This window comes from Peromyscus californicus, unplaced genomic scaffold (assembly GCF_007827085.1).
Source record: "Peromyscus californicus insignis strain IS unplaced genomic scaffold, ASM782708v3 Scaffold_20__1_contigs__length_68692818, whole genome shotgun sequence".
Taxonomy (NCBI): Eukaryota; Metazoa; Chordata; class Mammalia; order Rodentia; family Cricetidae; genus Peromyscus; species Peromyscus californicus.
In genome coordinates, this window is record NW_026294503.1 from 20,928,107 (window position 1) to 21,072,285 (window position 144,179).

Consider the following 144,179-nt stretch of genomic DNA (forward strand, 5'->3'; position numbering starts at 1 on the left):
AAAAGAGGTCAAAAACAAGAATGACAGCGTTCCCATCAGAAATAATGCATGCCAGAGGACAATGAGCCGATGTGTCTCAGGCACTGAAAGGAAGAATTGTTGACCTAGAATTCCTCACCCACTGAAAATATCTTTAAAAGTCATAAGTGAAATGAAGGCCTTCCAGTCAGAAAAAGGCCAACCATAAGTGGAGAAATACATTTTGTTCATAGGTCAGGATGCTCCAGGTTATTTAACACGTTCACTATCATTTGATGGATCGAGTCAATGAACATCCCAGTAGGCCCTTTTCTAAAAATTGACAAGCTATATTTAATATTTACATAGAAGCACAAAGAACTGCAGCAGATTGGATTTATAGAAAAGAAGAAATTTGGGAGGCTAACAATCCTTCAATGTAAAATCATGAAGTCATCGTCATTCACATCACATATGTTGGTGCAGACAACAGGCAGACAGATCGATGGAACACAGTGAACAAGTGAACCAACATCTACACACATGACTGGTTTATGACCAAAGTGAAAAAAATCAAGATAAATAAAGTGAATTGCTTTTGGACAGCTATAGCACCCCTCCAAGGCTCGGAGATCATCATGGAAGAGGGAGCAGACAGAATCTAAGAGCCGGGGAACGGGGGATGTGCTACAAAGAGATGTATTCTAGACATAACTGTTTTCCTCATGAACTCTTTAGATCCAACAACACCCATGTATGATCCAGTCCTTCAACAGCTCATAGTGAGTGGGGAAAGGCCTGTGAGGACCTGTTCCCACCTGAGGGACTATTGGCAGGTGATGCTGTTGGGAAAGGGTATCACTTTCCTCTGTGATGTAGCCACTGGTAAGATGCTCTTGCTCTGGTTAGTAACCCCCACCCACACTCAGGCAAGGGGGTCTAACTAAAGTCAGCGGATCACACCACCAAAAGAAGACTTCAAAGAGGGCGGGGAGGCTTGCTGAGAAGACGTGTTCTAGGGGAAAGGAGGGGGTAAGAGAGGGTGGAATAGGAGTGTGAGGAGAACTGAAATCCATTATATAAATGCAGGAAACTGTCAAACAATGTTTAAGTGCTACTGAAAAAAATTGGCTATTCACATACCAAGAAAAAGAGCTAAGGTGCATATCTTATATGACATCAACATACAAAACTAATATGGAGTGAACCATAAATCTAAAGTAAAATATTAAAACCTGAAACTTCTAGAATAAAACAAAGGGAAAATGTTTGGCCATGTTGGGTTAGGCAAATATCACTTAGATACTAAACCAAATTAGAATTTAATGAAAATCAAAACAATAAATTGGACTTCATCGTATGTTTTTTTAAAAATTTTAATCTCCATAATGTAATATAGAAAGTAAAAGGGCAACTCTCAGACTGGAAAATAATTATTGCAAAATATATGCAAGGGACCTAAATTTAGATCAAAGACCTCTTAAAAGTCTTAAAAAGAAACTCGAAATTTCAAATGACCAAAATCCTTTAACAGAAATTTCCTGAGTGAAACATGTGGATAGTGAATGACCATGTTACAAGATGCTTACCACTGCTAGTACTGAGCAAAAATAGCTGGCCATGGTGGTGCACACCCATAATCCCAGCTAATGGAAGGCTCAGAAACAGGAGAATAATTGCAAGTTCAAGACCAGCCTGAGATACACAGAAAGTTCTGGGCTGGCCAGGCTACATAGTAAAGCTCCATCTAAAAAGAAGAAGTCGGTGAAATACTATTATTAACCTATTAGAATTTCCAAAACTAAACCAGCCACACCAAGAACTGGAGACATGAGACCATGGGGCTCTCAAACATGGCTCATGGGAATATCAAATTCAGCCACTTTGGCAATGAATTTTACACTTACGTAAAAAAATTAAATTGTATCCATTTACCAAAGGATCAAGCCACTCCACACCTAAGTTTTTACTAAAGAGAAATGAAAACAAATCCCATATGCAAAAAGTTACACACACATGTTCTTAACAATGCAGCTATTTTGCAATTACTAAAACCTGAAAATAATCCAAGTGTCCACTAGCAGATGAATAAGCCAATGGGTTGCATCTACAGAATATAATGCTACACAATTAAAAAAGAATGGACTATTGCTTGTACAATAATCCACATGAGTCTTGAAGTAACTGTACTGAAAGAAGGCAGACAGTGACTCCTTAAGTATTCTATTGATAGAAAACACTAGAGTGCCAACTATTGTATGGTAACATAGCTGCAGATCAAGGGTTGAGGGTTAGGAGAGGAAGTGGAGTGCTTTGAGAATGTAAAAGACGCCTGTGGGACACAAGGAAAGGTTTAGATATTATTCTAGCTTGTTTTCTACTTCCGTGATAAAGCACTAACCAAAACCAACTTGGAGAGGAAAGAGCTTATTTCAGCTTACATGTCTATCCTTGAGGGAAGCCAAAACCAGAACCTGGAGGCAGGAACTGAAACAGAAACCACAGAGGAATTCTTATAGCTGGCTTTTTTAAAATTTTTTATATTTTAATACAACCCAGGGCCATTTTCCCAGGAGTGGTACCACTCACAGCAGGCTGAGCCCTTCCACCTCTATCATCAAGAAAATGTCCCCAGAGGCTTGTCAACAACAGGCCAATCTGATGGAAGCAATTCCTCAACTGAAGTTCTCTCTTCCAGGTGACTCCAGCTTGTGTCACGTATACAATAATAATCATCATAATCAGCAGCAGCAGCAGCAGCAGCAACAGCACAGGTATGATGGATATATTCACTAACGGTGTCAAGGATCGTATCATAAATGTACATATGTGTAAAAGTTTATCAGAATGTACTCTTTACATTATATGCATTAGTTTTACCTCAATAGAGTTGGAATTAGAAAGCAATGGAGAAGAATGGGAAGAAGAGGAAACCGAAGAGAAGGAAAGAAGGAGGGGAAAGAATTAAAAGGAAGAGGAAGAAGAGGTGAAGGAGAAAGAGGAAGGAAGGAGGATAAAGACAAAGAGAATGGGAAAAGACAAGAACGAGAAGAAAATGACGGCCAGAACTCAGTTTTTCCACAGTTCATTCCAGCCAGTACTAGTTGCCAAGAGAGGTCAAGGACATGGGCTTCCTAGAAACACAGCCCAAACAGGAACCACTACCACCCTAGGTTAGACCTCCAGCAGAGCTCTCTACCCCAGCTTATAAACTTCAACATCTGAATTGTGTTTGTCACTGTCCCAAACAATCCCTGGCTTCAAAGCCACAGGAGATCGCCCATTGCCATCACGACTTCCCACCCACAGGGCGGCCCTGTTCTAATTCAGCAGGGAAACAGAACAAGAGAGCTCCAGTGAGAGAAGTGTAAACAGGAGAAGTCATCTGGGTCTCCCACAGCCACCCTCTTCCCATCCACCACCAGGAACAATGGCAGAGGAAGCCGGGGGCTGCGGCTCTTGGGCAGTTACGCAAACCAAGCTGGCACCCAGCACGGCTTTTGTTCAGAGATTTTTTTTTTTTTTAAAGTCAACCCTCTTATAAACAATTCCGAGTGTTTTCTCCCTTGGGAAAGCATGTGGCTGCTTTCCTGGTTTACCCCATTTTCAGTGAGATCATTTTCGAGAGGCAATTTCTGAGCCCATGCGCTGGGGTGGGACCACCATGCTAGCGGGTAGCTAGCAACTTGCTCAAGTGAGAGTATGAATGGACTAAGGTCTCGAGATATATATATTTTAAAAATCCCAACTTAAAATAGTCTTCTAGACCTCATATTTAATAGAGTCCCTGTCCATTCAGAGACTTTCATAGAAATAACCCCACAATTAATGGCGTGTATTTCTCTGCAAAGCCACGTACTTGAAATATACAGAGGGCGAGTCTGTTTATGAGCAAGAAAACTTTGATCCAAAGATAAAAATAGAGCGGCGGGATTCAAGCAAATTTACCCTGCTCTCTCCAGGAGCCTCAGGTTTAACCCATCTTGGGAAGAGTCCAATCTCAGGTGATGCAGAAATCTGTCTTCACAAGCAGCTCCTCAGTACTTTGAAAGGCACAGTTAATTAACCCTCCTTCCCTGCAATGATATCTGGGGAGAAAAGCATGGGTTCTTATAAGTAGACCCCATAACTGGGTTTATCCCTGTGTGGATTTCTATCCAGAACACATGACATAATTATTCCCTACTCAGGTCAATATACAGAAATCTCAAGTCAGAGCTTACCACACCCCTGCTTGAGACTTCTCAGTCATTCCCCAACACCCTGTGGAACTTGACCTGGTCCCTGCCTACCTAGATGCCACTGTGTTGGGGACACCTATTTCAGATCATCATGCATCTGAGACTTTTCCTACTTTTCTTTCTTGTCTCTGTTTTCCTCGAGATCAGCTCTTCTCATGCCCCAAATCTAAACTAGAATGTTGTCTACGAGGCCATTTCCTTTCCACATCCTTGACACTCTCCTTGAATGTATGTCACTAAACGTCAGCACTTTTGAACAGCATCTTTCTCTAACTTGAAAACTAGTTTTATGAGTTCAGGAACCATGTAGGTTTTTATTCATTGTTTTCTCCCTACTGGCCAGTGTATGTGGCTGGCATATGATGCTCATTACATCATCACTGAATACAGAATGAATAAAGAACTGCGTTCCTGTTTCTTTGTACCCTGCTTGCTCTCTCTCCCAAACTCCAAGCCCACTTACCACTCACACCTCATTCTTGCCCTAGCCATAAAAATCTTCCCCAGGCTTCCTGTGTTTCAGTGTTTAAACACAAGGCATACAAAGTATCAGAGACATGCAGGCAACAGTTGGTGCCCAATAAATGTAGCTAAATTTAGTAAGCCCATAATCAATTCTTCCAAAGTAGACTTGTGATCCTGCTTCAAGTGTCAATCTTTCTCTGCTACTTACATAAATTTTCACATACTCCCAGTACCATTAATGCATTTTAAAGGGATGTTTGTAAAGCTTTAAAAACCTATTACATCTACCAAAGGACCAATTGTGATTACCACCACAGTGGAAATAAAGCTATGTACTTCTATTTAATATAAAACAATAATAATAATAATGGCAGTTATTGGAAATGTGACAATATTATTGACAACATTAACAAGACAACTACATCTCTCTCCATAATGTTATTGGCAGCATTTAATGACCTCTTTGCTCTGTACATCAATATTATCTGAAGCCATAACTGTGTGCTTTTAAATCACATTCGTATTCTTCTGACATTGTACTGTGACTAATACCTTGCCTTTGGCATTTCTTTTTCTCTAACTTGGTTGGCTGATTGTATGTTTATGACTAGAGCTCAACTTACTTTCTTCTGTTTACATTCTTGATGGTTGCTAGGTGGATGATTTGTATGGAATATATGCTTAATACAGTTTTTATTTCTGTAGAACAGGGAACTGAACAGTGTCTTGCGTATGTTCATTCAATGCTAGCTATATCCTTCGCCCTATAAAACAGTTAAGGTTGAATCTACTATTGAGAGTTTTGAGCTGAACTGACCAAAAGAGACTGTTCTTCCAGTTTGAAATACCTTATGAAACAATTAAGTTTTTCCCTGTTCTAGTGCATTTTTTCTCTGCCCTTCTGAGTCCCCAGTGGATGTGCCTATACCATCATATAGTTAATTAACAAGGAAGCAGATGGGAAAGGGACTCAGTGCAAGAAATGTGTTCCTCGTGGGCATGCATTCACGTGACGTAAATCCCCAGATTCAAAAATTAAACAAAGACCACACAGAACCAGGGAAAATCTGAATGTGTGATTTATTATATTTAAGATTGGTCTATAAGGCTTAAATATGTTTGTCGGAGTTAACAGCAGATGAGTGCAACTTTACAAAATCAGTATTTCAATACAGAACAGGACTGCACATGGGGTGACTGTGCCCTGGAAAATTAACATTTCCTCAATGCAAATATTCAATCTGCAGCACCAAGTGGAAGCTTCTACCTGGATCATGAGCTGCAGTGTTCCCTGCAAGCTCTTCTCAGAACACAACTCTGTCTAAATCAAGCATTAGAGGAAAAATAGAGGAGTCATTCAGGCTTAATATGTCAGATTTGGTATAGGATTAAAATACTAAGTGTTTTTTATGTCCTGCTTCAAATTAATAAATACAAACACAATATAAAAATATACACCAGTTGCTGAGACTACACCGCACATGCCCAGAAAGTTAAATCTCGCTCTCATATGTATGCAGGTATGTCTTGAGGGTCAGAATTTCTGAATAGCTACGGCTAGTCTTCCGGTAGAAGTCCAAACTGGTGAGATGCTCAATGTCCCGGACCCGAGCTGTGTGCATCTTCATGAGTTCCTCTACCCACTTTGACTCATCCTCTGAACTCTGCAAGGGAAATGAAGCAATTAGATTTTTTCTAGAAGAGATGATCTACATGGTCATTTTCCACTTTTATACAAAGACCCACAGCATGGCGCTCCCACCTGACCTTCCTGTCTCTGCGGAATTCCTGTCAGGAATTCACCACAAATTCCTGCTCTTGGCTTTAAACATTTTCGGCAATAATAAGTTGTGCCAAACAAATGAGAAACATGGTGTGAAGAGGTGTAGTTCTCACTAGGTTCTCAAAACACAAAACAAAATTAGGAAAATCATTGACCCGGTGGAATCTGATCATTTGTGTTTCTTCTCAGCCATCAAACGTAGGGTTGAAATCAGCACACACTTAACCTGGAATGCTCTTCTACCTCATAAAACAAACAGAGAGCTGGTATCTAAGTGTATATAGGAAACTAAGTGTGTATCCCAAGGCTTCTCAGAAGACCCATCATATCCATCAGCCATCTAGTCGATGGCAGTGAATTACTATCTGAGTTCAGCTTGAAACAAGTCAGTTGATATATTTGGTACTTTGGGGCCCAAAAACTCTTAGTTGGAACTGTGGCCCCACCATTTCCTTGCTTCAGTGACTTGGTAAAGCTACTGACTGCCCTAAGCTTCCTAAATTCACAAGTGTATTAATGCTTACTTCACAGACTCGCTGGAAGGTAGAAAAAAAAAATTCAAGGGAGAGGAAGAAAGTAAAGAACAATAAAGAAAGGAAGGGAATCTCCTTTGGCCTCAGCTGCTCATGTGATAGCCTCATTGGCAAAACTCCACGCTAAAACCATGCAGAATGACAGAACAATGTATTCCATGTCTAATTTGAAACTAAAAGATACTTTAGATGAAGCAACCCTCACATCTCAAAAATATTTCAGTTTGGAGGAACCATGTGGGGGAGCGCGACATGCATCCAAGATCCAAGCATCCTATGAAGCCAAAGTCTCTCTTCATTAGTAGCCAGGGGCAGGAAGACCTTCACAAACAACATCACTACCTAATGCCTCTGAACAGATATGTCCTGCGAGAGTCTTTAGAGACGTTTACCGGGTGCTGCACAGCCCAGGGCCAAGAATGTTCAGACATGCCCCCACCTAACTCTTGACCACTAGTGATCTTACTGAACCAGCCACTGAGGCTCATGAACCTGCAAAGGTTTTCTCAGAAAGCTCCAACCCACGCAGACCTGGACCAAGGGTGACAGCAGCTCATGCCAAGTCTAAATATGTACCGTGAGCTTGTTGGTTCAGGAAACCAATGCCTGGCCATTCCAGGCGAAATGTAGAAACGGCTTTGCAGGCAGATGCTAGGATTTGAGCCTTTCATAACCTACCCTCCGGCCTAACCTACCCAATTTAGCTCTACCCACAAGGCTACTGACCAGTCCTCAACACAACCATGTAATTAACAAAGTAGGAGGTCTCCTGATGGGTCAAGACCCCTCAGGGTAAGCATGAGGTTATATTTGGGGAGAATTTTCATAGTTTGCTCTTGTGTTGGATTTCTCAAGGGTCAGTGAGTTCAATGTTTCCTATCAAAGTGCAGTTATGTGAATGTGTGGACAGGGTTGAAAAAGTTTTTCCTAATTCAAAATCACAGCAATCTAGAATGATAAGAATTCAAGTAAGTAGGAAAGACAAAAAACTTTAAAAATAAATAACAGAACATTAATGCAACCAAGACCACAACCGTGATTATTTGTGCACTATGGATATTCATTCTTTCTTAAAGTTCCATTCATTATTTTTACTTTTATGTGTATGAGTGTTTTGCCTGCATGTATGTCTCAGCACCACCGCCTGTCTTCAGTGCCCATGGAAGCCAGGAGAAGTGGCCAAGCTGGGATCCAAACTTACCCATCAACACATTCCTGCCATGACTGGAGGATTTCCAAGAAACTGAGATATACTCCAAATAGCCTACCATATGTATACATGTTTATGTGACCTTTACTTCACCTTTGAATCTCAGAGCAGTTTTGAATTTAATTTTTATGTGTTTAGTTTACCTCTTAAAAGGTTTTTAGTAGCGCTGAGGTTTTCTCAAGGGAAGTACAGTGATGTTACAAGGGGCACCACATTCCTCTGTGAACAACCACGATGAAAACATCAAGCTGGTGAACTGATGGCAGTGTGTCTCTCACTTCCAGATTCCCCACTTCTTCCTCCTTTCCAACCACAAGCAGGGCCCCAGCAATCCTCTGGCTACAATACTTCTGCCTTCCAGCCTCCTTGTCAAGTGTCGAAGACCACACCCCGGGTCTGGTTCTGTGACCTCATTCTTATGAATCTTGCCAATACCTTTTGGAGACCCATTCTCAACCTCCTCTGACTTAAACTCCTTAAAGCAAAACCTAAAATGTTGCCCTTCTGATGAAATATTTTTCTTGCTTATCTGATTGCACAATAAGAAAAACTCCCCAAGTTCTCTACAGATATCTGCTAATTATCTTTGGAATTTAAAGTTCCCTATCCTACCAACTCAGCATCATCTTTTAGTAAATGTAAGTTCCTTAGAAGTTAACACAAAGGCAGGAGAAAGAACAAGAGACCTTATAGGGTGATTAGATGACAGAAACAAATTGTGTAGAAAATCTACACAACACTCGGATTATAACACGTACTCGGTAAATGGTCACAATGACCTCTGTAGCTATTACAACCAGTATTAATACGACTACCACTATAGTTTTAAATTTTTGATAACAAGCAATTTTTAAAAACTTCACCCATCACTTCTTAACCTTTTGGCTACTACCAAGTGTAAAATATTATCTCCCATCAAATCCCATATTTTAGAAAAACGTAGTTAGCTTCTTATTACCATAGTTCACATTTATATTATTTCCTGAAGTCTTTATTTTGCTTTGAACACTCATTGCCTAAATTCTTCATCATAATTGAAGCCTCTGTCCAAGTGCCACACTGCCCATGAAGCATGAAGTTTATGATCTTGATTGGACTAATTGTTATGGTATTTTATTTTATTTCATTTTATTATTTTATTTTATTTTATTTTTGGTGTTTTGAGGCAGGATTTCTCTGTATAACAGCCCTGGCTGTCCTGGAACTTACTTTATAGACCAGGTTGGCCTCGAACTCATAGAGATCTGCCTGTCTCTGTCTCCCAAATGCTGGGATTAAAGGCGTGCATGACTGCTCCCAGCTGGCCTTTTACTTCTTAATGTAGTTATTTCTATTCACATTTTATTTTCAGCCTTATATGGTAGGCTGCCTAGGAGTTCATGGATATGGCTAATGGTGTTTTTTTCTTCTAGAACACTACACAATTTAGGGATTTGAGTGTAACTTGTTGATTAACAATCCCATTCAACAGATTCCATCCCTGCTCCTACTATTAGTGAAATAAAAGCATATTAGCTATTACTTCTAAACAAAAGCTTGCAGGCAAGAGTTTACATCACAATAAATGTATATGAAGAGAAAATAAGATGTGTCCCTGAGTTTTTACTCTGTGTACATAGCATGGCCTGTCTTCCTGCTGAGGGCTTTTCCTTTTTTAAATTTAATACATTTTATTTATTTTATAGTATGAGTAGTTTGTTTGCATGGATGTCTGTGTAACAGGTGTATGCCTGGTGTGTCTACAGAGGCCAGAAGGCCCTGGGATTAAAGTTCCAGGTGGTCGTGAGTCATTACATGGGTGCTGGGAATTGAACTCTAGGCCTCTAGAAGAGCAGCCAATGCTCATAACCGCTGAACCATCTCTCCAGCTTCTGTTAAGGACCTTTTCATTGTATCATTCGGCTTCCTAGCTCTCTCCGTGTGAAAATAAACAATACAAGGACCCTCTGTGCTGTTAAATGACTGTTATACCTTCCCATAACTAGTAACAAAAGATAATGTGTCTGAAGATAAAAACATGGGCACTTCATCATTTGTCAAAATTGAACATATAAATAGAACTGTGTTAAATGTACACATATATGCAGAACACACACACACACACACACTCACACACTAAATGAAAACTATAAAATTATTATTACAGAATTCTAAGTCCCTATATATTCAATAAAGTTCTACTTGGGTTATCTCCCCTTTCCATTTGGTTGGGTGATCCATATGCTTCATTCTGGTTCAATAGTGGGGATACAAGTTAAGAAACAAACTGAATCTGAGAGCACATTCTGCCTCTGAACTCACATTGCAACTCTCGTCATTGTCCGGTCGGTGAGGAAGGATGAACGAGGACACAGAGAGGGGACCATCACACTTGTCTGCAGGCTGCGTGAAGTCCAGGCAGCTGGTGATGATGCTATAGTAGTGAGTTGGGACAGGAATAGAGCTGCCTTCCACATACCTGAGTCAGGAAAGTAAATACAATTACAAGACACATCAAAACTCTCTCTTAAAAATGCTCACCCACGACAACACTCTGCTAGCCTACTTTAGATGTTCTCTCTGCCTGGAATTGTCTCCCTGCCTCGACATGGTGGAAAGAGAAAGATATTCCAAGAACCTAAAGTGGCTGGAGAGAAGAGTTGGAAGCAGTAAATGGTGACTAGAATAATGAAGTAGAGCAAAGAGCTGGAAAAGTCTATAAAAGACAAATCATGATGGTTTGTGGGTGCCAGGATACAGAATTTAGGTGCTATGGTTTAGGCTGCAATACTCCATCGAAGGCTTGGGAGATATGGAGTGCCGATATTAGATTTGTGTTTCAGAAAGATGACTTTCATAGGTATAGAAAATGGTCCAGGGTCACAAGACACTGGCTGTAGAGGAATAGCAGCGCTTTCAGTCTACACTGAGAGCCTGAACTTGGTGCAAAGGAAGCACTAATATCAAGAGTGGGAGACGAGCCTAGTGCTATTTACTCCAGTAGAGCAAAGCGTACATATTTAGATCCCTCACCCAGCTTGCTCTTACAATTTTAAACATTTTCTAAATCTTGGAAGTGAGTGAACTTAATTTTGTTTAAAAGGTATCAAAATGACCAACAATAAGTATGTAATTAAGATGAAATGTCTCTTCTGAATTACTGAAAAAGGAGTAAGTTGATGTCTATCCAATTAATTATCTTTATTTCAAAATAGCATTTTATTTGCTAAGTATCTATATTATTTACACACTCTGTGCTGATTTCTGATTATTTGGGCATGTATAAATGCACTAGACTACATAATCTTATAGGCACAGTGTTTACCTTATTATTTTATATCCCCAGTAGTACCAAGGGGAGAGAGATAACTAGATTCAACCAAAGTCTTTATGCAATTTTCTCATAAGACATACTGACTCAGAATATAGAAAGAATCCCAAACTCTCCAAAAAGAACGGAAATAAACTAAAATCACAATTTTCCACTGAGGAATTGTTAAAGAATAAATGACCATTTCAAAGATATGATTGACGTTATTTTTCTATAACAAAAAAATCGAAATTTTATTCTAACTACTAAAAGCTACATTTAATCAAAGATTGAAAGCAGCTAAAGATTTTCAATAATGAGATTCAAAGAAAAAATGTTTAAGGATATGAACTGTTCTCTAGCATATGAATATCCCTGAGTGACGTCCTAAAATTTAGGCATCTCACACAGAACAGGGGGAAAAAAAACTCACTGTTTGATTTCATCCTCGGTATCACGTAAGCCATCGTAATTATAGTCAAAAATGGGTCCGCTTATTACATTGACCCCATTCCTTTCTGAAGCATATTTCTTCACCAAAACCCTTTGGAAATAAGTCCAGATACCTGTGCAAAGACACAAATCAGTTCTTCGTGCACAAAAACACTTGTTTCAGACAAACTCTCTGTAGGATGCCTTCTTCAAGTGTAGTGTTGGGAGCCAAGAGTTGCTGTGACTTATCAAGACCTGTTTTCAAGTGTTATCTTTGTTTTTCACTATGAACTTGTAAAAGGAGAGATAAGAGAAAGCAGGCAATGCTATGGAGGCAGTAAGCCTGGTCCAGTAGGTCAGAGAAAGTTCCCAGGGGAGGTTGAAGAAACGAGATCTGAAAGCTGAGTGAGTGCGTATGTCCCAGGCAAAGAAGTGGAGGCAGAGCATGCCAGATAGAAAGAGTTACAGTGTTAGCAGAAGAGGAAGTATTTTAGCCATTAGGCAAGTAACTCTTTAGAGGTCAGACAATACAACTTCCCAAGTGCTAGGGCGAGGGAATGTAGCTCAGTTGGCAGAGTGTTTTTCTAGATACACCAAGTCCAGGCTTCACTCTCAGTACTGTATACACTATGTGTGGTAGCAAACGCCTGTGCCCAGCAGCCAGGAGGTAAAGACAGAAGATCGTTCTCAGCTTCACAGCAAGTTCAAAGGCAGCATGGGCTGCTTGGGACACTACCTCAAAAGGGGGTAAGCGTCGGAGGACTATAGGTACATGGTGGGGTGTGTGTCTAATGTGTGTGAGGCTCTGAGTTCAATACCCAGTACTGAAAAAAATGGCATTTTTATGATTACATAGCCAATGGTCACTCTCTAGGGACTAATAGTTGGTTTTGAGGGCCAGAGTTTATGGTGCTTATTCAATTCACAGAATCACTATCATCCACAAATACTTATCTTGTGAACAAATAAATTACACGGTCAAAGAAGCTAAAATAATAATTTGCATGACCCTAAAATCATCTGATTTAGTATTCTGAAATAAACAAGAATATTCATAATCTTCTTCTGGATTTTAGGGTCAACATTCAGGAAACATAAGCACCCTAAAGGAAAAGATTGTTCCTGGCCTTTGCAGACATGTTCAATACATAAATATAGATGCTGTAAAGGGTGCAAGTGAACTCTAAAACTCAGTAACATTCCATCATAAAAATAATAAACATTAAAACAGAAAGAACTGCAGGTTAGAACGTAGTTTAGTTTAGCTCTACCACTCATGACCTGGGTCACTTTTTATGATGTCAATTTCCTAATATAAACAAGGGCTAGATGACTCTCCAGCTCCCCTCCCAGGCAGGTCAATTTATACAAATTTATATGAAAGGTCTTCAAAAGGTATAAAAGCTGAACACTTGCAAGGTATTATTAAAATCAGCATGGAGGTAAAAAAGGTAAGTGGTAAATTTAAAGTATTTATTTTCTAAGTAACAGTTTACTGGGTAAATATTATACTTACGTTTGAAAGCGGGATACATTGGGACCATGTTGGTTACAAGGAATGCATCATATTTAGCTTCTGGGGAAGAGCTCAGATCTAAACATGAGGAGAGCAAACAGAATGCATTGCTTACCAATGTTGACATCATAGAAGAGCAGTCTCCTAGGCCAACCCAAACAGCTCAAAGCCAGAGGATCTGCTTTTATTCCCACTTATCTCCTCCATTAGACACTTCCGGCTTTACTCCCACCCCATTGCTTCACTTCCCTCAACAGCTCTCAGAAAGTATTTACAGCCCTTTTCTTCCTACAGAGTTCTTGAGTCTATAGTTCTCTGATTCCGTTATTATAACTTAGACTCTTAAAAAATGTCATTAAGATAATAAGACATAATTGTTTTTAGGAAATCACCTCTGTGGGACTGAGCCACTAAATAGCCTCCCACCCACGCTCAGGCAAATGACTCTTATTAAACTGTGGGCCACACACAAAAAGAGGACGTGGAAATAGCAGGAGACAGGGGGACAGAGGGCAGTGAGGGGTAAAAATGACAAAAACACATCATCTAAATGTATGGAACTGTCAAACAAAAAACCCTTCTTAAGTAAGAATTAATATCCTCATAACTTACCATTTCTTTCATATTCCCCTTTAACAACGTGAAGGAGAACAAGGTCTCCTCCCTATACTTTAGATTTTTCCAGATCAGGATATTTAAAAGCTGGTCATTTTCAGGCTCAATTTTGGGAGAATTTCACAGTCTCCCGAGTGCTTTCCTATGGACCACTGAAACCCTAACCAGCGAGCTTCCAACTCTGGATTATACTGACACCGACACACTTGGGCACACGTGTGCACACACAGTGATCAGACCCAGACACACTGCAACTCACAAGGAGGAAAAAGGAATCCATACGACATCTGTTTATCATTTTTATAGGCCAAACAGTTCTGACTGAATCCTGGAGACACGCGAACATCAGGGCGAACACAGTTGGTCAGATGCTCCGGAATGCTGGAGACCTCAGCCTGTGTATAGAGTCAGAGACACTCACTGATGCTCTTTCAGAGATGAGACCAATGGCATGAACAAAGCTAGAGTCTTTAATATGAACAGCTCAAACCCAAACTTGAAGGTTTACCCTAGTTCATAATCTGATATTCTAAGTCCATTTCAAAAGTCATTTTTAAAAAATGCAATAAGCCAATAATTCTCAATCTCTTTGTTTTCTGCAGTGGAATCTTTTTATCAAAGTCTGAAGTTGAACAACACATGAAGTGCAAATCCTACTGTTGAAAAGGTCACTGAAGAACTAAAGCCCATCGATAGGCACATATAAAATCCCATATTTCAAGAGGCAGAGTCCAGAAGACTGCTCACAAGTTCATAGCCAGCCAGGTCTGTATAGCAAGTTCCAGATTAGCCAAGGTTATATACCAAGACTCTGTCTCAAAGGCCAAACAACAAAAGCCAATCAAATGCTCTATAAAATAATAGTTCCCTGCTGGGAACACAGCTCAGTCGGTAAAGCACTTGGCTGGCAAACATGTGAGAACCTGAGCTAAATCCTCGGAACCCAAGTAAAAAGTCAGGCACATTGGGCACATTCGCAATCCCAGTTCTGAGGAAGCAGACAGGCTGGTCCCAGCTGGGTTTTGGCCACCCAGCCTAGCCTACTGGGTAAACGCCAAAGTATGAGACTCTGTCTCAAAAAATTGAGGTGGATGGCATCTACACACACACACACACACACACACACACACACACACCTTCAGTTAAAAGTGTATCTCTCTCTCTCTCTCTCTCTCTCTCTCTCTCTCTCTCTCTTTCTCTGTGTGTGTGTGTGTGTGTGTGTGTGTGTGTGTGTACACTTGCATGTATGCACACACAGCAGAAATTAACTAAATTGTTGGGGAAGTAGTATTCTTATCATTTACATTTACAAGTTGAAAATATATTTCTAAGTATATATACTTGATATATCAAATACATAAATATTTCAACTACAAAACAAGTTGTGCTAATTTGTGATCTATGGCTCTGTATCTCCTCCTCATGAAACTGAAACTCCAATTAAAAACTTTTTTATTAAAATACAAACAGGGGCTAAAGAGATCGCTCAGCAGTTTACAGCACTTGGTGCTATTGCAGAGGACTTGGGTTCGGGTCCCATCACCCACATGGTGATTCACAACCACCCATAAATCCAGTTCTAGGAGATTCTATGCCCTCTGACTTCTGAGGCACAGGCTGCACATACATACATCAGGCAAAAACACTCACACATAAACTAAAATAAGAAAATCTAATTGTTTTTTAATTCTTGGCATTACTTGGCATACCTAAAAAGTAAAATGAAATACGAAGAATACACTGACAGTGAAGTCAGGTTGACCATAGCTATATACATACTCTTGCTACTTCTCATTAAAACTGACTGCTAACTGAGAACTGCCCTAAAAATTAATATCTATTAAAACAAGCCAAAAAAAAACCCAGGATGGATAGAGAAAACCAACTCCATAAACTGCTTTTCCACTTACAAGGGCATACCATGGCACATGTGAACACGCATGCATTCATACACAAAAATAAATGTATAATATTACAATAGATGCAGCAGAAGGTTTCTTCAATCACAAAAAAAAATTAAGGTCGAATCTATTCGTCAAAACACTCATTATATCAAATAAAGAGTATAAGCCCCAGTTTTCTCAATAACCTGCTTAGAAATGGTATATGATGTCCAGAGAGGCATAAAGAATATTTCACTATAACCACTTTCAAAATCCATGTGGTATAAGATATCGTATCTAGTCCGATAAAGCACTGCAGGTCGTCCATACAGGAGATGTCTCTCTAAGAAAGAAAGAAAAGAAAAAAAACTGTTTTCAATACATAATAAACCTTACACCAACTGTGAAATATTGGAAGAGAATCATGTTGTCTACAGTTTGCTAGCTTACTTATTAATAAGACAGCGATCAAGTTAGTGTTCCTAACACTTCCGTGGTTTATCCGATCACCTTACCAAGGGTCAAAACAATAATATAAATGCTATAGCTATGAAAATGCTTTTTGAAATTGTCAGATTTAAAGGTCTGTATAAAAAGGAAGCATACAGTAAATTTTGAGATGAGTCAGCTAAACAGAGAGCCAATAATATTGGATTTTATATAATGAAATGATTTGACCCCTGAAGAGGTTTATTGGGTTAGTCAAGGACTCAGTTAAGAAGGCTCTTTCTTACCATTACTTGAGAACTGCAATTGAAATGGACATTATTTCAGCATAAAAAGAGAGTAGTTAGCAGCTTTGTGTTTAGGCATTGACTTAAAGGAACATGTATAGATAACAGAAGCAGGCATTCAAACGGGTCCCTCAAATACAAATGAGACACCCATCTACTACCAAAAAACTCACTTAAGACCCCTGAATGTGGAGTTGGGTTCCTTTAAGGAAGATGATCACTGAAGCCTTATTTACTCTTTGAGGTGAAAGATGAGAATTCAGTACTCAAACCTTTATTCCAACCCATAGAGAAGCCTGGAGCTTGGCTTGTCCACTTGGGATAGTCTAAACGTCCATAAATTCATGGAAACTGGGGTCCCTGCACATCCACATATTTAGAGATCAAAGCTTAGAGATGTCACAGTTCCTAAGTGATTTAGAATGAAACCTGCTTTTACTATAATTTTTATTAAAGAAAATCTGGCAAGCACTTATTAAATTATGTATACATGTTGCTTTAATTAAAGTGCTACCCTTCTATGCAAGTAGTGGAGAAAAAATGTTCACGCAATACTCCGCCAAACCCTCCCAAGTAGAACTGCTGATTTGTGGCAGAGTGGCCAGTGCTCTCACAACACAAGCAACTTCTGGGTAGTCTGGCTTCCTGAGCCTTGCAATAAATGGAGAAGCCTTGCTTAAGCTGCCAAACGTGGGGGTCTACACTTATGAATCAGAATGTACCATAATGTTATTAAATAAATAAAATCTAATAAACAAATTAAAAGCCAGCAAATCCAGCAATAGTACTTGAGGGGGCATAAACCAACCCAGATTTTCCTTTTGAACTCAGACCAAACCTTTTCTAGGTTCAAAATTTCCATAAAGGTTTTTCTTGTTTTCATTTTTGCTGCCTCTGAATTTCCTGGTTTCAGCTGGAAGCAGAAGTATCAAAATTCTTTGAGAAGCTGTTCTCTATCAGTTCAGTCTTAAAGCTTACCAAGTGTTGAGGTTTGAGTAAGAATGGCCTCCATAAGTTCATGTATTTGAATGCTTAGTCACCAAGGAGTGGAACTATTTGAAAGAACTGGAAGGATTGGGAGTTGTGGCTTTGTTGGAGGAAGTGTGTAACCAGGGGTGGGGAGGTGTTGAGGTTTCAGGAAAGCCCATGCCAGGATAAGGTTCTGTCTCTCTCTTTTGTCTCTCTCTATCTCTGTCTCTGTCTGTCTCTCTTAATCTCTCTGTTTCTGTTTCTCAATCTCTGTCTCTCTGTCTCTCTGTCTCAATCTCTCTCTCTGTGTCTCTGTCTCTCTCTCTCTCTCTCTCTATCTATCTATCTATTTATCTATCTATCTATGGATCAAGACAAAGCTCTCAACTGCTTCTCCAGCAAATGTCTCTCATGCCTGCGGCCACATTTCCTGCCATGTTGGTAACTGACTAAGCCTCTGAAACTGTAAGCCAACCCATTTAAATGTTTCTTTTATAATAGTTGCCTTGGTCATAATGTCTCTTCACAGCAAGAAAATAGTGACTAAGAGACCAATGTATTCCTCCAGACTCATATTGAAGCCTGCTCCCTCATCTGTTCCATCAAGAGGCCAGAAAATGAGCATCCATCTGTCCACCTTAGAGCACCCGCCAAACAATAGTATGGATGATCTACAGTCTCTGACTCTTCCTTCCTCCAGACCTCCTCATTTCTTGGCATTTTCCAACATAACTCTTTTCCCCAGGGGCTGGTTTGCTTGTAGCATCCCACTCATGACAATTCTATATGATACATGCAATTTTTTTTTCCTTTCTGTTGGTGATAATATATATTATTCCCCATCATTCTTGTCACTAAGAGTATGTGTTCATGGTGGATGTGTGTGTGTGTACACACTCATGGTGTGGATGTGTGTTTGTTCATGCATGTGGAGGACAGCGGACAACAACAAATGTCTGTTTCTCTCCACTTTAGTTTTGGGTGTAGGGTCACTCACTAAATCTGGATCTCACTGATTTAACTGGAATGGCTGACCAGTGAGCCCTAAGAACCAACCTGTCTCTGCCTCCCCAGTTCTGGAATTGCATGCATGCCCTGCCATGCCCATTTACTACATGGGTGATAGGGATGCAAACTCAGGTCCTCATGCTTTTTTGTGACAGACACATTGCTAATTGAGCTGCCTCCCCAGAGCTGTCCCTCAGCTCCTTGCACATCCCTTCATTGAACATTTACTAAGATCCTTCTTTGTACCAGGCCTTGGGCTGGAAAATGGAGATACTGAACAAAGATGGCTTAGAGCCTTTACCCTCAAAGAGCTCACAGTCGAGTGACAATCCTGCTGTCTATAACCAACATGCAGCATACATAGGCTATACTGTCTCTGGTATCCACATGGGGTGATGGTAACGCAAATGGAACATGTTACAAACAGGCATAAAGTGGCATGAGAAAAGGCCTTTATAGGGTGTAATATTAAACCAGGGTGATCCACATACCGGCTTATATCCACTGTGCTTGCATAATTGTTAACAACAAAAAGTGACTGACAAACAATACAATCCTAGAGTTTAAAAGAAAAAAATGCAAGAGACATGAAAAAGGGGGGGGGGGAGATAAGACACGAGATTGGTAGGACAGCGGAAGGATTCTCCCCAGGAGTCCTCTCCATCTCTATCTGCTCTTCAGCTCAACACACAAAAAATTGAGTTGGCTTCAAAACTCAACTCCACAGCTTCAAGCTATTGACACAGCTGCAACCTTTTGAACACAGCCAGAGCACAAACATATCATTGTCTCATTTGCTTTTTTGTCAATTCTTATCAAACTTAGGAAAAAAAAACCCTCAATGATATCAACAACCTCCTGAAAATCCAAACAAAATCCCCACCCGGCTCTCCAGAAATCTACCCAGCTCTCTTTATGGCTTAATAATTCATGCAAGGAAGAAAAGAAATCATCTTGGTAAGTAAAGTAAGTTTTGAGATTCAGAATCAAGACTTAGGTTTTACTTTTTCATTGTCTGTGAATCACAGGTCCAGTCATGGCCCAGCTGTTAGCCTTGGACATCTTGGACATTGCATTTCTCTTTAGCACACACAATATTTCTCTTTAACAAAATGCTCCTACTCAGACCACAGAATGGACTTGATTCTCAGTCTTCACACATGCTAAAATATGTGTCTCAAGGTCAGCCCACAAGCTCTTTTTCTGCAAAGTATTCTCCTGATTTCATTTCTAATTTTCCCTACTCTGATTTCTAATCTATGTAAGAGTAGTGACATTTTGAATATTTAATTCTAAAAAAATTTAGAAACTTTTCATGGGCAGAATTGTTGTACATATTTATGAGGCCTAGTTCTATTACAAAATTTGTAGTGGTCAGATCAATCAAACAGATAGAGTAATCAGCTTAAATAGGTATGATTGCTTTGTGTTGGGACACTGAAAATTTTCTCTAAGAGTAGTACTGAAATATACAATTGATTAAATGTGGCCAGTAATAGTTGCCTTAATGTCATAGGACTTTTGAAGGACTTCTTCCTGCCCAACAGCACCTTAGTACCCTTTAACTATCTTCTCTCCCATAATTCATACGTGTGTGTGTGTGTGTGTGTGTGTGTGTGTGTGTGTGTGTGTCTAATGTGAGTATGTAAATGCTAATGCTTGTGTGCACATGCATGTGGAGGCCAGGGGTTGATATTAGTTTATCTATCTATCTATCTATCTATCTATCTATCTATCTATCTATCTATCATCTGTCTATCATCTATCATCATCATCTATCTATTTATCATCTATCTATCATCATCTATCTATCATCATCATCTATCTATCATCTATCTATGTATCTATCATCATCATCATCATCTATCATCATCATCATCTATCATCATCTATCTATCTATCTCTATCTCTATCACTCTCCCTCTGTTCTTCGAAACAGGGTCTTTCACAGAACCTGGAGCTCACTGATGAACTAGACTGGCTGGCTAGGAAGGTCTAGAGACACACCTGTCTCCTCCTCCCCATGCTGGGGTTACAGAAGCATGCCAGGCCTGTTTTTTTAACATGGCCGGCTCCTGGGCAGCCAAACTCAGGTCCTCGTGTCTGCACTGCAGGCATTTGACAAGTGAGCCACCTCCCTAGAGCCCTCTTGTGATTTCCTGAGGTGGATCTAGTGTCACCCATGCCCTCCCAGGCTGCGTTCCTACTGCACCGAGTTCCAGACACAGCCTTCCTTCCACACCCAAGCTCCCTGTTTACAGTAGCGTCTCTGGCATTTTAGCGTATGCCAGAGTTCCTCTCCACATACCGCATTTGGCAAAAGACCGTGAGACGATTCTTTTTAAGTGGTGTGGACTTCCCCAGAACTCACTCTTTTTGTCTTCCAAAGTTTAGTCATGCAGACTCAAGTTTGTGTTTCTTCTCCCTCCTCTGCTTCCTGATTCATACTCCAGCAGATGGACTTGGAGCCACATGAAAATCCTTCTCCCTTTCTGTTTTCTTAAACATTCACTCCCACAGTAACATATGCTTAAAATTTACCACAGAATCTCTACCAAAAAAAAGCCTTGCCTTTTCCTGTGTCCTTCCTCTCCTTTGCCTTACAAGCATCTATTGTCATTTATGGCCATCTCGGCCTCCGTGGGAACTGATTCCATGCTTCCAGTCACACTTTTTGCTTTCCAAATCCATCATTAAAGCATTCTGCTGCAAGCTGGGCGGTGGTGGCACAGTCCTTTAATCCCAGCACTCAGGAGGCAGAGGTAGGCATCGCTGTGAGTTCGAGGCCAGCCTGGTCTACAGAGTGAGTTCTAGGACAGCCAGGGCTACAGAGAAACCCTGTGTCAAAAAACCAAAAAAAAAAAAAAAAAAAAAAAAAAAAAACACAAACAAACAAACAAGAAATAATATTTGTAATTCATCCACTTGCTAAACCTTCCAGCAGAACAATCACTTTATGAAGACAGGGGCTAAATCTGTGTTACATAGTCTGTCTCCAACAATACCGATCACATGTCTACATTTGACAGACGAATTTTAAAATGAAGTCTGGGTGTCCACATGCAGCCTGTCTAACAGAATCTTGAGATAGAGTAGGCTCATCAGGGTCACCTCTAGTGATGACATAAATTTACACAAGATAATTCAGATGTATGGCCACGCAAACTCTAGGCCCCAGCATCCAGCTAGTTATTCTCCCTAGTCTTTTGGGCCATCTCCAGTCAGGTGCTATTTGCCCCTTTTTTCTATTGAAGGGTGTATTGGAATGAAGGCACAACTCTTCCTGAGCACAAACTCTGCCTGAGTAGCACCTGCCAAGGTGACATTAGGAATGCGCAGTGAGGACAAGCATTTGCATCAAAGCATCCATCAGCACTTCAGCAACAACTGCAGCCTGAGATAGTGTCTCCTAACAATCCCCAGGAACGTTCTCAGAAAACAACACCCAGACTTGTGTCAAATCGTAGCTCGTAACCCTTGACCTCCCAATGCCTTATCTCACTCAGAAATGCTACATCACTGAGAAGCAAGACTAGAAAATGTTGAGTTCCGTTTTCAACCAAATGAGCCATGGTTGTAGCTATAGCTGGTCAGTAAAGGGTCCATGTTCACCTTCAATAGCAGCAAAGAAGACTGGTAGGTGAAAGTTATTAAAATGTAGTGTCTGTCATCAAGACCTTGAATCCTACTATAAGTCACAAGCGAGTACGGAGCTGGTTACTTTCCACATGCTTTCCATAACACATGCACAGACACGCCTATATTGAGAAAAACAAGTTTGTCACCTCCCTTTTTTAGCACACAACAGTCTTCAAAAAACAATCCAACAGAAACGGGAAGCATTTCAGGATTCGAAAAGGCCCTGGAGATCTCTCAAGAATAGTCAGGATTCTTCTACCCAGTCAGCAAAAGTTATTGTCTTTTTTTTATATGTATAAATTAACCTCATATGGTGTGTAAAGTGCCAAACATACATAGGCATTAAAATGGCTTGAGTTCCTTTTCAGACAAAGGTGACAGCGTACACTTGCTTAAGAAAATGCCAAGGGTTCTGGAGCCATGGAGAAAAGAGTAAGGCGAAAGTGACTGCTGTAGTTCTTCCTCTTCTGGCTATCATGCCAGAGTTGCTTATGAAGAGAGTCTACATTTCCCATGCCATCCATCCCTGCATCCGCTGACTCAGCGTCACAAGGAAATGAGTTCTGATTGCCCAGCAAATCTGCCACTGTACCAGCGGTTTGCGACTGGGAAACAACAGCCGTTACGCAACACAGAGTCAGAACTTGCCTCCTACCTAGAAATGCTAGGACTTCAGCAAGCCAGTTTTGAAGACTATAGTGTTCTTTCCAAAGGCCTTGATTGTCTAGCAATCTAAACATTGATAGCAAAGCATCACCTCAGACTAATTTAGTACTTTTTTACCTCAAATAGACTCCAGGCGGTTTCGCGACTGGAATATGCAGCTTTTACATGTGCTCTACATGGACATCTGACTTATTTCATAGGGTACAACATGAAAACAGCAACACAGAAATGTTGCAGTGTTCGACATGACTCATTCTATAAACTATCAGCTATCTGCATCTCTATTAAACTAAAAAACAAAACCAGAAATATCTTACATTTGCATATGAAATATTAGATTTATAAACTACTCTATAAGGCTCGATACATATCTGAAGTCAGAAAGTCAAAGTAGTTATTCTGAATATAATACATGTGCAGGCATGAGTATGCACACACACACACAAGTGATTCGTATTCACAAGGTTCTACTATAGCAGACACTAAATATGTTGAATGGGAACCCAGATGTTTGATGTATGAGACACTCAAACACAGAAGAGGCCCCCTTGGTGTTGTAGAAAGGAATGAGACAGAGCTAAGAAAGTGATGGAGATGGAATTCAGGGGACGTAGAAGAGGGAACCCTGAGATTTACACCAATTCCAGAATCTAGCCCAAGAAATGGTTTTCACATAATGCAACGATGCTAGACAGCTGGTTTTATTTCAGGTCTCTCCTATCCTTAAAGGTTGGTTCCCATAGGCCACGACCAGACCAAATGCACAAGCTACTGCCGTGAATTGAGACTTACACGTCCCCCACAGGCTGCAGTTTGAATGCTTTCCCCAGCTAGCAGTGCTGTATGAGAAGATAAGAAACCTGAAGAGGGGTGCACCTGGCTGGCAGAAGTAAGTTACTAGGGGCAGGCCTTTAAAGGTGATAGCTAGGGCCCTGCTTCAAGTCTCACTCAAGGCTTCCTGTCTGCCACACACTCCAGTCACTACCGTGAACCGAGCTGTTCTGCCATGTCTTCTCCCTCATGATAGACTGAAATCTATCTGGAATTACTTTCATGCCTCAGATTGGATCTGACAGGCATTCTTCACAGTGATGCAAAAGGAACTAATCCAGCTGTCATGATTTTCCCCTAACATTTGATGCCGTTCTTTTACAGCAAAGGGTTAAAAACTGTCAGTGGCTGGGCGGTGGTGGCGCATGCCTTTAATCCCAGCATTCGGGAGGCAGAGCCAGGCGGATCTCTGTGAGTTCGAGGCCAGCCTGGTCTCCAAAGCGAGTTCCAGGAAAGGCGCAAAGCTACAGAGAAACCCTGTCTCGAAAAAAAAAAAAAAAAAAAAACTGTCAGTGATGTTGTTCTTTCAGACAAGCCAGAGTCAACCCCAGCTACGGGCCCAACAAACACCGAGTGAGGACATGTGGTTCCCCCCATAAAAGCATCTAGACTTCACATGGGTCTGTGCTAGGTCTACACATGCTGTGGTTGTTTAGCTTGGGGTTTCTGTGGGACTCCTAACAGTGAGAGTGGGTGTCTCTGACTCTTTTGCCTTTGCTCAGGACCCTTTTCCTCCTACTAGGCTGCCTCATCTAGCCTTGATATGAGGGTTTGCGCCTAGTCTTACAACATCTTGTTATGCCATGTTGAGTTGATATCAGTGGGAGGCCTGCTCTTTTCTGAAAAGAAATGGAGGAGCAGTGGATCTGGAGAAGGGAGGTGGGGGAGAGCCTGGGAGGAGTGGAGGAAGGGGAGGCTGTGGTTGGGGTGCGTTTGGGGTGCTAAATAGATAAATCTGACCCTTCAGTGATGCGTGTAAGACACTTACGGTCAACTCTGAGCAAAGCTGTGCAGAAGAAATGTCACTAACAACAGCTCCTTCTAGCCCTGGCAGCCACACGTTCACCAGCACAAGGCCTCTTACTGTCATGCTTGGAAGTAGGGCTAGGTTAAGGGAGTGATTTCATCATGTGAACACAATGCCGTCTCACCAACAGACTAGACGCAGAAATTGTCCGTCAGGTGGAAACACCTGGAGTTTACATCAGCACCAGCACAAGAGTCCACTGAGCGCTGTCAGAATGCACAAACCAGCAGTCTTTTGGAAGGAGCATCTTGGTGCTGCTTCTTGGGTAACTGACTATTTGGAAATCATGACACTCCCTACCCCATCCGCCTGGCAACTTGCAATCTTTGTTGTTGCTGTTGTTTGTGTATAATGACACTACCGTACACTAAGAGTTAAGTGCCAAGCTTTCAAGTCATTTGTAGAGTTTGTGGGGGATACGCAAAGCTTCCACAGGCAAAGTCCCTCCTGGAATACTGTGCTATCCAACTACATGCCAGAAAGCCTGTGTGTTCTGTGATCCAAGGGTAAAGAGGGAGGGTGGTGGTGCAGAAAAGGAAGAAAGATGAAGATCTTTTATAGAAAGGAAGCAAGGCAAGTAAATGAAACCCGTTGCGGCCTTCCTCAACCTCTGCTTGTTCCAATGAGAAACCATACGGTAAACAGGACCACAAGGATACTGATGGCTCAAGGGATGGAGAATCTATGTGCATCATTAGCACTAGATGTATGGCTGCCATGGTGCTCTATCTGCTTCTTCGACCCCGCCCCTTTTGTCTCGGAAAGTCATCCCACCTTCAGAGCAGCCCCCTACTCTCTCTTCTAATTTTCCAGAACTTCAAAATCAAGAGGAAGAGCTAGGTATGGTAGCACACACCTTTAATCCCAGCACTCGGGAGGCAGAGACAGGCAGATCTCTGAAAATGGGAAGCCAGCCTGGTCCACATAGGGAGTTCCAGGATAGCCAGAGCTACACAGTGAGACCCTGTCTCAAAAAAACGAAACAAACAAAATAAATCAAAAGGAAGAATTTGCCTGTTAGACTGTCTCATTGTTCCTAGTGACTTTCTGTCCTAACCTGCAGCCGTGTCCCTTGCAGAATAGCCCCAGTAGAAAGAACTTCCTCTGCACCATTGACAACAGGAGTCTCCCTTGTGCTGGTGAACTGGGAGTAGGAGGGACGTCACTTGATAAAAGCGGAAGTGCTGATATCGAGTTCACAGGTCTGTGTGCTGCCGTGAGCATGGCACATCCCTCACTGGGGCAATGCTTTCAGCCCAGATTCCACAGGCAGTGTAGGGGAGTCCACTTAGCCTACATTCAGCACACTACAATGTGAACAAGACACGCGTCCTCCTTCCTTGGCAGGAACCACTGGGACGCTTGTCTACTCTTTCTGTTTGTCTTGTGTTTAGTTTTCGACACATCACACGCTTCCAGAAGTTTACTATCACATGCTTGCTACTGTCATATATAAGATAAGAGGAGAATGGGTCTGGGTGGAGATAATCCTGGGTGTGATGAAGGAAATCTCATTTATTCTAGGAACCTTTCTCCATTACAACTTACCTGCCGATCCTTCAGGCAGTTGAGCTTTAAGCACCAGGAGCTGATATTCATCACTATGACTAACATTCCCAATACAGAAGCTCCCATTAGCAGCTTCATTTGGGACCCATCAGATACCCAGTAGATGTCTTCCTTTTTTTTTTAGAGTTTAAAAACTATTAGAAGAAATCAAAAAGCTAATAGAATTTCCCCCACTAGACAGCTGGTACCTTGTGTTCATAGATATAAAAAAAGTTTGCAATACAAATAGAACTTTTTAAAAATATTATTCTGGTCCTATAGAAAATAGGATGTCTTTGATGTTTTTTGGTTGGTTGGTTGGTTGGTTAGTTGGTTGGTTTGGTTGGTTGGTTTTATATGTATGAGTGGTTTGCCTGCATGTATGTCCTTCAACCACGTGTGTGCATGGTGACCTCAGAGGCCAGAAGAGGACATTGGATCCCCTGGAACTGGAATTACAGCTGGTTGTGAGTTGCCATGTGGGTGCTAGGGATCGAACCCAGGTCTTCTGGAAGAACAGCAAGCTATCTCTCCAGCTCCAGTCTTCAATATTTAAAAACTAGAAGTCAAAACTTACTTTGTTGGTTTTGAACCTGCCCTTACCTTCTGTGGACCCTTTGGTGTGCAGACGTTTATTGAGCTCTTCCAATTTGTTCTTCACATGTAAAAACCAGAAAAGGAAAGAGGAAGGCACATCAGAGGTATTCTTTCTTTCTCCTTTACCCTTCTTTCTGCTTAGCATCTTTCTAAGTTCCAAGTTTTGTCACTGTGGTAAATTCTCCTGGGTGGACTGTTTTATCCCCCATTTGCATTCTAAGCTGGATCCCTGTGTCTGTGAGCACCTTTGTTAATCTCTCTGTGACTCAGTTCCCCTTCCCTTCACGCTGTGTGCAACCACAGTAGCTTCCCAGGCTGGTAAGGGTGGTTATTTGGGCACATACATGTAAAGTAGTTACACTAGTGCTTCCTATCTCAGATTAACTCCTGTCTACACTAAAACGATCCACCAATCCAATGTATAAAATTGCTTTTTTCAAATCCAAATAGCAGTGACTCAACACTTCTGGAGAGTAATGACAGAGCAACTCTGGAAAGTCAGTGCTCAGAATTTGTACCCATCACCTACCCCTGAGACCCTCGAGCAATAACTATACAACCCCATTTACAATAGCGTCCTTTGAATAACTGTAAAGCTGATATTTGAAAATTACCAAATGTTCTTAGACAGGAAACTTAATAAAAACGGCATGATCTATTTATATGTCAAATGTAACTAATTAACATGAAAAATAAGTGAGTTAAATGTTCATATACAAATCCACATAGATGTATCCCAGAAATAATGATGAGTCAATCACAGGATTCAAAGGCTACAACAGCAGCCGCATAAAAATTTCCCATATGCAAAAGTATACCATAGATTATTTTGAGACATGCTAAGATACTTCGTGTACTATTTAAGAGCTATATAACAGCAAAGTAAAAGTACAGAGTCAAGAATTACACATGACTTTCAGGGTCCCAATTAATACTGTGCTGGAAAAGAAAGGAAGGAAGGAAGAAAGGAAGAAAGAAAGAAAGAAAGAAAGAAAGAAAGAAAGAAAGAAAGAAAGAAAGAAAGAAAGAAAGAAAGGAAGGAAGGAAGGAAGGAAGGAAGGAAGGAAGGAAGAAAGGAAGAAAGGAAGGAAGGAAGGAAGGAAGGAAGGAAGGAAGAGAAAGAAAGAGGGGAGAGAGAGAGAAAGGGAGGGAGGGAGAAAGAGAGGGAGGGAAGATAGATATTTTGAGAAATACTTTAAATAAAGACAATGCAAACTTTTTGGAATAGAGTTTATGTCTTATAGTCTAAAGGCTTCCTTACTAGAGGTCATTCAGAGAACAAATGTAACTATAGAGTCCTCTGAACTTATATTTGTGAGCCCCTTGATAAGTTGATTCCTACTGATTTTGGCAGCCTCACACCTCCAGCTTCTGAACAATGCCTCCTCTTCACTCAATAGCCTCCCTGAGTCTAATCAAGAGCAAAGGTAGGAAGGGGGTAAAGGGATGGGGAGGAAGGACAAAAGGCTTTGTAGGCTTTTGTAGGCTTATTCTAGAGCCTACAAAATGTGGCTCCTGTGCCCATAGGAGTCCTGGGAGGGGACAAATGGTAAGGGAAAGAGATTGTACAATAGGAGAATTACTGCCCATTTTTCTGAGACTAATAAAAAAAAACTCACACTTTGACCTATAGTTAAACAGCATATGAAAATGAATTAACATTCTTGCTTGGTGCAAGCATCTTCTCAAGTCAGTGTGGAAGCATTGGTTCATGTCTGCTAATAGAAACACTGGTGGGGATGCTCTCCCTCCTCGGCCCTGCTGCCTACTGCAGATAAGGGAGCTGACCCTCCCCCTTACCATCTGTGGCATGCAGGAAAAGTGGGCCTTGCTTCTTGCCTAGAAAGCACAATAGAGCTGACCCTGTTGACGGGAGGGGGGACAGGGCAACAGGGGGGCAGGGGTCCTAAGAATGTGACTGTGGGAGATCTGGCCCCACCTCTCCTTTGATGGCCTGGGCCAGGGAGAGATGCCACCTCTTAGCCACCTGTGGCAGGTGGAAGAGCTGGCCCAGAGGTCACAGGAGCAAAGAGGGAGACCTGCCCCTCGCCAGCTGCAGCACTCAGGAGAGTGGCCCCTGCACCTCATCTGAGCAAAGCAATAGAGCTGGTCCTGATGGTGTAGGCGAGGGAGAGCCAACCCTGGGACATAAAAACAGAACAGGTCCCGCCCCTTGCTCATCTCTGCAAGGGGTGAACTAGCTGAGGCAATGCCAGAGAGCTCACATGAGAGCTGGTCGTGAGAATGGGGAAGATTTGGCAGGCTGACCAATCCTGCAATTACTCAGATCCAGAACTAGGGTTATGAGTTGGCCCACCCTAACATCCACCCCATCTATGATCTGCTGAAGCACATAAAGGGGCCGGTCCTGAAGACCCTAAGCTGCGGGATCTCCATGACACAGGGCAACAGCAGGATATCCGAGAGGAGTCCCAGTGAGGGCCCAGCACTGATAGTGTAGCAGAAACCAGAGACCTCGAACCAGACCAATGACTCTGCAGTGAACAATTGCTCGTAAAAATATTTGGATAAAAGCGTTCACTGTATGACTCACTGTGTCACACTGTAACTTCCAGAAGAAGATCTTTCTTTCTTTTTTTTTTCTTTTTTCTCTTAAATTGTATTTTATTTTGTTGGAAGGGGGTGTTGCTAAGGTAGAGGGCAGATACAAAGGGTTAGGGAAGTGAATAGGATGGAGATGCATGATGTAGAAGACACAAAGAATAAGTGAAAAGAAAGTTAAACAAAGAAAAAAGAAGAAGCATTGGTTGGTAGCTATAAACATCTTAACCAACTTAAAGTTTCAATGAGCAAATTACTGCTTAATACTTTGGAGGTTTGTTTTTTTTTTGGGGGGGGGGCGTGTTTTTTGGTATATAAAAACTGCCCCAATGAAGTATGGTGGGTGGTTTCAACACCCCCTCATTCATGTTGTACCTTCCCCACCCTGCTCTGTGTCCCTCAGGGTGAGTTCTAGGGGCTTCATTAAAAAAGTGAATTTGCTCTTCGGCTCACAATTAGGCTCTAGCATGGAAGACAACTGTAGTAGAGTAGAGGCCATAGTGACTAGGGTGTTACGCTACCAGGTCACAGGCCACAGGGTTTGGGCTGCAGAATCCTAACAGACACAATTCTCTCTCTTTTCTCCCTCCCACCCTCCCTTCCTCTCTCCCTCCCCCTCTCCTGCCAGTCTCTGTAGTAATTTCCTATCTGGCCTCATCTTCCCAGCCTTGGAAGGTATTCTGCTAGCTCCAGAATATTTCCCATTGCCCAGGTTTTGCAAACAGTTCTCTCAAATCCCTTAAAATCTCAAATGTCTTTCAAAACCATTTGGTCTAGCTACCCGTTACCTATGAGAGCCGGGAATCAATGGTAACACACAGCTGCATAGAAGAGCCAACTTCTGACTGCAGAGTGTGAATCCAGAGAGTAACATTGTTACCCTTCATCTTCCAGACCCTCACTGTCTAAGGTGGTAGCTGCGAGCCACATTCAGCTTTTAATCATACTTAAATTTAAAATAATGAAATTAAAATTTTCAGCCCTTCATCATAACAAGTCACTGGCTCCATTCTGTATAGCAGAGATGATAATCAATGCGATTATCACAGAAAGAGCTACTGCACAGTGCTTTATACACCAAACAAACATCTCCGTGGGAAAGCATAAAGATCATTTCTACCTTTGGCTCTACCTTATCATCACAGGTGCAGCCCAGGTCAAAATCAGACTGGAGGTACATAATCCCTGGGTAATTAGGTCTGGTGACTTCCTCTGGTACTGTTGGCCTAAAGGTATTGGTCCGCAGTAGGTGATTCAAACTTCCATGTGTCCCATTGTTAGGAGCTGGTTTCAATCCTAGGAGATCTGATGAAAAGAAAGAAAGGGATGCAGGTATTCTCAGATGAGCTATAGTAAGAGTCAAAAGCTTCCACCTTCCAGGAGTCTATAAATATTGAACACAAATCACAAATTGGACTAAGTTACCATTTCTGCCACTCCTTTGCCATCTTCTGAATCTTTCTGATCATACAATGCCTTGCTAACACTTCTTGAAATAGCCCTGTTCATTGCTAGAGCATGAATACAGACATTCCCCAAAATCCCTGAGTGGAGAAATAGTTTACTCAGTCATTGCCCGTGTGTGTAACAATGTTGGTACCGTCACCCTCCTGCACGTCTCTGGATTTTTTAAATCCAAATTTTGAAATAAGACATAATCAATAAATACCCACAGCCTGCCCTCTAATGCACTCCACAAAAGTGTGGGGACAAGAGCAGGCTTTGGCCATGTGCCTTAAAGGGCTACCCAGGGATGAACGGGCTGATTTCACAGCAAGTGAATGGTTGCCAAGTGGGCATACAGGGACTTGCCTAAGCTGAGAGGCAGGACAGTGGAGAGCTAGCAGCCAACCTCGGAGAAGAACCCAGGAGACCCGACTTTCAGACTCCCCCTCTAACCACCAGACTGGCACTCCCTTACTAAATAGGAAAAGCTGTCCTCACTCAGCAATGAGAAGCTCAAGGAAGAAAAATAATTAGAAGCACATAAATAGCTGGCCGGGGTTCAAGCTGGCAAACTTCTCACTGGACTGCAGTGAGAGAGAGGGAGGTGGGAGAAGGCTCTGTCTGCATGGAACTCTTGCTTCATCGGGTCTCTGACCAAGGGTGTCAAACTGTAATGCTGTGTTGGATCAGCCAAAGGCTGCCAACAGCAACACTATGAAAACTCCCCATTAGTCAACTGTTGAAGGGACACAAAGAAGCCTTAGAAGGGGGTGACATTCTGTCCTTTGAACCAATGGGCAAGTTACAATTTTTTTTTTCAGAGAGAGAAGGTCTTAGGAAATAGACACCTCATTTCTTCTTCTAGCAGTAAGGAAATTCACTGACCAAAGATTGCTTCATCGAGTTTGATTGAACGAGTGACTTACCACACATAACATTGTAAAGCTCGATGTTTTCAAATGGAGGCACTTTAGTCCTGTACTTAAAAGTTGGGCCGTAACCTACAAAAACAGTCTTCCAAAAGAAAGGAAAAGAAACACAGTTAACCATCCCTGCTTCCACTAGCAAGATTTCTTCTCTGTCTGAATTCCCAGAAGCTTCACTCGTCCCGTGATGCCTCTTCCCTGCTGAGAACTCAGTTTCAATTCAGTTTTGTGGTCATACCTGCATGCTGTTGACCTTGTTATCAAAGCCGTGGTCACCCTGGAAGAAGCATTTTCCCGATGGCTTCTTATAAACGTCCAAAGGTTTCCTACATTGAAACAATTTTATGGTCAGTTAGGATTCTGCCCCAAATCATGCTGATAGAAAGCAAATTTGGGGTACACAGAATCCCTGAAAAGGACTGTCTGAAGCCCAGTTGTCTCTGTCTTAATTGCATCACTCCCACGGCAATGACGAGGTACTTCTGTTCATCTCTCTAGTGTTATTGCCTTGCATATCGCCCCGGGTTAAAGGGGAAAGTTTGAAAAGAAGTTGATGTACTCTCTGTGCCTCCTACTTGGACTGATCAGCTCTCCCTGCCATGTGCTCACCAGGCTCAGTCAGTCCCAAGACACAGAAGGCATTTTCAAATACGTGATGTTGAATCAATTCGTGGAGATCTGCATTCTATAAAAATATTTGTATGCAAACTTACCTAGCAGGATAATAAGACCAGAGTCCATGAAAGTGGTCAATTTAACACTAACCATGGCATGGCTAACAAAAACCTGGCCTCACCTAGAAAATGTATTTAGAAGTAGGGAATGAAAATATGCAGGTAAGACATCACAACAACCTAATTTTACCTCTTGTGACAGAAAGACCCCTTTTACGTAAGTGTTTTCTGGCCTCTTCTACCACCCAAAATGTTGATGCTTAATAATGTAAGTATTGCCTGAGTACAGGCAGGGCACATATCAGTGAAGAATAGTGCTTGGGAAAACAAAGGAATCTAACAAATGGATTTCCACCCTAGAGGAACTTGGATTTAGGATAGTAATACCTATGTATAAGAACTCAAGTTCAAGAGTGAACTTCAAAAGATTAGCACCTGCCTTTGCTCTTCACTAACTTGCTCAGCCAGTGTCATCTTTAACTTAACTTCTGTTCCAAGACACAGTTTCATATAAACTAGACAACCCTCCAAGTTCCTTCTCTCCCTAGGTGCCCCTAACATTAAAGGTTCTGCAGAGGACATAGTCCACCAAGACATTTTGGCCACATCTCTGTAACATGTCTACATGAATTCCTGTCTGTTCTGCATGGTTTCAATGATTTCTGGGTTTCATATCTCTCTTTGCATAATCCCATGTGTTTAACTATTTGGTCTTTAATAGTTATAGTAGATTACATGCCATGTCTGTTTAAGTGTTTCATATTGAGACAGTTCCTAGACCAGTGTTTTTCGTAATCATCTCGTGCTTAGCCATTAACTATTATAAACTACTGCCTAGCTTGAGTATACATCATAGTTGTTCAATTAGTACTACGAGCATATTCATCACACTTGTCTTAAAGTCAAAGTTGAAGCAAGGATGAGTGAGAAAACACTACTTCTAGGTCTCCATAAAAATGACAAAATCTGTGGTGATTGACTCTTTAGAAGTGGCAGAACCCCCAGACATGCTCTACAGCAGATTCCAAAGCAAAGGGTGGTCTCCTTGATCTGGGACAGACTTTTGTAGTTCAGAAGAAGGCAAACATTGGTTGTGTTTTAAGCAATGTAAAACATGTCCACAGCAACAGAGGTTTGAAGATTAACATTTCCAGGGACCTTCTACCAACACAGCTACAGGCAATCATGTCAACCAAGACCACATCAGCAAGGCCTTAGTTGTGCTCCAAGTTGTTCAAGGGATAAAAAAATCTAGAATGTCTCCATAAAACTTGTACACAGAGATGCATGAGAAACTAAAATAAGACACAGGAACTAGAGATGGGTTATTTCTATTCTCCTCGATTATCTACTACACAAAACATTCCAAACAATTATTTCCAGCCCAGATGTTTTTTAACGATGACCAAGAACCTTAAAGGATTTCCAGGTGACAGCAAAGTGCTGGTAAAGACAGAGACAGGCTCCCCACGTTACCTTGCAACGTGCCATCTGCGATCCACCAGTAAATGGATATCCTCGATTCTCCTGTTGTTGGCATAGTGCAAACGTTTGGGAAGGTGCTGTTTCATGTAAGGCTTAAAGTGCTGATCTGGTTTTTTACACTGAAATATAAGTGAATATTGGTCTTACAGAGGGATGTTTTCTACCGGAAAAAAAAAAAAAAAAAAAAAGACCTAGACTGTCTGTCTCTTGAAAGTTGAAGGCAGTGTTAGCCCAACAAAAAGATGGTTAGTAAATAAATGAATTTGCTATCCCCTATTAAATAATGCATGCTAAAAGCAAATCGGTTCCAAGGGAGTTAGACAGCTTTAGAAAGAAGTCATAGGTTATCAGAGCATATGAGGACTTTTTAAGATAAATTCCTGACTCGTGAGCCCAACTGAGGGCAGTTCAAAACTCAAGGTCTTTCCCAACTGCCTCAAGTGGAGGAGTGGGAGGTGGGCTGGGAGGAGAGCGGGAGACATGTGCAGGCCTATCTGATGATATGCTCAAGTGCTTTGAACTTTCTATCTGTGGGAAGAGGGGATAGAAGATGCGAACAGATCTGTTCCAGAGTGAGTAAAGATCTGATTCATCGTGAGCAAATACTTCTCAGCTTAATAGGAAGAACAAAGCCTCAGTTTGTATCATCGCCAAGACCATTGGGGAGTCTACAGCTGACCACAGGCCAGAAGTTTTGAAAGCTTAGAGGAAACAAACACACAGGACTGCAGGTCAGTGAGGAAAATGTTCCTACCCACCCACGGGGAAGGCAAACATGGGAAGGTGAGCATGTCGAAGCTGCTCCAAGGCCAGCGGCCTAGTGGCTTGCAACACTTACCGTGAGATTAGCAATAATGGCTTTAGGGTCATCTGTGCAGAGAAAGGGAGAAAGATTTCAAAACATAACCACAAAGAGAGGTGATTTCTACAGAAAGAGACTTAATGCTTCCACCCCATTCCATGCCCTTTGGAACGGATGCGTAACTAAGTATAGGTGTTTAATATTTCAGGAACAGAGAGACCACTAGACAAGTGGCACAAATCCTGTAGCAATCTGCACTGCAAGATGCAGGGCTCCTCGTCTAAAAGGGAAGTCCTCCTCCCGTGGCAAAAGAGTGCCGCTGGGTAACTTGCTTCATGCTTTCCCAACAGATCCCCGGGGAGCACCCACTTGTGTTCATTTGCAGTTTCATGTCAGAAACTGAGCAGGTCATGTTTAGGGGGTCTTTTCTCATCATTTCCTGTTTCTCTACAACACTGCACGATCTTGGCGCTTTCCCATGCAGCAAGTGAGTAGTTTCTGTGGTGGTATCATAGGTCTAACGACACAGGTGAGCCCCCCTTTCCAGCTGCAGGCTTACATGTGTGTGCTGCCTTGGTTTTTATGACCAGGAGACAAAGACTATTTCAGCCTACACTCAAAGTAGCTTCAAGAGCAACTATGTAAATGAGGGGTGTGTGCATACTGGATCTCATTGTCAGGGTGCCCCTCTGTGGGGATGGTGCGGAAAAAGAGATTGTAGGTTCTTTGGGTTTTGTTTTGTTTTCAAAAAAAAAAAAAAAAAAAAAAGTTTGCCTCAGTATGTCATTATAGAATCAGGAGAAGAGGAAAAGCGGTACTCAGAAGAGACCTGGCTTTCCCAAGGCAGCCCTCCCAGGGACAGCAACATCAGCAGAGCTAGCCTTGTGTGCATCACTCACTGTTGCAATCCTCAGGGCTTGGTGCTTAGTAAGCACTCAATAAACAATAAAACATTTATTGGTATTTGTGGAAACTGTGGGTTCCCTTAAAGTATACACATGCACACACTAAATCCTATCTTTAGAAACTTAGTCCTAAAGCTCTGAAATCCAAAGGTAAAAATGTCCATTTCATTCTGCGTAAGTTTTAATAGCTGCATGTAATGGAAAGTGAGCAAGTGGTCATGGCAATAATAACTGAGTCCATGCCGTGCACCCGTTTCTCTCTAAGAGCTCTGGAGGCACTTTCTCTCTGGTCATTCATAAGGATACCAGAATACAGGGCCAATCAGAGCCCTCACTCAGCCAAGTGGTTTTGGAAGGTGAAGGAGCTTGCACACTGGAGCCCCACTAAGCCAGCCATGCTCTGAACTTCTGCACTCTTTGGCCTTGTGAATCATAGTCTTTATGGGGACTAAACAGAAGAAATGCATGTCCTTTGATAGGTTAGAGCATTGGTTCTCAACCTTCCTAATGCTGCAGTCCTTTAATATAGCTCCTCATGTTGAGGTGACCCACAATCATAAAATTATTTTTGTTGCTACGTCATAACTGTAATTTTTCTACTGTTATGAATTGTAATGTAAATATTTCTAGAGACAGAGGTTTGATCAACAGGTTGAGAACTGCTGGTTTGGAGAAATCAAAAACATGGGACAATCTCATTCTCAGACACATCCTAGACAATTCTTAGGTAAAACCAAAGGCATCTGCTTAAGACACCAGTCCTTCAGTCTAAATTCATCATCATTTCATGCTACTCAGCCCGTTTTGAATGAGGAAAGGGTGGTGATTAAGAATCAGCAAATTTGGGCCGGGCGGTGGTGGCGCACGCCTTTAATCCCAGCACTCGGGAGGCAGAGCCAGGCGGATCTCTGTGAGTTCGAGGCCAGCCTGGGCTACCAAGTGAGTTCCAGGACAGGCGCAAAGCTACACAGAGAAACCCTGTCTCGAAAAACCAAAAAAAAAAAAAGAATCAGCAAATTTACTGACTGGCCGGATGGGTCAACCTCAGCTTCATTCCCAGGGCCAACATGCTGGACAGAAAAAACTAATTCCCACAAGTTGTCCTCTGACATCCACACATATGCAATGGCACATGGCATTGTTGTACATCTATGCGTGCATGCATACATACATACATACGTACACATGAACATAATAAATAAATTTAATTAAATTTTTAAAATAATCAGAAAATCAGGGTTCTAACCCTAGCTCTACCATTTACTGTCATCCTCGGAGCCAGCTCCTTCAACCCCCTCTCTGCCCTTGATTTCCACTGTCCATAAATACAATGGCAGTATATATCATGCAAGGATACTGAAGGGACTTACTAAGAATGTGTTGATACTCATCTGAAACAATAAGAAAGCCAAGACCTCGTCTTTGTACTTAACATAGAGCTTTGACTACGGATTAAATACAATGTAATTACGTTTACACAATCTCTCGTTCAGTCATCCCACAATCCTTACTCTACGCATGAGGAAGATGAGGCACAGTGTGTTGAAGAGGCTTGTCCAGGGTCTCAAGGAGAACCTGGAAGAGCTGCAGAGTGAACAACAGCAAAAGACCACCACTGTGCTCTTCACCGCCAACCTCACCGTCTCTCCCAAAACGAATGGAGAGCACAAATATTTCATTAGTAGTAATACAGTTCCACAGGTCCCCAACAAAGCTGCTCATCTGCTCAGTCTTCCCATTACATTTACCAATGTCAGAAATACTTTTTGAAATAAAGAAATAAGCAAATTCTTACATACACCTTCAAACACAAGTGCTGAAATAAAGAGGTATCCTTTAGGAAGGCTCGCATCCAGTCCAAGAGACCAAAGATGCTGAGGCCACAAAGGACAGAAAAGGACATGGAAAAAAGTAAGAAACACCAATATTTTGTTGATTTCACAACGTTGACCCTGGAATACGTCCCATTTGTGTTGACTTAGGAACATAACTTAGGAAAAATTTGGGTTTCCAAAGCTTTGAGCTTAGTGTCAATGGTTTATTATTCTGAAGGTTCTATTCAAAGGTAGCATGTCTGAAGTAAAACTATATATATTTAGAAACATACAATAGATGCTCATAGGAAAATGCCCTTATGTGACATAATGCCATGTACAATTAATATACACAATGAAAAAAATTTAAAGAATTAAAAAGAGGATCCATGTGGTTTTCAAAATCTAGACAGCAGCAAAACAAAGTAAAAGTTTGTGTTAGTGGCATATCACATATCACACCCTCAGCATGCTAAATAAGTTAAAAATCTCATAATTCTTTCAGGGTTTCTTTTTTCAATTTCTAATTTTTCAGAATAGTTCACAATCTCTAAGAATGTAGTATTTTTCCTCTCATGAATTCTGTACATCACTTTGACAAAAGGAAAGAGCCAGGAGGTACTGGGGAACTTTGAGGGTACCACTCTTGGTTCTGTCAACCCTGGGACTCTACCTTCACCAAAGGGACCAGCCTGCCCTTGAAACCAGAAAATTCTCCCCTATAAATAGATGGTGTAAACATGCTTCAAATTGAGTGCAATTTCCAGATGATAAAAACAAGAGCAAATGTTCAGTCAATGACACTTTATGCCAGGAACCACTATAAACAATCCACATCAGTTAATGTCCAAAAGAGTCCTCATAGATAACAAGTCTTTAGCATCAGATGAGAAAAAAAACTGAAGCCCAACTAGGCTTTCTTGCCCAACTAGGATTTCTCTAGCTTCAGAGAACAAGTCTTACCTTTCCCATTGATTATTAGTTGAACTACTTAACGTTTGAAGAACCAACTTACATTTAGGATTATTGCTAAATTTGGATCGAATTCTTCCTAAAGTTCCAGGCACTAAAGTGATGTCATCCACGTTAGTCAGATAGTTGCTCAAGAATTCAGTTCTGTCACATGTCACGTCTTCCATTCCTATGGGGATAGAAAAGCACACATACACACAAGTACTGTTAGATAGTATTAAGGTTAAAATCCTAAAACACTCACACAGACAATGAAGATGGCATTTTAATATTTCTTTAATTAGATTATAGTAACCTAATAAGAGGAAAATTCACCTTTGAGATTGTTTTGATGTGAAATCTTTCTCCAGATGTTTATTTAACCATACCATCTCATATGCAGGAGGAGGATGAAAATGTGTCACCTCAATTATTATTTTGAGTTATTGAGCAAGAACAGCAAGGCAAAAAGCCATGTTTGAGGGCCAGGGAGATAACTCAGTGGGTAAAGGTGCTTGTCCCCAAGCCTGACTACATGAGTTTGATCCTTGAAGCCCATTATGGTATAAGGAAATAACGGACTCCCACAAATTACATAATTATTCTTCTGACTTCTACTTGAGTGCTACACCTCTCTCTCTCTCTCTCTCTCTCTCTCTCTCTCTCTCTCTCTCTCTCTTACACACACACACATACACACACACACAATAAATAAATAAGCAAATAAACATAAGAGTGTTTGAAAAACACAAGCTATTGACAGTTGTTATGAAAAACATTCATTCATTAAAAATAGGCCCTATTCAGGCGTCTCCATGACTGGTAAGGTGACCCGCTGATGCCCCACACAACCCAAGTCAGAAGCTCATTATTTAATAAAAGGGGGACCTGTAAGTCCCTGGCACCCGTTTTAGGTAACTGTTGCCTTGCTTGCGGATCTTGACCTTGATAACCTCCCTATGCTAATTCCCTGCCAGGTTCCACCCTCCTGAATGCTTAAGGGAAGTTCCTTGTCTGTGTATCCTGAATAATGGGCGTTACAGCTTAGATGCAAGATTGTAAAACATCAGTAGGGAACTTCTGCCCTCCGGGGTTCTCCCATTGTGCTGTAAGCCTGTATTTAAGACCTCCTCCCTCCTTCAATAAATGACATTCGGCATTTAAAATTAAAATATATATATATAATTGAATGAATACTGCGAATGTAATCTATGAATACCACAAATGTGATTAATATCATGAGTGTAATTAATGAATATCATGAGAATAATTTAAAAAATAAAAAAAAATTTAAAAAATAGGCTCTATTGAGCTTGTGGAGTAGGAATTGCAAGTCTAGGACCTCTATTCAATGAAGGGGGCAGAAGGGGGACTGGAAGGCAGGCACATGGCTCTCAGGCAGGTCACAGGGGTTGGTGGAGTTTCCAGCATGTGTTTATGGCCTCTATCTTGAGAAGGGAGGTCTTTGATCAAAAAGATGAGTAGAGTGAGCAGTGAAAGTCTACATTCCTGCCTAAAAATGGAGGTCAATGGCATGTGGCAGGGATGAGTGTAACTGACTGTGTGAATCTGAGGTCCCTTTATGAACATGGGGACACAGATAAGGTAAGGAAGGCAGTAAGGAATATGTGGTCCTTAGATAGGTAGGTCAAAGGGGTAGTTTCACCGTATAAGGTTCTTTATAATCACATTTCAGCTGTTCTTCTTAGTATACTATAAGCAATTTTTATACCAGAAAATATTTATAACCTTCAAGCAATACTAAACAGGAAAGATATTAAACATTTCTAGAAATCAAAATGTTGGGAACAATTAATACCACAATAAATTGTTTATCACTCATGACAAAAAAAAATAAACAAATGGAAAAAGTAGACCCTACTGCTTCAATCTGTTTCTAGCAGGATAAGAGAGAGGGTGGCATGAATGATTAGAATATGCACTCACACTTCTCTTTTGCAAAATGTCACTTCTGGAACTGGAAAGACGGCTCTGTGCTTAAAAGCACATGTGGTTCTCGAAGGGGAATCCGAGGTCAATTCTTAGAACTCACGTCAGGCAGATTACAACTGCCTGTAACTCCAGCTCCAGGGGTATCTACACCTCGGGTCTCTGCAGCATGCGCGCGCGCACGCGCACACACACACACACACACACACACACACAGATACACACATATTTAAACAATGCCATTTCCTGTTCTTTTTCCTTCTAGTACATCCCCTATCTTAAGGATAGAGTCACGACTCCTCACTCTATCTTCACTGGTGGCCTTTGGTGTTTACTGACAAACAATACTGGCAATAAGAAATGAGGGAAAGAAAAACAAAGTCAGTTCAAATGACCACCCAAACCGACAAACAAAATAATGTGCAAAGACAAGTGGTAAACAACATAATTACAACCGGAAGTTAGCATCTTCCACACAGAAAAGATCTAGGGAGGGATTTTTTTTTTTTTTAACTAACTGATATTCCTTCTCGCCTTCAAATTTGTCTTCTGCCTTCTAGGGGAATTGTCAATATTTTGAAAAGTAATTTAAATCTTAAGATTATACTCTAGCAGCTCTGCAGATCTAAAACTCATAGAGATCTTTATTGACATTTTTTTTTTTTAGAATTCACAAGATGACCCAGCACAATGAAAGTTTACAGTACAGCTGGTGTCAGCCCACACACCTACGGTGTGACTCTCTGAACTTCTAGTTATCTGTAGTAAGTAACAATCCAAAACATATGAATGGAAAATTCCAAAAACAAATAACTTACAAATTTTAAATTGCCCTTCTAAATAGCATAGTGAAACTGACTGCTATCCATTCTGTTCCATTTTTCTTAAAACTACGTCATCCTTTTAGCCAATGTATCTACACAGTACCTAAGAGAGATCATATTCAGATAACTTTTTAAAGCATACTCTCCTGATCGATGTGTTTTATCGCTAGCGATTGTTGTTAATTTCTTACTTTGTCTAATTTATAAATTAGATCTTATAATTACAAGTGTATCAGAAAAGGCAGACTTACAGGGTTAAGTGTTAACTGCAATCGCAAGCATCTACTAGGAGTCATACAACACATTCTCCTTGGATCAAGGGAGACCATTGAACTACCTTCCACAATCTAGTATATTAATATTCTCCACGAGGGAAAATAAATGATTCTAGGAAGGGTCTTAAGGGTTTAGAGCAAAGAAATGTAATCCAGAATGATCCAGATCTGGTACAATTCAAATTATCACTTTTGGGGATCCTGGATCTATCTCTTCTTTTCTTTCTAAAATTCTTTTTATTATTGTTGTGAGTATTCATCACAAGGGGTGCTACAGTGTACATGTGGAAGTCAGAGGACAGCTTGATGGAGTCAGTTCTCACTTTGTACCTTTCCACAGATTCCAGGGAATGAACTCAGGTCATCATCAGGCTCACCTAGCAAGCACCTTTAGTCACTGAACCATCTCACTGGCTATTTTTTAGTTTTTAACATCAATTGGTATGAAGAAGGAATAAAACATATTTTAACAGATCACACTCATGTTGTGTTTTGTTAAAAGTTTTTCCTTTCTTTCATTTTTTTCCTGAGACGGGGTTTCTCTGTGTAGTCTTGGCTGTCCTGGAACTCGCTCTGTAGACCAGGCTGGCCTCAAACTCACAGAGATCCTCCTGCCTCTGCCTCCTGAGTGCTGGGATTAAAGGCATGTGCCACCTCCGCCCAGCATGTCTTTTCTTTTAACATTGAAGCTTTCAGGATGAAAAAGTTAAAATAATGAATAGCTATGTGTGCTAGTAAAATGTTACCCCAGAAAGGGGAGAATCTGCAATTACAAATGAATGGAAGATGGGAAGACTCTAGTTGCATTTCAACAGTCACTTCTGTAGTTCCAACGCTGAGTAATCTCCCTAGGCTGCAGAAAGCATCAGGTGCATGTGCCTAGGGTTTCTCTAGACTCTCCTCCCTTTCCCTCCAGACTGATTTCCCCTGTGTGGAGTCCGTGTTTTCGTTCTGCAGATGAGGGAGCTGAGATTTGCAGAGGCAGATGGCATACAGAGTGCACAAGAGTCATGGTGTAATCTGAGCGCCATAGAAATTCATTCTGCCAAAGCCCAGGGCCTGCCTGAAACTGTAGGCAAGATACCTTTCTAAAGAGAGGTGCCCTGGCTTTCCTGAACCGATGGATCCATTCATTTCAGCAATCTGCACATTGAGAAAGGGTTTTACTCTGCCTGTGACCTTTATGGTGCTCTGACATGTGACTCACTGGGACAATCCACTTCTTAGATATCTGCCTCCGACATGTGAGCAAATGCTCTCCACACTTCTGGGCAACTTAAATTGAATTAAGAGTGTCACATGCTCCAATTTCCACCCTGTTTGCAGCTTTCCACTAAGCCAAATGAGATGAGAATGATCTTGCAGAGGGTATCATTTAATCCACTCAGGGAAGCAAGTTAGCGTCCGCAAACTCCACCCCTTGCCCAGTTCCTCAGATCTTCTAGAATGCTCTGGAAATAAAATTTCAGGGGCCAAAATATAACTAAGGAGATTCCCAAACTACTATTAACAGAAACGCCAAGAAGTCAATCAATTTTGATTTGTTATTTTTTTGTTGTTGTTTGTTTGTTTGTTGTTTTTTTCTCTCTACTAGACGGGAATGGCCTCAAATTCCAAGGTCATTATTATAGTTCACAGTTTGATAGTTTCAGAACATAGGTAGCACTCTCTAGAACCGAGTCTGCATGTCTATGAATAAACATGTTCTCTGAAAATCAAGTTGGTGCTGAATATGAAGCTCCCTGCCTGCGAGCTAGATTTCAGAGGATTGGAAGGTGCTATGTAGGCTGCTGGGCTAAATATTCATCAACAGTCTTACTCAGCTGTGAACCCTGTAAACTACACTGACCAATGTGGCAAGAAGCCCCAGGGATGTAATAGTGGCAAGAATGTTAGGAAGACAATCAATTACTCTCTGCCTGGATTTCAGGTCTGCTCTACAGGAGGAAGCACATGACTGGTACTGTAAACCTGGCCAAGAATACTCAGCCGATGAGTTTACAAGCCCTACTTACAGGGGTAAACCTACTATTATTACTTATCTAAGAGGACATAGTACCTCGGTGCCCTCTAAACTTGTATTTCTGTATCCGTAGATTAATACAGCTTTCAGATCTCACCAGGGTATTTTCTTTGTGCAATGGGCAACAGTGAATGCAGGAAACTCACAATGCGTCAAAATGCAGAAAGTTGCTGGGTGGTGGTGGTGGTGGCGGCGGCGGCGGCGGCGGCGGCGGCGGCGGCGGCGGCGGCGCACGCCTTTAATCCCAGCACTCAGGAGGCAGAGCCAAGAGGATCTCTGTGAGTTCGAGGCCAGCCTGGTCTACAGAGCAAGATCCAGGACAGGAACCAAAACTACACAGAGAAACCCTGATTCAAAAAAAAAAAAAAGATGCAGAAAGTCAGTGTCTGTGGGGTACTCAGCCATAAATGGAACATCTGTTATCACAAGCCTTTCCCCGAGGCTCAGCGACCATTGCAGAAGGCAGGGTGAAAAAGCACAAGAGCTAGAGATTAGAGCTAGGACAAGAGAGAAACAGTGTCTTCTGGACGTGACAGGACCACTGCCCTCATGAACTCACAGCACCTGTGGTTGCCTGGACAAGATCAAGGCGGTCAACATTCCGTGATGAGTGGAGAAGGGGTCATGAGCCCCCTTTCTAACTGAAGAGCTACTGACAATTAATGAGTCCTAGGGGAGGGAGAGTCAGTTTTCCTTAAGGATGTGTACCCTGCTAAGTTTACCATGTTCCGACAGATGGCCCCGCAGTCATGAATATATGGGTAGCACAAATTGCACTTAGTGGCTTATCAAAAAAAAAAAAAAAAAAAACATAAGGATGGGACGAGGTGGGGAGGTTGGGTTGGATCTGGAAGGAGTTAAGGGGAGGGCTGTGTGTGTGTGTGTGTGTGTGTGTGTGTGTGTGTGTGTGTGTGTGTAAAGAAGAGAGGGAGAGCAGGTCACTTCCTACACTACTTCTTCCTACACTACTTTAATGGTCTTGTCTGTTGAGGCCTTGATTTGGGCCTCGAATTTTCTCTGAGAACTCCAGGAAACCTTTTGACTTAAGTGTCATATCTTTGACAAGACCCCTACATCTCTGCCTCCTTCAAACATTTACAATTACCATTTTAACCACACAGACTCTCTGGGCTCCTGTTGGAGATGAGGGTCACAGAGGCAGGAGACTGTCACATGCTATGTGGAAGTCACAGAGGAAGTCATTAACGTCATGTGTCAGTTGTCTGCAACACTGTAATAGGAGATAGAGTTTTGTAGAAAGGTCTCTCCTACAAAGAACATGAGGATGCAGAAATCCCTGGATCTCTCCAACTTTTGCATCATGACCTAATTTCTTTCCCTATTCTGAAGCAAAGAAAAAGATGTTAAGAACAGAATTTTGGATTCTGAGAGCAGCAATTCCTTTTCTCAACACCCTAGAAACCTTCTATCACTTATTTGTTAGTTTATTTGTTTGTTTGTTAAGACAGGGTTTACTCTGTATAGGCCTGGCTGTCCTAGAATACATTCTGTAGACCAAGGTGGCTTTCAAACTCACAGAGATCTGCCTGCATCTGCCTCCCTCCTGAGTGCTGGGATGAAAGGCCTGCACCACCACCACCCCCGCAAAACTTCTATCTTAATAGCGAAGAAGAAAATGAAGCCTTACCATGGTCTCCAACAAAGATAACATTCACACACCGGTGCAGCTTCAGTTGCTTCAATCCGTCCATTAATTGCCCCACGGTTTTGTCAATCTCCCTCAGAGGATTTGTCATCTGCAAAAAGAAAGTTAGTCCTCACATATTTATTTACATATTTTTACCTTTTGATTTCCATAGGTCTTCTACCCCTAGAACGTTCTGGAAAAAAAAACTTCCGGCCCAGAGGCAGAGTTTTGTCTAGGGAATATTTTCTCACCGTTTTCTTTCTTTCTTTTTTTTTTTGAGGAAATAAATAAAAAAAACTCTCCTTACTCCATGCATTTTTAAATATTTTGATGTGAAATATCACAAATTGGTGAGGCAAATTCTTTTTGCGGCACAAAATGGCTTTTCTAAAATGTACATGCATTCTTTAAATGCAAGAGTTGTAAGAGTGAATAGAAAGTCAGACGGAGAGTGGAAAACCCTTGTTCTCTGTATAAAATCTCCAGACTTTGAACTATGTCAAAAAAAAGAGAGCGGCTGAGGGAATCAAAAGCATTAGATTTAGAGGTTAAAACCATCACCTCCTGGGAAATGAATTAGAACATTATTAGTAGAATAGGATTCATCACTTATTCCAAAGACCCTAACTGCCAACCTCAGAGCGTAACCAATTGCCTGCAAATAAAGCTGTCTTAAGGACAGGCTACTGCTTCTCGACTTCCTTCTTCTCAAACAGATTGAATAAAAATCGACAAGAATCCTCACAAACAAAAATGAACCACAGAATTTGTTCTGTTTAGACTGATGAAATACAAACCCCCAGTTCTACTCTGAGGACTATTTCCAAAGCCCAAGAAACTTAATCCACCGTCTCTCGCTGTAGCTTCAACAGGAGTCCTGAGCGCCCACGCGTACACAGGATTACCTCCCTAGACTCATCCGACGATGCAATGGACAGACTTTTAAGAAACCTCCCATCAGACATTTCACAGTAGTTTAGATGGATTTCACAGCTTAGGTAACAAACATTCGAGATAAACAAGATGCAAACAAAAGACCTGAGCATCGCTTCCAATCAAATACATTACGGCATCTGCCATTTGAATCTGCTCGGATGATTCAAGACCTTTCCTTGTAATCCTTTCATTCATGAAACGAGGTGGAGGCCTTTTTTTCTTCATGACAGGCGTCAGCATTCCAAATCACAACTGAAATTTGCAGAATGAGATGTGCCACAAAAACTTGAAGGGACTAACAGATGTGAGACTAAGTGGTATTTGTCTGAGAAACACACACTGTCCTCCAAGATCCGTGTCTAGACATAAAAACACGAAATGCATAACACATGTCTATCCTTGGCACTGAGTTATTTTCCTTTATTCAATGGGACAATTCAGGTAAAATCCAGAACCTACTTCTAAGCAATCGGGTTCATAAAGAAGAATATGCCTCAAAGGAATTTGAAAGTTTTAAGGAAGTGAATAAGCAAAGGTTCTTTTGAATGTAAATGTTAAAAGTAAACCCTGTTACTATGATTCTGAGAAAAGCATGCAGCTCTATCTGCCCATCATTTTCTCTTTCTGGCTATTTCAACTATTCCTTCGTCCACAAAGACCTCTGCTGGTCTCAGAGACAGCACACCACTCATGTAAGTCAGCATTTCATTGAGTTCTAATCTATACTGCTTTAAAAGACACGCCCTACTACCTTCTGAGAGTCTTGTTAAGAGGCAGCACCACCAATCACGGTGACTTTTTTTTTCCAACAGAAACAACAGCCCTACAAACTTAAATGACAACATCCGTGTGGAGTCAGCTAACTTGAGAGAAGATCAAAGACTCCCTTTTTTTCCTGTTGTAAGGAGAGTTCAAGATGTTTTCACATCACTGTTAACCCCTAAAGGACCAGATGGCCCTCGACTCAAAGCCAAAGACAATGCACCAGGTTTCCTAAACCTTACCCAGACTATTTTCAAACCAAATCACCAAAGGCAGCCTTCAAGCCAGACCTGCCCGCCACAGAGGTTTGGAACAGTGGATAAACTTACTTTGTCCTGACGAGTTTCCGCTGCATAATGATCCATCCTATGTAATTTTCTTCTTCTTTTGTTTGGAGGAGCAATTGGTCTTTCCTGTCTCCTCTTAGGGGCAACTTTCCTCTTAGGTCTTTTAGCCGGAGTAAGAGGTGAGTCATAACTACTCTCCTGTGCTGGCGGATAGAGATGTCTGCACTCAGAAGTCGTCTGTCCCTCTGGGCCAGATAGCAAAGCTCATACTCTCCCAATCTGGGGTCAGCAGAGTCTGAGTTAAAAAAACTAAGTTCTCCTTAAGGGAGAACACATTGGAATGAGGGGTGATTCAGGGCCCTCTATAGAGAGAAGCCACTGACCTAGGTCTCAATGTGGTCACAACTTCAGTGCTGATAGCAGGATATGATTTCAGAGGATCTAGTCATGTAGGTGCTTTTGGCTGAGAAGCCCATGTATGGATACATCTGAAAGTGATATTAGGCAAATGCCATGACTCCTGAGCTGGGGATAGACTGTCCCTTGGTTACGGAAAGCTCTCTGTGCATGATATACTAGCGTATAACCAAGCAAAGTCAAAGTCACTTGGTCACTTCAAGATGAGCATGAGGTTCATGTAGGTGGTTCGAATTCAGCAACTGAGGGACATCTATCTGATCACACCACCAAATACATTAGAGGGCTCTCAAGCTTGCACTTGTTCAACCAAGGACAAAATAAAACAGAAATAATAAACAGTCCCCGTTGGTCCTGAATGAACGCATACACATCAGGACTTTCAGCCACAAAGAGGAACACAGGACTGTGTGCCTAGAAATCCTCTTTGAAAATGAGAGCTATCAAAAGTCCCTGAGATTTCTTCACCAGGGTAGAGAGATGAAGAAAGCCTCCGCTCAGACTCTTGCTATGGGAAGCCAGCTCCCTGTCTGAGGCAACAGTGGTTCTCTAAGCACTGTTTGGAATTCCAGAGAGCAGTAACATCTAAGGAAGACCCCCCCATGCTGGAGATAACCAGCCCCTGATTTGCTGATGGTGCAAAGGTGAATTAAAGCAGCAGGTCCTGCTGTCTACCTAACTACCTTATCTCTTGGCAGGACTGTTCCAAGAGCCATTGGGATGCAGGCAGGGGCAGGAAGAGGAACAGGGTTAGTGCCACCAAGGAGAACATCTGCCATGCGGTTGCTCTGTTCCCAGGGCAAGCGGCTGCAAGAGCACTTTTCTTTCTGTCTCATCCTCTCTCTCCGGCAGAGCAATCAAAAGTCACAGCCCCGTAGACTTTGGTTCAGTTTGCTTTGGTTTTAATGCTTCTAGTTTAGGCAAATCTCCATGAGAAGAGCAGGGAAAAGGAAGAGGGTTTTTCCATGTCATAGTCACCGAGTACATTCCGCGAGTGCTCAAATCTGCCCATCGAACTCTAGGCCATTTGCAAAGGACTCCAACATTCCAAAGACGCCCAAAGAGAACCCTTCCAATTGCAGCAGGTTAGAAGAGCAGAAGAAACGGAGTTTAAGCAAACTGAGGTTTCATCCAGGGATTACAAAGGCATGTTTCTCTTTCTTCACATGTTAGAGGTAGATGAAAGCTAAGTTTTCACTGACCAGCCATACTTCAGCCTGAATTTAGAAGTTTTAGCCTGAGGTTATTCAGAGGATGGGAGGGGGGGGCGCAATCTTCCCTGTTTTTCAGAAGGATTCTTTACCATCTGAAGGTAGGGACCAGCCAGCCAAAGCTCTGCCTCTAGGCCCAGAAGAGCAGCCGAACAAGAGGTCACAGAGAAAGCAGAGGTCAAAGAGAAAAAAGATTGTGCCAATAATCAAAAGCAAGCATATTTTGAACATTCACCATTACACTATGAAACCAGGAGCAGTACACCATTTCTTGAAACTGTTAGCCCCGTGTTTGGCCATCTCAGTTAATAGCTTTTGAGACTCACCCTGAAAAACAAGTGTACTCAAATATTAAGCAAATAAACCACAAACTTCAATTGAATTCATCTTACTGTGCCATATAACTCTTTTGCTGTTTATATTCATTTCAAATGCAAATTTTTTCTTATTACTTGTAAAATGGTATGCATTAAAAACAACCTTTCACCTAGTGTGTGTAGTGCTCTCATGCATACTTAAGATCTATGATGATACATGGGTGTATATAAATATATGTTTATATATATAAAAATACACACACACACACACACACACATATATATATATATATATATATATATATATATATATATATATATAAACACCAATCAAGTTTATGACACAAGGAAGGTTTTGCTGGCTTGCTTTGGTTCTATTTTAAAAGCACAAAACCATTTTGTTTTGATTTCAGTAGAAGTTAACTTAGAACCATATGGAAAATAGTCGAAATCTGAAAATGTCCTTTTCTTTATGAGAAGAATGTGGTCAGGCTATCATATACTCTAAGGTATACAATTAATAATGTTTACCCAGCAGATAGGGAAGAAAACTCCAGCTACAAGCATTGTTAATACTGAAAAGAACATAATAAGAATACTTACAACTCTTAATTCAAAAATACTATGCAGGGGAAAGGCTTATATGATTATAAGCAATTATGGACATAAAAACCATCATTATACCAAGTTAAAGTATTCGACACTTGCTTCATTTAGTCATTGCTCAGCACTTCAAAACAACCGGGTTGTTTCTTACTCAAAATACATCTACTTTCACAAGGTAGCTGTAATGAAACTACACACATCACAAACCCAGAGACATCCCTGGAAAAGAACACTGACTGCTAAGCCGTGTGACTCAAGGTAGCAAACGTGTTATAATCCATGTGTATTGTTAAGAGCCAGCTCTTGCCACATAGATGGTGTTTCCTATCATTTGAACACGGTTATTAATAGGTGGCTTTGTTCATCCCAAGGAAGGTTGGGTGGTTCTGTGGGAAGAAGTTTCATGGTCTGTGAGTCTACCACAAATCTTCCACTTACCAAGGAACTTAAAGAAGCCACAAACCTCTTTAAGTACCAGACTCAACTTTCAAAAGAATGGCCATATCAATATCAGCTCCTGTTTTCTTCTTTTAAAGGATATTACTCAGACAACGTTGGACTTTTTAATAGAGCACATGGAACTAGTTAGGTGTTTAGTGGGACGGATTTTTTTTTTTTGACATTTTAATAAAATCTAGTCCCTTTAGTTCATTTTAGATTAATATCAAGGAAAGTCTTCCCAAAGATAAAACAGCCATCCTTCCTTTTTTTGTGTTTCATGTATGCAGATGTTTATCTTGTTTTATCATTTGCGTTTCATGATCCTGCAATAGCGCTTGAACATCAAAAGAATGAAAGAGGCCCAGATTTCTATGACTTCCGTGATTCAAGACCAACTCTGAATGGTTTCAGATAGCTAATAGTTTCTAGTGCTTAAAAAAATTCATCCAACACTGAATTGATGTTAAAGTATTCAGAAATCCTCAGGGCTTCTTGGTATTCACTGCCTTTGTTTAGACATAGAGAAATTTGCTCAAAACTGCTTAAATCAAGATACGTTTATCTGCATCTCTAACATATCTGTATGCTGAACACAGTGAATTTAGTTAGAGCAATCATGCCATCACAGGCTTCCAGAGAATTGGAGACAGTACCCATCAACAAACACTTTTTAAAATAATTTTCTCAGCTCAAATCAAGTTTTACATTGTTGTGGTAACTTCTGTGCCCCATGGGGGAAAAATGGAAAATATTTAAAATGTTTTAAAATTTTGACTTGTAGACTTTATTGTATTTCAAATGCTCTATACTGAAACGTTAGAAAGCATTTCCTCTTAAATGAATAAAACACAATAATAGTCAACCATTTCCTGAATGTGAACTTATAGTGAACCATGCTTTCCAAGCAGATTGTCTCCTACTGGGATGGCTAAGTGTGACCAGGGTGTGGCCAGCTCCACTAGCCACAAGCCTCAAGTGGAGAATCTCTCTCATTTCAGAACTCATTTTACCTTTGGGGGTACTCATGGTTTCACAGTAGGAACATCTATGTCCAAATAACCCATTAAATGTATCTCTACTAGGCTACATGTCAGGTTAATCACACATGCTAAGGCTCCCAGGCTGGCAAAAGAACTTCCCCTCTGTGAACTGTGTAACCATTTGAAAGGCGTTGAAATTCAGTTGTAATGTCCTGTATACCAGAGGTTTCATAGATTCCTTCGGTCCTAGCCCATTGCTGGCCAAACCTTCACCTTGTTCCACTAATACCTTCAAGGCTGAAAATCCCCCCCATTTTCCATAACATTGTGTTTAGGATGTTTTTATACCAAAGCAATCTGAAATGAAGTTCCTGGAAGAGAAACAAGTATATTTAAGGTTTTCTTTTTTTAAGTTTTCTGTCTTGAAATTATTTGACCTTGTATACGCCTTGTAGATTTGAAAACTCCCAGACTTTGCATAAATTCTGAAATAAAGTTTTGGACATTCGGTGTCCCAGCAACATGGGGTCTTCTCAGGCAGACGATAAATTACTAACCTCAGGGCCAAAAGGGCCATATTTGTGTCCAGAGAAATCGGGCTGCTCAGAATAGAAAGCATAAACTGAAGGCCTGTGGGAAAATTAGAACCAGAGTCAACCCCAGGCTACACAGAGAACTCCATATCACACGTTTAAAAAAACCTCCAAGAGGGTCAGGGGTACACAAGAAGGCAGTAGGAAGGAAATAAGAAGAAACAAAACATTGTAACACACACACACACACACACACACACACACACATATATATATATATATATATATATATATATATATATATATGCAAATGCCATAAAGAAACCCATTGCTTTGAATGTTAACCTAAAAAAATTAATTTACAAACAAAATCCTTCTAGCTTAGTTAGTCTCCCACCCACTATTAGTATTACCATGGAAAATTTTTACTTTCCATGACTTCTTGACCTATCACTCTACACCTCTACACCACTCCCCAGTGTGGTAACTGCAAGTACCACTTCAAAAGACTAAACGTCACAATGAAAAAAACTGAACATCACCGGAGATTCTGATCCTTCGGCAGCAGAATCCAGTAATCATCGCCACAGGCCATGTAATATGTGGGACTGAAAAAACTGACTATATTCAGGGGAACACTCAGCCTTAATGCCTTCCAATCCTTGAGTTACTGCTGATCAATTCTGTTATCAAAGCCAAAAACTCAATTCAGGTCTATTGAAGTCACCAAGATTAACGGCTGGAGTAATCCACGTAATTAAATGGTCCCCAGTAACTCCAAACTTCTAAAGGAAATAATGCTTAATAACCGCAAAACTTTTAATAACATCAATCCTTGGCTGTGCTTCTATGTCACAGTCCATCCAATGCTTTGTCCAGCACTAGCCCAGAATGAAAAATACTGAAGAAAGAAAAGGACAGATGGGAACAGATACCTCTCATTGTCTGGTAATGAAAGCCACTGGAGGATGGTTAGGATTCTCCGCTCATGAGGGATGGTCCTGGAAGGGTGCAAAAACAAAGCCAATCCTTAGGTTGCATTTTCACAAACCCACACCCCAAGCTTCTAACACCCAGGCCAACGCCCTCTCTCGTCCCCACCATCTGTTTCCACTTCAATGCGATGAAGGGCCCTCTTTGGGATTAGTGTCTAAACTTTCATTTCCACCCCCCAACCTATTTTATTGCTCAACCCCTTCTATGAATGACTGGACTGGAAACTCTGATTCATGACCAAAGTGAAGAACCTATCTTGCTGATCAGAAACTGTGCTACAGGCGGGAAGGACCCTGGCTTTAAAACCAGTGTTGTTAAACGGGTCAGGCCCTTTGCTGTGGCAGATGGCTTCCGGCACCCAGCTCTGGCTGGCAATGTGACTTCCGCGGACCTCAAAGCCTCCAAACCTCTCTGAGCCTCAGTTTGTCCATCAGAATGATAATGATAACAACGAAGAACGTCGCACACCGAGTTGCAGGGTGAAGTGAAATAAAGTAAGGGAAGGGCCCACCCAGTGTGCCTAACGTATAGCAGGTGTTAAAAGAAATTATTATCAAAACTAAAAATAAGTCATATTTTATCAATGATCCCAGTTAGATAACCATCTGCCTCCAAATAGCTATGACTTTGAAAACATTATTTAACCTCAAACTTAAAGTTCCTTCTCTATAAAATAATGGGTTAGTGGAGGTACTCTTGACATTTTCTTCTAGCTTTATAAAAATCTGTCAAGAGCAGGCACATATAATTATGAGACTCACAAAAGGGTTATAATCTTCATCCACAAAGGTTTTTGTGTTTAAGTTACCATTCCTCTGTTGAACATAATTACCCTAGGCCTGGCAGTAGCATTATAAGCTCTTGGCTAACACAGGATGGCATCCTGGGCTGAATGCTGTTAGGATGCTCGCAAGCTAAGCAATATTTTGACTTGAGAAAGAGTCATTTATTTTGTCCCAACAAGGAACACAAAATGTTCTTCTGCTCTAAGATCAGGCCATAGAGGCAAATTCATGATGAATCCAAAGTAACACTAGTTTCATCGTGGTAAGGAAAATTATTGGGTGGGACGTTTGAACCTTTACTCTTCGGGAGAACATCAGCAAGAGGGCTGGGAGAAAGATAAATCCTCAGAAACAGGGTCAATGACTAGGGCTACAAGGCCTCTTTCTGCCATCATCACCCATCCCACTCGCTCAGCGTGGCTGTCCTCTCAGGATTTGACACCACTCTAGAAACCTCTCTGTCTAGAGATGTCCTCTGAGACTAGAAAACCATGCTTACTGTAAAATAAGTCCTGCTGTTAACATATTCCAATGGCACTGAATAAATGTGGCCATGCTTATTATATCCTATAAATGAAATAGAAATAGACTGAGCAAAGCCAGGTTAATCACTTAAGGAATTTAATCCTTTAGTCTTAGAAATCTGTTGTATCTGAACAAAATAATGTTAACTGCATGTTTTGAATTCTTTCCTAACTTATATATAAAAAGAAACCAATGCCTCGGCCCATTCATGTTACCTTATTCCTCACCTACCTGAAAGCTGTTTTATTTTGTGTGTGCGGTATCACCCCACAAATTTGGATTCTGACAAGCTCACTCCTGATGTCAGTGAAGAAATACAAGGTAACAGAACACATGTCAAGCTAACAATGCTCACCTTTTAACCCCCTTGCTGCATGGGGCACTTGAACAACTCTAGAGAATCAAAGACACCAGCCTGGAGGACAGAGTGCCTGGGTTTGAATCCTAATTCCTATAAGCATTGATGATAAGATTTTGGCAAGGTACCTATCTTTTGATGCCTCTGCAAAACACTGGTAGCAGTATCTATTCATAAGGTTATTGGAAGGTTTCAAAGAGGTAATGTTTGGAAAGTGCTTTAAAACAGTTTCTGGCTCATAGAACGAGGTTAGGAAAATACTAGTTTTACAAGATCAAGCCAATCAATAGTCCAAGATGGGCGGGGGGTGGCGCTGACCAGCCTCCACTCCTAACTGAGGAGCTACTGACAGCTGATGGCTTCTAACGGAGAGAGTCAGTTCTCTCTGAGGTTGTGAGCTCTGGTTGGTCAACCACGCTGGATGGCCCCACATCCATGAGTACATGGGCAGCATCAAGAGCATCAAGTAGACTTGGTAGGTAGGTTAAAAAAAAATAAAAAGACATGAAGTTGGACAGGTGGGGAAGGAGGGGTGGATCTGGGAGAAGTTGGGGAGAGGGTGGGGAGTTAATACCATCAAAATATAAGAAATTATCCAAGAGTTAAGAGTTAATAAAATGTTATATTAAAAAAGAAAAAGTCTAGTTTATATAACCATGTACTGGATTTTGAAGTCTATAGAGAGGATACATTCATTCATGAAATAAATATTAAAGGTACATTGTGATTTAGACCTGTATATAAACACAAAGATGCAAGATTCTCCCACCAAAATGACTGTAGTAGAAGAGTCATCCTCCTCTACTCGGGATGGAAAAGCAGAGGATTATTGTATCACTTCTTGAGTAAAGCCACCCCCCACAGTGTTGTGTGTGCTACAATGAAGACTCTGGAGGTCTGTGTTCATCCTTAGTGTGTCCTTGAACACAGCATTTAACAATTCTAAATCTTAATGTTGTCATCTTGTAAATAAGGAGTTGGGCAAGGTGGTCTCTAAAGTTTTCTATGTGTCTGGAAATAACCTCACAGATTAAAAAAAAAGAAGAAGAAGATATGGTCAGTCAGATAGTGGTGGCACATGCCTTTAATCTCAATAGAGGCAGGTGGACCTCTGTGAGTTTGAGGTCAACCTGATCTATAGAGCAAGATCCAGGACAGCCAAGGCTACACACAGAGAAATGCTGTCTCGAAAAACAAACAAAAAGACACGATCCTGTGGTCCTTAACCATTAGTGTCTCAAATACAGGGCAGAGAATTGCAATAACCTGATCAAGGACACCAAGTATCTAAGCAGCAAGGAAAACAAGACACGTGCCGTTGTCTTCAGCACCCTGACTGAAAAAGAATTAATCTTGAGACCAAGTACAATCTTAGGACACAGTCGCAGAAAGGAAAACTGAAAACGAGAAAATGAAGAGCCAAATGAAGTACTGGTGACAGGCTACATTGTCTAGTCAGCGTTTAAAGAGATAATGAAAATAAAAAACAAACCAATGTCGGCTGTTGACTGTTCTGTCTGTACCAAGGAACCTAATAAAGCTCTCTAAGAAAGGTAACTCAGTCTGTCTCCACAGTACCCTTATTATAACCCCTATTTAAAGATAAGAACATTGATTTGTTGAGGTATTCAGTCCTATGCCCAAGACCAGGAGCCTCATAAGTAGCAGACCTGGGACTGCACTCAATCTGAACACAAATACATAATGGGAATTACTGCCTCTGAGAATGAACTGAAACAAAAGAGTGAAATGCAGTATCAGCTGGGGATGATTTTGAAATGAAATACTGTCATTTAAGAAGCAAGAATGAAATTCCAGACTGCAATACAGAACCATATTAAAAGAATAGGCCTTTAAAGTCTAAACCTATGGTTTGAATCTGGTTTTTATTTAAATTTAAAAATTTTCAGAATGGACTATATGTAGATTCCCTTGACATCTATTCCCTGGGAAAAAAAGGAGAAGCCTGATCATATTTTATAAAGTTATAAAAAGCTTCAAAGCAGTGAGGGTTGGGAGTAAATGAGCCCACTCACTTACAGGACGTGGAGATAAAAGAATAGCTAGGGAAAGCAAAGACATCTTGGGAGCACACAAAAGCCACCTCCTTATAAATGGTTTCAAATGGGTAGAGAAAACTGTCATTCAAAGCCAGAACACTGGGCCTTTTCAGGGAAACTCGGCAGCACTTCCGGGGGGTAAGGGAGCAGACTAAGTATTAATTATGGTGTTGGCCCCACTCCATTCTGCTGGGGGAATGAGTTGCCCAGCAGAATTCCCGCATACATCTGTGAGAGCCAAGGGTTAAACCCTGAGCTGTGGAAGGTTAACTTGGTAAATAACAGGCCACTTGACATTAAACAGCATCCATTCGAACATAGCCATGCTCGCCCCTCAACTCAGAGAGCTCTTTAAAAGAGGAAAGAAAAAATACCTCTAAATCGGTACTATCTTAGCTTCAGGTCACCCAAAACAATCAACGGAACCCTTCTAATCTGAAGAGGCTGCCTCTATTCCTGAATTTGGAGTCTGCAGAAAGCATCATTTTGGATCAATCTTAACCCATGATTGGTCTCACTCAACACACTGCTGCTCAGAGAACAGTCTAGATTTTTTGTTAAAGCATTAAAAAAAAAAAAAGCAGTCATGGAAACAGCTTTAGGGGGTTAGGAAAAAAATGGAAAGACCATCACACTGGGAATAAAATCCCCATGAAAGTCGAACCGGGCCCCTTTTCTTATTTAAGAAGCCTTAAAAAGAATCAACGTTTTTGAGAATTTTATCAGGTAAATTTCATCTGAAAGCCTGAAAACGTCTATTATTAATCTCCAGTTACTTCTGCAGGGATAAGCAGTCCCGTTTTCTTACTGGGAAAATTCGAAAAGTTCGGTAGGAAATGGGATTAAAAAATGGAGGCTTCCCCTACCCAGGTCTACTGTGGAGAACTTCCAACTCTAGACCATTCCATCAGCTTCCCAACTGCCTGAGGCTGCATAATATGTTCAAAATTGAGAATCAAAATAAATAAATACAATCAAAATAAACACAATAGTTTGTAATATATTTATAAAGACTGATAACAGAAACTGCAGTGATAGTCTAAGAGGAATACACATTCCTGGGCAAAAAGTTACCAGAATAAAGGTTAACATGATAAAAGATCTAACGGGTAGGTCAAAGAGAAAATCGTTCTTAACTGAGGGATGGGATAAGAGAGAAGAGAGAGAGAGGATGAAGAGAGGCTGAGAAGGGAAGCAAAAAGAGAGAGAAAGAACCTTTGAGGAAAAAAATGCCTGAAAAGTTACTTCTGAATCGATAAATTCTCATCAATTTGACATGTTTACATTTAGCTGAAATGAAATTGACCAAAATCATGTTTCATAAATTGAACCATAACTGTAATTTTATAAACAATGACAAAATAAAGGTAACTTACACAGACCAGAAGAATGTTCCAGCTCTCACCCCTTGCTTGGTGGCTGTAATCCATAGCTAATGAGGAAAATAAAAGAGGCTTATAACACATTCTGAGCTCTGGTTAAAGAAGAAAAACACTCAAATACATTAAGTCTGATACACTGTACTCTATTCGTGTGCACCATAAATTTCACAAGATTTCCAACCATTTTTTTTTCACATCTGGAAGTCAGACTCATTATATCCATAAACATTATTCAGTACATATTCTGCAAAAAGCCTCAAAAGCCTTGCTGTGATGCTACTGACTTTTCAAAATTTTATTTCATCCCTAAAGTCTCTCTTTTCTATACCTGTCTTTCCTGATAACTGTTTTAAGCATTACTTATGTGGTGGAATTCTGCTCATCAAAGGATGCAGGGATTGACCATATGTGTCTTTTACTACTGATGGCTTTACAGAGTGGAGTCTCAATTTGGTACCCAGATGTCAAAAATCTTTAAATCTAGCTTGTCATGTTTGACTTTAAACTAGATGAATGAGGGGCGGGGGGAGAAGAACTAAAAAGGTTACTTTTTAATCTATATTTTTATATTGTTCATCTAGCTTTTTTTCTTCTTTTTAGTAAATGGGGTTCTAGGAGAAAGTACATAGGATAAGTTGGGTGAATGACGCATTCCATGAAGAATGTTTGTAAATATTCCCTGTAAACCAGTCATTGATGCACGTCTGCAATCCTAATCCTAGGAAGTCTGAGGCAAGACAACAAACCTAGGCTACACGATGAGTTTTTGTTTTTTTGTTTTTTAATTCTAGCTCATGCTGATAAGTGAAAGACGAAGGAGTTCAGAACCCAGGCTTTGCACCTTTGCAGCCTGGACCTTGACCCCTGTTTCTGTCACTTAACAACGGCATGGTCCTCCAGAAAGTTACTTCATCTTTTTGGGCTTTGGTTTCCTTCACAACGCAGATGGACTTTTCCAGCACATGGGATGATGCTACATTTTAATGAGTTAATTCACTGAAAATCCTTAAACCAGTGTTTTAGCATTGGATAAACAGTCTGTTTCAGCCTTTTATTATTGCACAATAGTGAAAAAAATCAATGGAATCCATTGACCCCAGGAGCATTAAAAGCAGCTTACAGTGGCAAGTGTCCCACGAGAAGCCTGTGGGAAGAAATCCTCACACAGGAAGACAAGGGCAATTTGTGACAGGGACTGTAGGCCAAGACCAAAGCAAATGGAATCCTTTTCCCATTTCATTGCATCCAGACTTTGGGAGTATTTTATGGTATTTCTGATGGAAGTTTCTATTTTATTTACTTATTTGTTTATTGTAGAAATATGTCCTTGGGAAGCATAGGGGATCTAGGAGCTTTGGTTGACCATGCCAAAATAGCATGAGATGCTCAGCTTGAAAACTTCTGAAAGGATCTCAGAGCCCCTTGGAGCATCTAGAAATCTGCATCCTAAAGATTCACAGCTATTGCTGCTAACCAGTGAGTCATGAAGTAGGAGAGCATCAAGCACTTGCAGATCTGAGGGCTTCTGGGGTGCTAGTGAGCTCGAGGGAGGAGGACCTTGCCTCATTCTCATGGCTCCTTCTGGTCCAGGACATCTGGTTCTCTGGCAAGGCTCAAAGATTTAAGGGTCTCAGATTGCTCTAAGTGTCTCCCCTTTGTCTGGTTCAGCACCAAGAAACAGCCTTCCACCTTATAGGTAACCTCTGGCATGCTCCAGCCAGGTTTTATAATACATCCTGGACTTTAAATTAGCCTGGCCTCAGCACTCCTACCAACAAGAGATGAACTCAAACTAAGAGCCACCTTGTGCCAGCCTCAAAACTATGCCAGATCCTAAAGAGGCCTGTTTCTCATGAGACCAATGTTTATACTTACTTTATTTCCAAGGATACAGGCTCACTGCACTCAGATCCAAACAACTTCCTGGAAAAGCTACTGCCTTGTTGTTTCCAAGGAAACTGTACCAGGCAGTATTTGATATGTAAGAAATATAAAGTCAACCTGGGCTTGCTAAAGGAAAAAAATCATAACATGAACTTCTCAAATGATGACCTACATTTCCCAAAATTATAGCACAGAACCCATGCTGATGTTGGTTTATCTGGACAATGGGAAGTCTTAGGGATAGCGTTTAGCTCATGTTCAAGATCACCAGCAGAAGGATTCACAGTGATAGGATACAATCATGGTATGAAGATGACAAGTAACCATGGTAACAACTCTGACAGCCCACATGAAGATGAAGAATGAGGATGCAGGAGGGGTGACTGGACTACTCAAAGGAGCTGCTCAGATACCTGGCCTGGCCCAGCTCCATCCTGCTAAGGATGACCAAGATAGGTCACCAGAGGGCTGTCCTCATATGCTATACTTTCAGGAAGTTCCAAGCCCCTCCCCCAACCCATGGCCCTCCTGAGTGAACTGGCAAGCCCACTAATGTATGATATTAAAGAGGTGGCAATAAGTCACTTATGTTGGTGACAAAAATCAGAATCTAATTTTTTAGACAGGATCCTTTATAGACTAGGCTGGTGTCAACATCATTACATAACTGAAGATTTTGATCTCTCCAGCACAGAGATTACATGTGCATGCTATTAGAATCGGTTTTCTGTGAATTTTCTATATTTTCCATAAATTTTCTGTTGAAGTCATATGTGTACTTTTAAAATCACAAAATATAAACTATTGAGACAATTTGAAGATCAAGAAGTGTGTTTCTAGCCCAGCATGGTCTTGTCCATCTGTAATCCCAGCAGTAAGGAGACAGAGTGGAGGATTAAAAATTCGAGGACAAGTATATATATTAAAAAAAAAAAAGTGCCTTTCTTCTGAAAAAAAGAAACAAGAAAATTATCTCTCCTTCTTAGTAACTATCACACTGACTATATTTCTAAAAGAAAATGAGGGGCCTCATCAGAAGAAAACAAAAAGTGAATAATAGAGAATATATGAAATTAAATGTATATTTACTTATCACATAATACTAATCAAATACAGTGGAGTAAACAAACAAAAGACATAAAAAGAGGGGGAGACTAGTTGTAAAGTAGAAAAATTAAATGAGTAATGGAGGACAAGAGAGCAATGGGAGAGAATCTGACCAAAATACCTTGAATATATGTGTGAAATTGTCAACAAAAATCTACAATATATTTGTGTATGGAATTGTACAAAAAAAATACACAGGCTAAAATACTCTATCAAAGATGATATATAAAACTGTTCATACCAACATAACTTTTCTTTTATTGTTTATAGTGTATATGCCAACATTTTATTGAGAAAGTATTTCATATTTGAACAAGCTTTTTTGAACACTGCTGTGGAATAATCTTTTTGTACACTGTGAAGATGTGTCACTCTGATTGGTTTAATAAAAAGCTCAATGACCAATAGCTAGACAGGATTTCTGGGTAGAGAGGACACTGGGAAGAAGAAGGGGAGACACCAGGAGCCACTGGGCAAGCAGGATGGGCACTACAGAGATGAGGTAATAAGGCCATGAGGCAGAAAGTAAATTAGTAGAAATGGTTAATTTAAGTTATAAGAGCTAGTTAGAAACAAGCCTAAGCTATCAGTTGATCTTCCATAATTAATAATAAGACTCTACACATTTTCACATGATAACACATTCCAAAAAAATTTTAGGTATTATAAATTAAATGGTTAAAAATCATTTAATAATCTCATAGCATGGTCAACGTTTAGCAAATTCTGGGAGACTGAAGCATAAAGGGATTTCTTCAGTTGAATCCTGAGCTGCCAGAAGAGCTTCTGTAGAGGCCATATGTATATCTTATATTTCAGGGGTCAGAAGTATGGGGATTATCAAAACCAAAGGCACTAAAATGCTGACTCAAAGAAGAAAATCAAACATGCCCCCTTTAGTGCTATTTTTTTTAAGTAGAGGAGAAAGAAAAGCTCCCAGATCCTTGTTAATTCAGAGATGGATGTCATGATTTTTTTTTCTTAACTTGGAGGTAAACATACATTTCCTTAAATGTTAACATTTTTAAACAAATAAAGTAAGAAGATATTGACTGAGTGTGGACCTTCTATCCTTAAATACTCATAACTTTCTGTTGCAAAAGCCAAACTCTCATCTTTGGTATGAGAGCCCTATATACTATATTTTGAAAACTAGGCAAATGGAAATATGACTGTATCTTTTTGCTGTGTTTCCAGGAATGCAAAGAATCAATAAAGCTTTCCCACTGGACCCAGGTTGTTCAATGTGAAATTCAACACTTTCTGTAATTATGAAAGTATATAGGTATGGAAGCAGGAAAGTTTTTAAAAAGAAAATAAGCTAGAAATATTTTTCAAAAACATAAGCATAGAACTGTAATCCTTTCAGCATTTCTTTGCAAGGAAATTGTCCTTTGCAGTCAAAGTCATAGAACTAGGTAGATAAGAATTTTGACAGACCAGAAGAACAGACAGAACTACCAATTCCACTTATATTGTAGTTTTCGTTGACAATTTCACACACATATCCAATGTATCTTGATCAGAGCCCCACCCCCACCTCACACGCCCATTACTCTCTTGTCCTCTACTCCTACTTCAGCAATAGATCAAGAAATAGTGAGAATGTGAGGTAGGGGGCAGGACACGGACACTCCACTGCTCTCCAGGTAATTACAGCCAGTAGCAGGTGAGCAATAGAGCTGGGGACATGCCGGCCTGGAGCTGCCAACTCTACGATGGAGCCCTACTTGCTCGTTTGTTTATTGTTATTTTTATTTTGTTTTTGTTTTTCTTGTTTTCTTTTCTTTTTATTTTGCATACAAGACATATAAGCTAGGGCCACATGAACGTAAGGAAAGTGTCTTTGCCACAGAGCTACATCCCCAACCCTCTTTTTACTGTTTTATGTTGTTGAGACTGGGTCTCACAAAATTGCCCAGGCTAACCTTGAACTTATGATCATTATAACCTCAGCCTCCCAAGTAGCTAGAATTACAGGTCCATATTTAGAGTCCCACCCTCCCACACAACCACCCAACCCCTAGGAGCTGAGGGCTAAATCCAGGACCTTGTGCTTCCTAAGCAAGTACTCTACCATTGAGCTAAATCCCCAACCCCTGGAGTCCTGTCTTAAGGACAAATTCCCTAGAACCACAAATGAGGTGCAGAGCAGGTCAACCCCAAGTTCAGTCCATGAGGCACCAGATGAACCAGGCTTTTGAGTCAGTCTTTAGACTAGAAATGAGTAAGGCAGTCTCTATTCCCCAGGCAACCCACAGACCAAAGCAGATAAGTAAATGACAATTTCAAAAGGAGTTGGTCTAACATATGATGAGAAAGAAAGCTAAAGTACAGTCACTTAGCTTTGCCAAAACGGGCCTCCTAGGTACAGATACTATCGTAGCCGGTTTTATGTCAGCTTGATACATCAGAGATCAGGAAGTCTCAATTGAGAAAATGCCTCCATAAGATTAGGATACAGATAAGCCTATGGGGTATTTTCTTAACTAGTGATTGATGTAGCTACATTCAGCCCATTGTGGGTGGAGTCACCCTAGGCAGATGGTCCGGGGTTCTATAAAAAAGCAGCTGAGCAAGCCATGGGGAGCAAGTCAGTAAGCAGCATCCCTCCACAGCCTCTGCATCAGCTCCTGACTCCAGGTTCCTGCCCTGTTTGAGTTCTTGTCCTAACTTTCATCAGTGATGAACAATGAATGATATGGAAGTGTAAACCAAATACACCCTTTCCTCCCCAACTTGCCTTTTGGTCATGGTGTTTCATCCTAGCAATAAAAACCCAAAGACAGAGTTCAACTAAAATTTGGAATGAATTAAGAGGCCAGTGCCTGGTACGCAAAGGAATACTTCCTGGCTAAGTACCTCAAGGTGAGCAGGGGAGCAAAGTTCATCCTAAGTACCTTAAGGCAGTGGTTCTCAACCTTCCTAATGCTGACACTTTAATATAGTTCCTCATGTGGTGACCCCCCAACCATGAAATTATTTCACTGCTACTTTATAACTGTAATTTTGCTACTGTTATAAATCATAATGTAAATATCTGATACGCAGGATATATGATAGGCAATCCCCAAAGGGGTCACAACCCACAGGTTGAGAAACTCCCTTCAGAGCTAGGACAAAGAGCATTTGGGGGTGTGCTTAGCAGGAGGTCACACACAAGGCCCATGGTTCAATACTCAGCAACAAGAACAAAAATGAACACAAACTGCAGGGGAGCCTACAGGTACATACTAGCATATGGGGAAGAGGCAGAGGAAAGGACATAAGAAAAGCAGACAATGACTTGGACTTCCCATCAGGCCTATCCCTCTGACCTGGAAATCCATTCCAGTGCTGTTGTGCAGCCTTGTGCCATCTCTTTTTGGAACACGCCAGCGTCCCTCATTTTAGACTGCAATTCATTCATAAAGATGGGCCCTGCCCGACCAATAGGGGAGGGAAGCAATTCAAGGCCAGGCAGCTTGAGAACAGCAGGAACACATCTGCTCCCTTAAAAACACCCAGGAACTTTGACTTCAGGGGATTTGAAGCAGGAAGCAGGCTTGACTTGCTTCTCTAATCTGTAGCTTGAGTTAGTGCCCCGAGTCCCCCACACACGTCTAAGAGTCCAGATCTAAACCATACACAGAAGCATTCCACAGACCTCTTCAGAAGTTACAGGACTGTATCAAAGCATTTTCAAAGAAACAAACACCCTAGGGGACTCCATTAAAATACATGTAAGCATGCAGGGTCATAAGGAATCGATAGTGCATTCCAGAGATGAGTAAATTAAAAAAAAAAAAAAAAGGGAATAACAACATCAACTCCATGATGAGAGTCATCATATGCAATTGCTTTTTTGTGGTGGTTTGAAAGAAAACGTCCCCCAATGGAAGTGGCACTATTAGGAGGTGTGTCCTTGTTGGAGGAAGTGTGTCACTGAGGGGGCAGGCTTTGAGGTCACTTTTGCTCAAGCATCCCTCAGTGTGACAGTTGACTTCCTGTTGCCTGCAAGATGTAGCACTCTCAGCTATTCCCCCAGCACCACATCTATCTACAAGACACCATGCTCCCCATCATGAAGATAACGGATTGAACCTCTGAAACTACAAGCCAGGCACAACTATTAAATGTCTTCCTTATAAGAGTTGCCGTGGTCATGGTATCTCTTCACGGCAATAAAAAGCACAATTAAGATACTTTTAAAAGTGAAATTAAGTTATGGAAATTATTTTTTTTGAAAACTTATTGTGGAGATTCAAAATTTCACCTGAACACACCCCAAATCTTCATCCCATCTGCTAGGTTTTAAACAGGGACAAGTAGTGGTCCTTATTCATCATTTAATCTGGCCTCTGTTATTAGCCAAATGTCCTACATAGTTTCATCACTTAAGAAAATATGAATGGAATTAAATTGAATTACCAGTCTAAGGTTTTTATAAATAATTTTTCTACTCATTATTTTTTCACTGGGGACCTTATAAAATCTATGAGTCTCTAAGGGGTTTGTTTACATGCTTCAGGAATATATACAAATCATTTTTTACAGTGCTTACTGCTCTATATGCTAGTATCCTTAGCCTATAGTTACTAATAGTTTTTGTTTGTACATTCCTTGTAGAGGTCACATTTCAATATGAGGGGTTTTTAAAATAAAATATGGTCCTTAGCATTCTCATGGTACCTGTCTCGATCAAGATGATAGACAGAAACACAAATCAGTTTCCCCACAAATCTTGGGGAACATAAAGAGACTTGGTCAAATGTGTCGACTCTGAGAGCTAGTGAGAAGCAGGCCAACAGAGTAGAACAGAGAATTTACTTCATGGATTAACAGATGCTCTCTACTGGGTATCTGCAGAAGGTAATGAATATGTGGACTTTTCTGCTGCTGAGTCATGCTAACCCAGAGGAAACTTCATGTCAACACCGAAGTGGAAAGTGATCCAATTAGGTAAGATTACCATTTATCTCCATATATTCCTTGTGGTTCTTCAGGCAAGTTGGTTTCCATAATCAAATTATTGCCGAAGACCAACTCGCAATAGTCCGATAGAGTTCACATTTCCATCATTTTATTTACTCATAAAATATTCCTCTATCATAAACTTGTGAAATCCACCCTGTCAACAAATTTCACTGGAATCACAAACTAAGTCATCATAGACTTCTGGGAATCCAGCCTGAATAAAAACAGCAAAATCAGAACATCTATTATAAAGAGCCTTTTCTAGGGGCATGCAGGAAGTCTGTCAGTGTTTATTTTTTTTTTTTTAAAAAAAGCCCACATTTATCCTTGCATAGTGATTTACCTATTAAGCAAGATGACTATTTTGATCACAGATGACCTCTCAGAAAGAGATACGTTATGAAAACATCTCTAACTTCTACTCCTTATTCTGCCCATCTATGGCAGAAAAGCTCAGACTCAAGGCAGTCTCAGCACAGTGGGTGTGTGGAATGAGTGAGGACATCGCCTTCCTCTCACACCTAGGCAGACCACAGAGGTCTAACTCCCTCACCAGTACTCCGGAGAGCCTGAGATGGAGCCACGTTCCATTCTCCCTCTGCACATCTCTGGTTGACTATGACCTGGTCTGTGTCCCTGTGATGATCCTGAGCCTTCTGGCCCAGAGCTTGGACTCTGAAGCCCAGTTCTACACACTCAATAACCATGGCATTACGTCATTGCTTTTCTCCTGTCTGACCAAAGCAGGTTACCTAATCATACACAGTCACAGGAAAAACACCGGGAGAAGCCGCCTAAAGCCTTTTGATTTTCTGCCCAAGTGTCTGAGGTCCACAGCAGGATCTCCTTCAAAGTGTTCGTCTCTGCCTCAGAACCAAGGTAGGACTCCATTATTACATCTACCTTCTATGATCAGAATGGATTAAATAAAATAATCTATAAATTTCCTGAGTTTTAGTCTGTTCTCTTCTCCACCAACCAGTCTTATTTCTGCTTATGATGTCACTGGGGTCAAAATACCTGGAAAATCATAGTTCTTTTTCTTTTATACTGTATCCTCAAATTTGATAAGTCAGTAACATTTGATAATTCCTTCATCTAGGTGCTCTGACATTCAACCCACAGTATATTTCCACCACTACCATCCCAGAGAAGAAATTAATCATCTCACACTCTTATCATCCTAACTTATGTTCACACATGTGCATGCATAGATGCATGTACGTGTATATATGTGCATATTATATATTCACATGTTTATAAATGTATATATGCCATACAAATATACTTTATATAGACTCACATATACCCATATAAAATGTACACATATACAAACACACACACGTAATATCAGAAGATGAAAACACCCCCCACCCCAGAACTCAAGACTTACAGGTTGACCTCCCCACCATCGATGATTAAACTTCTCTCGCCCCCGAAGATGGAAAGTAGCATCAAATACAGGATCATACATTGAGTTGCCAACAATTCCATGGGATTCTGGATATAAACCCTTTGTATAAGAGCAATTTTATTGTTAAAATAGCAATGTAATAATCTGCATATATTAGTTCTATTATCAATTTTCTTATTATAGAAAACTTTATAATATTAAATTACCCAAATCAAGTAGAATATATATAGCTTTTACTTTGATTTTATTGTTTTTTTTTTCTTTTTTTTCTTTTCTTTTTTTTTTTTTTTGGTTTTTTCAAGACAGGGTTTCTCTGTGTAGCTTTGCGCCTTTCCTGGAATTCGCTTTGGAGACCAGGCTGGCCTCGAACTCACAGAGATCCACCTGGCTCTGCCTCCCGAGTGCTGGGATTAAAGGCGTGCGCCACCACCGCCCGGCTTTTGATTTTATTGTTAAAATAGCAATGTAATAATCTACATATGTTAGTTCTATTATCAATTTTCTTATCACAGACGATTTAATAATAATACATAACTACCCAAATGAAGTGGGGCACATATAACCTTTACTTTGAGTCTGTTTTTGCACACATGAGTCATAGCTAATTTTAAGTCATTTTAGAAATGTAAGATCATGATAAGAAATATAATATTTGGCTTCTTGACTGCTGAGACTTAACAAAATAGACAATCTTACTACTTTATTTGGAATGGACACGTCTCCAAAGAAGATTCAATTTATGATTCTATTTCTTCTTCAAATTTATAACTTATAAAACAATAATAATTAATGGAAAATTGTACTTAAAACAAGAAAATTGGGTAGCATTTGGAATATTTGAAAATTGAAACATAGAAGCCCTTCTGAAATCAACATTCTTATTTGAAAATTCAGAAAATAACTGATAGACACCCCTGAAGTTGAGAGTTGAATGGGAAGTTTGGCAAGAACAGCACTTGAAAAGGCTTCAATTTTAATTTCAAAACACAATTTGGTTACCCACAAAGCTGTGAGTGTCACTTCCTGTCAACAATGGAGGCAAATGGAGGGAAACTGATTTTCTTTGAATACTGAACAATATGGTTTTGGGTTTTTTTGTTGGTTGGTTGGTTGGTTGGTTGGTTGGTTGATTGGTTGGTTTTTGTTTTGTTTTTTTATTTTTTTGGTTTTGATTTTTCAAGACAGAGTTTTTCTGTGTAACAGCCCAGGCTGTCCTGGAATTCACTTTGTAGACCAGGCTGACCTGAAACTCACAGAGATCCGTCTGCCTCTGCCTGGGATTAAAGGTATGTGACACCACACTCAACAAACAGAGTTTTCCATCTTTTTGCTTTGGTTTTGTTTTTGTTTTTGCAAGACAGAGTTTCTCTATGTAGCCCTGGCTGTCCTGGAACTCACCTGCAGACCAGGCTGGCCTCCAACTCAGAGATCCGAGGATAAAACTGATTCTCCAAAGTTGTTCCCTGACTTCCACATATGTGAGCGCGCACGCGCACACACACACACACACACACACACACACACACACACACACACACTCTCTCTCTCTCTAAAAAACACATGCATGCCCATGGACACACACAAACACACACATATACATGCACTCGCCAAATAAATAGGTAGATTTAGCTGATACCAGTCAGACCTTACATTTTTAAGTAACTTTTTTCTTTGTTTCTGTTTTTGTTTTCTTTAAGAGAGAGAAAGAACATGAAGTTGGGGGAATAGGGAATGGGCATGATCTAGGAAGAGTCAGGGGACAGGAAAGAATACAATAAAAATAGGCTGTATGAAATTCCCAAATAATATATTTAAAAAAAATAAATCTTTTTAAAAATTAAAGTATATTCTATATTTAAAAAAAAATAAACTTCGCTTCAAGTCATTCCAGGGTTAAATCCGACCTTTGATTATTCATTACTTGAGAACAAATACTTACAGTGGCCAAAGTGTACAGGTTAGGGAAGGTTTTTGTGGGGTACACAGGCCTCATGTAGGGAGCATGTGTGCCACAGGAACCTGGAAGTAGAAAATGCGTTATCAGGACAAAAAAACCACCCAGAACCACTTTGTGTAGAAAATTCATTTCCTCAACTGTGAAAAACACATTACTCTTCCTTTTGTATTTCCAGTAATGAAATTTATTTAAAGGAAGAAGAAGAAAGAAGGAAGGAAGGAAGGAAGGGAGGGAGCGAGGGAGGGAGAGAAGGAGGGAAGGAAGGAGGGAGGGAAGGAGGGGGAAGAAGGAAGGAAGGAAGGAAGGAGGGAGGGAGGGAGGGAGGGAGGGAGGGAGGGAAGGAAGGAAGGAAGGAAGGAAGGAGGGAGGGAGGGAGGGAGGAAGGAAGGAAGGAAGGAAGGAAGGAAGGAAGGAAGGACAGTGGCTCCATGGCTCTAGAAGTCCACAGCAGAGCGATGACTATCCTGGAAGACAGATGAGAACATGTAGTAGAGAAGTGACTTACGTAGTTTCTCAATGTTGGGCATGACTTTGCTGCCTTTCTTCATGTACGATGCGCGGAACCCATCCACAGAGAAGATGATGAGCGGAGGGCGGACAAACCTTAAACGGTAACACAGGAAATCTCAGGGAAACTACTGCCGCACACATTCCACAGTGAGACCCATCAATACCAGAGAGACCCAAGAAGGGAGGAATGTGGCCAAGCCTGGACTCCCAACCACACAACATTTGAGGCAACTGAATTCAGAGATAAATTGGCAAAGTCACCATGGCCAAGAGAAAGCTGACTCTACTGTTGTTTCCTACCTTGTAAACAAGGACCTTATACCACAGTTGAATATCTGTATGTATTACGTATTATGTATTTATTATGGATTGTCTCCCAGTTGGAACCTGGAAAGTTCTTATCCATTCTTTAAAACTCAGCTCAAAGTTGCCTTTTCTATGATTAGTTGCCCATGCCTCCATATTCTTTCATGATATTAAGACACACCTCCTTTGCATTTATATATACATTATTGTGTATCTTATTATAGTCATCTGTTAATAGGCTTCCCCTCTAGAGTTTCACAATGACCCAGAACTTGCTATGTAGACTAGGCTGGCTTCAAGCTCGCAATCGTCCTGCCTTAGCCTCAGTGGATTACAGTCTTGTGCCACCAATGTCTGGTGTCAATAAATACTCATCAGATATATTAGTGAACTACTGACTACATGAGTGATGTAAAATTAACAACAATAACACTCTTTCCACTAGACCTAGGCATCATAAAAATTCCTTCAGTTTATTATAAAATTGTTTCCAAGATGATTTAAATTATAAAGGATTTTAAAAGTCTCTATCAGGCAAGGACTCACTAATCCAGGTCAAGAATGGATGAAATGGTACAGTATTATCCTAAGGGTGTGGTTAGTCAGTCATAGCAGAATTCTGATCTATGTGCAGAATTCTTTCTAATAATTTGAAGTTAACTGAGCAACTCTTAGCTTGTGTCTATGAGAAGCCGTGTAACAAGTAAGACATTTTAAGGGGGCCATGTATAAAACAGTCAGAAATTGTTTCATCCCATTCCACATATCCAAAGTGTTTAGATGTCTTTATTTTTCTTTCCTTTTATGCCTAATTAAGTTTTTTTTAAGGAAGGAAAAATAAAGATAACTAAACACTTAAATTCTGCATCCCAGACTGTAATACATATATACATACATACATATAGATATTTAAAGACTATATAAATTATGAAAACACATTTGTTGAAAACGTATTTTCTGCCAAGCATTGTAAAGACCCATGAAGTCTACACAGTTTCCTGGAAGGCATAAGTGCCCAATTTTGGTCACACTTGAGCTGTTAGGTGTCACTGAGTTTGACTGTCCCCCAGCAAGACACCCCTTTGTCAGCATAGAGCACTTCTACCGAATCTGGTAGGGGGAACCTTCTTGGATGACAGCTTTTAGAAGTTCTAGAAATCTCCTTCCTTTCCCCTCCTTCACACATTCACCAAGGCAAAATCAGAACTCAAGGGAAAATACTCAGGGGGAGGCCCAGTAGGAGAGCAAGCAGGGAAGCCCTGGAGGAAACGCATCCGTTAGTGGTCAGCAGATGCACGTCGGTGGACCACAGCAGACGCCAAGACTCCAGGGTGCACAGCAGCGACCGGAGAAGGATGCAGGAAAAAAGAACATCAAAGCTTCAAGCTTCGACTGGCGACATGGCTCAGCAGCCGCCTGCTGATCTGAGTTGATCTCCGGAAGTCATGTAAAGACAGAGGAGAGAATCGACTCCACAAAGTTGTTCTCTGACCTCCACGCGCTTTGGCACGAGCACTTACATATACATCCTGCGCACACATGCACACACACACACACACACACACACACACACACACCCCACACACACACACACACTAATAATACACAAATGTGTTTTGTTTTACTTTTTAAAGCTTCAAGTTAGCTTGACTGGCAGTCTATTTATAAGAACGCATACAAGTTTATGTGTTGAAGTGGATGTCCATCTTAAAACATTTGTAGCCATTTACCCATCTATTCTTCATGATGGTTTATCAAGGAATGTGGAATAATAGTTCATAATATCCATAAGACAAAATGCACTCACCCTGCAGGGCATTCGGGAACTTTTATTTCTTCACAGTCATCATCTACCCAGTGTGACTCTCCTACAAGGAAAAATGGGGACATTTATTGTGAAGTCTATTTATAGACACCATCCAGAGGGGAGAAGCACAATGCCAGAATCTGTGTCCTGTTTGGTACTTGTTTCTGGGACACCATCTAAAAAGAAATTCTGAAATAAAGTCTAGTGTCTGCTCTGGCTTTTAAAGTACACCCATACATGGTGGGAAAGCTAAGATTTAATAACCTCAAGTGGTGTTTATTTCAGCTTTCAGAGCCTAACTGGTTTGTAGATTTTAAAAAAAAAGTGGCGTCAGTGGACAAGATTTCATGTTTGTTTCCCTCCAAAAATAAACTGTTTGGTCATTAGATGGAACATTCTCTCCCTCCATGGCCACTAAAGATTTCAAAGCCATAGAAAGCATGACACAACTTCCCTTCAGATAGAGAAAAGGTTTATGTTGTTATAATAATATACAAGGATAACATGGAAAATTGCAAGAGATTTTTTTTCCAACGAGAATGTGTATAGTACTGAATAAATGAAAAATCCAAGCTGTATTTCATTCTTACCTTGCATCAAGATCTGAGAATGTAAGTCCTACATGTGTGGAGGCCACAGGTCTATGTCAGATCTCTTTTTCTGTCACTATCCATATGCTTTTCTGAGACAAGATCTCTCAATGAACCTGAAGTTCACGGATTGGCTAGACTTGCTGGCCAATGAGCCCCCAGAATCTTGCTGTCTTCATCTACCACCTTGCCTAGCTTCTTACACGAATTCTGGGGACCTGAATTCAGATCCTCATCCTTTCACTGAACCATCATTTCCTCAGCCCAGAGTTATTTAATTAGGCTTCTGCTCTGGTTTATACCCCAGGAGTTCACAAGCTACAGTATCCATCTCCAGTGTTTCAATGTTGAAGCCGTAGAGCCTTTAAGAGGTGGAGCCCATGGAAGGAAACTAGGTTGTGGGAGGACCATTCTCACAAGAGATGAATGCATGTATCTTAGGACTTCATTAGTTCCCACAAGAATGAAACGTCTTCTGGTTGTTTGGCTCGAACTATTTGCGAGGCACACAGGCAGGATTGGGATCCATCCCTGGTGCATGGACAGGCTTTTGGGAATCTGGTGCCTGTGGTGTGATGCCTTGCACAGCCTTGGTGCAGTGGGAAGGGGCTTGGACCTGCCTAGGGTCAGTGTGCCGGGCTCTGCTGACTCCCCATGGGAGACCTCGATTTGGGAGATGTGGGGATGTGGGGTGGCTTGGGAGAGAGGGCTGGGGGTGGTGTGTAGAATGAGTAGAAAATTACTTAATAAAGAAAAATGAAAAACAAAACAAAACAAAAAAAAGAATGAAACACCTTCATTGTGGTAGAATCTGCCCTGTTACAATGTAGACCAAAAGTCATCATCAAGGGTCAAACAGATGGATGGGACTTTCCAATCGGGGACTTTAAGCCTCTAAACTGTGAGCTATCTCATCCATAAAAAGGCCTAGCAACACAAGAGATATAAAGTCGGCATTCTTTGAAAAAAGAATTGTCAATAAGCATTTACCTTAAGTTTCTCTAAGATAGACAAAAATTACTTGTCTTGAACTGATGTAAAACTTGCGACCAATATCTTACAGAATTTCCTCCCATATATAGAACACTTGGAAGTCTCCCATGGCCCAGAACCATCTGGCTATTGGATGACCATATAGGCTAGTAAGGAAGCTGAATTATCTTTACGAAGCATGAGTAGCTCAGGGCAGCCACGTGAAGCTCACTACAGTATTGAAATCAGAATTCAAACTACCAAAAATGGCCTTAACCTGTCATGATTCAGTGACTGATGGGATCCAAAGACCTTTCTCCTTGTTTTTTTCCCCTTCCTTCTCTTAATAGCCTTGATGTCTTCCTGTTATACTTACTACATAAAGATTAAAAGGAAAGGAGAAATAAATTCTTGATGAATGTCATGCTTCAAAATAAGAGCATAACGGTTAGAGAAAGCTTCACAAAGCAATAGCAGTAAAGGAAGGTCTCCAGAGCCACTTACACCTCACAGAAACGACTTCCTCCTTTCATGAAATCGCTTCCTTTTTTTTCTTAAGTAGGGATTTAATCCAGGGTCTTGCACATGCTATCTGCCTAACTAGCCCTTCCCTGAAGTCATTTAACAGAAACGCTTCATAAACTTTCTGTGCCAGAGAGGAAAAGGTCTTAATTTAGGAGATAAGAGGTGATGTAACCTAGAGAGATTTTTTTTTAAAAATCGTGTTTTCTTGTTTAAACATCTCTAAGTGGCTGTCATGCTTCCTTAAATGTCTTGATATATGGAGCCGTAATGTATTCTGTACGCCACTGGCCATTAAGATCATAAAAACATCATAGTCTACCATCAACACACATGCACATACATATTATAAAATAAGGCTTTGGGTGTAACTAAATCTGTTGATTCTTTATTACCTCCACCAGCAAGCACCTCCTGCCCTAAGCTGCTGCTTAGGGCCTTGGCAAACAGCTTACATCCACTGAGAACAAAAGTCATGCTCCGATGTTTCAAGGGACTCTGTGATTTACCCTTTGCCACAGAGTCTCTTTTCCTGTCGCTGTGATAAAACACTCTGCAAATAGCAACTCCAAGGAGAAAGGGTTTATTTCAGCTCATGCATCCAGGGGCAGTCCACCATGGAAGAGGGAAGTAAGGCAACAGGGATTTGAAGCAGCCCGTCTTAACCTTGTTCACAATTAGAAAGAGCAGAGCCAAAACTGCCTGCTAGTGCTCAGCTCCGTGGTATACAGTCCCGGAGCCCCTGCCTAGGGAATGGACCTGCCCACAGTTAACATGGGTCTTCCTAGTAAAATGCTCAGTCCTAAAGAGGACATTTGTACAACCCGCTCTCAGGCTCAAGGAATACTGTGGAAGAAGCATGGAAAGAATATAAGCGCGTAAGGACAGGGAGAGGAGCTGTAAAATGCTATCTGCTGAGCATGGCATAGCCAGTGCGCTCATACCCCGACGGCGGCTGCAGATGCCTGCAATGGACCTGCACAAGAATGAGGCTGCCAGCAGCTAAGCATCAGCCTAAGAGGGAACTGCTGTGACCCACTGGCTGCTGCTGAATTCTAGGGAGGAGGCAGTTAAACCTAAGGCCACACATAACTGGACATGGTTACATTCCATGGAACTTAAAACAAAATGTCATAAATGTGGGAAACATACTTATAGGGAAGGGGAGAATGGGCGTAGCAGGGAGGTAAAAATAGGTGAAGGACTACGGTAAATAGAAAGCACTATCTACAATACATGAAAGTTATCAAAGAACAAATTCTGTAAAATTTATTTTAAAAATACATGTCTTGGGAACCTGAGAGGCTGCTCGATGGTTAAGAGCACCTACTGTTTTTCCAGAGGACCAGGGTTCAATTTCTAGCATCTACATGGTAACTTACAACCATCCATCACTCCAGGTCTAAGGGATCTGACACCCTCTGCCGGCCTCCATGGTAACCAGGCATGCATGTGGCTCACAGACATGCATGCATGTGGCTCACAGACATGCATGCATGCAGGCAAAACACTCATACACATAAAATTATAATTCTGAGGCTGGAGAGAAGGCTCAGTGGTTAAGAACACTTGTTGCTCTTTCAAAGGACTCAAGTTTACTTCCCAGCACCTACATGGTGGCTTATAACCATCCATAACTCCAGTTCCAGACAATCTGACACCCCCTTCTGATATCCACAGGCACTGCACACACATGGTGTGTCTATATCCATGCAGGCAAAACACTCATACACATCAAATAAGTATATCAAAAAAATGCAATTCTTTCCCACCTCCAACCCCCACACGTTAGACGTTATACCCAAACAATTCAAGATATCTTGGGGCGTGCCCCGTGTTTAATCTCTCAAGGTTGTCTAAAAGCATGTACCTTTGCAGACCACTTGGTAGTTGGTACAGCAGTCTCCCCTGGACAGGCAGTCTTCTGAGCAGTGACAGGCATTCTCCTCATTTCGTACTTCTCCACATCTGTCTTTGGTGCACTCCCAGCCACGAGCTGAAATCATCACAGCGAAACACTCTCACTGCTGCACACAAACCCAATGAAAGAGGCCACAGCTGCTTACAAGAGGTTCCAACACAAAGAGCCAGAAGCCCACATCATTTAATCTGTTTGTGAAACTTGAGTCAGCCAGAGGCCGAGGAGACATTTGGAGAACTGACAGATAGGATGAATTTCTCATTTTTCAAAGCAGAGGGCAAACTCACAGCACAACTGAGCTCTCATAGAAAAACAAAACCCAGAAAGCCAAAGAATTCCCACCCCTCCAGAACTGCCCTAAGTACCACAAAAAGAGAAAGAGTATAAGGAAGCATTAATGCCCTCAAAATCCTAACTGACCAAAATGTGGCAGGCTGCATAATGAAGCTCCCTGCTTCTAAGGAGGTCACTAAATGGGCTACAGTCCTGCCTGAGTGATAGCTCAGGATTCAATTCTTCAAAGAAACATTCAAAAAAGTAACCTTTTCATTTTAATCCCAGTGCTATTGTCATATTTTTAATTAATTTTTTTGGCCAATAAACTACAAGTCTTATGGAAAGTTTAAAAAAAAAACATATTTCACTATTATATTTCACTTCAGATATAAGACTATGAAATTAACTGGCACATTCTAGCTGTTCATTGAATACTTATTAAATGTCCTTAGAACAGTATTGGAAATGAACTATGATTCTTGAAAATGAGGACTGTAACATAAGGAGCTTTTATGGTGAATCCAGGTATTTAATTTTTCCCATGATCTGACTGTCTCGTTGTTTTCCATACTCTGGGTGCTGAGGGTTTAGTGAAGAGCAAATGACAAGAGCTCTGTCTTCCTGGAGCTCACATCCAAGAGAGAAAGATCCATGAGGTAACCAACAGGCACTATCATTTAGCCATGGGAAGGCGTGAAGGAGACTGTAGTAGAGCTACTGAGGGAATGTTCAAGGAAAATGTCTCTGAACCAAAATACACTTGAATACTTCAGGCCTCCATCTTTCAAGATGTGCAGTCAGCAGAAAGAAGCAATGGGCCACTAAACCAGCCGTTCTCAACCTGTGGGCCATGACCCCTTTGGAGGATGAATGACCCTTTCACAGTGGTTGCCTGAGACCATCAGAAAACACAGATATTTACACTACGATTCATAACAGTAGCATCATTACAGTTATGAAGTAGCAATGAAAATAATTTGTAGTTGAGGGTCACCACACCATGAGGAACTGTATTAAAGGGTCACAGCATTAGGAAGGTTGTGAACCACTGCTCTAAAGCAAGGCTGCTCCTTCATGACATTCTACCAAGAGGAGCCCTTAGGTAGTTGAATAGACAGAGGTGGAACAGTCAGTGGATGGTGTTCCAGCTGTTTGATGGAGCATTATGCTGCCATTTGAAAAGATAGTGTTTTAAAAGCCTTATAGATATAGATTCTGCCTCCCACGTGATTGTATATACATACACACATAATTATACATAAATATCCAGACAAACTAAACAGAGAGAGAAAAAACCGGGGAGAGTTTATACAGAAATCTTAAGCTTGCTTCCTGTAGCAGAACCTCAAAAAACTTGTCTCCTTTCAGCTTCTTATTGTTATTTGACATTTGATTCTTCCACATTCAAAACATGTTGACTTTAGACACGGGAGAATAAAGTGTTTTACAAAACGTTGCTATCGTCTGTGTTAAACTAGGAAGGAAGGCGTGAGCTACTAAAAGAGAATGAAGCTAGTATCAGAGGTGCAGGGAGTTTTAAGACGAGAATGTTGGAAGGTTGACGTAACTCATCAGGGGCAAGACACTCAAAGTACGGCAGAAACATAGAATGTTCTAAAATCTGATGCTAAGCAGACAGATTGCTAGCTTGCAATTATGTCTTAGAGTAAAAGAGATCTGTGGGACATCTGTTCTACCCATGCACTCAATTTACAAGAGCCTCAGCTCTTAAGCTTACGAAGTCATAGCTGAAGAACCTGGTAAAAGTTCCACAGGAAATGCACAACAAAAACATATCTGAACACTTTGAAAATGCATTATGCAAAAATAACCTAATGAAACCCCTATAGTTTGCAGACTGCGGGAGAAATAGGTCCTAATTAGTAAGGGAGTTTATGTTGATTTTCAAATAAATTAGAAACTAAGGTCTAAGTAAAAGCAATAATGTATCATTTCCAATAATATCATAAAAAAAAGATCAGACACATAGCAATGGTAAACTGGGGTTTCCAAAATACCACGCATGCATGGAAGCAACAATTTGTCAGGGGAGCTAAGAAATCTGTCTCCAGTGTTCAAAGTGGGGTCCTTGCCACTTTTCTTAGGTAGGTTGAATGAGGTTTTTGCCCAGGGGCAGAGGCATGGCCGTGAACAGGCAAGATACTCCAAAGTCCTATCTAAAAACACTGGGCTTTGAAAACAGAGTAAGTATGATGACAAAAGTCCCCAAGAATACTTTTTCCTTGGCTTGTGTGCATTCATCCAATAGCTCATATGTTCTAATGACCATTCTACTACAGGATAAATAAAATCAGGAAAACTTTAGAAGATGATTTCATTGCTGCCCCAGAGCACAAGACCCCATGCCGATTCCATTTGCACAGAAATCAGGGAATTAAAGTTTTAAACCTAGTACTTTAAAAATGTGCCCAGTGGTGGCCCACATACCCTAGTAGTGAGTTTGAGGTGGTCAGGAAGAGATGGAACTGAGAGAGATGGACAAAGGCCTGGCCTCAAAATGCTTTTAAAAACCAATCTACAGTGCCTGCCATTGGAAAGTGCCGTCTTTGGCTGGGCTGAGCCAAGTTATTCATACAGAGTACATTCTTCATACAACCATCAGTCATTCAGGAAACAAACTTATTCCACTCTGTGCGTAGGCCAAAGCAGAGGTGCGTTAACAGCTAGGAGCCACTAAGCCGTCTCCTGGAGGGGAGAGGCATCCAGAAGTCACATACCTGTTTTCAAACAGAGCTCATCAAAGTCATGGCAGCAGCTGCTGTAGCTCTTGCATAAGTTGTCACACCGACAGTCGGGAGGTCCAACCTCTTGAAGTTCAAAGCATCTACCCTTGCAGGATCCAGAGGTGTTGGTCCACGGAGAGTCAGATAACACTGCCGTTCGAACAACAGGCAAAGACAACAGCTTAGGGAGTGGTCATGTCACCAGTGAAGGAGTGGCATTTGGAAGCAATTGGTGTGGAAATGCCATCAGACTCTGGAGGAGAAGCCTGTCTGCAGCGCCTGCTACCTGGGTACCTCATGCATGTTGCCCAACTTACATAAACCATGGTTTCCTTATTTGTAAAGCGAGAGGTTCATAAAAGTAATTCTAGATTGTAATGAGTACGGAATGAAACAACCCATGTGATATGCATACCAGGATACCAAATAGAAACAGAGTAACAAATGCTGGCTCTGCTCCTGATTTTGATTAGGACTATGCCTATGAAATGGCTGGTGCCTCTATTGAAATAAGAGTTCATTTCCTATTTTTAAAACCCATCCTGCTAGCTGAGCATGATCAAGCACTAAGGAAAGAAAAGAAGATTCAAGGCCAGTCTGGGTTGCGTAGCAAGATTCTGGGTGTAAAGTTGTCACCACCAACAACACTGGAAGGAAATTTGAGTGGGAGTGGTCTAAAAACAGTCTGAACACATATGATAAGAGCAGAGCACTTTTGCAATCTCTTCTCACCATAAAAGCCGTGTCAATCTAGTGTTATTGGAACACAAATGCCACATGGCCAAAACAAATCCTGTATCATTGTTTGCATGTGATATAATCTAAAAATCTCAAAAATTAACCAAAGTTTAATAAATGAAAGAATGTGATAAGATGAAAATTGGACAAATTCATCGTATGTGGGTAACATATGATTGAAAATTAACTAGAAGGTCTACCCATAATAGCATCTAAATGAAAAATCAAGATATGAATTCAATAATACATATGAAGAAATGATTCAATGATTAAGAGCACATACTGCTCTTACAGAGGACTTAAGTTTGGTTTCCAGTATCCATATTGGGTAGCTCATAACTAACTATAACTCCAGCGCCAGGGAATCTGATTTCATCTCTGGCCTCCATGGGCACTGCACTCATTTGTATACACACACACGCACACACATACACACACACACACACACACACACACACACACAATTAAAAATGAAATCCTTTTCTAAAGAATATACTAAAGCTTTATGAAGAAGACAATTCTAGAAAACTTTAGTTAAATCATAGGCATACAATTTTAAAGATTAAAAAATATTAATACCATAAAAATCCTAATTCATCCTAAACCAAAATATTCAATATACTCACAAAGAAAAATATCCAGAATTCTAGAGAGTTGAGAGGATAGAAAAAGCTAACTGAAACTGGGTAGTGGTGGCACACAGCTTTAGTCCCAGCGTTTTCGGGGGCAGAGGTAGGTGGATCTCTGAGTTTGAGGTCTACAAAGCAAGTTTCAGGACAGCCAGAGCTACACAGAGAAACACTGCCTCAATAGATGATAGATAGATAGATAGATAGATAGATAGATAGATAGATAGATAGATAGATAGATAGATAGATAGACAGATAGATAAGGTATCCAAAGGAAAAAGCAATTCAGTGACAAGATAGAAAAGTATATTCTGAAGGTAAATAATTGAGGTTGGTACTAAGAAATACATTCATCAATACTGTGGATGAGGTCCAGAAATAAAGCTAAATACATGAGTTTGTTGTTTAAAAATAGCATTTCAAAAACAAAACAAAACATCTCCTAGTTTGAAATTTGCAACATTTTATAAATTCACAGATAATTGTCTGGCCGTTTTATTCATTGTCTTCTATTTTCCATGCTTGTAGGGAGATGAAATATATATCACAATATATGTAACAGCTCTTGGCAAATATTATTTATGACATGCTTTTTGTAACTTCTGTATTTAGAAAATTACCATTTTTGTAATACATATATATCATTTTTAAAATCAAGAAAAAGCAAGATGCAAGAGAAGAGATATTAAATGATCATTCTGAGTGCACTGATGCCGTTTATCTGAGTATGTAGTTCATCCCTTAGTCAACTGTCCCCTTCAGAGTCAGAATCACCCAATCCTAGACTTTATGGCATCAGATCAGTTGAGCTGAAGCAAACAGATCCACTAGACCGTGAGATGTGAAATGCTTTCTCACAGTTCATTCCGGGATGTTGAAATAAAAAGGAACCACATCAATTCAGTTTAGAAAATCATGTCTGTTTGTAACGCAGTGTCTTACCTCTGCTCCACAAACCACATTTTTCTGTTGATTTTGGCCAGCCTATCAGTAGTACATGCTGAGCCATAAGAAACTATGGCACGCAAGAAGGAAAACTAGAGGGGGGAAAAAATCCCACAGCAAAAGGGAAAAGAGTGAAAAACTTGTAATTGAATGTTCTTTGTTGAAGGGTAGTGCTTGGATAGAATCATTCCAACAGCTGCCTAATAAATTCAAAGTAGTAATCACTCCCATGAGCGGTGTCTGTAAATGCGCCCAGCTATTCTAATAGCCAAGGTAATGAGAAGAAGTCTGAAGGCATTGTTCATCCTGTCGTGCCCTCTTTGTGGGGTCCCAGCCAGTAATACTGTCTATGCTCCGTGTTTGTATCCCTCATCGAAATCTCTTCCCTAGATCTTTCTTTACTTTAAAATGCCTGTACACTTCCTAAGCTGGGTAGTGGTCATTCTTTGCCCGTCCTCACAAGGTGATTTTGTAAACATTTCTTTTGACCACAGCCATTCTCTCAATTTTCCCCTTGCCATCTTTGGAGAGGACTGCACCCCACTCAACAGCTTGCCTTCTCAGCTATGGACCTGCTTGCCAAGATGTCCACTAAGACAGCTGTGAAAGTTGCATCTCTACTGCAGAGATACATCTCAGAAAAGTTGGGCAGGGTCAGGCTACCAGCAGCTTCCGTTAGGAGTGAGTTCCCGTGTGAATCAGGGGAAATGGGCCGAAGTTCATTCTCAGATGACAGTGGCAAATCAAACTAACAACATCAGGAAGAAAAATGAAAAGATCATCTGAGTCATAAAAGAGACTTTCTCATCCAATGATCCCAAGGAACTTGAAATGTTCTAGCTTTAAAGACAAAAAGAGAGCCAGACATGGTAGCAAATGCTTTTGATCCCACCACTCAGGAGGCAGAGGCAGTAGATCTCTGTGAGTTCAAGGCCAGCCTGGTCTACATACTGAATTCCAGGACAGCCAGAGCTACATAGTGAGACCCTGTCTCAAAAAAAAATAAAATCAATCAGTCTATCAATAAAAACAAAATAGTGCTTGAATTGAAAATTCACTTGGCCTTTCCAAGGTCTACTCCATCCCTTCTCCCTGCTGCCAGAACAAGCGTAGTCCTGTTCATTCTACAAGTCACCCTCTGCACACTAGCTTTAAAACAAAAAAATGCCCAAGGTCTTTGTTCTTCTCCTACATCCAACCTAAGGATCGATTTGTTTTGTTTTGTTTGGGGGGAGTTTTATTTATTATTTTCTTATCCATGTGGATAACGTGCATGTGTGTAGGTGCACATGCTATGGCACACACGTGGAAGTCAGATGAAAACTTTGTGGAATTGGTTCTTTCCTTGCACCTTTACATGAGGTCCATGAACGTCGGTCATCTGGGCTCAAGTAGCAAGCACCTTCCCCCGCTGAGGCATCTCACTAGCCATAGACCTTTTGAAGACTTATCTTTTTATTAGAATTGATCTAATATCAAATATGGAAAGGGTCTTCAATAACGTGCCAGAGTTTTGCAATGTAAACCTTTCTTTATTTGATCTCAACAGAAGAGAAGCATGGGCGCTTCAGTTCCGTAACTCATTGAGAGGAGGAAAGCGACATGGCAATGAATTGCTGCCATCCCCAAATTTCCATCGTTACTGAGAAAGCCATAAAAATCACAGAATATGAAAGATGAAAGAGCAAGCCAGTGACAAGCATTCACAAGTGAGAAGAAGAGGGTGTGATGGAGGCGTTTGCCAGGACTCCTGTGACATTGAAATTATAAGCTGCCTTTAATCTGCATCTTCAAATGATGCTATTTCACGTCAGAGATGAAGTCTGTTCTCTAATTTTAAAAAGCAAACGTTTACAGGTCTATATAAGATGATTCTGAGGAACCTTGAATGTTAAAATGGATATCACACAATTATAATCTGCAACAGCGCCCATGCTGTGTGCTCCTTCTCACCGAAGTATAATTTCATGGTTTAACAAAATGCAAATGTAAATTACAATTTCTTCCTTTCAAATCTGTAATTCAGATAAGAACAGGCATGATTACTTTAAATTAGTTAAATAAAACCCCTTTTCAAGGACATTTCATTTCACTGTATACACAGAGGTGGAGAGGGAGGGAGAGGGGGAGGGGGAGGGAGGGAAAGGGGGAGAGAGGGAGGGCGAGAGTTAAAGCTATAAGCCTTTGGTATCATTTATTCTGCAGATGTATAAAAACCATGAACTATTGACAATTGAATTGGACAACTGGGAAGAGTCTAACTGATGGACAAGGGCTGTTACCAAAACTGACTCCATCCTATACTCTCAATCATATTTCTCTCTAAATCTCCCAGCTAAGTAGAAAATTCAAATCTGGAAGATGGTCAATAGGAGAGGTGATGTTTAAAGTTTCAAGGACTTCAGCCTAGCCTCAAGATAGATGGACTTAAGTTTCTACTACTAGGTTGGTCCCACTGGCAGGGTTACACGTTGTCCCCTATCTATCCCTCCTGTTCTCCTTGGTGCTCAGTGCAGGTTGTCTGCGGAAAACACAGCCCTGAAACGGCCTGTGGGCTGATCGTATGCCGGCTTCTTCTCTCAAAAGCATGAAAACAGAACCAGTTCCCTTGGGTCTGCTGTCCTGTCCCAAGTGTAATCTGCCAGCCAAGGCTTGGAACATGTGGTGGGCATTCAGGGTGCCGCTCGGCTAGAGCCTGGAATGCCGTCATCCACCTCTTCTGGATCATCCCTTCTTGACTGAGCTGCCCCTCCCCCCATGTTCTCTGGGTGCTTTGGTATCATCCCTTCGCCAGCAAGCACCATCGGTTTATTCGCAGACCCGTGTGTCAGTTTTCACTGCTTCCTAAATATCGAACTTTCTAGAAACAGCCACTGTTCTCTCTTCTCTTTAGAACTACCAGGCCAGATTCCATAGGGGAGGGGGAGGGGGGATAGAGAGGTAGGGAAGATGGAGACAGACAGGCAGAAATGGATAAACTGATCCACCTGGCAAGTTTTCAAACATCTGTACTCTGAAAACACTATGTCTATACACACAGTATGTTCGTATGTAGAAAGACCTCACAAACTACAAGAAAGCAGAATTCTGTGTCATTTAGATGGAAACTTTTAATATTTAAGGTTAACCTCCAGACCAGTGATTCTGAACCAGTGGGTTGTGACCCCTTTGGCAAACCTCTATCTTCAAAAGTATTTATATTACAATTCATAACAGTAGCAAAATTACAGTTATAAAGTACCAACGTAAATAATTAGATGGTTGTGGGATCATCCCCCCACTATGAAGAACCGTATTAAAGGAAGGTTGAGCACCACTGCTCTAGGCCATTTCAATAGTACTCAATGTAATGAATCGCCTAGAGCTACGCAGCCAATCTTCTAGCAAACAAGAACATGTCATCACTTCCAATTAGACGCTGCCATCTCCATCAACTGCAAGTGTAGACACTGGCCTTACAACTAAAGAGAACGTAAAAGCTTCGCCACACACCTTTTCTGACACACATTATGCTCATTCATCTTATGTCATTTTGCTTTCAAAACTTTTCTTCTTCTGATTAAAAAATCAAGTAAGTGACTCTCATGTCAGGAAGCAGCTGCTCAGTTAAAATTTCAGATCATCTTAGCACAGCCACATTATTTATTTGACTAACAAAGGCAGATCCTTTGTTTAATTTGATTGATTCACACAGGGCCTCTCACTGTAGCCCCAAATAGCCTCAAACTTGCAACCTTCCTGTCTCAGTCTCCCAACTACTGGGATTAGAACCGTTCCGTGCTATACTCTACTTTTGATTGACTAAGGAGTTTTCAGATTTTATATGCAGGCTCCAGATTTTGAGTGTTCTTTCCTAGTCACAATTTTGAAAGATTGGTTGGTTTTTTTTATCAGTTTTTAAAATCATGGGTTTTTATGGGATCCGTGTGTGTGTGTGTGTGTGTGTGTGTGTGTGTGTGTGTGTGTGTGTGTGTGTGTGTTTGTCTGCCTGTCTATCTGTCTGTCTGTATGTCTGTCTGTGTCTGTGTGTCTGTGTCTGTATGTGTTTCTTGTGCTTTTCTTTGGCTCTTTTCTTCCTGTTTGAATGTTTGTTTTGCCCTATTCTGGTTTGTTTGGTGGTTGGTTTGTCTTCTCTTATTTTTATTCTTCTTCTTTAGCTGCCTGTTTGTTTTCTGAGACAGAAGAAGTGTGGATTCAGATGGGAGGGGATGCAGGGAGGATCTAAGAGGAGTTGGCGGGGAGGGGGGGGGGGACCCTAATTGGAATATACTGTATTTAAAAACCATCTATTTTCAATAAAAGAAATATCGAGGAAAAAAACCAAAAAGAAAAAAATCTATGTTGAACAAAGCACACTGAAATTTCAGATATATAAACACAGAGAGTTCTCTGCTATATATAAGTACATGGAAAAATCACTACACTGAGCCCCACTCAACAGAAAACTGCAAAGTCTATGACATCCCTGAATTCTAAGTCAGATGATTTCATCCCATTGATTCAAACTCCCCAGTTTCTATGTTCAGTCTAACATGAAGCCACACTGAGCACTATACCCTATCTGACCACTTTCCTCACGGAGTGACAACTGACCATCATTTTATATCTTCCTACATTCTGCTGGGCTGTTATTTAAATTGCTCTCAACTGCACAGTGAGAGTTCTAAAATTATCAAAGAACATGAGCCTTCTCATCCCTAGTAAGATTTTCTATTTTCTCCTAAAATTATTAGTTATGCTTTTCATTTCATATGTACTCAAAAAATCCATCACTCATGTGTTTTTAATCACTCCTTTCCAACCAATAAAAATGATGATAAATTGGCCTGAGTTATCAGATGTTTATTAGCCAAGTATTCACAAGCTCACAAATCCCATTTTGTCATACCAAAGTCACTTTGCTTCTAGTTCAAAGAGTACCCATGTCTCCCTGGGTACTTCTGTAATGCAGATTCCTCCACGACTCCAGACACACCACATCCACATGCACCACAGTATGCAGACCACTGCTGGCACATACGCTTTCTCTTCATCTCAAAGACGAATGGAGTGACCACGTCAGATGTTTGAAACAAAGATATCCAACTAAACTGCACTTAAATTTCCTTTGAAATTTGACGTCTGCCACCCATTTACCTTGGTGTCCCTTTCCTGTGCTTTGTAAGTCACTTTGGTCTTTTGACATTTCCTACACATCTCAGGACCTGGGAGAACCCTTATATCCCTCTGCTCCTAATAGATGACCAGGTCCTTCCTAACAATCAATCCAGCTACCAAGTGTGCTAGTTAGTTAATTATAAGTTTCTTTGCATGGTCACAGCCTTGGAGCAGACACCTCAGTTCACAGTGCAGCAGTGTGAGTATTCATGCATACAAAACATTCTCTGTTGTTACCCGGCAGCCCCAAGGAGCTACCAGGACTAAACCAGAAGCTGAATGCCTTGAAAAAAAACCTCTTTGTCTTCTTCCTGTTGGAGAGACACCTGGTGACAGTGAGTTTGCAGGATTTCTTGGGAGCTTGAGAGTGCTGTTTAAAAAAAGTTGGGGTGCTTTCTCTCAACTCTTATTTTAATAGATGTAGGAAAAATTCCCCAATGTTTTCTGATGCCAAAATTGTGCTAGTAGTCAGAACAGCCTATCACTTGTTATTTAGGAGAAACCCCCCTTCCTAATGTAGTCAGCGTTTAAAGAGATATGAACGTCTACACTACGTTTCCCCCCACTTTCTAAAAGGCACCTTTGCTTTTTTTCTATTTAAGCAGAAATAAACCCCAGTGCATAGACAGCAGGTAAGCTGCATCAGAGAGAAGTTTAAGAATAAAAACCACAGAAGAATATCTAAACCCTGAAACTCGAGTGTAAATTGTACAGCGTCCTAAGACTACACTTCATATAGGTAGGTAGGCATAAGTGAACTATCTATCACTAGATACCATGAAGGCTTAAGATAATGATTATATCAAACAATTCAAGACGTAAGTATTCTGTAGTATATTTAATGCTATCTAATTGATGAGTTATACTATAGACTGGACTAGTTTCCCAGAAGTAATATTGACACATTCATTCTCGTATCTATTTCCTATGGCATATGGACATAGTTTATTATACAAGTAAAGTTTTCAGGGGGTAGTACATTTAATCTATACTTTTTGAGTTTTCTGGTAGAGATCTCACACACTTAAGAGGGGGAAGAAACAGGATGGAGATAATTGGAGATTTTTTTGTAATAAAAAATAGAAACCTTCTAAGCTGATCCTCACTGCTGAGGGCTGAAATTTTATAAGTGACTTGCCTGTGACCATAGCACTTACTAATATGGACCCAGGGTACCAGGCTGGGACCTTCATGATCCAGTTCCCAAAAAAGTCAAGTTTGAAAATAATGCACTCATTAAAGAAACAGCATTTATTCCTGTCGATATCATTTAAGGGAAGCAGGAAAAAGGTTCCTTTTAGGCTCCTTGGAAAGACCCGGCAGTGGGCTGTCAGAGCCACATGCCCACACCAAGGGCCCTGTCTGTTAGTCACAATCAGCCTTAGCGGGAGTGAAAAAGAGGGCTTTGAAGACAGCATTTGCCTCCAATAAAAACAGCATTCTCTTCTGGCCCAGTGACCCCCTCTCCTCCGTCTCCAACGAAACACAATGAAGTTTTGTCCATTTGGGCTCCCTGGGGCCACAATGTCTTAAGATCTGTTTTCTCCTCCTTCCTTCAAACTATGCCTCACCTCAGCTCACTCACCCGCGTTTCCTACTCTTCCTTCAACCTTCCCAAGCCTAGTTCAAGTAACTTGCTTGCCGTGTGGGAGATTCACTATCCCATCATCCCTTGTTTAATAATACCCATTTATGGTGGTGTAAAGTCAAGTGGTGCTTCATGCTGCTCCAACCAAGAAGTGCAGAGGAACACAAAATTCCCAGGAAGACAGAAGACATCCTGTGATGTCAGGAAAAGGAAGCAAACATTGCCCCCTAGAGTGCCTGTCATTTCCAATGCAATTTTTAATTCTGAAATCATCAGCAGCTCCAATTTCCAGGAAATTAACCAAGTCCTTGCCTCAGAGCAGGTCGGCAGAGCCCCCTCGGCCGGCACGAGCGTTCCTTTATGAAGCCCCACTCGGCTTGGTGCGCTGCAAAGGAGCCCCTTTCACTCCGGCGGCTGCGGCGTCAGTTAAGTCAGGCAGGCTCCGAAAACTCACCTTGCCTCATTTCAGAAGAAAACACGGAATGCAGATCTGCTCTTGAGACTCTAAAGAGCTCACGTTGAGGGTTCCCTTATTCTCAGTAAATCTTAGTCCCAAAGTTCTGAATTTCTAAAATTTCATTTAAAAAAAACAAAACACCTTCCTTTCTTCTCACTCCTAGGACATAACTTTCTGGTAGCAAATAATGTACTTTACAGCTTATGGCAGCATCCCTCTGTGTCACCCCTCTGTATCACACGGAGCTTGTCAGCCTCATCCCTCTCCATCATTAAACAGTTACCTGTTCTCTCTGCAGTCAGCCTGGCTTTATTTATGAACAAAGGTTCTTGTTCTTTTTCAATATTCATAAATTTCAGGGTGCAAAAATGTAAAGTCAGTTATTAAGAAGTGACAGTCCAGTTTTCTGATTACAATAACACACCTGGGGGCTGGAGAGATGGCTCAGTGGTTAAGAGCACTGGCTGTTCCTCTAGGGGACCCAGGTTCAATTCCCAGCACCCTCATGGCGGCTCACAACTGTCCATAACTCCAGTTCCAGAGGATATGCATAGGCATGCATACAAAATATTCATACATATCAAATAAAATAAAACAAAAGAGCACACTTTACAGCTAAATTATAGACTAAATTAATTGTCCTTCAAGGTCATCTGAAAAATGAATGTCTGAAGGTGCTGACGTGGATTGCCTAGGTGCACTGTACTGTGAAAGAATCAGAAACGCTGCTAATAACTGCCCCCTCTTACCTGTGGGAGGTCCTTCATCCCATTCTGCCCTCTTGATCCTGCTTGCTGTGAATGCTAAGCAGATGTTGACGCCAATGGCAAAAGTGAACCAAGATATCACCTAAGGGAATAAAGAGATCACGTCAAGCACGGCTAGATTAAACGGGACTCAGAATTCATGGAAGCAGTTCAGATGAGCACAGCCACCCCAGCCCTGCCGATTCCGAAAGGCATTCTCAGATGATGTCTGGATTTGAACAAGGAGAGAGAAAAAAAAAAAAAAATCAAATTCAAATGGAAGTGATTTCGGAAGACCGAGCTGTTCGCTTGTCGGTGCATCCTCCGCCTACCTGGTATGACCCGAAAGAGCCTTTTCTTGCCATGCCGAGGGATTCTTGGAAAGCCTCTGCAGGGTGTTCTCTGCGTGCCCTGACTGCACTGTGTTCGTTCGGGGCTCTGAGTTCAGTCTATTAACTCCAAGCAATCCCACCTGGGAAGTTGACAGGCGCCTCTGATTCGTCCAGAGCTAGATTTCATCACCGCTGGTTCACAAATTGCAACTCTGGGCATAAGAAGCTTAAGGCAACATCCTTCTTGGCCCCACCCCCCGGCCGGCCCCTCCCCTCACACAGACACTTTCATGTGGTATCCTTTGGCAACAGAGGGATTTCTTATGTAGCCGTGGCCAATAACAGTGCATGTTCGGTTTCTTTCCTCACAAATACATGGTTTGTCAAAAGAGAAACCAAATGTATTTTATCCGATAAAAATGAAACAGAACTGCCCGGAACTTCCCAACAGCTCGAAGTTTTTGCTATGTAATTATTCCAGGTCTTCAATTCCACAACTTCAGGGCTTTTTTTTTTTTTTAACAAGAAAAAAAAAATTACAATCTGTAAACCAAATAAATCTCTCTGTCCTTCCCATTTGTTTATTTTTCTAGCAGTTGGAATGACCCTGTCTCTATATAACTACACCCTCAGCTACTTCTGATTCCTTGGGAGCTTCTCCCAATGGAATCTTCCAAAACTGCAACTCACACAAGAGATAGCATTATCTCCCTCCATGTTGTTAAATTTGACAGAAGTAACTTTTATCAAAATACTGGGACTGCCCGCTTAGCTGCATAAAGTCCTTCTTCTTCGTGTGAGGAAAGACAACATCATTCCAGTCTCTACCCATCCCTGACAAAGGTTAGCTTGTTTGTGGGGTAGGGGGTGGGGGTAAGAAGCGGGAGTAAGAGACAGTAGGGGGAAGCTTGAGCAGCCTTGAATTTAGCTTGGAAACGTCAATGGCTGCAAGGACTCCTGTTAAATGCTCATCTAGTTTGAAGAGGCTGTGTCCTGTGAGGTTGTTGTGTGTGTGCTGAAGCTTCTAACCTTAGTAAGTTAGCAACTTGGCAACCACACCAAATTTGGAAGTCTCTAAATTGGAAAGCCGTTTACATGTTATATGCTTTTAGGATTCAAATGAGGGAAGGGTTGTTTTGGACTTTTCCCTGCCAGGCCCCTTGACCATCATTCTTGCAGAGCACATATGTGCATACGTAAACAAACAGGAACCTTCCAGGCAGCCACTGCTCAAGGAGCCCCCATGGCTCTGCTCGCATAAAAACCTGATAGCACAAAAGCCAAGAGCTTGTTTACGTGGATTGCAGGGTAAGCCTGGGTTTCATTATAAACTCCAGAATTTAGTAAACAGCTCATTGAAGAGAAGAAAAGACACTGCCAGACATTCAGCTGTCCTTCTCGATCCTCTCAGCTTTGCGCTCTCGAAGAGGGGGCAGGCTATGAATTTATCTACAAGCCTCTTGCTTTAGTCTGTATGCCAAGCTAAACTGATCTGGAGTTGATTATTTAGCAAGGCTTCTAAAAGATGTTAACCCGTGTAAGATGTTGCTCCGTTTATATTCAATCTCAAGATGCAAACCTGCTGTTCGGTGGGAGAATCTGTAAACCGAAAGGAAATCATCAAGTCCACACGGTTATTTCATTGTAGGCTGCATGCTCCAGAGGGTCTGAAAAACAGCCTCCTTTTTTTCCCTCTAGCCTCCCCAGGCCTCCAGATCCCGGCAACTTGAGACTTTCTCTGACATTTGATTATAGAAACCCATCTCTAGGTCATTGTAGGCTCTCCTTGTGTGTGTGTGGGGGGGGGGGGGGGGGGGGGGGGGATTGCAGCTCAGAAACCGAATATCAGTTCTCACTTTATTGTTTTATTTCATGGCATGCAAACTAGCTGTGCAGGAGAAAGAGGCCACAAAGTGTGACAGCAAGTTGATACACGTCCATGTGTGAGTCTGTGCAGCACTGGATTACCCACGTATCCAAAGGGATCAAGAACAGCCACTGTTAAAAGTCAACTCTTAACACTGTTAAGAGTTCTGCCAAAGAACCGCATCTTCACCTGGCCATTGTGTGTCACAGACTTGTTAATACATACACACATAGGCACACACATACCTACATATGCATATACATGCATATACGCGATGACACATATGCATGCATACATACACACAAACACATGCATATACACACAAACACATGTGCACATACACATATGCACACATCCCTGCACATATATAAGAACATACATGCTTGCATAAACACACACACACACAAATATACACACCATCTAGCTACAGTTAAGCAAATTATGCTGTGTTTTAGATTGCACATGTATGTGAGGGTACATGTACTCTCCATGTGTGGAGGCCAGAGGAGGGCTTTTAGTATCCTGCTCTATTATTGTGCCCTTTATTCCCTGGAGATAGGGTGTCTCATTGAAGTCAGGACCAGGCTGACAGCCAGAAATCCCCACCAGTCCTTATGTCTCCACTCCCAACAGGGCTTGAAGGGCAAGACACAAGGCAAGCAGATTTTCACTACAAGGTAATCATTATAGATTAAGTGTCGGGGGTGGGTAGTCAAAGTCCCTACTTTGGCAACAAATCAACAGTAAAATACAATTACCCTTCATTATCTCAAACAGAGGAAACCCAAACACCCGGTAGTGTACAAAATAGGTAAAAAAAAAAAAAAAAAATCACCTGAAATAACTGAACTACAGCACAAAATCTTCCATAAGAAAGTTCACCTGCTGTGGTGTTTAAGATTTTGGTAAAAAGACATCCGTGCCTGGCTGACTCAGTACAGCACAAAGAGTTCAGAAAGGGGGCTTTTAAACTTAGCGTCCAGTGTGGTTTATTAACCCAGCCATATTTCAGAGAACACTGCCCTCTGGCAGAGAAAAACCTAACACTGTAAACATCTTTTAACCATCTCAGCCTCAAAAATCACTCTGGTTTTCCAACTCTATTACCCACAAGGATCCCCTGAGGGCAGATATTAAAATGTGATATTTATGCCTTACCCCCAGAGATTCTGCTCCACTAGATCTAGGGGGTAGAGAGAAGAAAGGGAGATTTTAGGGGACAGACAAGAAGGGCTCAATCAGTCATTCTGATGCAAGCCATACAAGGACCACATCCGAATAACATTAAAATAAATGACCGTGACTTAATCTACCAATACCCCACTTGTTGAATGACTTGGTCTAACTCATAGTGTAATTTTTAATCTATTAGTGATAGTGTCCAATGTTCATTGGATTTTAAGTTTCAATCTCTTTGTAGCAAGCTGGGGTGCTCCAGCAGGGGGATCATCTTGATGCTGTGAGCTGCAGAGCAGTGATTTATTTACTCTGCTGTTTATACAAAGCTGCAGTGTGTCGCTTGATTGCAATATAGCAGTTGCATTTATATAAAGGCACAGTCTATCTTTTCATGAAAGTAGTCTATGGATCCTTGTTCACAAGCCCTGATCAGGATAAGGCTTGAGGTGACCAATGAGATTTGAAAACTAGGTGATCGACACTTGCCATTCTCTCTCCCAATTATGAAACTGTCAGGAACTCACCAAAATTTTGTCTAAATCCTGTTTCTCATTATGCTTGACTTGACGTGGCTTAGTATTATTCCAACTGTAACTCCAACAAAACACCATGAACATTAGAAAATGGCCCCCATATGTATTTCCCCTAATCTAGTTGAAAAGTCATTATGTCTTTCTTGTCTTTAAATTCCGTTTTGGCTGAGGACTACTAGAAAGTCCAGAATTTATAAAATGAACAACAGTCTTTGTTTCCCAACCTAATGGGTAGAATGTTTTGACAGCTAAAAGAATAATAAGCTGGCTCATTGCTTCCACAATTCTGGACTGCAGATGGGACTTCAGATGCTAAACCACAAAGGCAAGGTTTCATGGGTAATATATGTTCCCAGGATTTAGCCAGTTGAGAAATAGCAGATTTCAGTTCAAATGCCAAGAGGGCTTGTTCTCCTAATTATCACACAATTGAAAGCTGAAATTAATACTGCCATGTTTTCCAGTGGGTTTAACTTATGTTGTAACTGTCTATATATTAAATTTGCTACCCACAGAAACTAACAAGAATCCCACACCAAAATAATCTGTGAATAACTATTCATCATTCAGATATTTATTAGCTTCTATGTGTACTAAAAGTTGTTCTGGATAATAGGAAGCCGAACTAGACATCATCCATGCCTTCCACATTCAACTAGACGCAAAGGTAACTGTAAAATGGAAACTGTGGTAAGTGTAGACATGTAGAGATCAGTGGTGTTTTGAGAAGACAGAATTCAGGTTCGACCTAATTGGGAGGGTTTGCGGAAGACTTTGTAGAGTCAATTGGGCTGTGATTTGAAGGGTGGGTGGGAATAACTGCATTCAGACAGGAGAAAGAATTCTAGACAGAGAGACCAGAAAGTGCAAACAGTTTCTGTAGGTTGAAGGTGAAATTCATGATGTCCAAAAATCAGCCAGCTTGAGTGAGGTTGGGAGCACAGGAGGATGCAGAGGTTAAGAGAGGCCAAGCATGTGGTTTTTCAAAGGTAACTTTAATGGCATTATCGTTATCCTTAAAGCAATGGAAAACCTTTAGAAGAAAGCTTAGGAAGGTAGAGGTTTAATCAGATTTTAAAGCTAATCTCTTTGTAGTGTGGATACAATTTGCAAGGAATAGAGAATGGATACAGTTGTTGGGCTTAAAAAAAAAAACAAAAAACGATGGCGCCCAGCTTGCCCCAGGGAGGTTCTCGTTGATGTAGACAGAAAGAAAAGACTGTGGGTGTTGAGTGAGGCTTTTGAGTTAATGAATACTTATCAATTACCATGACCACAGCTGGTACCATCTCAGCAAAGTTACTTCTGGTATTTTAATTAAATATGTAAACATATTTGAATGTATACTTACACCCACACATATACAAAAACATACGTATGGCTGAGGAGATGGCTCAGTGGGAAATCATGTGTAAGGAACAGAGTTTGGAGACCCGTGTAAAAAGCTGGACTTAGCGATGTGTCTTCAATTGCAATGTTCCTCGTGGGACAGGAGTAGAGAAAGGAGAATCCCCAGAAACTCGTGAGATGGCCTTGGTATGCAGCAGGAAACAAAAAAGAGACCCTGCCTCAACACCCAAAGTTGTCCTCTGACCTCCACCCATAGACCTTGACAAATGTGTATCCACACTCACACCCATGAACACACACACACACACACACACACACACACACACACACACACACACACGAAAAATACGTGTATCTATTTGTTAATGCCTTAGGATTGGGTAAAATAAAGGAGACAGCTGGTAGTTTCAAAACATTTGTCTAGGATTTTCAAAACCATCTAAGGCAGTTGATGTAGAACAATGTGACCTGAGACCTTGAACATAATAAATTCATAACAAAAGAGGTTTTGAAAGAATTAGCCCCCAGGAAATAAGTCAGCTTTGTTCCTAACTCTGGTTGATAATAAAACACTTTAAAAGTCAAAAGAACGATTTAACTGTTTAGTTTCAACTGTGTATTCAAGAGTCCGGCAAACAGAAAGTCATCATCCATCCAGAGAGCCTCAGAAAAGCTTCCATCTTGGGAGTGACTTTGTAATGCATTGTACCACATATGCATGGTGGGTGGGAAGATTACTACAAATAATTGTATCTGTTTTCCTGTTCTGTTTTAACAAATTCTTCCTTTCTTTCTCTCTTTTTTTTTAATTATAAGTGTTTTAATATTCTTTCTTTCTTTTTAGATAGGATCTCACTATGTAACTCTGGCTGTTGAAGAACTCACTATGTAAACCAGGGAACTCACAGAGATCCACCTGCCTCTGCCTCCTGAGTGCTGGGATTAGAGGTGTGCACCTCCATGCTAGGCTATATTTTTTCATGTGTGCGCACACACACACACACACACACACACACACACACACACACACACACACTCGTACCCGCGTGCCACAGCACATGTGTAGCGGTTATAGGACAACTTGAAGAAATCAGTTCTTGCCTCTTCTACCATGTGGGCCCCAGATATCAAACTCAGGTCATCAGGCTTACCAGGAAACCCCTTTACTAACGGAGCCATCTTGTTAGCCCAAAGTAGTTGTTTTTCAACAGTTTCAACATAGGATTGACAGTTTCCTTCCAGCGTCTTTAAGCAGGAAGAAGTACTATTATCCTCTCTTCCAGAAAATGAAAAGGGGGGGTGGGATGGGGAAGAGGTCCAAAGAGTATGTGACATCTCTGAAATGTTGGAGTAAGTAACTAAGCCAGGGCTAAGCACCAGGTCTTCTAAACCAACCTAGTCCTCTGTCCACTAGAGTCTGAGGTCTCTCTGTTACACCACACGAGGGCCTCAACTCAACACATCCAAAATGTAGCTACCTACACAACCAGCCTTCCCTGTCAACTTCCTTTCCTTTCACGGACACCGTGAAACACTTGTTCTACTGCAATACTTGTTTCTCTTGTTCTTGATCAGATATCATCACATCTAGAGGCTCACATTACTAAGTACGACCATTTCCATTGTTGCTCAGAGCTTTGCTGAGTGCTGTCGGCAACCGAGCATTCTTCTTACATGGAGACTTTTATCCCTCATCTTCTTTGAGACATACCTCAGAAGGTCCTCTCGTTACCTCTTCTTTTGCATTCTACCTCCTCCATGCACCATTTCATTGAATCCTTGTGGATTCAACCTGTAAGTCATCTCTACAAAGTATGCAGAGAACCCTAGGTATGATACAAATCTGACCCCTTGACGCTTAAAAGCTTTCTACTGCCTCTCTTCATAGCAGGTCTTAAAACGTGATCCCTGGACCAGCTGAATCAAAATGGCCTGGAAACTTATGAGCAATCCATGTCCTTGGAGCCTACCTCAGACCAACTGAATCAGGAAACTCAGTTGTGGCAAGCACATCTGGCTACTCTGATGGAAGTGTGGGAACCACTGACCTACAGGCTGAAAGCCAACTGGTCACTCCCATCAAGACTACAGTCTCCAGTTTCAGTTCCAAGCTCTATCCCTGTCTAACTGTGAGGCCTTATGTGACCTCCTTACTTCTCAATCCTAAGACTCCATTTTCCCATGTGTATCCTTTTCAGGATTCTTCGGCGCATTACAGGATGTAATCCATGCAAATCACCAAACACAATGCCTGATACTGAATAATGCTTCATAACGGGTAGTTTTCTTCATCAGAAAAATGTTTGCTATTTCTTGATTAAGTTGTGTTCTTGCACACCTCTGTTTCCTAATACAGGTTGCTACTTCGACCTAGAATGGCCTCTTCACTTAATCTCCCTGGAAAATCCCAATAAATTTAAGAAAACTTGAGTCACATGACACTTTCCAATATGACCTCCCCTAACCTGTTTATCCAATGGAGAGCAATGGGCTCCCCTTGCTCTGTTCTCAGATTTTCTGGAACTTCTTACACAGCTCTAGCCCTTGTAGCACTTCAGTTGCAGAGGTCAGGTATCCCAAATGCCCCAGAGCTCTGCAGCCTGCCTGGGATGTAACAGGTACCAAGAACCTTGAGTTACGTTTCTTGCTCTGTTACTTTAAGCCCTTGCTTTTTTCATCCGTAAAACGGGGTTGATGGACTACCATGGCTGTTGGCTTGAGGTAGGGATGGGGAACCAGGATCTCACCTCACCAGCCAGTTCCCTCACCCTGCGGCACCTCCTCATGTTTCTGAACAAGTAAGGATTGTAAGTTGCACAAACAAACAAAAGAAGATCAATACATTATTGTCTCCATTATTCAAACGTTGTTGTAAATAATCCCTTATTTGAGGTATTCTGATTCTCAAATCCAATCCCAAATCTCACCCTCTATGGCCGACCTCTTGTTGATGAGTGGCAGAAACACCCCAGACAACAGCTTCTAGAGGGAGGTCAAGTTCATGTCTGTTTATATGGTTTTGTAGCCCTGAGATCTTCCTCTCCTCGTCATGCTCATCCAAACCTCAAGCCATAACTTTCTCCGAGACTCAGCAACTGCAAAAACACACCTCACAGCTGAAGCTCAAGAACCCAGAGCACCTAACCAGGATAAGGTGTCTGTCCTTCAGGGTGGCCTGTCTGTTAGTGTTCTCTGTCTGTTTGCTTGTTTGTTTTAGTATCTCCTCTCTCATCAGTAAACGTATAACTTCTCAGAGAACAGGAGAAATAAACAGCACAGTAAACCAGGCCAATAGTTTGGATTTTGGATTCCAACAGAATCCAAACCTTCAAGATGAAACTAAGCCTCTCTCTCTCTCTCTCTCTCTCTCTCTCTCTCTCTCTCTCTCTCTCTCTCTCTCTCCTTATTTATTTATTTTGTGTATGAGTGCTCTATCTGCATGTATGGCTTTATGCAGAAGAGGACATCAGATCCCACTATAGATGGTTGTGAGCCAACATGTGGTTACTGGGAATTGAACTCAGGACCTCTGGAAGAACAGTCAGTGCTTTTAACCACTGAGCCATCTCTCCATCCTGACTCATCTTCTATAAATGACTCATTTCTATAAAAAGAAATAATTCCTATCACACAAGATTAATGTCAAGACCAAACTATATAATAGATTAAGCAAGCAACCAAGCACTTGAAACATAAAACATGCATGGGCATGTAAGCGAGTGCGCACGCGCGCACACACACACACACACACACACACACACACACACACACACACACACAAATACAGACATCACCAATTCCCCAGTTCAGGAGAGTAAGGTCTCCATCACTTGCCCTCACACTCTCAATGTCTGTGCTTAGCAGTAACACAGGTTCTGGGAAACTTTTTTTACTTATAGCAACGTTAGATCAACTAATAATGTGGCAAACCTCCCATCCCACTTTTTCTAGACCTCAAGACATAATGCACAGTCCCTGACTGGCAAGGCTGGGATGATTCTAGACACAGCTGTGAAGACATGAGACCCAAACACAATAGTTGACACCCATGTAGAAAGTGCTGAGTGGAGCTTCTACGGAAGAACTGTGTTTGAACTCCAAACTAGAAGGAAGTTCACGCTTGTTCCTGGAATGGCAAGGCAAGTGTTCCCAGCACAACGGCCTCTCTGGAGAGGAAGCACAACTGTCACCATGCCTCTGCTTCCTGGTCAAGCAAAGAAGAGCTCCTGAGACTCAGCAAAGTGAGAGCAGAGGGGAGCGTCCCTTGCCTAAAGGGGGGCGGGGGGGAGCTAACATCACCATAACTACTGATGAATGATGGCATAAATGCTTTGAGAGGGAGAGAGAGAGAGAGAGAGAGAGAGAGAGAGAGCTAACCTCACCATAACTACTGATGAAAGATGGCATGAGTGCTTTCCCCCAAGATCAGAAGCAAAGCAAGACTATGTATGCCCTCTCGCCATCTCTAGTCTATTGTCGTTCTGCTGCCAAAACTAGAGAGCGAGCACATACCAGTGTGGATGCTCCTGGAGAACGTCACACTAAGTGAAAGAAACTTTTTGCAAAGCCACCTACTGTATTCTCTCATTGAGAAGAAACATCCCCAGCAGGAAACAATTTAGGGAGTGGGAGTGGGGATTCAGGGCTGGGAGACCACGTGAGAGGGAAGGCTATCCGATAGGGGCTTGCGGTCACATATAGTGAAATTCTCTAAAATTATGTAATGGTGATATTTGAACATTTCACATTAGGAAGGATACATTGTCGTCGGTATGTTTTCACCAATGCTATCTTTAAAATGCACAAAAAAGGGCTGGAGAGATGGCTCAGAGGTTAAGAGCACTGGCTGCTCTTTCAGAGGTCCTGAGCTCAATTCCCAGCAACCACATGCTGGCTCACAACCATCTGTAATGAGATCTGGTATCTGGTGCCCTGTTCTGGCATTCAGGCACACATGCAGAAAGAACACTGTGTACATAAATAAATAAATAAATAAATAAATAAATAAATAAATAAATAAATCATTCATGCACGCACACGCGCGCACACACCACTAGCAGCCTGGTGTAGTAGTGAGCACCTATGATCCCAGCACTTGGGAGGCTGAGGTAGGAGAATCGCAAGTACCAAGTCAGCATAGGGTACATAGACACACACACATGCACACACACACACACACACACACACACACACACACACACACACGAGTGCATGCACACATGCACACGCACACCCAAACACACATACAAGCTAGTGATTCAAACACACATGCGAGCTAGAGAGACTATATCTGTAGAAAAGAAAATTCCAAAGTATTCGATCCACAGAAAAACAGCATTAACTTTGATCTTAGTTCTGAAGGATGAATGTTCAGAGTTGTCTCCAGGGTCACCCCACGTCCCCCGTGCACTTAACACCCCATGGGAGGGACAAAGCATTTCAGTTGTGGTGTGTACCTCTGTTTGTGAACAATCTCTCCATATCCCTGAGAAGATGACTTCCTGAGACTCTGTCAGCCTTTTTAGCCCTTTCATCGGGTCTCATGTTTCATGTTACTGTCAGGGATAACAGCCTATAAGAGAATCCAGTTCTTGCTTATAAAACTTGAACCTTAATGGCAACGAACTACGAATAATACGAGGGGCAGCTGTGGGGATTTACGAGCAATAATACTTTGCATTTCAGGAACTAACAGTAAAATAAAAAAAAAAATCCCAGCCCTGTAAGACAGAGGGAAGATTTATTCACTTTCCGACATTCCACAAGGAACAGAGCAGAGGGCTGTGTGTAGCCACCAGTTCTAAAGCATCTTTGACTGGAAGATGGAGGCAGTTCATGCAGCAGAGAGAGATTTAATACAGCGAGTTAAAGATAGATTTTTTTTAAGTGGATAAGTGGATGAAGAACACTGGGGGCAAATGAACCAGAAGCAAAGAGTTAGAAATTTCAGACAAGAAGTGGCTTGCAGCAAACCTCCTGTGTGGCAGGCAGCTGCTCTTCAGCAAGGACTTTTACTTTCCCAGACAATTTACACAGATCGTCTTGCTTCATGTTCATAAAGCTTTTATGATATCATCATTGTCAACGAGTGTGAAAACAACATCAAATATATCAGACAATATTCCTAAGGTCCAGGCTCTCTTTAATGGGAAAGTCATCTTTTCTCTCCAATCACCAATGAAAATTAGAAAACTAGCAAGCCCTCATAAAATGGGCTCTCAGCTACATGGAGAAGGACCCGAGTCCCTGCGAAAGCAGAGGAACTGACAAGTGTATGGTGAATAACAGAAACCACAGAGGAACCTCTGATCTAGGCTGGCCTCGTTGTGACCCCAAAACAGAAACACCAGCCATGAGCAAGTGACAAGGACCTTGGCATGTTATTTCAAAATTTCTATGCCACCAGAAAATAATTCTTGCCATTGTTAGACAATTTCCCTCAACTCAGGAAAACCAAGTTTACAAAGTCATATTATACTGATTCAACACAGACATAGTAAACGCCCTTCACAAGGTTAGCTAATGCTTATGAAACCTTGCTTGGTACAGGATTCCTTAGTATTAGAAATACCAAAGTTAAAAGAAAGAAAGAAAGAAAAACAAAACAAGACAAAACAAAAAACCCACATGTTTTAATCGGGAGATGAAATGTATTGGCCTCTTTGGGGCAATGTAACAAAATACCAAAAAGTGGTTGGTTTGTGTATACAAGAAATTTACTGTTCAGAAGAGGCTGGAGGTCCAAGATCAATGAATCAATGCCCTAGTAGACAGCATCTGGGAAGCCCAGGTCCTCATAAAAGAGTGTCTTCTTCCAGTGACTGCACATGACAGAAAGGGTGAGTCTGTTGCGGAATATTCCTTTATACTGTGTGAAGATGTGTCACTGTGATTGGTTTAACAAAGAGCTGAATGGCCAATAGCTAGGCAGGAAGAGGTTAAGCAGGACTTCTGGGGACAGAGAGGTCTCGGGGAAGATGAAAGGAGGGGTCACCAGCCAGATGCAGAGGAAGCAAGAGGAGAGGTGAAAGCCACGAGTCACATGGCAACACGTAGATGAATAGAAATGGGCTAATTTAAGTTATAAGAACTAGTGGGACAAGCCTGAGCTATAGGTCAAGCATTGTAATTAATAATGAGTCTCTGTGTCGTGATTTGTGAGCTGGCGGGCCCAAAGAAAAATCCGCAGACGTAAGTCCATCTAGGGACTTCTCCAGAGGAGAAGTGGTAGCTTTTTGGTTCCTGAACCACAAGTTTAAAATGTTCTTGAAATCAACATTTCAGTGAGTAGCTAGCTGCCATGGACAGAATTAAATTTAAATGTAACCCAGTCAGGTATGGTGGTATATACCTTTAATCATAGCACTTGGGAGACAGAGGCAGGCAGATCTCTATGATTTCAAAGCAGCTTGGCCTCCATAGGTAGTTCCTAAATGTATCTTGACAGGGTAAAATTAAGACATTAAAAATGAGACAGAGTGAGTCAGAGACAGAGGAATTAATCCATCTGGAATAACCTTCTGGAAACACCCATTCTTGCATATGCATCCACATAAAGAGAAGCTAATGTTAACAACGACTTTTGCAGAAGGCACCTAGGAGTTCTGTGAGAACCAAGGTCCACGGGTGCCCATGCTCGCCCATAGCTCTCAAGGACCCTGCCTGATCTTAGGCTCCTTTAACAGGTGACAACTCCCCAGCTCTGCTAAGAGCATTTATTTCTGCTGAGTATGGTGCTGTCCAGACACCTCTAGGTATGTTATGCTAAGATATCACTACAAAACTAGGAACCCTGAAATGGAGGGTGTCTCTATTACACTCTCTATTAAGTCACTCATTCATGTGTTCATTCAACAAACTTTCATTGAGTGCCCAATATGTGTTACATACTGAGGATATAGTCTCTACCATGTATATCCCACATTTTGGTAAGAGAAGAAATATAGTATCGAGTAGTTGGCAATTGATAAGGAAATTAGAGCAGAGGAGTAGCAACAGTCTATTAGACAGTGACAAAGGTCTTTCCCCAAAGATGACATCTGATCAGAAGCCTGGAAAAATTAAGGAGGGCCCAGGAATTTCTTCAAAGGGATGGTAAGTGCAAAGGCCCAGTGGTAGGAGTGGGCTGGTATGTTCAGGGAAGTCAGTGTGGCTGGGGAGAGTACAGTGGAGAAACAGTAAGAACCAATATCACCATGGGCACCGGTTCGTGCAGGACTTTGCAGTCTATAGCGAGAGCCTCACATTTCCTGTTGGGTGTGATGGCAGGTAGAGTTGGTTAATGGTGAGATAAACTCTCCCTTGGCAGAAACCCTCTGTGACTGTTCAAGAATTCCTTCACAATATCTCAATTGAGAGGGCAATTGACTGAAAGGCCTCTAAGATCCTTTCCAACCCTAGGTGCCTACTCTTTCTCTGTCTCTGTAAAACCCTGTCAAGGAGCCCATGGGTCTCTCTGCAATAACCGGCAAAGAGTAGTCCAAGCAAACTAAACAAGCAGAACTGTTTCTTTCTCTTGGTGAGGAAGGGGAAGGTAAGGACTCCTATACCTTCATGTTCTTGCCCTTCCGTCTCCTAGAAGAAATCCATACAGAGAATAGAATATGGATAGGATAACTGGTATGGTCTATTTACCTATGTCAGCAAAAGAATGTGGTTTGATTAAAAAAAAAAAAAAAAGAAAGAAATACTTTTCGCAAAATCTTTTGAAAGAGGTGAGATGAAGCAATATCCCTCTGAACTGATCTAGAAAACAAGCATGATACAAACTGACCTTGTATTGCCTGTTCTAGCCCTATAGCTCTTTCACTATGCCTTGCAAACAGTAAGCCAGTATATTTATTAAATCCAACAACCTCAGATGGCCAAGCAGAGGATTATGCAAGACGGTGCAGAAGTTCTGGACCTTACTCTACCCAGCTAAGCTTCTGCTGTTCTTGGGAGAAATGTTATACAACTTGCTAATTACCAAAATCCTGGGCTGTCAGCCTTGGTCAGGATCAGAACTTGGATGCTTACTGACCACGTGGCCTGGAGGGAGTTGGGAAACCTCACTAGACCTCCAGTTCCTCATACAAAAATGGTAACAGCCACAGTGCCTTCCTTATACTGTTGTTGTAGAGACTGAATCAAATGATCTGTGTCCTGTCAATTGTTTATAACAATGGCTGTTCTCAATGAAGCCCCTAGAATGTATCAGACATTAAACAGAAGTGATCTCACTAACACTTTCAATGACCCTGCATATTATAGATTCCATTATATATTCAACTTAGAGTTGAACTGTAAGTCCCTTATAGATCCATTCTAGATTCAACTTATTTTCACAGACATAGAAAAAGTTCAGCCACTTGCCCAGGTTCACACACCCAGCAAGGGACAAAGCCAGCATTCAGATTCAGGTCTCCTTAAGCAGAGTCCAGCTGCTGAGAAGCTTTTGCTCCAGTACAATGTGCTACAGCACGTTAGTTACATTACCTTTAACAGAAGTCCTCCAGTGTTTCATTAGGAGGGAACATGAGGAATGGTGTGAGAGGACTCTCCACAGTTTGGAAACAGAATGGATTCTGTCCAGGGCAATGTCTCATTTAGCTACTACAGCAGTTTGGGGACATTCTCTTGGCACTCTCTTCTTGTGTCCCCTGACTGATGCAGCTGGTTTTGGGTGCCCCCTAAGTCTTAGGTTTGGGTAAATCTCTGTCACAGCCGGTAGCCTATGGTCTCAGGTCACAAAGGTCATTCTTCTCCCCTACTCCTAGTCCCCTCTCTTTTTCTGCAGGTATTTCCTTGTCTTCCTGAGAACGGATCAAAATTCTGACACATGTATGCTTGCCATTCATCTCATAGGATCCTACTACTGACGATCCCCATGTTGTTTGACTCAGTTACAACACAGTTTGAGATGCCGGTGCTAAGGACAAGGGTCGTCAACCAACAGAGCTGGGAGTGATCACTCAGTGTGGCTTTATCTCAGACATTCCTCACAACCCAACCTTAACAATAACACTATGCTCAGGGTGACCCTGTGACGTGAGTGTTCCCAGAACCATTCTAGGCTCAAATGACATCAGCAGGTCACAAAAGACCCCCAAACACCTGCTCATGGAGCCTACATCCCTGCTGGCTGAGAAAGAACACTGTATATGAAGTACAGCAACTGTTGGTAAGGGTGACGACGAAAGACTAAGACAAGGTGTTGAGAGTGATAACAGCCTGGACTCCAGAGCTGCACCAGTAAGCCAGTCAGAACGATTACAAATTGCAGTTTGAGTAATTTGCCCACAGACACCCAGTCAGTGACGGAGCAGGACTTGGCAGGATTGCGTTAATAGCAATTAAATAAAAAAAAAAAAATACAGCAAGAGTGGCAATAAAACCACCACATACTAAGTTAGCTGTTTACATGCATTGTCATATACATTTTATTAATGAGGATATGAAGAATCAGAAAGAAGCTATCATTTGGTCAATTACATAGTGGTGGAGTAAGAATCAGATCCCAGCCTGAATGGTTCAAAGTTCCCGGTCCCTCCTCCTCACCGTGTCTTCTCCACTGCAATGATACATTGAAAAGCTCTTTCAAGACAAGGATTGCACTTCCATCGTTTACAAAAAGTTCTGCAATGGCTGGCACAGAGAGAATTGAGCTTCCCAGGCCTCATTCCCCAGAAAGAAACTCAAATAGACAAAAAGATGGCCACAATTCTGTCAGCTCTTCCCATCTTCCTCTGGCAGTGGGAAGATGAGAAAATTGTCAATGCCACTGACAGTGCAACGGCCACTTGCTAACATCAGTCTAACCTCGACTCCCAACCAAACTTGTGACCTGAGCACCCACATTTGTTAATTTATTATACTTGTGTTTGTCTAAAAAACGAAAGCAATCAACAAGCGGTAAGTGTGGGCCCTGCATGTTAATTGAGAGCTGCCCTGCTATGGAGTAAAGAGGGCATTGTGATGAATTTGATGAGCTTGGACACTTGCGTTATCCCTTTAGCCTAACAATGCTTCTCTCAACAAGGCTGGGCCCTGGTGCCCACAGCTGCACAAAGGGCTTTGCATTGGGCATTTACATGCACAGCATGGCATCAGAGAGGGTGAGTAAAGACATGACTGTTTCTTCCCATTGTTCAAGCTGTTGCACAGCTAAATACAAACCTTTGGGAGTGATATAATTGTTCAAAGATGTAATGAAAAGTAGGCTGATCTTAAGAGCCAGATACACAAAGACTGTGACATGGTGCACAAGACCTGTCTGTACAGGTTAAAACCAGACAAAATCCCAGCATGGAGAAGTGGAAGTCGACACAAAGCGCCACCCCCTAACCAGAAGCTATTTGCAACTGATACCTGCTGGGAAAGGGAAAATCAGTTTTCTCCAATAGAGTGTCACTGAACTTATCAATTGCATGCCAGAGCAGACTCCATGCCCAGGAGTAGTTGGCCAACACAAACTCCATGTTTTCTTGTGTGCTTTTTGCTTTGTTTTTGTCTTACAGGGTTTTGTTTTCTGTTTGTTTTGACTCTTTTTCCTTCTTCGTGTGTGTATGTGTGTGTGTGTGTGTATGTGTGTGTGTGTGTGTGTGTGTGTGTGTGTGTGTGTGTGTGTGTACGTGGATGTGGTTTTTTGATATAGGATTTCTCTGTGTAGCAGGCCTTGGCTGTCCTGGAACTCACTTTGTAGCCCAGGCTGGTCTCAGACTCACAGAGATTCTCCTGTCTTCCTGCCTCTGCTGGGATTAAAGGAGTGGGCCACCATGCCATCCTTTGTTTTGATTTTCATTTGGGTTTTTTGTTTGCTTAGAAGTTGGGTGTGTAGGGAAGTGAAGAGGATCTGAGAGAAGTTGTGGAAGAGGAAAGACTATGATCAAAATACATTGAATGAAAAAAATTTTAGATTTATTTATTTATTATGTATATAGTGAAAGGATGATAATCGGTGATGGTGGCAGCACTGGTTACTGTGTGGAAAGATCACGGTCACTACAGAACCCAGTGTTAGTTTTTAGAGCTTTATTAGGAGGGAAAAGGAGGGAGGAGAAAGAAGAGAGCCAGGCCTGGAGAGAGAGAAAGATGGTGGGGGGGAGGGAGCAGAGAGAGAGCAGAGAGAGAGCGTAGGGTCTGCATCCAGCTTTTAAGGTACAGCTTGTATGACCATGCCTCCAGTGTGTAGTCACCAGCACCCATTGATGATGTAAGACACAAGACCCCAAACTGCGCATGTGTAAGAGTGAGGGCAGAATCCCAACACACAGCGTTCTGTCTGCCTGCACACCAGAAGAGCATCAGATCCCTCTATAGATGGTTGTGAGTCACTAGACTGTTGCTGGAACTGAACTCAGGACCTCTGGAAGAGCAGTCAGTGCTCTTAACTTCAGAGCCATTTCTCCAGTCCCCAAATGAAAAACATTTAAATACAAACTATTAATTAATTTTTAAAAAAGTATCAGGTGCATCTTCGTCCTAGCTTCAGGGTCTTTGCTTACTAATTGCCTGAGTTTGGAAACCATGGCTTACTTGACCTCTCTTCTTGTCAAGCCCTCAGTTCTGAGACAAGAGAAGCCTTCCCCAGCCACCCTGACCCTCTTTCACATCTTGCTTTTGATGCCCCCTGTCCCCTGCCATGTTCCTGTCAGACAACACTTACCTACCCCCTGGCTTGAGTGTGTCCCCAGCGGCCTGGAGAGTCAGGCTGTGTCTTCCCCAGGCTGTATACAATGCTCGGTGCACAGGGACTCCAGTCAACACTGGTTGAATAAATCAATGAAGGAAGACTACACTGAAGGAGGAGATAGAAAAATGGAAACGTAATGTGGAGAGTTGTGGCACACAAGCAAAAGAATCAGGGAACAGTCCTTCAGCCTGGGTCCTTCAGCCTGGGTCCCTAAGGCAGTTTAAATGAGAGTGTCTCCCATAGGCTCTGGCATTTGAAGGTTCGGTCCCCATTTGGTGGCACTGTTTGGAGAGATTTAGGAGATGTGGACTTGCTGGAGGAAGTATGACATTGGGGACAGGATTTGAGAGCTTAAGCTCTCCCCCTATTTTCAGTTTTCTCTCTCTGCTCCAAGATATGGTTGAGGATGCGACCTCTCAGCGTCCTGCTTTGAACACCATGTCTACCACTTGCTGCCATGCCTGTCCACCATGACAGACTCATCCTTCTGGAACCACACGCAAAATAAACTCTCTTCCATAAGTCACTCTTGGTCATGATGTTTATTTCAGCAACAGAAAGTAGCTAATAGAGTCCCTGTGACATACTTCAGACTTCTCCCTCCATCTCTCTAGGCTGTTCACCCCAACCCTAAGTCCACAGCTTTCAAGACTTTTCTAGGTCCAAGAGGAATGTTGAACCTAATCCCAGAAAAAAATAATGCTATTTTCTTATTCCTGCTCTGAGGAATCCAAACCATGCAAAAGTCCTGCTTCTGCTTCGCTTCAGCAGAGTCTCTAGACATCATGACTGGGACTTAAGTCACTTCATATTAACAATCCATTTGACAGTTCATACACAGTGTCCCAAGGCTTCCATGCATATCCTTCTTTGGGAACAACCTTGTCTCCCAATCATCTCAGAAGACCAATACGTTTCTGTAATGTTTGGCTTTAAATATCAATTTGCACAACCTTGAATTATCTGGGAAGAGAGTCTCAATTAAGGAATTACCTAAATCATATTGACCTGTAGGCAAGTCTGGGGGCTGGGGATTATGCTGATTATTAATTGATTCAGTCCACTGTGAGCAGAACCATTCCTTAGGATGAGCCCTGAACCATATGAGAGAGAAGAAAGCTGAGGCTTAAGAGATAGCTTGACGTTTCAGAGAGCTGTTGTAAGAGCAGAGGACTGGGGTTAGTTCCCGGCACCACATGTAAACCACATGGTGGTTTACAACCATCAGTAACTCCAGGGCCAGGGGATTCTGACCTCTATGGGTGGGCACACGCAGTACACATAAATATATGCAGAAGAAACATTCATGTATATAAAACAAATGTTTTTAAAAACTGAAGAAAGCTAGTTGACCATAAGCAAGCAGACAGCATGTGTGCATTCATTTCTCCCTGGGTTGTGACCAGATGTCCCAAGCCCCTGCCTCTGTGGCTTCCCCACAACGATGGACTGCAATCTGGAATTGTAAGCTAAAAAACCCTTCTCCCCCTAAGCTGCTTTATGTTGGGATATTTTATCACAGCAACAGAAATGAAGCTAGAACAGCTTGATATACAACATGTAATCACTACTACTCCCACCGCACAGGAGGGTGAGGAATATTAAAACAAGCTGATTGCTTTTCCTATTCGTACCTCATCTTCGAGCTAAAGATGAAAGCAAGTGGCTTATCTTGTATGTGCAGGCAGGTTCCTCTCAGGCAGCTCAGGTGGCATTTTTAGTCAATTTGGAGACTCTGGAAGTGAATATTTAGACTCTAAATATCAAAGATGACAGCAAGAAAAGGTCCAGGTCCAGCCTGCAATGGATGAATGCCTGTAATGCCTCACAACAGGCCTTTCCTAGGAACTTGTGGCCAGCCAAGCGACTAAAAGATGTGGTCAAGCCCAGGTCATGTCTTAGAAAGAAGCAGGAGAGTTTCCTTGCTTCTCCATTACCCAATAGATGGCACCACTGTGTTTTGTGACCGTCCAGATTGAGAGGCTCTGACAGCCTACTATGGGAGGTGCTTTGGGTACAATCTGTAACTCCACTTCCAGGGAAACTGATGCCCTCTTCTCACCATTGTGGGCATCAGGAACACATATGGTACACATACATACATGCAGGCGAAATATTCCTGCACATAAAATCAAACTTAAAATATAAACAAAATTAAAATAGTAACTAAAAATAACTGATTTGAAATAAATTTAGCGAATGTCTTCTGTATTGCATGTCCAGTGCTCATGAATTTCCTTTGAGCTATGATCTCATTTAATCATACAAATAGGTACTACTATTATCATCTATAATTTATGGGGTGCGGGGAGAAAACAGGTACAGAAACATTAAGTGACAGAGCTGTGATTTAGACGGTGTGGTTACACAACCTGGGTACTTAGCCACTATTCCACTCCATCAGATTTATCCTTGGGATGGATGCACATCAATCAGAAATCACAAATCACTTTCCTCATTGTTAAGTCCAGTAAGAACAAATTAGATGCACACTCTACCTTGGTGATAGCCTGAGTAGACACTTTGGAGTTCAGTGGACTACACTGTGAATTTTAAGATTTACTGAGAATCTTTCCAAAGTTACTTAACCTCTTAGGTGTCCATTTTGTTCATTCTACACATAAGAATAACAATAACACCTTCAATAAATGTAATAAAATATTTTTAAAGAAAAACAATATTATCACCTTAAAAAAAGCAAGTACATAAATAGGTACATAGACAGGTAGACAACTTTGTTTAGCTCACCTCGTCAGCAGCATGGGAATTATTATGTGGGAACTAATTAAAAATGTAGGCTCAACCTCGCAGCAGAATTTCTGAATCAGAAACTCTTGTGCAGCTAAGATGTTAGATTCACCATTCTAGATGTTGCTTTCTTTAAATTTTAAATTTTTATTGTTTTATGTGTATGGCTGCATGCATATCTGGGCACCTGGTGCCTGGAAGCCAGAAGAGGGAATTGAATTTCATATAACTCGGGTGTGAGCGGCCATGTAAGTGCTGAGAATTGAACCTAGGTCCTCTGGATGAGCAGCCATTGCTCTTAATCATTAAGTTATCTGTCTAGCCCCATTCTTTTCTCGTTCGCATTTTTGTTTGCTTATTTGAGAATGGGTCTCTTTCTGTATCCTGGACTGATTCATGACAATTCCATGGCATCAGTCTTCTAAGAGATGGGGTTACAGTTATGAGATACCATACCTGACATTACTTTCTTAAAAGTCTTAATTGGCATATGTTAATTATTTATAATAATATATTTCATAACAATATTCTCATGTATGTACATGATGTATTTTGATCATATTCATACCCTATCATCCTCTATTGTCTCTTGAATATTCCCTTAATTTCCTTCCTCCTCCCAACTAGACAGGGTGGGTCTCTTGTATCCAAGGCTGGCCTTGAACTCTTCATGATGCTGAGGATGATCTTGAACTCCTGATCCTCCTGCATCCACCTCTCAAGTGTGAGGATTATAAACAAGTTTATGTGGTGCTGGGGATTGAACCTAGGACGCCACATATGCTAGCCAACCACTCTACATTGCACACCCCTAGCCCCCTGTCCTTCTTTTCTATTTCTAAAGAGCCCTTTTTTTAAAGTTGGCTATATGAAAAAGCTTCTTCTTTTTGCTGTTTTCTGTCCTGCATATGTAAAATAAACTTTGATTCAGTGCTTAAAAAACAAAACAAACAAACAAACCAATAGGTAAAACTAGATTTGGCCCACAGGCTATAATTTGCCAACTCTTGGTTGTTGGGGTGTATATACATATTAACAAGCAATTTAAAAAGTAAAAGGAGGTCAGAAGAAAGTACAGGATCCCCTGGAACTGACATCTGGCATTACAAAAGGGTGTGGACCACCTTGTGGGTTCTGGAAACAGACCCTGAATGACTGCAAGAGCAGCAAGTACTCTTCACTATTACCCCATCTCTCCAGCCCTGCCAAGCCCTGGTTTTGAAGACCATGTGTGATCACTGATGTAAGTGCTTTGCATGACTCCTAGAAGACAAGTCATCAAAAATGCTATCCCAAGTGCAGTTCTAGTGCTTTCAAATGGGGTTTTAAAAAAGTAAAATAAAAACCCCAACCAATACCAAAGACATTTAATCTTGTCAATGGCCTCTGGTGTTACTAAAATTAATGTATAATTTTCATATAACCTTATGAAATAGTGGTATATTGAAACATGCCTACTCTCTACTCCCTAGTATATTATGGATATAGTTTCTAGATACATGTTTTTAGTGTTTTTAACACTGGAAAGATATACCATTAAAATTAATTGGAGCATCTTGAGATTTTGTTTTTATATATTTTGTTTTCACTAAATCTGATGTCCTATCTATATAGATCACTGTGGTTCACCATTGTGAAAACTCTGGTCTTATCACTTAATGGAGATAATCAACACAAGCAACATTTTGTTCTCAAAGGAAGGAAAGGAATTGCATTCTTGTGGAATTAACCCCAAGGTTCAGAACTAATAAGTCCCCTGGGTAGAAGCCACCGAAACATTGTGAGACAGTCGAGCATTTCACACTCATGGGTGCCAAGAACAAGCTTAGGTCACCCAAGGAAAAAGTGCAATAATCTTGCATTTGTTCCTGTTGATTAAAGTCGAGCAGCTTCCAGGAAAATGTTAGGCACACCTCATGTCACTACGTTGAATTAATATGTGAACAGTATTAATGATGGAAAAACTCAATTATATCCAAGATATCCAAAGTTGTACAGTTGGCTTTGTCAGTAATCAAATTGTATACTGAGAGAGCCTGTTCTGTCAGTCAGCAAATCCTTTGAGTGGAGAAGAAATAATTCTCACTGCAAACATTGTCAAGTTCAAAAGCAAGTGTGGAGATAAAAGTTCCTTACAAGTTGTAAGCCACAAAGCACTGTCATCTTACTGTGCTCCCATTTGCGACAGCAGAATTTCTGGTGACTGAAAACAAATGGTGAGTGTTACTAGACAAAACACACTCAGGGTAGGATGATATCAGAAAGTGGGCATTGGTCATCCACAGGTGCCATAACAAAGTAGCACGGGAAGAGATTGAGCCAAGCTTGAAAAGAAAGTGACTTCAGAGTGCCTGGTCCCTTCCAGGACATCTGGAAAGCGGGGTAGAAAGTGCAGGAGCCAGAGGTTGAGGAAGAGTGCTGTAAAACAAGGTCTTCCAGACATGACCCAGACATTGCAGTCATGAACTCACTGCAGCTGTGGTCACCTGCTCAAGACAGTGCCCGTCACCACTTCATTATGCATGGGGGAGGGTCTCTGGATACCTCAGCCCTCACAGAGAGACAATGAGCAGCTAATGGGTGCTGGGGTAAGGTGTCATTTTCTTTGGTGGTATAGCCACTGCTAAGTTGTCCATGCTCCAGTAAAGAACTCCCAGTTTACGCTCATGCAAGTCATAACAGTTCAACTTTGTGAATCAAGAAAAGTGGGGAGGAGTTGAAGGGAGGAGGGCATTTGTTAGGAAGAAAAAGAGTCTCAGTAGGAGAGAAGGAGGGATGGAAAAGACTAGAGGGAATGAAAATGACATAAAAAATTCTACTTAATTAATTAATTAATTAATAAAAAGTTGCTGAACCAACACATTTGTATTGGCACATATCTTGAAAACCAGCAGTATAAGAGCCAAGCATCAATCAGAAGGCTGTTTTCCTCGGAGGCCACCCTCCTTGGCTCACCAAGCCTCTTTTCCCATGTGCCTCTTCAGATCATCTCCCTCCTTGCATGTCTCCATGTTTACATTTCCTCTTTGTACAAGGACACCCATCATATTGGGTTAGGACACATCCTCACTGCCTACTTTAACGACCCCTCTAAAAACCTTATCTCCAAATTAAGTCATATTATGAGATCTAAGAGCCTAAGACTCCAACACATGAACTTGGAGAATGGGATACAATTCAATCCATAATAACATCTTTGATTAAGTCTGTTGAAGTAACCACAAAGATTCCCAGTCCTTTCCAAATAAGGCCTGTTTTTCCTCTGATGAAAGCATTCGACTCTACAATGGAAATGTTCTTGCTTATTGAGTGCCCAAAATGATTGATTATTTACTTTAGAATAAGGATCCAAGTCCATGGCCTTCCACCTTTTCCAAACACCACAACACTGGCCAGTGTCCATCTTTCCAGAGAATTACCTTTATTTTACTGCAGCTCTGTCTTTATTTCCTCTCATATTCAGCTTATAAGCAGGAATCCATCTCACATTATTTTGTCATCAAAGTGCTTAGCCTTCAAGTTCAATTATTTGTTCATATGATTTATTAGTTATCAACCCTTCCGTTCAAAACCCACGAGTTGTTGACATATTTCCAGATTAGATGCCTTCATTAAGCTATGGGTATAAAAATATGGGTGCAGAAACTCTTAGATTTAGCCAATATATAACAAAATAAATAAGCTAAAAAAATTCCAAAGTAAAAATGAAAAAAATAAGTCAGGGGGCCTTTAAAAAAAAAAAAGTCATGTTTCTTTAACAATTCAACACACTCTCTTCAGTCATTAACTAGATTTCTCATTGTAGAAACTGTCAATGTTTCATATAGAATGGCTGCAGAGGTGCATGTTTCATGGAGTTGATCATAGCATTACGTGCTGCATCAAAAAAAAATGCAAATAGTCTAATGCCCAGCTATGGAAATTCACTAAAGGAATGAGGTAGCTATAGAATGGGATGCAATCTCACTCATTAACGATCACATTTGTAAAGAACTTATAATGGCACAGGGCTTGTTCTTACATGCCAAACAGGTTGCAGAATGACAAGCATGACTTGCGTTTTAAGATACAAGTGCATAAAAGAATTTAGAAGGGCTGTTCGCCCATGGGTCCTGATGCTTATCTCTGGGTACTATGACATTAGACTATTTGCTTTGCTTCTTCTTTATACTTTTTTCATTCATCTCTTTCTAGACAATGTATGTATTGCCTATACAATAAAATATGGCTGGGTTCAGATTTATTTATTGTATTTTATGTGTATGGGTTTTTTGCCTGTGTATAAATAAGTATGTGTACCATATGTGTGCCTGGTGCCTCTGGAGGACCGAAGAGGACACCGGGTATGCTGGGACCTGAATTATTGATGATTGTGAGCTGCCATATGGGTGCTAGGAACCCAATTCAGGTCCTCCACAAGAGCAAGTCCTCTTAACTGCTGAGCCATCTCTCCGACAAAATACAGCCATTTTTAATAAATAAAACTTTCCATATGAAAGACTCGCTTTATACAAATCACCATTCACTCTGCTGGGTTATGGAAGTGATCACAGATCATAGCTCTGGACTTCTGGAAGATAGGAATTTAGGAAAGTGACTTAAATAAATATAAAAAATAACTATATGCTCAGGAATATAATGCAACTGACCATGTTTAAATAGGCTTACGAAAAAGGAAGAAGAGGAGATGGAGGAGGAGGAGGAAGAAAGGAGGAGGAGAAGTGGTGGAGGACTGGGAAGTGGGAGGAGGAAGAGGAAGGAAATCTTGATAAAGGCCATGGAGTGACTCAGGTTAGGACTTGAGGAAATGGCGTCTTTTCAGTGAGAACATGGATTCAGGACGGAAGGTTATTTATTCTTGGTGGAGGAGGTGACATAGGTAAACACAGTAGCACTCAAGTGCCTGTGAGCATAAATAGTGAGCATAAAGTACCTTGTGGGCTCTCTAAAAATATATATCAGGGAATCAAGTAGGCAAATTATATCAAGGAGATGGATGATCATAAAACATTTGTTTGAAATGAGGATTCTCTTGTACATGCTAGCTACCAGGAAGAAAAAGTCACACTCTAGAACTGCACCAGGAAATCAGGGCACATGGCACCCAGCAAAGGCTGAATTACAATGGATTGTCCCTACTCAGCTTTTGAATCTCAGTGTAGACAGATACCGATTCTACAGTTTACCCTGTCCCATTAAGTCTGCATTAAATACTCCTTCTTGTGTAGCTCCATCGGAACTACAGTTTCCTCTGTCAAAGTATAACACCAAATTAAAGCCATCTGTTCCTTGCCCGCAACGTCTGCCTTGCAAACTCCACATGATCAGGTCTGCCTTTCCAACACAGTGGATGCTACACAGTGGATGTTCACACAGCAATTGCTAATAACTTAACATGCAGCATTGAAATCGAGATGTAGTGTTCTGAAGGTTGAAGAACACAGAAAAAAATGGTTCTCATCTTCTGTTTGATACTCTAGACTTCTTTTTTTTTAACCTAACTTTTTAATTTTAGAAGCAGCATCTTGCTATTAACTCCACTGCCAGATTAAATCTCTAAGCATTAAGCACATGAAGGCACCACTTCTCTCCCAAACTGTTCTTGTCTGTTCTTTCTCCATCTCATCCCTCTCTAAATATTTGCTCCTTCATCTTCCTCCCTTTCTCAACCTTCCTCTTCTTCCCACCATTCCCTTCTTATTTTTAAGTATAGCGCAGTCCACATGTTTTCAAATGCTTCATTTTAGCTAAAATTCCAACTATCCTTTTAAAAACTGGATAATGAAATAACCATTCAGAGAGAAAGTTACACAACTAGTGATTGCCAGAGTAGAGACGTGAGCCCAGGTCCTAGGACTTCAAGTTCACGGTCATTAGCACACATTACACAGGATCCTCTCAAAACAGAAAACACGCATAATTTGATTATGCTGGCTCCTAACCTCCACCTACTCCCTTCTCCCAAATATCCACTGAATTAATTAGCCCTTTGATTAAAGATATTTTAGTCAAAAGTCCTTAACAACTCAAGGGTATTGAAGGACAGACTTGGATGAACCCCCTAAAAGTTTATGCAAAATGCTGTGTGTAGTCTTTTGTGCATTTTTTTCTAAGAAGAGTAATGTGCATCCAAACCTCAAAAGAACCATGGCCCCAAAGAGCTTAAGAAAAGCTTAAAGTCTAAATAACTCCCTATAGAACGCAATCACCATTCACCTCTCAGAGTTTCCAAATGCATAGTTCTCTCTTTCGAAAATCAGAACCACATTTTCTCACTTGCAGCCTCCCAAAGTCTCTATCATTCTCTAGAGAGCTCTTGGAGATCTTCCTCTCTGGTCATTCTGAGTCCCAAGTACCTTCTCTTTCAGTGTCCTTGTGTCCTGCTGGGTTGCAGCCCAAGGAGGATTTCTTTGCTTTCATGGTCAACAGAGGCAAAATTACCAAAGCCTTTAGTGCCTGCGGATGGATAGGATAGGTGCTGGGATAGGGAAAGCCTACCAATTCAGATGTGGATCACACAGTAGAGACTTGAAACATTATCTCAAATACCCAGAAATTCTAAACCCTTCTTGTTTAAAACAGTTGGAAGACCCTGGCTTTTCCTGTGAATCTTTATTCTTTATCCTACTGTACCGTAGAAAAAATTCACATAAGCTTTTGTATCTCTCTCATCTAACCCAGTGCCTGAGCAGAATACTCATTCTTAAGCACTGCATACGAATTCACAAAATAGCTGTTAGCAAGATGGGTCCATGGTAACGTTAGGTACTTGCTACACAAGCCTGACGATGTGAGTTCAAGCCCCAAAACCCATGTGAGAATGGAAGAAGAGAACTGACTCCACAAAGTTGTTCTCCTATGTACACACAGACAGACAGACAGACAGACAGACAGACACACACACACACACACGCACACACACACACACACTTTTATTTTATTACTTTTTTTTCTTTTTCTTTTCCAAAAAGAATTCACAAGAATTCTGGGGCTAGTGAATACAGCCCCAGGTACAGTGCCTGCCTCGCAATCATGAAGTACTGGATTCAGTCCCCAGTATTACATAAAGTTAAGTGTGATAATGCACACCTGCGATCCCAGCAGTCAGGGAGTAGAGACTGGAGGATCAGAAGTCCATCATCCGTATTGCAAGGTTGAAGCCAGTCTGGGATACATGAGACCCAGAGTGAAGGGGAGGGGAGGGGAGAGGAGGAGAGGAGAGGAGAGGAGACGAGAGGAGACGAGAGAAGTGGGGAAGGGAGGGAAGCGAGGGAAGGGGAGGGGAAAGGAGAGGAGGAAGGAAGGGCAAGCAGGAAAGAAAAATCAATCACAAGAATTCAGGAGGCATCCCAATTGAGACACTGGACACTAGGACTTAAGGATCCTAGGATAAAAGTAATACTGAGACAAAAGCAGTTGTTCTGTGTCCTATGGGTATTTATCATCTACCGAGGGGCAGATGACTAGAACATCACAATAAAGAATTGTAAGGACTGATAATGAGAGAAAAGGAAGCTTTGGGAGAACATGGCAAGGTTGCTATCCCATTCTGGAAGAGGAGCAGATAGATGGTCTGGGAAGTTTCCAAGAAAAGGTGGTTATCGGCTGAGTCACTTTAAAAAAAATGAGGCTAGATACTGACGGGGGTTGGGGGGTGATAGTCTAATATGCCTACTTTGTACACAGTGTGTGTAAAATGTGCCAAATGATTTGTGAAATATGGATGGGGAGTAAACTGGTAAGGTAGGAGAGCAAGGAGTAAGGTAAAAGGGCAAGTTGTGGAGAACCTATACATACCAACATCATTCCTAAAAGGAAAATACGAAAATTCACTAAAGACATCTCAAAAAGCATGTCTATGACCATGTTGCATTTTAGGAACACTGCCTGACACAATGTGGAGTTAAGGTGGCATGATCAAGTTGATTGAGTTTAGGATCATGTAAAAGGCACACCTGTGGATGTCAATGATTGTGTCTCCAGAGCGGAAGGGAAACCATGTATCCACCCTGAATATGAGCAACTCTATCCCATGGGCTGTGGTCCCAGACTGAAAAAGGGGAAAAGAAAAATCTAGCTGTGTCCCATTATTCAGCTTTAGCACGACCCCCACCCACATCTGGCTTCCTAACTACAGTAGGCAATGTGACCACCCACTTCAGGCTCCCAGCACCAGCCTTCCCGTTATAATGGACACTATCCCCTCTCACAGTGCGCCCAAAGAAATCCTCCATCCTTAAGTTGTCAGATATTTTGTGACAGCAATGAGACCAGGACCCAGTATAGGTAAAGACACAGATTGGGCAACACTGGTCCCAAATGAGACTAACGTAAAACTGTGACCAGAATGCCTGAACTCAAACAACGGAAGGAGCCCATGCGAACTTCGTCCAATAGGAAGACAGGAAGGAAAGGCAGAGAAGACAGCAAGTCACCTAAGGGATTCTTCTGTGTGGAGCAGGATGGGGATGCCGTTAGCACAGTAGAAGAACAGAGCTGGGAGAACAGAGAAGACAGATTCGGTTTTGAACATTTTGATTTCACGATGCTTTGTAGAACATCTAATTGGAGATGTTTTAGGAGAAAGGCCTTGGTACTGACATCATATGTGTCCGCAGTGGTTGAAGCTCGTGGAGTGGATGGGATGATGTAGCCTACAGGACGGCACGGGAAGACAGTCAAGGAGAGGCCAGAGGTGCACACCAACAGCTCTAAAATGAGGCCCTTTAAGGCATTATGTGGTGACTTTCAAAAGGGTAGAGGAGAACAAGGAGGGGTGGGTATTACGGAATGAATCTAAGAGTCCAAACACAAGAGAGCGAATGGCCAACTATTCAAAATGGCCCCAAGAGCCTGAAGAACAGGACTTTAAAATTCGCTACAGTTTTTGGTGCAAAGAGGCCTTTGGTGGCCGTCAACAAAAGATCGTTTTCAGAGTGGAGGACCAAAGCTCCTGACTAGGTATGAAGGGACAGGTAGGAAATAAGGACAGCCAGATCTTGCCACCCACTCTTTCAAGAAGAAGCAAACTGAGCAGCGCTAGAGGCGACCTCTGGAAAGGACCGTAAAGTTCAGAAAAACATCTGAAGAAATGCAGAAAACCTCCTAGTCTGGTGGACTTGGGCGTGTTGTAAATACGTAAACAAATCCCAGAAAAGGTCTCTCTCTCTCTCTCTCTCTCTCTCTCTCTCTCTCTCTCTCTCTCTCTCTCTCTCTCTCTCTCTCTCTCTCTCTCTCTCTCTCTCTCTTTCTCTGAGTCCCGCTGAGCACGAAAGGGGCTTTTGCTTTCGTCCCCTTTGTTAGGGAGAAATGAATGCCCCCCTGGTTAACCTGTTAAGATGAAAGGAGCGCGAAAACCGCCTTCTCTAAAACCCGTTACCACCGCTCCTTGCGGCCCACCTGCTCTGCCCTTGGAGACTTCCAAGCCCAGACCAAAAGCACCCGCGATCAGTGGAGAACCGGGTCCTCTAATCTTAACCCAAAGTGGCCAGGTCTATCCGAAAGGCTTGTTCAAATAAAAAAAAAAAAAAAAAAAAAAGTACAAAAGGGCAGTCTGGATGCTGGGACCTGGCTTCAGGGAAGGGGCTTTCCCACTCGGAAAATGGTCTGTCTCCTGGAGGCAAGGGTAGGAAGGAGCACAGAGAATGCTACTGAAATAGATGGCTTTAATGCTCCCCAGCCTGGCCAAGCGCTTGTCCCACAAGTCGTAAACAAGAAGGCCAGGAGGCTAGCTGTCCCAGAAGGGCAGAGCTCCCTGAGAAGCCCCTGCGGCTGGCTCTGGCCAAAGGGGCTCGCTCCCTCGCCACAGGCGCGAGCCGTGGGTGAGCTGAGACTCGTCCCCGGCCCCTCTCTGCCACTTAACACCGGCTTGTTTTCCAGAAACGAGATACGCCTTTGCAAAGCCAAACAGACTCTGGCAACGAACAGCTCAAAATTAGCTCCGCGTTTGTGAGCCTGGAACTCGGTCCAGCTGAGGGCACGGGAAGGCAGCCCAAGCCGGGGACGTTTTTGTTTTTTTTTTTTTGTTTGTTTTTGTTTTTTTCCGGCTGCTGCGGAGGCCCCTTTGCAAGGGTTTGCCCCCTCGCTGCACCGTGCAGCCGCGGTGACCCGGGAGCCCCAGCCATGGAGCACGCGCAGAGAGGGGCGCCTACCCTACCCGATCGGCGTGGCGGCTCATGCTGCGGCGGCGGCGGCGGCGTCCGGGTGCCTCGCTCCAGCCAGGGCGCTGCGGACACGGCCTCGGCTGTGGCCCGGGGACCTGGGAGCTGAGCCCGGGACCGCGACTCCTGACTGCGCTTGTTTGCGCTGGGCCGTTTGCTTTTGGGATTTCTCCAAGGCAGATGGAGTCAGGGGGCCGCTATCCCCGGGGGACAGTGATTCCATTGGAAGCTGGCCTTTGACAGGACACACACATGACCTTTGACTAAAATGGCTTTAGGGAAGGAAAAGTGTCCGGACGTTGAAGACCCGGCGTCCAGCACCGCCATTCACACTTCCACCCCCAACGGCGCCGGGTTAATTTTTCATCTTTCAAGCAGTCTGTGAAGTTTGGCGTGCATTTCCCTTTCTTTCTCTAGGATTCGTTCCTGTTTCCTGAAGATCTTGCTGCAGGACTTTCCTGCTGTGATGTCCTAATGGGCCCCTAAACCAGCAGCATTTCCAGGTGAACCCCCCAGCCGGGTACGCATTCTAGAAAGTTCCTTCAGCACGCTGGGGAAGAGGACCACCATATTTCCACCCCTTCAACATGTCACAATTTTTTAAAGGGATTTTCACAACCATGCTGTTACTTGGCCTCCCGGAGTGTATGGGAGCCTGCTTCTTGCTGCTATTTTACACACAAAGAAACAGAAGTGAGACTCATGTCCAATCTTCTAACCAAGAGGCTGAAATCTTGGCCTCTGCTCTGAGTGACTCACCTTAACTTAATGACACCACAACTAATATAAAGCAACTGTGTAATTGCTTCAATTTGGTAAATATGAAGGTATTAGAATTTAATAGAATGGCAGTTGCATCATTGATAGCCACAGATATCTTGAATTTGTTGACTATATTTAAAACTTTGTGTCCATTTTGCCCTCTACCAGAGACTGAAAAGATGCTCTGAGTATAAGATCTGGCTTCAGAGGTGCACACAGGAGTTCTTGGGATGAAATCAATGTCCATCATCAACGCTATCAAAACCATTTTCTTTTTTTTTTTCTCTAGGTCTGTCAAGATGGTAAGGGCTGGAGATGTAGCTCAATGAAAGATCACTTGTATCACAGGAAAAGGCTCAATTCCCAGTAATGGAAAAAAAAAAAAGCCCAATTCCTCATTAAGCTAGGCATGGAAGATTGCCACAAGTTTAAAGCCGGTCTGGGTTACCGAGTGAGACCTTGTCTCAAAAACAAACAAGAAACAAAGTGGCGAAACACTAAACCAAAGGGACAGGAACTATGGGGTTGTAGAAGGAGCCCGGACAAGCAGTCAACAGCTCCATGGCAATCGGTGCAATAGGAAATGTCATAGAGGTCTGCGAAGATGAAAGCCCACGCCTTCCCATTTTCTTGAGCTGGGACAAGGACTCAGGTGATCGCACCCTTCAGCTTTGAAGGACTTGAAGGAGTCAGGCAGGAAGAGAAAAGGACGAAGGGCATGCCACCCCCAGACAGCATGGTACACAAAAGCTGCCCAGCTGCATTCAGAGAAGGAAAACAGTTGAGACCAGCAGGAGCACATGGTGTGGGAGCTTGTGTCCACAGAGGAGAGTGTGGGTTTGGACTCTGACCCGCCTCGTGAGTCACTGTAGGAAACTTGGACTTCATCCTGCAATGCCCAAAGAGTTGACAGAACTAGCCCCGGGTTATCAGCCCACAAGAAAAGGATGCGGAGTCAAATGTTGTTGTACAACCAGAATAATATTTATATCAGTGTGGGGCTTAAGCTTTATTGGCCAGATGCGGTTTCTTTTTCCTAATTAGAAAAAAAAACATAAGCAATGTGTTTAACCTCAGTAAGCCTCACGTTTCTCATCAATAAGACAGGGATGCTATGAGGATTAGACGAAACTGTGGAAGTTTGTTCTTTCTTTCTTCAGGGAGTGTCTACGGACTAACAGGTAGCAACTGTTAAATTGTAAAGCACTCTAGTTTGCACAGTGTGTAACTACAGAGAAACTAGGAAATCACACACACACACACACACACACACACACACACACACACACACACACACACACACTTGGAAGTTCTCTCCCCCAGCTTCTTCTAGCTTCAGACTCATTGGAGATTTATTGCCTTGTTCCCTTTTCTTCTTATCTTCGAGCTCCTTCTTGACTTCCATATCAGTTTGTTTCCTTGAGCTACCCACTGTGTATCGCCTGTGAACTACCCACATAGGATGGAACCTGCTAGAAATCTACATCATCCTTCAGCCATGGCCCTTGGCACTGCCGTGGTTACATGGTATGCAGTCTTGCCTGGGTGTTCCAACCCACAGCGATCCTTGCAAGTCTGAGCCACGTGCAGCTGACATTCATTCATCAAACAGCCTCCTCCTCCCCAGCAAAGTCTCCAGCTATTAGGAGGGGACTCTACATCTTGTCCTGCTACTTTGCTCTGCTTCCGACTCCTCTCTGTACCTCAGAGGTGCCTCTCCTTCTGCATGCTGTGGATTCCCTCACTGCTCATTTTCTCAGAAACATTCAGCTACCCCTTCCTTTCAATCTCTCTTCTATTGATCTCATTTATAACACAAGTGCTAAATGCCACTCTGTATCCTTGAAGTTGAACACATAAGGATAAATAAAATATCACTGCACAAAAACACATTTAAGTATTTCCTATATAAAGAACTCATTTTTCTTAACACGTCATCCACTTCGTATCATTGATTCCATGTCTTTTTTTTTTTTCACTTTGGTTTTTTTTTTTTTTTTTTTTTTTTTTCCAAGACAGGGTCTGTGTAGCTCTGGCTGTCCTGGAACTCATTCTGTAGACCAGGCTGCTCTCAATCTCAGAAATCCACCTGCCTCCCTGAGTGGGATTAAAGGCGTGCGCCACCACCACCCGGCTTGATTCCACGTCTTAGTAAGGTACTTCGTATTTCTCTTCTATTGTTTCCACTATCTCTTCCTTGAAACATCAACAATGCGTGTGTGTGCACGCGCCTGCGCGCACAAGTTCGTGCTGCTAGGAACATGCATACAACACATACACACATTGCCAGTACCTCAGACGTAGTTTGTCGTCAAGGGTGTTCTTGAACTGCTGCTTCTTTAACCTCCACCTCCTGGCTGCGGGCATGACTGGTGTACGGTGCAATGCTAGTTTGGAAAGCACTGTTGATTATTTACCCCGAAAAGCCAGGACCATCTTTGTCCTTTCATATTTGTTTCTGAGTGGGAAATGAAGTCTTTGCTCCTTTCCAAGAGGAATCCTCAGCAGATAAACTGAACTGTCCTCTCAGAGAAAAGCACACACACACACACACACACACACACACACACGGAAGAAATCCAAAAGAAATGAGTCAAATGCAGTCAAATTCCAGTGGGTTATCACTCGAACATCTCTTGCTGAGGGAACAGCCAAAAGGACCCAGAAAGCTGTAAGTTAGCAAAGCGCAGTGAGACCAAGCTAACATGGCCGCCAACGAATCGGACGAGGCTAAGCGAGACAGCAATGACCACTGCCAAGGCCCCCTACAAAGACAGCAGCTAAGCAAGGTATTGTGAAGCCTCTGAAGATCTCTGTTCCCTCACTCGGGGAAAACACTAAATGGGCAGATCAGATTGGAAAATAATCATCTGTAACTCTAAAAAAAAAAAAAAAGAAAAGAAAAATCAATCCCAATGCCACAAGCACTGAGTACAGTTATCTCTGGGGCGAAGTCCGGCTGCTTCTAAAAGCCATGCTTGAGAATTACTCACCTCGCCTCTTCATGGCACAGAAGTAAGACCCAGAGGAGAACGGATGGAGTCATTACCATCTGCTTGGCTTTCTTGGTCCTTCCACACATGATGAACCTTCCCAGCATGCAAACAAAGGCCTGCTTTCTCATTTTTCCAAACTTCTGCCAGCTGTTATCCCCACCGCCAACACTCATATCTGACTCTACTGTCTAGGGAGTGGTTCTCAACCTTCCTAACGCTGTGACCCTTTAAGACAGTCCCTCGTGTTGTGGTGGCCCTCAACCACAGAATTATTTTTGTTGCAACTTCATAACTGGAATTTTGCTGCCGTTAGGAATCATATTGTAAGTATCTGTATTTTCCGGCAGTTTTGGGGGTTGCAACCTACAAGTTGAGAACCGCTTGTCTAGGGACTTTCCTCATTCAACTCCCTTACGATTTGGGGCTCTACTAGGCTGGGGCCCCTTCTCTCCTTGCACACAGCACACAGTGCTGGCTGCTTTTCCCTGCTGGGTCCTGAGGGTTCCTGGGTCAGCTTTCCCCCGCATTATATCTCATATCTAGCAGACTATCTAGTCAAAAATGGAAGTTAAATGGATTCCTAGGTAGAAAGAGATAGAATGCTTCATTTTCTAGGTTGTATTTGCTTGTTTTAACAGCTGTATTGAGGTGTACTCGATGTGTAATTCACTGATTTAAATTGTGCAACTCAATGACCTGGGAATGTTCAAATAGATGCATAACCAACATCATGATCGATTATAAAACATTTCACCACACCAAAAAGACACCCCACACTCCTTAGCTGTCGTTCTCCATGTCACCTAGCCTCCTAGTCCGGGTAATCACCAACAGAAACTGTTATAGCTCTGTAAACTTGCCTATTTTGAGTTTCCAATGAATGTTGTCATCTGATAACTCATCTTCTGTTATTGGCATCTGCTGACACTTGGGAAGATGTGCTTGATCATAAGCTTTCATTATATATGAAATGTGTGTGAAAGAATACGGACCTTGGTCGAGATATGGGAAGGCAAACACAGGCAGTATCCCTTAGACATAATGAACTGCAGCCTGGTAAACTGTCCAAATTCCCAAGCCCTGGGATGGCAGAGAGAACGGGGCAGGGGAGAGAGAGGCTTAGCCACATCTGTCACCGCAGAAGAACAAGAGGAAGGGGATGGAACCCAGCTCAGGTGAACTGCCCCACACTGTTGTAGCTGGGCTCTTTGAGCAGGATCTCTTAGGCCCCAGGACCCAGTCAGGAAACAAACTTGGTCAAACTGGAACTTTGCCAGGCAGTAGCTACTGCTCTTCATATGTCGCTTCTTCATCTCTACAAGGAGGATAAAAATAATTCCTCCCTTTAGGCACCTCATCAGAGATCTGAACAATCATTACTGTGAAATGAGAGGCTGCATAGATTAGCACAGACTTGGAATATTGGAAACACTTGGTATGTACTTGTGTTTCTTGCTGATTGGCCACAGCTCTTTACATATTGCCCTATGTACAATGAAATATGAAAAAGGGACAGTGATGTATTTTAAAAAATTACCAACTATTATCATTGGGGAAATTCCACTACATTTTTAATAGATGTTATATATCTTCAGCTGATTTATCTAAAGCCTGAAATGGACTTACTAGCTAGGTGAGGTGACACATACCTTTAACTTCAGCACTCAGGAGAAAGAGGCAGACAGATCTCTATGAATTTGAGACCAGTTCCAGGCAAGGCAGGGCTACACAGTGAGGCCTTGTCTCAAAAGCAAACCAAAACAAAATAAAGAAGCAAACTCACTACAAAGTGAGAGTCAAGATGTGCTCACTCCGTTGCCAGCACGGAGATGTAATGGAAGGAGCCGAGTCTCCTCGTGTTTCTCAGGCCCATGAACAGAAAGAATACATTGGATTTCTGGACTTGACACTGTACCTGTTCACCCGCACCCCTCTCCCATAAGTTCTTTATTTTCCTGCTCCTGTTCTTAGGCACCAGACCTGAATATGGCATCCTCCACTTAGCCTTCCTGGAACATGTGTTACATATGTCAGAACACAGTATTTGTGTGGTTAACCCTCTCCAAGCAACCCAAAGTTAGGATAAAACCATCTCTCTGCATCAAATACAATAGCAAGTGGCCAAAGAGGTACAGATTTTGTCATCAGCAAATCAGCCAGTTATCCAGAAAGTTGGTGTTGGGGGTAGCTGGCGTCTACTCTCTCACGTAAGCCTCGAGTGTCTGTTCAAGTTACAGGAGGTAATTTATGTTAGTGGGCCTTTACCCTGCTTCTACCGGATTGCCTTTCCTATGCATGGCAAGCCACTGCCCAGATTCAGCTCCACCCTCCCTTCTTGCCTTCACCTCACCAGCAGTTCCCAGACAAGGAGCCCTAAGTGTGGGCAGCTCCATGTATGACCATCTCTGATTCTACAACCACAAACAACTACAGAAAATGAAGCTATCTCATTTATCTTCTTGCCCTGGATTCAGGATTAAAATGCTCATTAGTCTGGTTGACAGGTATTTATTGAGACTCTAGTGCATGCCAACACTTTAAAATTCAAACATTTCACAGAAACACGGGATTTGAACTCTGAAAGGAATTTTGAGAGGATAAAGGGGGACTCGGTGAAGTAAAGATGTACCAAGAGTCCCAGTGCCTGGCTAAGGAGCACTCTTGTAACAGATCTTGTTTTAATATGACAAGGATAATTCTTTCAGTTAAAAATAACATGGATTTATCTGGGCATGGTGGTGCACACCTTTAATCCCAGCAGTAGGGAGTCGGAGACTGGTAGGTAGATCTCTGTGAATTCAAGGCTAGCCTGGTCTGCCTGAGAGCCTCTCTCAAAAACAAACAAGAAATACCAAATAAAAGTCACCCACAATAATTTAAACCTGGCTACAAAAATCAGAGAAAATCCAAATGATTGTTTTGTTCATTATGGGTTTTATCAACTCAAAGACCAACCACGAAACACCCATAAGTTAGTGGCTGAAGATGTTCACATCATTCACATTTGCAAAGTGACGAATGCCACCTGTTTCCCCCTCTGCACCTCCCTCTCCCCCGACCCAGCCTGTTCATGTCTCACCCACGCCTGGCTGATCAAGGACTTGTAAAATTTTAACTCAATAGGATGGCACAACTTTGAAGGTTTGAATCTCTCTTCGGGGTGATGAATGAGGGTCCTTGATCCTCTCATGAAGATGTTTCCAGTGGGAGGGAAAGTGGAACAAGCTGTCACCAACAGGAATGTCCTCATGAGGCTCAGGTGAGGTTTGTACACGTGAACGAAGTGGGGGACACTCACCTCTGCCAGCTTCAGGACAGACATCTCCCTAGGTGTCTGGTGTCCTTTGTGATGGAAACATCTGACTTCTCAACTGCAGTGATAGTTTCACTGGCGTGTGTGTGTGTGTGTGTGTGTGTGTGTGTGTGTGTGTGTGTGTCTCCAAAGACAAACTGTACATTCAATATGTCTAACTCTTTATGATGGTTATACCTCAGTGAAACTGTTAGGAATAGAAAGCAGCGATTTCCACTCTGAGTAAAAATCACAACCCGCTAAACACATAGTTGTGTGTCTCTCAGGAAGCAGGCTTTAGCTAGACTTTAACTCTCCCTTTTCAGTTTAAAGGTTGTTGAGTTTCCCTCAATCATCATCCATCATGGCACTAACTCCTTATTTTGGGCTGCCGTCCGTCCTCTCTCATCCGAACCATTGACTGGGTCTCCTAATGACCCCGTTGAACCTCACACAACCCTTCCTTGCTGTAGTCAGAGAACTCTCCCCTAAAATCCTAATCCGTCACCCAATTTACTGATTCCTGCCCTTCAGGGTTTCTCACTGTCCTGAAGATGAGGCCTCAGTTTCTCAGAAGAGATGAGCAGTGACCTGCTCAAGGTGGCCTTACACAGACAAGGGCCTCTAGCTTAAGGACCTAACCAGAAGCTCAGGGAATCATCCACTTTTGTCTAAGAACTGTGAGGGCTAAAACCACCCAACACAAGCATCTAGTGTCTCTTGCTCCATTTCATATCTAATGACCCTATTCCTGGCTTGCATTAAAGTCAGCGTCAGAATCTGCCCCCCTACACACACACACACACACACACACACACACACACACACACACACACACACACACACACACATTACCATCACAGACTCCCATTCTCCCTTCTGATGCACTGTGCACACTTCCTTCTGCTGGAACTTCTTCCCTCTTTCGTCAAAGTAAGTCACATGTTCAGGTCTGTACTCTTCGAAGACACGGCCTTCCTTACCTTCTTGCATTGTCTTAGGTTCTCCCAGGACTTATTTAAAAGCCAGGGTGTGCTTTTAGAGTAGAGATCCTGTTCTGGAGACTTATTGTAGCCTCTTATCTGTCTGCTCTTTGAGAGCGGGGCTTATACTAAGTTACTTTGTAAACTTTTTTCTCTAGAAATTTAATAGATAACCCGGTGATCAAAGAACCAAGGGAATAAATGACTGGACAAATAAATACATTAAAAGAGAAAACCCGTACTTCTGATTGCCTACTGCTGTGCAGTTCTCTTAGGTGGACTTTCATCTGACTTCCTAGGATATACTGAAAGACAGATTTCTAGGAACTGGCCATTTGTCATGACAAAAAGAAACAAACAAAAAATCCAAACCTTTTGCATTATATATAGACTAAAAATGCCAGACATCTTTGCTTTGCTCTTGGTGTCTAAAAATAAAAACACTGCACTTTCTACAGTGTTTTCAGTCATGGATCTGCCCACCTTCTGCCATTGTGCCACCCAAGACTACACAGTGGACGGCATTCATTGTCTTACTGAGTTCAGTATTCATCTTGGGTGTGTTTTTAAATCTCTGTGATGGGGAAAGAAACTGAGTGCTTGAGTCCACAGAGCCCTTGGAACTAGAGAGAAAGCTTCTGGGAAGGTCCAAGCAAGAGATGATAAAGGCCGTCACACAGAAGAGCCGCAGTGAACGTGAATATGCAGAATCAAGAAATATCTGGGTGGGGCTATGGTGGCGCACACCTTTAATCCCAGCACTCCTGAGGCAGAGGCAGGTGGATCTTGGTGAGTTTGAGGAGAGCCTGGACTACAGAGTGGGTTCCAGGACAGCTAGGGCTGTTACACAGAGAAACCCTGTCTCAAACAAACAAAATGGAAGGACAGATCTACCACAGCTGGAAGAAGTGGAGATAATTGTAGAGATTGAGCAACTGAAATTCTGGTCCTGAGATCAGCACTGAGAGAAGACAATGGTTTGCTTTGAGACCTGTTCAGTTTATGCTATGGACTTCCATAAGAAATAAATGTAATAACCACACGTCTACAATCATTGTCAGCATGCCTTGTATATGGTAGGGGTTCAGACTTCTCTGGAATTGAATTGAGATTCAGTGTAAACATTCATATTTTTAATTATGTGTATATGTGCGGGTGTGTGTGTGTACATGAGTATAGGTGCCCAAGAAGGGCAGAGGAGAGCACTGGATCTCCTGGGATTGGAGTTATAGAGCCATCCAACATGTGTTGGGAAACAAACGTGTGTCTTCGGCTAAAGTAGTACATGCCCCTAACCACTGGGCCATCCCTCTGGTCCCTTCAGTACATTTGGTTATATAATTCCAAGAAAACTAATTTCTACTGCCAGTGTGGTAGAGAAAGAAACGTCAAGATCAGCATATGAACAAAGCCAATGGGAAGAAAGATGGGGAGCCCCTCCCCATCGGGGATACAGGTAAGGGGACAGGACACGCACGCACGAGAAAAGCTGTACCCAGGAAAGTGTGAGTGCTGTGCCAATGACCCATAAAGGCACTCGGCTTTCCTGGCCCAGTGCCATTTGAGCTTTGAAACTTTCCCTGCTCTCTGGTCAGTCTCCAGGCCCAGGAGTGTTCTCGTTTTTAATAAATGTCCCTATTTCTACCACTACCCACGTCTCCCTGGTCCAAATCTTTGTCCTGGGCCACCGCTCTCAAAATTTCCCTGTTCATTCACTTCCCTGTTCGGCTTACAATTCCAGGTCACAGGACATCACTGAGAAAAGTCAGGGCAGGAACACCAGTAAGAACTGAAGCAGAAAGCAGGGAGGGATACCACTTACTTATGGAGCTCAGCTCAGTGCCCCCAGCCCCACCTCGAGTTGATGCAGGCTCCTCAGCTGCCCTCTCCCTGTCCACCTGTTCACCCATCTGGACCTAGACCTGCTGGGTCTCCCTCTGGCTCTAGCTCTGCTCTCTCACATCTGCAGCTGGCTACACCTTCTCTCCAACCCCTGACTCCCAACTTCTTCTCTGCAGCAACTGTTTCATCCCCTGCAGCTGTTTGGGGTTTATTTTCATGCCAACACAGACTTCACTGCATTTCTATCAGCCTACTTCTGAAACCTTTGGGACTTGGCAATAGCCTCTAACTTGTATTTATTTTTGTAAACACATAAATGCATACAATAGGTAGAGAGATTTGCCGTGTAATGTGTGACAGGAGATTTAGTATGAGTAACTATGATTGTAATAAGAAGCGTGGATTTGCCTCAGTCACGTTACCAAACAGGCACAATTATCTGGCCAATTGTGATAGAAACAATGACACCTTGTAAATTTATTGTATTGACTGTTATGCAATCAATTCTGACATTACGAAAAGACATAAACATGTTATATGTTTCTGGCATAACACACTCATAACACCCATACTTCCCAGGGCTACATATAAGGAGAAAAGTTTATCCTACACAAACATAGGAGAATGTAAATGTGCAAAATGATTCACCAACCCTCACAACCTAGTACATTTGAACTTCTCACATTTCCCAGATCTTTGGGCCGCTTCTGTTCTCAGAAGCACCATTCTTTTTCCTTTCTATTTATATTTTTATGTTACTGTTTTGATTGTCATTATCATTAGAGTATATGGGGGTGTATGTGTTTGTGCGGTTATGTGAATCTATGTGTGTAGAGGATGACACTGGGTCATCAATTACTCTCCACCTTTTAAAAATAGTTTAGGGAATGGGAGTGGCACAAGCCTTTAATCCCAGCATTCTGGAGGCGGACCAGGTGGATCTCTGAGTTTGAGGTCAGCTAGGTCTACAGAACAAGTTCCAGGACAGCCGGGGCAACACAGAAAAACCCTGTCTCAAAAAAAAAAAATCTAAATAAATAAATGGAAATAGCTGAAAGGATGTTATTGATTATCATTTGTGTATACATGATGTGTACATGCAGGTACATGCCATGGCATGTGTGCACAGGTCGAAAGACAACTTTCCAGAGTTCATTCTCTTCTTCCACCTCTCTATGGATTCTGGGGATTGAACTCATGCTGCCAGGGTTGTGCAGCAAGCCCCTCTACCCACTAAGCCTTCTTCCTGGCCCTTCACCTTAGCTTCTGAGAAAAGGTCTCTCCCTGAAGCTGGAGCGTATGAACTCAGTTAGTCTTCTGGCTAATGAGTTCCAGGATCTGGCTGTCTCTCCACTACACCCTTCCCCCAAACCCCATAACTAAGAAAAGAGACATCCATCCCTACACCTGGCTTCTTACATGGGTGCTGGGGTTCCAAACTCAGGTCCTCATGTTTATGCCCCTAGGAGAGTTAAGAATTCTCTGCCTGTTGGCCCTTGATGCATACATGTGGCAGGTATGTTACTGGCTGAGACATAACCCCAGGTCCCCTTTCTCTTTCCAAATACACTGTCATTATTTCTACCACTATCCATGTGTACCTGAGCCAGTTCTTTTTTTAAAAGCACAAGAACCTGGAGATTCCTATAAGTGCCTCCAGACTCTACCCAAGCCTATAATGATTTCTCTTTTGTACAATCCAAGGCAAAGCCACACCCAAATATATTACTCTAACACAGTATTTATCCATGTGACAAACTAAGAAATCCAACCCCCTGGAAAGTATGACTAAGAGGTTTTACTACAATAATAATTTTCACCAAGCGGATGAGGGACTTAGGAAAAGGGACAGCTACTATAGCAACCACAGAGTGGTCCAAAGCTACATTTGGCTTTCAATTTCACTAATAATTCAGAGAAACCATAAAAGATTCAAGTGAAATCTGGTTGGTTGATTAGAAACATGTGAGGGACTGCACTCGGGCACGTGTTTCACATTTCTACTTCCATGTGTGCCAAAAATTAATCATCATCTGCCCTGTGATATTCCAGAAAACAGAATCACCCCAGCTGGCCCTTGGAAGGACAGAGATGGGGTCAGGAAATCACAGAACCAGTCCAGGACTTCTGTTGAGAGAGAATGAACGTGTGCATTCCATGTAGAATGGGGATGGTCCTTCGCTTCCTCCCCTGCTCTCAATGTAGCCCTTCACGTCCCCACCTGCAGCCCAGTCCCCACCAGCTCTGTATTAGAAGAGAACACTCCATCTGTTGCTTCATCCTGAACCTCCTTCCTTTCCAGAGCACAAATTCCAGCAGGGAACAGACACAGAATTTGGAGCCAGGAAGTCACAAAGTTGAGCCCAAACTATCATTTATTATGAGGAATTCACATAGTGTCGTTGAGCTTCAGTTTTCTTCATTAACAAAATGGGGGTTTCAAGACCTTCTTTGAAGAGGGTTGCTGACTAAATGGGTCAGTTATGTGAAATGTATACAAGTCAAGGATGCTAACGAAAGTGTTTGCAGCTTTCTTGCCTTCCTTGTGAATGAGGATATTCTCACTCTCAGATATTAGAGCCCAAACTGTCACTGAACACAGGACCGCGTGACAGGAGTGCCCAGGGGATAGGCATTATACAATGGGCCCAGGACCTGATTAAGTCAGAGTGCAGTATAGAGATCTTAGGTCCATCTAGTCCCACTTAGACAGAGAGTAAGTTAGATGACAATCAATCCTCCTATTAATGTGCCATAAAAAGAAGGGGACATGAAATAGTCAGCTCAAACCTCGTAGCTGAGAAGCATTTTTTATGGGATGATGGTGGTGGATGAGACGCTTCATACATAAGAAGTAGATGAGAGGACTGGAGATACAGCTTAGTAGTTAAGAGCACTTGTTTCTCTTCCACAGGACCTGGGTTTGATTCCCAGCACCTACATGGCAGCTCACAACCATCTGTAACTTCAGTACCAAGGCAGCATCCAGCAACTTCTTCTGGCCTCTGTGGGCATTAGTGTGTGTGTGTGTGTGTGTGTGTGTGTGTGTGTGTGTGTGTGTGTGTGTGTATGGTGAGGGCAAAACATCTGTATGCATTTTTTTTAAAAAGTAGATGAATAAAATATTCTGAGGCCAGGAAATGCTCGCAAAACTGGTTAAGCATGGTTACTGAAGAGACAACTGAGAAATGGGGCTGGCATGGTGCCTAGGCTAGTTTATAACGATCTCACCAGGTTATGGCAAAAGTTTTGGGCTTAATACTACAAATAATGCAGGCTCACTAGATAAACTTAAAAAGCTTTCTCCACTGCATTTGCTTCCTGCATTTTCTATCTGTGTCATGAAAAACAGACACACAACAGGAAAGACATTCACACAGCATAAGCGGGTACTATAAAATTAAAATCTCCCGCTTTTTTTCTGGTTTTTGGAGACAGGGTTTCTCTGTATAGCCCTGGCTATAGTAGAACTCACTCTGTAGACGAGGCTGGCCTCAAACTAAGAGATCTACCTACCTTTGTCTCCCAAGTGCTGGGATTAAGGGTATGTGCCACTACTGCCCAGGAAAACTCCCCCTCTCTATCCCTAGACTAGGTCTTCTTAAAAGGTACCGAGTGTAAATCCATTCCTCTGATACAGATTTCTCATGTATAAATCTTAAGTCTTTCTGTGATGAGAAATATTAATACCCTTTGCTGTACTTCTATCTCACATTATAATGCTTGATTAACTAGTCCCATCTCTACTTATATAATTCCACCCCATTATTTTAAATAGTTTGAAGGCTCTCACACATTAGACTGTTCATCTTATGCTTTGTTAGTCCCCAGTTGGTAGATTTCTTCTGAGGTTGTTCTCATTTGTTTATTATTTTGACTTTGAAGTGTCCTTGTAGGAGAAACTACTAAACCCAGACTTGTTGGATCAAAGACTATGTGCTTTTAAAAATCCAAGTGTTATTTTCAATTTTCCCATTAAAAAAGTATCTATTTGTACTCCGACTCCAGCATGATTGCGTGCATTTCCACAGACCCTTTACATCATTTTGTTATCATGCTTTTAAAAGTTGGCTGATCTGATAAGTAAACACTGTTCATCTCCTTGCTCGGCCTTGCATTTCATTTCTTTAACTGTGTGAAGATGGAGTGCTCACATGTTTATCAACCATGTGCACTTTTTACCCCTCCGAGAATAACTTTTTAAATTTTCCTTGCCAATTCTTCTATCCCTTTGGATCCTTTCCTTAGTATGTTAAGGAAATGAACATATTGACCACTATTTAGTTTATGGTCTATGGGTTCGAGCTCATCAAAGTCTCTGTAGCAGGAATTTTAGAGAGTCTTATTAATAAAATCAAACCTGAGCCAGGTAATGGGGTGAACACTGGAAGGTCAGAGAGACAGAACAAGCCACAGCTAACCTCACCTGGCCAACTTCTCAGCTGGTCTTGTTTCCTCAGACTGGAAGCTTCTGTGTCCTCATCCCCATGGCTCTCAGCTGAACTGCTGCTCGAAATCCTGAATGCTTAACCAGCCAAAATGCTTAACCAGGCCAAATGCTTAACCAGGCAAATGCCTCCTAACCAGTCAAATGCTTCTAGTTTCTGGTCCTCACGCCTTATAAACCTTTCTGCTTTCTACCACCACTCCCTGGGATTAAAGGCTGCTTTCTGGGATTAAAGGCGTGAGTCACCATGCCTGGCTGTTTCCAATGCAGCCTTGAACTCACAGAGATCCAGAGGGATTTCTGTCTCTGGAATGCTAGGATTAAAGGCGTGTGCTAACATTTTCTAGCCTAAGTATCTTGTGGTTTTTCTGTTCTCTGACCCCAGATAAGTTTATTAAGGTACACAATATTTTGGGGAACACAATACCACCACATTTCCTCTCTTTTTGTCTAAAATTTAAAAAGGCTTATAACTAATACAAGAAAAACTATTCAATAAGTATATACAATATATACAGCCAAAAATTACATTAATGATGTCTAGTCCATTAACATTTGACAGATTCAGATAAAAACTCCATTATATATATTAACAATGTCCAGTCCAGGAACATCTGATAAACTCAGACCAAATTTTTTTCATTACTTATCTTATTTAAAACCAGTAGTTCCTTTTTAAAAATAGATTCCATAATTTCCCTTTTTATCTTATCATATCCATATTCTCTCTTTTTTCTTTCCATAATACATTCAGTAGTCTACCTTTTGTCATTCTTATATCTTCCCCTTTTTCTTCAGTGTAGATTCAGTGATCTACCTTTTTATCCTATTATTTCTTTATCTTTTTTCTCAGAGTAGATTCAATGAGCTATCTCATATCTTATTCTTTTTGCTTTCTAGGGGTGAAGATATCTTTAGGGAATCTTGAAGAGAAAATTTTTGGGTTAATTGTCAAGTCCTGTATCATTTGTCCAGTCTCTGCATAAAAAGAAAGTTCAGGGCTTGTCATAAGTCTTTGCTTGAGTAGTCTGTCAGGCTGGATCATCTCAGCTAGTCATCTCGAAATTGTTTGTAGTCCAAAGCAGATCTTTCTGTAGTGTTAATCAGCCTAATGACTTTACCATAGTCCATGTAGAATCATCTTTGTGGAGTCCCGTCATCCTTTTGAAGATTTCAAAGTTGCTGTTAGGCGTGGTCATGGTTCCCTGCAGACTTTTTTTTTTTTTTTTTTTTTTTTTTGCCTCCTCTGTGGTTTGGAGCAATCACAGTCTGATAAATGTCTGTCTCTCGGAACCATGAGTATTCTCCCTAGAACAGAGAATCTTCACAGCAATTTCTCCCCACCATTTGTCTTGCCAAACTTTTCCAAACTGACCTTTGCCGATATTTTCTTGTAACACGATGGTCCTGGTGATTCTTCTCTGAACAAGCAGTAATAAACCCTTTGTCCCAGGTAGCAGCATCACCGCAGTCACCAACACGATGAGAAGTAGCCAGCAACGTGGAGCAGCAGTCACTGCCTCCATGGTCCCACTACCGTTTGTCACTGGGTCCCAAGCCGAAGCTTTTTCTTAGCAAACCTCCTAGGCCGGCCTCAAATGCGGTATCCTCCTGACTGCTTCCTTCAGTAAATCCTACCAGCGTGTTCCACCACAACCGGCCGAGTGTAGCTTGGGCCTGAGCTGGGGCCCACAAGCACCTTTTTCATGAATTCGTACCACGAACGTTGGGCGCCAGATATTGGTGAAATTATTAAGGCCACTCCACGTAGTTAAAAGGAGATTTATTTAATGGCGTAACTTACAAGTTAAGGGATAGGTAGGTCGCCGGGTCTGGGGAAGGTGTATCGCAGTCCAGCAGTGTTCTCTGGAGCTCTGCTTGGCCCACCTTCACCGTCCAAGGTCCCGGAACGAGTGTGAGCTCCGCCCATCCAGATCTCAGGTCCCCAGGCCCCGCCTTGTAGGCGTGACAGTTGCCAAAGTCTCAATGGGGGTTGGAACTTCCAGACCAAAACTGGAATGGCTACCCACTACATCCTCTTCTACACCAAAATTCTCATTGCTTCGGTCTGTCTGTCTATGTATGTATGTGGGAGAGGGCACTCAACCCACTATATGCATATGAAAATGCATACCATATGTATTCTCAAAGAATACCTTTGAGAAGACTGTTCTCTCAAACCATGTGAGTCCCAGGGACTGAACTCAGGTCATCAGGCTTGGCAGTAAGGGCCTTTACCCACAAATCATCTCATTGGCCCCCCACTCCAATATTTTTTTAAAATCCACTCACATTTCCTTCCATCCTTTAATGAATTGAGCTATTTAATGTCTATGTTTTCAACATATCAAGAATTTCTTTTTTTGTATTGTATGCAATACAGGTTTTAATTTATGATTATGTTTTTTCTTTTGAAATATTATTTCATTTTCCATTTAAATTTATTAACATGATATATATGGTTGCTTTAATTCTTTTCACTTTTATTCTGTTTAAAATTTCCCTTGTTTTCTTATTTTCAGCCTATTATCTGGTGTTCGTTATTTTGTCTTTCAAGACAGGGTTTTTCTGTGTAGCCCTGGTTGTCCTGGAACTCACTCTGTAGACCAGGCTGACCTTGAACTCAGAGATCCACGTGCTTCTGCTGGGATTAAAGGCATGCTCTACCACTGCCTGGTTTATAATCTGTTTTTATCTTCTTTAATAGGTCTGCTTTTTTTTCCCTTCACTGAGATCTGTTAGGTGAAAGGTAAAGAGACCTACCTGAGGCACAGTAGTCCCATGTCTAAGTATTTATGTACAATGCCAGCACATGTTTCTCAGCAGACTCTGGTGTGCTCCACTTACCCTGGCAGACAATCAGGCTGACAATTCCTAGGCAAAGCACACGTGTTCAGGATTACCTATTCACTGCACTTCCCATAATGCCCATGGTGTGGAACAAGAACGTGGATGATCATGTTGCCCATTGCTGGCCTGGGCACCATTTTCTCCGTGATGCTTTACTTCCTATTGGAGACTTCCGGGAATATATAGATTTACTCTCAGTATTTTCCTCTAATTAGACCCAAATATTACCATACTAGCAAATATTCTTCAGTGATTGGGGACACTGTGACTTCTAAATTTTTTAAAGATAAATTTTCCTCTTTTTAGTTGGTTTTGAAAAATAAAGTTGAAATAGAAATGAGTTTCCTCTAGAATTTCTCCATCTAAGAGAGTTACACTGGAGAGACTGGATTGATGAATGAGGATTTTGACTGAAGGCCTGAAGAAGGGAAAGATGGAAGCAGAAAAGCGGTAGGAGGCCTGTGTGGCACCAAGGGTAGAACAGAAATGAAGAAACCTCACGACAGTAAGCTTGGGGATGACAAAAAGACAGAGAGCCAAGTGAACTTTGGAGCCGATTTGAAAAGATGATATTGAAAGATAAAAGAAGGGAGTAACTTGACAGACAGCTACTCATTAACTGAGCTGTTGTTTATTTGTTTTTGTTGTTGTTTCTCTGTAGCAAAAGAGGACATTCAGTAAATGTACCATTCTGATAAATCAATAGAAGTCACAACGTCAGTGGCAAAGGAACAATTGTGCAGATCGTTTTAGAATTCCCTTGAGGTTATTTTTCAAATGTTTTTTATTAGCACACACTCATTCATTATACATAACAGTGGGCTCCATTATGACAGTTTCACGCACATATATAATGCATGCTATTTAGTAGAAAAAAATCCCATGCTAAGTTGCCTATTCATCTGCAACTACATTGGAGAGAGATAAATATACACACTTCTTGGGCTGGCCTAGGCTCATGCATCTCCTGCCTTTGGAGTGCTGGGATGAGACATGCCAACATACGAGCCTCAGATTACTCTTCTTTTTGTGTTTCTCTCTCCCATAAGCTATAAACGTGCTTCTGCGCTAAGTGCTTGTCCACCACAGATGTACAGTGAGTATTTATTTATTCTACTGAGACGCCTCTTTCTGGGCTGAAGTCACTGCAGGTGACTCTAAAAACAGTTTGCCTATCTAATAAGTATACTAAAACCACACCAAGATCAAGGTAACCAATTGCAACTTAGTGATATTGGCTGATGGGAGTACTGGGGGTAATGGCTTAATTAAAAGAAAAGATTGAGTCCGTGGCTCTGTAGTGACTGCAGCCTATAAGCATGCATCCTACAGCTAATTGTACAATTCATCTTTCAGTAGATATGTTTCGTGGGCATCAAACTTTCCAATAGGGAAGTTAAGAATGAGAAAAGGAATAATGAATACTGTTATTTATAACACACTGCACATGATCCAAGGACTGTGGGTTAAGTCTTCAAAATTTATTTATATTTATTTATATTTTATGTATGAGTGCCCTGCATGTATAGCTGCGTGCCAGAAGAGGGCATCAGATCCTATTACAGATGGTTGTGAGCCACCATGTGGTTGCTGGGAATTGAACTCAGAACCTCTGGAAGAGCAGCCAGTGCTCCTAACCCCTGAGCCATCTCTCCAGCCCACGTTACTGCTTTTTTAAAGTGCACATTTTGCTCTAAAAGTGGTCTTAGTTTCCTTAGTGTTGCTGTAACAGTGTACCCGTAAATGGCCAATTTCTTACAAATAAATGGAATTGGACCTAAGGCTACAGCGCAGTCAGCAGCGTGCTTGCTCAGGATGGAGGAAGCCCTAGGTTCACTCTGCAGCACCATATAAACCGGGCATGGTGGTACATGCCTATAATCCCTCACCACGATGGTAGTGGCAGGTGGAGAAGAAATTTGAGGTCATCCTTGGCTACACAGTAAGTTTGAGTCCAAGCTAGGCTCCATAAGAACCTGTCATGCCTGAAAATACATACATACATACATACATACATACATACATACAGGGAAAGGACTTTACATTTCAGTGTTCTGGAGGGTGGGGAGCCTAACTTTGATGCTAATATCTGGTGAGAGCTTTCATATTGTGTCACAACATGGCACAGGGGCCATACAATAAGACTGATAGAATTTATTTCGGGTGATTCATTTTCATATAAAGTCACTAATCGGATTATGGGGCACCATCCTCATAACCTTATTTAACTTTAATTAGACCCCAAGTTTAAGTAGGCCTCATCTCCAAATTAGGTTTCCAGCGAATGAATTCTGGGAAGGCACATTCAAGCCATAGCAGAAGCCATATTTGGAAACACAACAAGGACGACAGTATCCAGGCTGTTGTATCGTGGGACATTGACATCCGTGTATGAGTATCACGAGTATGGGGACATCATTTCTACTACTGCTGTTTACTTACTGTTCCTCGAAACAGGTTTTAATTCTAACAAATACAGGAGTCTTAACAGTATCACATCTATACAATGTTTTTGTTGTTGAATGTGAGTTTGCCAAATTAACAGACTGATATCAGGGTTATTAAATGCTAAAGACAAAAATGATTAATATAGAGGTAGGGAGAGATGGCTCAGCAATAAAGTACCTGCCTCTCAAGCATGAGGACCTCCATTTAGGTTCCCAGCACCCACGTACAAGTCAGACATCATGGTACTATCTTTAAACATCAGAGCTGGGGATGGAGACAGGTACATGGGGCTCACTGGTGATCTAATCTATCCCAATTAGTGAGCTCTATGTTCAGTGAGAGGTTTTCCTTAAAAAAAAAAAAAATAAGGTGGAGGGACATCAAAGATGATACTGATGCCTTCTTTTGGCCAACAAGCGTACGCACACATACACACATACACACACACACACACACACACACACACACACACTGTTGTCAACAAAATCTCAATCGTTCAATTTTACCAATAAAAACTCAGGAGCCAGATGCTGGGGTGAAAGCCTGCTAGCTCAGAGGCAGAGAAAGCACCCAACTGACATTCCTTCTCAGCTAATGCCCCAAAAACCTCTCTTCTCCTCTGCCATCTCAAACAAAAACTCTTCAAACTCAATGCCCCTCCCTTCTACTTCCTGTGAGTCTCTCTATCCATCTTCTTGACTCCCTCTTACTCTCTAAGGTTTTTCTGTCAACTGGTTGCTTGCTCCACCTCTTGACCTATGATTGACTTTCTTTAATCCCGTTTACAATATTCAAGCAGAAAGCTCTTTAAAGGTTTGTGCTAAGGCTGAGCCACACCACAACTGGAAATAGGTTTTTCCAGTAAATAATGCAATCTTGGGGTTCATAGTGAAATCAAATATCCCTCAACACACACACACACACACACACACACACACACACACACACACACACACACGACTAATATTGCCAGGTGGGAGTGCATATCTGTAATCCCAATACTTGAAAAGTTGAAGTAGGAAAATCAGAAGTTCAAGTTCAAAGTCATCGTTGGCTACATAGCAATGTCAAAGCTGGAATACATAAGATTCCACCTCAAATTAAAGAAAATCAATTTTAAAAAGACAAAGCAGAGCTGATACCGTGTCCCACCCCTGTAATCTCAGTCCTTCTAAGGCGGAAGCTGGAGGAGAGCTGCCCTACACCGGGAGACCCTGTTTCAAAAAACAAAATAGAACAAAATACAATCTGTCAGTTTTTAAAGTATGGTCTCTATTTCTTTGTCTTTTTACCACATTGTTTAACTTTACACTCACTTGACAACACTCAATTTTCCTCCACTGCCTTCAAGTTCCTTTGACTTCCTACCTGGATCTTATTTATGTCTTGAATTTCTTCCAGTTTTTTTTAAATTTTTTTCTTTTTTTCCCAACGTAATATTTTCATTGATTATTTGGGAATTTTACATAATGCACCACAATCACACTCACTTCTCAGTCCTCCCAGGTCCACTCCCGACATTTGGGACCTTCTCCCCAAAAAACAAGTTCAATTTGTGTTGCCTGTATACTCACTGGAGCATGGTCACACTCCCAGTGGCCAGCCCCTTAAAGAAAACTGAGTCCTCCCCCGACCTGCACCCTCACAGAAGCCATCAACTATGGAGAGCTCCTCTTTAGCATCGTTATCACATTTTTAAAGAGTTCTCTTCAATGGCTTCCTGTCTATGATGCTTCTTTTTCGGGGGGTTGGGAGATAGAGGTTGTCACAGAAGCCTTTTATGCCTCTCATCTCAACTGTGAATTTGCAGCTATCGATACCACTACAAAGGAAGGTTCCTTGCTCTTTATAGTCAGTGGGAGTATGGCCCACGGACATCCATATGGCCTCTGCCATCAGCACGTGCCGTGGACCTTAGCACGATCTCTGGTGCGGCAATACAAATGACGGACATCAACATGGCCCTCTGCTGCTGCACGGGCCTCACACACCATCATAGCCTGCGCAGCAGCCACGGACATCAACATGGCCTCGGGAGCAACATGAGCCACGGATACCCATATGCTCCTCAGCAGCAAGCCCCGGCTGTCGCACAGTCCACAGACATCAACGTGGCCCCTGGTTGCAGCCGGACTATAGACCCCAACATGGCCCTTGGCAGCAGCATTGACCATGGACATCATCACGGCCTCAGGCAGCAGTACTGGCCACTCACATCAACATGGCCTCTGGCGGCAACCAGAACCACAGACATTAACATGGACTCCCCCAGTAAGCAGCACAGACCATGAATGTCCACTTGGCTTTTGGTGGTAGCATGGGCCTTGGACATTGAACATGTCCTCAAGTGGCGGTCGGGACCACGGACATCCACATGAACTTCAGGTTCAACATGGCCTGGGGCAGCAGCACTGGCCACTGATACCAGCACATCCTCCAGCTGTAGCATGGACACCAACCTGGCCTCTGAGAGGGAGCAATCCAGAAAATGAACCATTCTTTGGCAGACATCCTGTCATTGCTCAGAGCCAGGGCTGTCGTTTGACTGGGCAGCCGAGTCGGGGGTGGAGTCTGCGTAAGCTCCAGGCTGCTGCACACCACCCTGCTGACCCTACTTGGCATCAGCACGTTCCCCCATCCACTGAAGCCTTCTCCCACACCTGTCCCTGCTGTCTAGTCTCTAGTTTGGCCTCTCTCTGCCAGGCACACACCACTCCACTCCTCCATCTTTCCCAGCTCTTTATCACATATTCATTTGTTGTAGTGGCATCACAAATGGCAGTCTGTCACACTGTATTTCCCCCCCAAAACAGCTTTACATGCAAATACTCATTGCAATGAGTCATTGGTCTGGTTCGGGGTTTGTGGTATCAGAAGCACCATAAATACTGGTGCTCATCGCTGAGATTCCTCTCATATCCTGATGTTGCCCAGAGTCAGGGTGTCTTGCAGCTAAGCAGGACATCTGGGGTCAGGATCCACTGGAGTTCCAGTCCACCACACATCTCCCTGCTCTCGATGCAGGCCACTCGAGGTTCATCAGGCGTGACCCTTGTGCTTGCAGTCTGTGTGAAGCATCATGGCCCCTTACTTCCCTTCTTCCAGCAGGGCGAGCTCAGCAATGACTCCAGAGGCTCCATGCTGTGAGCAGGCACACTGGCTACAGACCGGACCTACCCAGTAATGCCATGGTCTTGGCCCACTGTGGCTACGCCCCCATACTTCATCGCTGAGTCTGTAGTGTTGCCCGTCCCCACTACACTCGAGGCTTGGCTTTGCCATCTTTCCTTCCAATTTAGTGAGTCTGTTTTCTAAAAGCATCTTCCCATAAGACCTGCCTTTTTTTTTAAGTTGTTCTGGGGATACCGTGGGCTCTGCAGACTCCTTCCCTGCCACGTCTCCCCTCAGAGCCTTCATGGGTCTCTCAGGCTCCTCGGAGTTGCTCCAGAGTTTCCCCCGCAGGTGCCAGCCGCTTCCATCAATTTTGATCACAGCCATGCTTTGGACAGCACAGCTCTGGGCACCTCACAGCGCCAAAATACAATTGGTTTTAAAGGAAATCTTAATTTAGAAGAGGGAAAGAAACACACCAATAAGATTTCAATAAAGGTAACAACTGCTGTGTGAGTTGAATTGGATTTGGGAGGGGGGGTGTCTGTGTGTGTGTGTGTGTGTGTGTGTGTGTGTGTGTGTGCTGGTGCAAACATCCATGCATGGAGGCCAGAGGTTGATGTAAAGTGTCTTTCTCTATCATTTCCCACCTGAATTTATTTTATAATTCTTTGACAATTTCATATCAGTATACACAGTATCTCATAACTGTATTACTGAATGTACGATATTTTTCCTGCCATTAACCTTTCTCATCTTCCCTATTCCCACCAAAACTCTTCTTCTTCTCCCTCCTGCTCTGATGTCTTTTTTTTTTTCTATTCTTGACCAGCTGAGTTCAAGAAAGGCTGTCTTCATGAGCAAAACGGGTAGAAAATATCCACAGGAATATTGGCTATATATATCACTGAGGAAAATGCCATTCCCTCTCCAATACCCACCAATTGACCTTTAGTGACTGGTGGGGCCTCATGAGACCTTTCCCTATGCATGGCAAAATCTCGATGAAGCCAGTCTTGTGTAGGTTTTGTGCAGGTAGCCACAGCTGCAGAGAACTCATGAGTACGATGGCCATGTTATGTTCAGAAGACATTATTTTAGAACTCCCTTCCCCAACCCCTGGTTCTCTCTCTCTCTCTCTCTCTCTCTCTCTCTCTCTCTCTCTCTCTCTCTCTCTCTCTCTCTCCCTGCTTTACTCTCACATCTACCTACCTACCTACCTACCTACACACACACACATACACACACACACACACACACACACACACACACACACACACACACACGCACACAGTTTTTGTTTTTGTTTTTTGAGGCAGAGTCTCTCACTGAACCTGGAACTTGCAGTTTCAGCTAACATGGCTAGCTAGTGACCCCCCGAATCCACATGTCTCTCCTCCACCTCCCACTAGAATTTACACCAATGTGCCTAGTTTTTCCAAGGGCTCTGGGAATCAGAATTCAGCTCCCCATGCTTGCCTAAAACTTTATCCACTGAGCCAACTCCCTAAGTAGAAAAGTTCTATGCATACTCCAGTTTTTGGTATGATTTAGT

The 144,179-nt window shown here is 41.9% G+C and overlaps 1 protein-coding gene across 5 annotated transcripts; it reads right to left on the reverse strand.

Moving 5' to 3' along the window:
* Window positions 1-5,727: 5,727 nt before the first annotated feature.
* On the reverse strand, window positions 5,728-120,072 carry Enpp2 (ectonucleotide pyrophosphatase/phosphodiesterase 2). Of its 5 annotated transcripts, none has more exons than XM_052747819.1 (26): window positions 119,890-120,072; window positions 89,055-89,154; window positions 78,786-78,941; window positions 75,721-75,846; window positions 71,767-71,827; window positions 69,649-69,746; window positions 69,126-69,205; window positions 67,166-67,285; window positions 57,820-57,875; window positions 52,655-52,720; window positions 51,744-51,816; window positions 45,230-45,338; window positions 38,574-38,699; window positions 34,876-34,907; window positions 34,029-34,156; window positions 32,117-32,204; window positions 31,879-31,966; window positions 30,627-30,811; window positions 26,951-27,002; window positions 17,498-17,572; window positions 16,132-16,268; window positions 14,302-14,437; window positions 13,428-13,505; window positions 11,913-12,045; window positions 10,492-10,648; window positions 5,728-6,328 (listed from the first exon to the last, which is right to left on the reverse strand). In XM_052747819.1, exons 1-26 carry the CDS (start codon window positions 119,908-119,910, stop codon window positions 6,158-6,160), a joined length of 2,652 nt encoding a protein of 883 aa, XP_052603779.1. In that variant the 5' UTR covers window positions 119,911-120,072; the 3' UTR covers window positions 5,728-6,157. The 5 variants fall into 5 exon arrangements, with proteins under 5 accessions (XP_052603779.1, XP_052603775.1, XP_052603776.1 ...); XM_052747815.1 differs by lacking the exon at window positions 119,890-120,072 and adding an exon at window positions 89,384-89,607; XM_052747816.1 differs by lacking the exon at window positions 119,890-120,072 and adding an exon at window positions 89,384-89,606 and having other exon boundaries at window positions 30,639-30,811.
* Window positions 120,073-144,179: the final 24,107 nt, after the last annotated feature.

Excerpts from the sequence above, each read along its gene's own strand:
- Enpp2 (XM_052747815.1), bottom strand. The coding sequence starts at position 89,416 with ATGGCAAGAAAAGGCTCTTTCGGGTCATACCAG. Across the intron at positions 12,046-13,427 it reads AATGTATCCCGCTTTCAAAC|GTATCTGGACTTATTTCCAA; the intron begins GTAAGTATAATA and ends GTCTTTGCACAG. Across the intron at positions 10,649-11,912 it reads ACCGAGGATGAAATCAAACA|GTATGTGGAAGGCAGCTCTA; the intron begins GTGAGTTTTTTT and ends TTCCTGACTCAG.